The sequence below is a fragment of the Bufo bufo genome, chromosome 6 (genome assembly GCF_905171765.1).
Source record: "Bufo bufo chromosome 6, aBufBuf1.1, whole genome shotgun sequence".
Lineage (NCBI taxonomy): Eukaryota > Metazoa > Chordata > Amphibia > Anura > Bufonidae > Bufo > Bufo bufo.
The window spans coordinates 312,445,614-312,589,792 of record NC_053394.1 but is presented as its reverse complement, the minus strand read 5'-3'; the positions used below and the strand labels follow the sequence as shown (position 1 = coordinate 312,589,792).

General features: G+C 45.5%; 2 protein-coding genes across 2 annotated transcripts; one reads left to right on the top strand and one right to left on the bottom strand.

Moving 5' to 3' along the window:
- Positions 1 to 87,729: 87,729 nt before the first annotated feature.
- On the top strand, positions 87,730 to 133,766 carry RAB5C (RAB5C, member RAS oncogene family). Its single transcript, XM_040435271.1, has 6 exons — positions 87,730 to 87,836; positions 102,620 to 102,881; positions 113,601 to 113,752; positions 130,447 to 130,569; positions 130,668 to 130,761; positions 133,487 to 133,766. The coding sequence occupies exons 2-6, from the start codon at positions 102,716 to 102,718 to the stop codon at positions 133,600 to 133,602; spliced, it is 651 nt and encodes a 216-aa protein (XP_040291205.1). The 5' UTR covers positions 87,730 to 87,836; positions 102,620 to 102,715; the 3' UTR covers positions 133,603 to 133,766.
- Positions 133,767 to 140,176: 6,410 nt separating this feature from the next.
- On the bottom strand, positions 140,177 to 140,978 carry LOC121004311 (heat shock protein beta-11-like). The gene has a single exon (XM_040436489.1). It carries the CDS (start codon positions 140,933 to 140,935, stop codon positions 140,330 to 140,332), a length of 606 nt encoding a protein of 201 aa, XP_040292423.1. The 5' UTR covers positions 140,936 to 140,978; the 3' UTR covers positions 140,177 to 140,329.
- Between the last annotated feature and the right edge of the window lie 3,201 nt (positions 140,979 to 144,179).

The window sequence follows — 144,179 nt, the reverse complement described above, 5'->3', positions numbered from 1 at the left end:
GCAAAAAAAAAATTTCATGAATCCATGTGTAATAAAGTACCTTATTTCCATATGTCTTGTTCTTTTTATTCTGTGTCTTGTCATTTCTTCAAAAAAACGCTTCTTATGATATTCAAATGAAGCTGTAAGGAGCCCAGAGGGGAGTTATTCTTTGTCCACGGTGCCCAGGAACGCCCCTCTGAATTGCCGTGCCCACCTAAATTTGAAAACTAAGAACTCCTCCAAGATCGCCTAAATCGCCTCCCAGAGGCGAGTCTAAGTGCTCCCCCCCCCCAGCGCCGTGCTCTGCGGCAAACACCCCCGATCCTCCTCTCGCCTGCATCCGAAATCCCGCGCAGGCGCAGTGCCGGCGACTGAGGGCATGCGCCGATCCCAGTGACGTGTTCGCTGTTTCCTCAGCCAGCTGGGATCGGCGCATGCCCAGTGACGCTGTTGAAGCTGTTGCCCTCAGTCGTCTTATCATCGCGCAGGCGCAGGCAATAGCCGGCACTGCGCCTGTGTGGGATTTCGGCTGCGGGCGAGAGGAGGATCGGGGGTGTTTGCCGCAGAGCGCGGCGCTGGGGGGGGGAGCACTTAGCCTCGCCTCTGGGAGGCGATTTAGGCGATCTTGGAGGAGTTCTTAGTTTTCAAATTTAGGCGGGCACGGCACTTCAGAGGGGCGTTCCTGGGCACCGTGGACAAAGAATAACGCCCCTCTGGGCTCCTTACAGCTTCATTTGAATATCATAAAAAGCGTTTTTTTGGAAGAAATGACAAGACACAGAATAAAAAGAACAAGACATATGGAAATAAGGTACTTTATTACACATGGATTCATGAAAAAAAAATGTTGCTAATATGCTAGTGACAGATTCCCTTTAAAGGGGTTGTCCGGGACCAAATGTTTTAAAAAAAAACACGTTTACTCACAATGTACATCTAAGTAAAGGCCTCCATACATTTTCAGCTATTTTTGCCACTTCTATGTGGCTCCAACGGTCCCCCACTCATTGTTTATATATCTGTTTATCTTTACCTGACTTCCGGCTGCACTGCCCTGTGGGTCCTGGGGCAGCGCAGCATCAGGTGGTTACAGCTGTCTCTCTGCTCCGCTGTAACTCCGCCCCCTCATCAATATTCACCTCAATTCATTCTGAAGCTCAGACTGGAGGGGCGGGGCTGAGCGGGTTAAGGGGCGGGGCTTAGCGGGATGTCGGCCAGCCGCTGTAACTCCGCCCCCTCATCAATATTCACCTCAATTCATTCTGAAGCTCGCCGGACTGGAGGGGCGGGGCTGAGCGGGTTGTCAAGGGGCGGGGCTGAGCTGGTTGTTAAGGGGCGGGGCTTAGCGGGATGTCGGCCAGCTGCTGTAACTCCGCCCCTCATCAATATTCACCTCGATTCATTTGCTGCCAGTGACGTCACCGGGCTCCCTGAGCAGCGGAAGAGGAAGCTTTGCTTGCCTGCAAGGGACCCGGTACGTCACAGGAGAAGAAATGAATTTCAAAGATGAAAACGGGGCTGCAGAAATCTGTGACAAAGGTACTACCTGCTTGTATGTAATGTGTATGCCACACTTATACTATTAGAGCAATGTCCCCAATCCCGGACAACCCCTTTAAGGCCCCTTTTCAATGTTCAATCAAACAGACCATTGGCGGGAAGGAACCGTTCTATTTAGACAGCACAATCTGCTGCCAGAAAACGATGATTTAGGCGACCCCAGGAACGATCCTATTATCCGATGAACGAGTGTTTCGCTTTGATAGTCGCCAGCACCTTTACACTGGCAGATAATCACTAACAAATGTTTCTACTAACGCTTGTTAGTGATTAAATGGCCGATGTTCAGCCAGTGTAAAGGGATCTTTAAATCATAATTAGAAAACATTATTATGATCGCTGGCTAATAATCCAGAGTAACCATCATGTTCAGTATGGACAGCACCTAGGCTGGGGGTGACTAAGTAAGATCTTGGTAGGTTGTCACAGGTATCTGGAACCATGCTGACTGCAGTGCATCCTACAGCTGCTGGAGGGTGCCTGGTGGAGGATCCATAGAGCGAACATGATGATCGAGGCAGTATCATAAATGCTCAATTGGGTTCAAGTCTGGGGAATTAGGGGGGCAAGATAGTACTTGGAAATCTTGGTCATGCTCTTTAACCCAATGTCGGACATTTCTAGCAGTGTGACATCTTACTGGAAGATCCCATTCGCCCCAAGGAAGACAATGTATGGGTGTACGTGATCTGCAGCCATCTGTTTGATGAAGCAGAAAACACGATTCATTGGATAAGGCAACCCTTTGCCAATCAGCGGAGGTCCAATTCTGATACTGGCGCACAAATTGTAGCCTTTTCTGCCAATGCAACTTTGTTGGCAGCGAGGCGGTGGCCATCCGTTTGCCCCAGAGCCCCATAGGCAATAGGGTTTGCTAAACTGTTTTACACACATCCTGTAGTCCCCTGGTTCATTTTGGCGGTGAGCTACTCTACTGTAACATGTCGGTCCACCCTTGGGCGCCTTCATAGCTTTCGTTCACCTATCACATAAGGGGCACGTGGTGCTCGGCAGTTTCCACAACGCTTATTCGCAATGGTTGTCCACTAACGACACACTTTCACCACAGCAGTACGAGAACAGTTGCGGAACAACTTACACGACCAGCAGCAAATGTGCAAGTTGCACTGCGACCCCATTTATTCCTATGGCAGCCCCACTACACTGTGATACTTGCGCTTGACACAAAATCGCTGTGTAGACGTACCCTTAGACATTTTTAGCATTGAACAGTATAGCACGTATAGCTATATTATAGTGAAAAGCTATCAGAATGCACAAACACATCTGATTTCTTGCAGTGTTCCTTTTTGCTTGCATCTATGCTTCTTTTTCACATGTATGAATTACAGTCTGCGGAAAATAGGTGTCAAACTGGCAATATAACCTAAAGTTGGAAAAACATATTAATTCCTTAAAGACAACCTCTTTAAATGTCATCATTTCCCAACAAATTCAGCAGGATCTCTTGTCAATCTAATACAAATGTCTGTCTCATAGTAATTAACATGCATGATCCCAGTATCCATGTTTAATGGTGTAGGCAGAGATTGCTGACACCAATCGTATATGTATGTTACTAGCTTCAAATATAGAGTAGATGTTGGGGGTCATTTGCAAAGACCAGAGTTTTATGCAGGTCTTTGATTCCCCCCTGCGCAGCTGGAGGATTTGCCTAATTTATGATGAAGCATGCGACCCAACATAAGTTAGGTACATCTACGGCTATCTGTGCCCCTGGAGTGAAAATTTACTCCACTCAATGAATGGAGTAGATTTCCGGCATCTTTTATGTCTAAAACTAGTGCAAATGTGCCGTATTTTTCAGACTATAAGACACACCGGACTATAAGACGCACCTACGATTTGGAGGAAGAAAATAAGAAAAATATATTTTTCATCAGACCTTAGAGCAGACCCCCATATCAGACCCCCATTCTTAATCAGACCTCAGATCAGATCACAGAATCAGACCCCCAAGCTCAATCAACCTCAGATCAGACACCCCAAGCCTCCATCAGACCCCCCAGCCTCAGATAAGCCTTCCATAAGACCCCCCAGCCTCCATCAGCCTCAGATCAGACCCCCCCCCCCAGCTCCACTTAGCCACAGATCAGACCCCCAGCCCCATCAGCTTCAGATCAGCCCACATCAGATTCCCCCAGCCCCCATCAGACCCCCAATAAGACCATATCAGACTCTAATAGCATTCCCCAGTCCCTATCAGACCACAGAAAAAAACAACAACATACATCTCTTGTTCCAGATGGCGCCACACATCCAGGACTCAGCACACCGCTTCTTAGAGGTCCTGCTGCGTACTGTGACCTGACACACACAGCATCAAGTCATAGTGCGCTCCTATGTGCACTATGTCCAGCATCTGAGCATGGTCAGGAGACCACACCGGTACCCGGAAGAAGACCAGGCTTGATGAGTACAGCAGGCACAGTGCTGCCCTTACCTCCCCATGCCTCCCGCATGCTAATGAACACTTCCAGAAAATGGAAGAGGTGATTAGCATTCAGACTATAAGACACACTGCCACTTTTCTCCCTTTTTTGGGGGAAAAAGTGCATCTTATAGTCCAAAAAATATGATAAGTGAATATGCTGGGGCTGATGCTGCCTGACTCGTTTCTTCCACTCCCAAGTGACGAAGATGGCGTAAAAACACAGCGAGGGACAAAATATTGTTGCATAGGGATTAAAAAGCCACAAAACAGGGTCCTGAGAGGTTTTTTTTAATTTTTTTTGCGTTAGCAAATGACCCCCATTGTCTTGATTATTGACATTGTCAGCAGTGAAGGGGTCTTTCCCTCGCTGGTGCACGTGCAGACATACAGCAGATATGTCCTGTTTCAGCTTGATTATGTCTCCCATTCTGATGCAAATTCACGGATCTTTCTCACTTTTCATAATAGGGAAGTGGGCTGGAATAGGATCCCTTTGTTCTCAGCCTTCATCCCTCTCTTTCAGCACAGGATGGAGGACATTAACTATTTCAAGACTGGACTTTCATACCCGCTAACCATCTGCTTATAACATCTCTAATGATACAGATGGTACAGTACAAAATGTACAGTAGAAAAGTGTACATAAATATGATGGTATATATAGAACTACATACTCCTACACAGTGTGTCACCAGGAGGCGATGCATTTATCATGTGTTTGTATAACATGATAATTCAGGTACTGTTCTGTAGTCAGGTCTGTGTGACCGAGCATGGAGAAATATGTCATACGATAACCTATCAGTGCAAATGATAAGGATACTGCAAGTCATCTAGCTGGTCCATGACCTTGGAATGTATTACCAGTTGGATGGCTTCCTTGAGTCTAGTTCCCAGACGACATACTGTATAATAGAGAACATTGTGTTGTCATGTCCATAACAACCTGAAAGAAAGCAAAGCAATGACAATGGGGTTATATACTAACAAAGCAACCTCAAGACCCATATCAAGGAATGACATATCTTCTGCTTTTATGTTATGGACTGATCAAAGGTAAATGCTGATTAGAACGTATGAATTGCCTTCTGTTATATCTCACTGACATGACAATAATTTTCCTGTGCAAGTGATTGGAAAAAAAATCTGTTTTGACAAGACAGTTCTACTAAAGACTAAAGAGGTTATCCTATGATTAATGTAAAAAAAAAAATGAAAATCAGACACAATATAGTACACGATAAAGTCCTAACAAAGCTGTAACCAGCCCAGTAGCTCACATACATCCAGAGATCTTCCCATTCAGTGCTCCAATTGCTCTGCTAGATTTATTTCAATTTGGCAGCTCAGGGGGATTGTCCTTTTTTAGGGGACATGTACTTTCTCATGGGGTGTGACTTTTCTGCTGCAGCTCCTTCCCTATAAATGTCAGAACAAATAATATATCTGGATTTTGGCGATATTTGAAGGATGGAGCTGAGCATGTGCGACCACCTCAGAGATGCTACTGAGGTGGACAGACAAATAAGGAAAAAAACAAACAGCCAGTGGCATGTCCTTTCTCACAGGGTGTGACTTCTTTCCTGCAGCTCCTTCCCTGTAATGCCTCATTCACACGTCAGTGATTTCCATCAGTGATTTTGAGCCAAAACCAGGTGCGACTCTAAACACAGAACAGGTGCAAATCTTTCCCTTATACCTCATGTCTGTGGAGGCTCCAAACCTGGTTTTGGCTCACAATGACTGACGGAAATCCTTAACCAAAACACTGATGTGTGAATGAGGCATAGCTGTCACAGCTTATAATATATCTGGCTTTTGGCAGTTGAAGGATGAAACTGAGCATGTGCAACCAATTCAGAGACGTTAGTGAGGTGGACAGAAAAATAAGGAAAAAACAGTCAGTGGTACTAGATACATTTTAACCCCTTAAGGACCGGGTCATTTTTCACCTTAACCACTTAAGGACCACAGGTTTATACCCCACTAAAGACCAGGCCCTTTTTTACAAATCGGCACTCCACAACTTTAGCTGTTTATTGCTCGGTCATGCAACTTACCACCCAAATGAATTTTACCTCCTTTTCTTCTCACTAATAGAGCTTTCATTTGGTGGTATTTCATTGCTGCTGACATTTTTACTTTTTTTGTTATTAATCGAAATTTAACGATTTTTTTGCAAAAAAATGACATTTTTCACTTTCAGTTGTAAAATTTTGCAAAAAAAACGACATCCATATATAAATTTTGCTCTAAATTTATTGTTCTACATGTCTTTGATAAAAAAAAATGTTTGGGTAAAAAAAAAATGGTTTGGGTAAAAGTTATAGCGTTTACAAACTATGGTACAAAAATGGGAATTTCCGCTTTTTGAAGCAGCTCTGACTTTCTGAGCACCTGTCATGTTTCCTGAGGTTCTACAATGCCCAGACAGTACAAACACCCCACAAATGACCCCATTTCGGAAAGTAGACACCCCAAGGTATTCGCTGATGGGCATAATGAGTTCATAGAACTTTTTATTTTTTGTCACAAGTTAGCGGAAAATTATGATTTTCTTTTTTTTTTTTCTTACAAAGTCTCATATTCCACTAACTTGTGACAAAAAATAAAAGCTTCCATGAACTCACTATGCCCATCAGCGAATACCTTGGGATGTCTTCTTTCCAAAATGGGGTCACTTGTGGGGTAGTTATACTGCCCTGGCATTCTAGAGGCCCAAATGTGTGGTAAGGAGTTTGAAATCAAATTCTGTAAAAAATGACCAGTGAAATCCGAAAGGTGCTCTTTGGAATATGGGCCCCTTTGCCCACCTAGGCTGCAAAAAAGTGTCACACATGTGGTATCTCCGTATTTAGGAGAAGTTGGGGAATGTGTTTTGGGGTGTCATTTTACATATACCCATGCTGGGTGAGAGAAATATCTTGGCAAAAGACAACTTTGTATAAAAAAAAAGGTAAAAGTTGTCTTTTGCCAAGATATTTCTCTCACCCAGCATGGGAATATGTAAAATGACACCCCAAAACACATTCCCCAACTTCTCCTGAATACGGAGATACCACATGTGTGACACTTTTTTGCAGCCTAGGTGGGCAAAGGGGCCCATATTCCAAAAAGCACCTTTCGGATTTCACTGGTCATTTTTTACAGAATTTGATTTCAAACTCCTTACCACACATTTGGGCCCCTAGAATGCCAGGGCAGTATAACTACCCCACAAGTGACCCCATTTTGGAAAGAAGACACCCCAAGGTATTCGCTGATGGGCATAGTGAGTTCATGGAAGTTTTTATTTTTTGTCACAAGTTAGTGGAATATGAGACTTTGTAAGAAAAAAAAATAAAAAATCATCATTTTCCACTAACTTGTGACAAAAAATAAAAACTTCCATGAACTCACTATGCCCATCAGCGAATACCTTGGGATGTCTTCTTTCCAAAATGGGGTCACTTGTGGGGTAGTTATACTGCCCTGGCATTCTAGGGACCCAAATGTGTGGTAAGGAGTTTGAAATCAAATTCTGTAAAAAATGGCCAGTGAAATCCGAAAGGTGCTCTTTGGAATATGGGCCCCTTTGCCCACCTAGGCTGCAAAAAAGTGTCACACATCTGGTATCGCCGTACTCAGGAGAAGTTGGGGAATGTGTTTTGGGGTGTCATTTTACATATACCCATGCTGGGTGAGAGAAATATCTTGGCAAAAGACAACTTTTCCCATTTTTTTATACAAAGTTGGCATTTGACCAAGATATTTCTCTCACCCAGCATGGGTATATGTAAAATGACACCCCAAAACACATTCCCCAACTTCTCCTGAGTACGGCGATACCAGATGTGTGACACTTTTTTTGCAGCCTAGATGCGCAAAGGTGCCCAAATTCCTTTTAGGAGGGCATTTTTAGACATTTGGATACCAGACTTCTTCTCACGCTTTGGGGCCCCTAGAATGCCAGGGCAGTATAAATACCCCACATGTGACCCCATTTTGGAAAGAAGACACCCCAAGGTATTCAATGAGGGGCATGGCGAGTTCATAGAATTTTTTTTTTTTTGGCACAAGTTAGCGGAAATTGATATTTTTTTCTCACAAAGTCTCCCTTTCCGCTAACTTGGGACAAAAATTTCAATCTTTCATGGACTCAATATGCCCCTCACGGAATACCTGGGGGTGTCTTCTTTCCGAAATGGGGTCACATGTGGGGTATTTATACTGCCCTGGCATTCTAGGGGCCCTAAAGCGTGAGAAGAAGTCTGGAATATAAATGTCTAAAAAAAAATTCTGAATTTTTCTGAAAATTTCCAAAACCCACTTTTTAAGGACCAGTTCAGGTCTGAAGTCACTTTGTGAGGCTTACATAAAAGAAACCACAAAAAACTACTGCATTTTAGAAACTACACCCCTCAAGGTATGAAAAACTGTTCCACAAGAATTGATGGAAAATGGAGATGAAATTTCCGAAGTTAACTTTTTTGGCAGATTTTTCATTGTAATCATTTTGTTTCCGCTAACAAAGCAAAGGTTAACAGCCAAACAAAATTCAATATTTATTGCCCTGATTCTGTAGTGTACAGAAACACCCCATATGTGGTTGTAAACTGCTGTAAGGCCCCACATGGCAGGGTGCAGAAGGAAAGGAACGCCATATGGTTTTTAGAAGGCAGATTTAGATAGACTGTTTTTGACCCCATGTCCCATTTGAAGCCACCCTGATGCACCCCTAGAGTAGAAACTCCATAAAAGTGACCCCATTTTAGAAACTACACCCCTCAAGGTATTCAAAACAGATTTTACAAACTTTGTTAACCCTTTAGGTGTTCCACAAGAAGTAATTGAAAATTGATATGAAATTTCAGAATTTAACTTTTTGGGGCAGATTTTCCATTTTAATCATTTTTTTCCGCTAACAAAGCCAGGATTAACAGCCAAACTAAACTCAATATTTATTGCCCTGATTCTGTAGTTTACATAAACACCCCATATGTGGTCAAAAACTGCTGTATGGCCACACGGCAGGGCGCAGAAGGAAAGGAACGCCATATGGTTTTTAGAAGGCAGATTTTGATGGACTGGTTTTTTGACACCATGTCCCATTTGAAGCCACCCTGATGCACCCCTAGAGTAGAAACTCCAAAAAAGTGACCCCATTTTAAAAACTACACCCCTCAAGGTATTCAAAACTGATTTTACAAACTTTATTTACCCTTTAGGTGTTCCACAAGAAGTAATTGAAAATTGATATGAAATTTCAGAATTTAACTTTTTGGGACAGATTTGCCATTTTAATCATTTTTTTCCGCTAACAAAGCCAGGATTAAAAGCCAAACTAAACTCAATATTTATTGCCCTGATTCTGTAGTTTACATAAACACCCCATATGTGGTCGTAAACTACTGTATGGTTTTTAGAAGGCAGATATTGATGACTGGTTTTTTGACACCATGTCCCATTTGAAGCCCCCCTGATGCACCCCTAGAATAGAAACTCCAAAAAGTGACCCCATTTTAGAAACTACACCCCTCAAGGTATTCAAAAAACTGATTTTATAAACTTTGTTAACCCTTTAGGTGTTCCACAAGAATTAATTGAAAATGGATATGAAATTTCAGAATTTAACTTTTTTGGCAGATTTTCCTATTTAATAATTTTTTTCTGCTAACAAAGCCAGGATTAACAGCCAAACTAAACTCAATATTTATTGCCCTGATTCTGTAGTTTACAGAAACACCCCATATGTGGTCGTAAACTGCTGTACGGGCACACAGCATGGCGCAGAAGGAAAGGAACGCCATATGGTTTTTGGAGGGCAGATGTCACTGGGATAATTTTAACTTGCCATGTCACATTTGAAGACCCCCCGTTGCATTCCTAGAGTAGAAACTACAAAAAGTGACCCCATTTTAGAAACTACGGGATAAGGTGGCAGTTTTTTTTTTGGTACTAATTCAGGGTACAGATGATTTTTGGTTGCTCTATATTACACTTTTTGTAAGGCAAGGTAACAAAAAATAGCCGTTTTGGCAATGTTTTTATTTTTTTTCATTTACCAAGTTAGATCATGAGCTATTTTTATAGAGCAGGTTGTTACAGACGCGACAATACCAAATATGAAATATTTTTTAGTGTCTCCATATTCTGAAAGCCATAGTCTTTTTAAAAATTTTTGGGTGACTGTCTTATGTAGGGGCTAATTTTTTTCAGTTTGAGATGACGGTTTTATTGGTACTATTTTGGGGTGCGTATCCCTGTTTGATCACTTGCTATTACACTTTTTGTGATGTAAAGTGACAAAATGGCTTTTTGATACCATTTTTATTTGATTTTTTTTACGGTGTTCATCTGAGGGGTTAAATCATGATATTTTTATAGAGCAGGTCATTACGGACGCAGCAATACCTAATATGTATACTTTTTTAAATTTATTTAAAGGGAACCTGTCACCTCTACTAGGCTACCCTCACTGAGCGTTTCTAAATGTTCATTGTGTTACTCTAAACATAAAAATTACACTTTTAATTTCATTTGCAGACGAATTCAATAAGTATTATGCATTTTTGTACTTCCCGCCTTTTATGCTAATTAACATAAAAGAGTCATATCTTACTTGTGTGACCAGAGAAGAGTCATATTTTCAAGCTCTGACTCATCTCAGGTTAATTTGCATATGTATCAAATAGTTTTTTTTACACAATAAAAACACACAGAGCTATGGGGACTGGGTATTGCAGATGTGCTAGCGGCCATCTAGCAACCCATGTCCTCAGCTCTACAGGGAGTGCAGAATTATTAGGCAAATGAGTATTTTGACCACATCATCCTCTTTATGCATGTTGTCTTACTCCAAGCTGTATAGGCTCGAAAGCCTACTACCAATTAAGCATATTAGGTGATGTGCATCTCTGTAATAAGAAGGGGTGTGGTCTAATGACATCAACACCCTATATCAGGTGTGCATAATTATTAGGCAACTTCCTTTCCTTTGGCAAAATGGGTCAAAAGAAGGACTTGACAGGCTCATAAAAGTCAAAAATAGTGAGATATCTTGCAGAGGGATGCAGCACTCTTAAAATTGCAAAGCTTCTGAAGCGTGATCATCGAACAATCAAGAGTTTCATTCAAAATAGTCAACAGGGTCGCAAGAAGCGTGTGGAAAAACCAAGGTGCAAAATAACTGCCCATGAACTGAGAAAAGTCAAGCGTGCAGCTGCCAAGATGCCACTTGCCACCAGTTTGGCCATATTTTAGAGCTGCAACATCACTGGAGTGCCCAAAAGCACAAGGTGTGAAATACTTAGAGACATGGCCAAGGTAAGAAAGGCTGAAAGACGACCACCACTGAACAAGACACACAAGCTGAAACGTCAAGACTGGGCCAAGAAATATCTCAAGACAGATTTTTCTAAGGTTTTATGGACTGATGAAATGAGAGTGAGTCTTGATGGGCCAGATGGATGGGCCCGTGGCTGGATTGGTAAAGGGCAGAGAGCTCCAGTCCGACTCAGACGCCAGCAAGGTGGAGGTGGAGTACTGGTTTGGGCTGGTATCATCAAAGATGAGCTTGTGGGGCCTTTTCGGGTTGAGGATGGAGTCAAGCTCAACTCCCAGTCCTACTGCCAGTTTCTGGAAGACACCTTCTTCAAGCAGTGGTGCAGGAAGAAGTCTGCATCCTTCAAGAAAAACATGATTTTCATGCAGGACAATGCTCCATCACACGCGTCCAAGTACTCCACAGCGTGGCTGGCAAGAAAGGGTATAAAAGAAGAAAATCTAATGACATGGCCTCCTTGTTCACCTGATCTGAACCCCATGAGAACCTGTGGTCCATCATCAAATGTGAGATTTACAAGGAGGGAAAACAGTACACCTCTCTGAACAGTGTCTGGGAGGCTGTGGTTGCTGCTGCACGCAATGTTGATGGTGAACAGATCAAAACACTGACAGAATCCATGGATGGCAGGCTTTTGAGTGTCCTTGCAAAGAAAGGTGGCTATATTGGTCACTGATTTGTTTTTGTTTTGTTTTTGAATGTCAGAAATGTATATTTGTGAATGTTGAGATGTTATATTGGTTTCACTGGTAAAAATAAATAATTGAAATGGGTATATATTTGTTTTTTTGTTAAGTTGCCTAATAATTATGCACAGTAATAGTCACCTGCACACACAGATATCCCCCTAAAATAGCTAAAACTAAAAACAAACTAAAAACTACTTCCAAAAATATTCAGCTTTGATATTAATGAGTTTTTTGGGTTCATTGAGAACATGGTTGTTGTTCAATAATAAAATTTATCCTCAAAAATACAACTTGCCTAATAATTCTGCACTCCCGGTATACCCAAAATCCAGGGGACAGGTTCCCTTTAAGTTTTATACACTAATCATTTTTGAAACAAAAAGAATAATGTTTTAGTGTCTCCATAGTCTGAGAGACATAGTTTGTTTTTTATTTTTTGGGCGATTCTCTTAGGTAGGGTATAATTTCTGCGGTATGACATGACGGTTTGATTGGTACAATTTTGGGGTGCATATGACTTTTTGATCTCTTGCTATTACACTTTTTGCGATGTAAGGTGACAAAATGGCTTTTTGAGATCTTTTTTTTTTTTTACGGTGTTCACTTGAGGGGTTAAATCCTGTGATATTTTTATAGAGAAGGTTGTTACGGACGCGGCGATACCTAATATGTATACTTTTTTTTATTTATTTCAGTTTTATACACTATCATTTTTGAAACCAAAAAAAAATATCATGTTTAAGTGTCACCATAGTCTGAGAGCCATAGTTTTTTTTTTTTTTGGGGAGATTGTCCTATGTAGGCGCTCATTTTTTGCGGGATGAGGTGACGGTTAGATTAGTACTATTTTTGGGGGCATACGCACTTTTAGTGATGTAGTGACAAAAATGGCTTTTTTTGACAATGTTTTTATTTTAGATTTTATATGGTGTCTATTGGACGGGATGGATCATGTGATATATTTATAGAGCCGGTCGTTACGGACACGGCAATACCTAATATGTGTGTGTTTGTTTTTTTTTCTCCATTTTTTATTATGAAATCATGGAAAAAGGGGGGGGGGTTTCTTTTTTTTAACTTGAAACAATTTTTTTTTATTGAAAACACTTTTTTTACTTTTCTATTTTAAACTTTATTTCTGTCCCACTCTGGGACTTCCCCCTCTGCAATGCATTATAATACATCTGTATTGTAATGCATTGCCTGTTCGTGTACTACAGTGGGTAGTACACGAACAGGTTGCCTAGGAGACCCAGCCTGAGGCTGGATCTCCTGGGCACCCGTAGAAGGCAGGTCCCGATGACGTGCAAGGCATTGGGCAGCCTCTGTACGGCATTGGGCTGCCTTCTGACACATCGAGTCCCCACCACAGTAGTGCGGGGACTCGATGCACTCCTTCCCCCGCCGCAAACCACTTCTATGTCGCGGTCAGCGTGGACCGCGGCATAGAAGGGGTTAATCCGATGGCATCGGCTTGTACAGCGATGCCGGCGGATACAGCAGGGGCCTGGCTATTAAGGACTGCCGGACCCGTGCAGTGATCGGGCGCACACCGCTCCGGTGCGCGCCCGATCAGCCTGCCGTGCATGTACAGCGGAATGCATTATGGCAATGCATTCCCCGCCGTACATGCACAGCGTTTTGCGTTAAGGGGTTAAAGAATAACTTTGTGGCTATGTAAAATTACATGCAATTATAAAAGTATTCAGATCCAAGTCAAGGTTTGAAAAATGAAGAATATTTTTCAGAGGATAATCCCTTTGTTCGGACAGAAATGGCTATGGTCACCTCTAGTGAAGCTAGGAATACAGGATGCATTGGGAACATAACAATTGTATATTTATAAATGATAAAATCTGCAAGATCAGTCAGCATGGGGGTTGTTTGAGACTCGAGGACACCTTTATTGTGCATGTAAACTGCAATAGGTTGAGATTATTTCAGGGCACAGGTGCAGATATTGTCGGGTGTATCTTCTGTGCATAAAGACTCATGTGGTAAACAATCTGCTGAGTTGGAAGGGAATCATCATTGCATCTTAAATCACTGAGGCATGAGACCCAGAGTCCCAGGTGTCTCTCATCCATATGAAAATTATTAATTCAATGTAATTATTCTAAACATTGCTTCTCTTTTTTGAGGCAACGTGAGTTCCAAGCATCTATCTCCAGAAGACCCAGGTCTTCAGTGTATTTAAACCGTTATATACTGTCTTTTAATATGCTATGACTAAGACATATGACAGTCGTGGCCAAAAGTTTTGAGAATTACATACAGTCATGTGAAAAAATTAGGACACCCTTTGAAAGCATGTGGTTTTTTGTAACATTTTTAATAAATGGTTATTTCATCTCCGTTTCAACAATACAGAGAGATTAAATTAATCCAACTAAACAAAGAAAACTGAAGAAAAGTCTTTTCAAGATCTTCTGTAAATGTCATTCTACAAAAATGCCTATTCTAACTGAGGAAAAAGATAGGACACCCTCACATGTATTCCCTCTTAAATTGGCTCAGATCTCACACAGGTATATCACACCAGGTGCACATAATTAGTAGATCGTTACTCTGCATGTTGAATGAGGCTTGCCCTATTTAAACCTCAGACATTTAGTTTGGTGTGCTCCTGACTGTTGAAGTGAGAGTGAGCACCATGGTGAGAGCAAAAGAGCTGTCAGAGGACTTCAGAAAAAAGATTGTAGCAGCCTATGAGTCTGGGAAGGGATTTAAAAAGATCTCAAAAGATTTTGAAATCAGCCATTCCACTGTCCGGAAGATAGTCTACAAGTGGAGGGCTTTCAAAACAACTGCCAACATGCCCAGGACTGGTCGCCCCAGCAAGTTCACCCCAAGAGCAGACCGCAAGATGCTAAAAGAGGTATCCAAAAACCCTAAAGTGTCATCTCGAGAACTACAGCAGGCTCTGGCTACTGTTGATGTAGAAGTACATGCCTCTACAATCAGAAAGAGACTGTACAAGTTTAACTTGCATGGGAGGTGTGCAAGGAGGAAACCTTTGCTTTCCAAGAGAAACATCGAGGCCAGACTGACATTTGCCAGCGATAAAGTTGACAAAGACCAGGACTTCTGGAATAATGTTCTTTGGACAGATGAGTCCAAAATTGAATTATTTGGACACAACAGCAGAGGACATGTTTGGCGTAAACCAAACACAGCATTCCAAGAAAAGAACCTCATACCAACTGTGAAGCATGGAGGTGGAAGTGTCATGGTTTGGGGCTGCTTTGCTGCAGCAGGACCTGGTCAGCTCACCATCATAGAATCCACGATGAATTCTACTGTGTATCAGAAGGTGCTTGAAGAACATGTGAGACCATCAGTTAGAAAATTAAAGCTGAAGCGGAACTGGACCATGCAACATGACAATGACCCAAAACATACTAGTAAATCAACCAAAGATTGGCTGAAAAAGAAGAAATGGAGAGTCCTGGAATGGCCAAGTCAAAGTCCAGATTTGAATCCCATTGAGATGCTGTGGGGTGACTTGAAAAGGGCTGTACGTGCAAGAAACCCCTCAAACATCTCACAGCTGAAAAAGTTCTGCATTGAGGAGTGGGGTAAAATTTCCTCAGACCGATGTCGAAGACTGGTAGATGGCTACAAGAACCGTCTCACTGCAGTTATTTCAGCCAAAGGAGGTAACACTCGCTATTAGGGGCAAGGGTGTCCTATCTTTTTCCTCAGTTAGAATAGGCATTTTTGTAGAATGACATTTACAGAAGATCTTGAAAAGACTTTTCTTCAGTTTTCTTTGTTTAGTCGGATTACTTTAATCTCTCTGTATTGTTGAAACGGAGATGAAATAACCATTTATTAAAAATGTTACAAAAAACCACATGCTTTCAAAGGGTGTCCTAATTTTTTCACAAGACTGTAAATATTGGAAATTGGAAAAGTTGCTGGTTAAGTTTTTATAATAGCAATTTGCATATACTCCAGAATGTTATGAAGAGTGATCAGATGAATTGCATAGTCCTTCTTTGCCATGAAAATTAACTTAATCCCAAAAAAACCTTTCCACTGCATTTCATTGCTGTCATTAAAGGACCTGCTGAGATCATTTCAGTAATCGTCTTGTTAACTCAGGTGAGAATGTTGACGAGCACAAGGCTGTAGATCATTGTGTCAGGCTGATTGGGTTAAAATGGCAGACTTGACATGTTAAAAGGAGGTTGATGCTTGAAATCATTGTTCTTCCATTGTTAACCATGGTGACCTGCAAAGAAACGCGTGCAGCCATCATTGCGTTGCATAAAAATGGCTTCACAGGCAAGATATTGTGGCTACTAAGATTGCACCTCAGTCAACAATTTATAGGATCATCAAGAAGGAAAGAGGTTCAATTCTTGTTAAGAAGGCTTCAGGGCGTCCAAGAAAGTCCAGCAAGTGCCAGGATCGTCTCCTAAAGAGGATTCAGCTGCGGGATCGGAGTGCCACCAGTGCAGAGCTTGCTCAGGAATGGCAGCAGGCAGGTGTGAGCGCATCTGTACGCACAGTGAGGCGAAGACTTTTGGAAGATGACCTGGTGTCAAGAAGGGCAGCAAAGAAGCCACTTCTCTCCAAAAAAAGCATCAGGGACAGATTGATCTTCTGCAGAAAGTATGGTGAATGGACTGCTGAGGACTGGGGCAAAGTCATATTCTCCGATGAAGCCTCTTTCCGATCGTTTGGGGCATCTGGAAAAAGGCTTGTCCGGGGAAGAAAAGGTGAGCGCTACCATCAGTCCTGTGTCATGCCAACAGTAAAGCATCCTGAGACCATTCATGTGTGGGGTTGCTTCTCATCCAAGGGAGTGGGCTCACTCACAATTTTGCCCAAAAACACAGCTATGAATAAAGAATGGTACCAAAACACCCTCCAACAGCAACTTCTTCCAACAATCCAACAACAGTTTGGTGAAGAACAATGCATTTTCCAGCACGATGGAGCACTGTGCCATAAGGCAAAAGTGATAACTAAGTGGCTCGGGGACCAAAACATTGACATTTTGGGTCCATGGCCTGGAAACTCCCCAGATCTTAATCCCATTGAGAACTTGTGGTCAATCCTCAAGAAGCGGGTGGAAAAACAAAAACCCACTAATTCTGACAAACTCCAAGAAGTGATTATGAAAGAATTGGTTGCTATCAGTCAGGAATTGGCCCAGAAGTTGATTGAGAGCATGCCCAGTCGAATTGCAGAGGTCCTGAAAAAGAAGGGCCAACACTGCAAATACTGACTCTTTGCATAAATGTCATGTAATTGTCGATAAAAGCCTTTGAAACGTATGAAGTGCGTGTAATTATATTTCACTACATCACAGAAACAACTGAAAGAAAGATCTAAAAGCAGTTTAGCAGCAAACTTTGTGAAAACTAATATTTGTGTCATTCTCAAAACTTTTGGCCACGACTGTACACTCACAACATAAGTTGATTTTAACTGCTATGTATCCTGGTGTTCAGTAAAGGATAGATTATTTTATGGGGTGCTGAACCTAATTTTCTATTTGAATTCTTCCTCCTGGGATCAAGCTTTGCGTTCATGCACCACTCTGCTATCGGCTGAGCTGACACTCTTTTAACTTGTTAACTTAAAGGGCTTCTGTCACCCCCCAAAAGTCATTTTTCATTTTTGGGCTAATTAAAATCCTTATAGTGCGATTATTCAATATATAGTGCTCTTACCTTTTTCTGTGGCTTAGTTTCTTTAAAAACCGCACTTTTATAATATGTTAATTACCTCGCTACCAGCAAGTAGGGCGGTTACTTGCTGGTAGCCGCCGCATTCTCCTTTTAAATAAAACGCCCCCTCCTCCTGTTGATTGACAGGGCCAGCGAGCGCTCTCCTCCTCCGGCTGGCCCTGTCAGCATTTCAAATCCCGCGCCTTACGTGTCTTCATTCGGCGCAGGCGCTCTGAACGAAGGACGCTCGCTTCCTTAGAACTCCCTCAGTGCGCCTGCGCCGATGACGTCACCTCTAAATGCAATGAGCAGGACACTGGGTCAGTGGGGATGCTATGCAGTGGGTCAGGATATATATGTAGTAGTTCGTGACGCCAATTGCAGCTTGCGCAGGTACTGTAGCAGGGCCCTTTAAGGTGTTATAACTCACGTACCAGGTGAGGAATGCCAGAGGGGGATAATGTCTCTGTGTAGCAGATATGGTAGTGTCAACGGTGTCTCCTACCTTGGTACGGCTGGACTCCTGAATCCTGGCTCACTTGCAATAAATTGAGTGTGGTCGGTAGGAGTAATTGAGGAACTTTGATAGCAGTAAATGAGATCCAAACAGGTTATATGATCCAACTTGTCTTTACTGAATGGCAGCTTTGATCCATACAAGATACAGCAATAGTCTTGGGTCCCAGCAGGTATTGGCAATATGTGGCAGGAATTTATATATATATTCTGCTTCTTGTCATACGCCTAGTAGATCTGGCAGGTATCTATATTCTGCTCTGTCTGTAGTCTGCTTGGTTTGGGCCTGACTAGCTGAGGAGGTACTTAGCTTCTCCTGGTCTTTGGATTTGTACTCACAGGACTGCTCGCAGGGTATGATGTCTTCTTCCTGGAGATCTATAGTTCTGTAATTGCTGCTTTCTTGTCAACCAGCTGAGTTAGATGACTCGGGCTGGGAAGAGTAATCCTTGGGCCTCAGCCGAGGCTTGGATCCTAGGTTGGGATCCCTGTTTCTGGGAGCTCCTACTAACACAGCCTTCCCCAGCAGGGGGGCTGGTTCACACTAACTAACTTCCTCTCCTCCTCATGAGACAGGACATGGGACCAGCCCACTTCTGCTCACACAGGGGAGACTAGTCTGGAATGGACTATTCCAGGCTAGATACTAACTGGCTATGGTCTGTTATATATTGCTGCCACCTGCTGGTGTACATTGAAATTACAGCAAATACATAATACAGGCCTAAAAATACATATAATGGCAAATGCAAAGTTAGATTACACAGAATGACAATACATACACACCTAACATATTGTAGCGGGGAAACAGAAGTTTTAGTGACATACTTCAGGATGTTACATAAACCTGAAAGAGAAGACGTCATCGGCGCAGGCGCACTGAGGAAGTGCTGAGGAAGCGTGCGTCCTTCTCTCAGAGCGCCTGCGCCGAAAGAAGACACGTAAGGCGCAGGCGCGGGATTTGAATTGCAGACAGGGCCAGCCGGAGGAGGAGAGCGCTCACTGGAGGGGGCGTTTTTTTGAAAGGAGGATTCGGCGGCTACCAGCAAGTAACCGCCCTACTTGCTGGTAGCGAGGTAATTAACATATTATAAAAGTGCGGTTTTTAAAGAAACTAAGCCACAGAAAAAAGTAAGAGCACTATATATTGAATAATCGCACTATAAGGATTTTAATTAGCCCAAAAATGAAAAATGACTTTTGGGGGGTGACAGAAGCCCTTTAAAGGGACACTGACAGGGCCAAAAAGCATATTAAGGTATATATATGACCGTACAGGTCTTATAAAGTGTATAAGAGAATGAGACTGTGCGCAGGCGCGATGCGATCACGGCCAGTGAGGGTGCCGGGCGCATGCGCTGAAGATGGCCGGGGACACTAGTAGCCGCCCAGCGAAGTGAATATTGATGAGCTGGGCGGCGCTTCAAACGGCAGTTGTGGCGAGGCTGGCTGGGCGCAAGCTGAGGTGAAACACCGCCCCTTGGGCAGATTGAACCCGATTCCAGCAGGTTATAAAACTTCACATTACTGTAGTTATAAGGTGGACAGGGGGGATACTTACATGATTCTTATACACTTTATAAGACCTGTACGGTCATATATATACCTTAATATGCTTTTTGGCCCTGTCAGTGTCCCTTTAAACTTTATCTGTCACCATGAATACACAGCCCAATGTGCAGCATGTTAAAGAGTGGGAAGAGTTGAACAGATTGATATATTGTTTTGTGGGAAGTATTGAGTAGAACTTGGCCATCAGTATTCTGAACCTATAAAATCTCTTTGATATCTTCCAGACCTCAAATTGCATTCTTCATGGGTGCGTTAAGCAGGTGTCTTATAGTTTAAAATGTCTCTCTTAGTGAAGGCCATCCAGGGGCGAACTGACAACTCATGGGGCCCCCGGGCAATAGGAGATAATGGGGCCCCTGTGTCCCCACCCACCCTAAAGCCACACCCACACACAGCCCCAACCACATATCGCACCACCAACATCACCTACACTTGATACAGAATTTCTCTTCACTATGTTAAAAATAAATGTTTACTAATTAAAAAAATTATAATCACGCCCTCCACCAAAACACAAGCATATCTCAGACTCAGTGTATCGCATAACTCCACAGCAATACAACTCACAGTAATGTGCGATGTCAAGTGCATCACAGATTACCTCATCAATACAATGCACAGGAATGTGCAGTGTGTGAGTATATCATAGCCAACCCACTGCTTTTGTTAGCGCAATTCATGCGCTTCTCCTTCTTCTTTTTGTGGTGCCAAATCAATTAGAAGTATAAGTATGTGCATGCCATACAGCTTTATAATGAGACCAGACAAACTAGGTGGTTTCATGAAAGCATCTTCTCATCTTCCCTGAGCCCTGATAGAAGAGCAGGCGAGAGCGCTTTTATTCACAGTACATTCACTTAAATAGCAGACATGACATCACAAAAGGGGTGTTCCTTAAGAAGAGACTATTGGCTCCTTAACCTGATAGGAGTGGTTTCACTGAGTCTATAGGTGTATTTGAAGACTGTAATGTACTCCCCTCTTCCCCCTCCATTATTGACCTTCTCATACATATGGTTTGCGGCCATCTAGTGGACAAAAATGTGTACTACAGAATATTCCAATTATATATGGATAAAATAATAAATCCTTCTCTCACACTTTCCCATAGGGAAGCATTGGGAGGCTATTGCGCATGCGTAGCTTCATAGAGATGCTTTGAATCAATGCATTTCTATGACGAGTGTTTAGCGTGAATGCCAGTGTTTCACGTTGTGCTACACTGGACTAGGAAGCACCTCTAGTGGCCGTCTGATGAGTGGCCGTCTGAGTGGCCGTCTGATGAGTGGCCTCTAGAGGTGTTCCTTGGCAGTAATGTAAATACTGCCTTGTGGTTCTGGTGACTATAGTGGCCCTTAATATAGAGGTGGAAAAAGAATCAGCACAAAAGTATCAAATAAAATGTCTGTATCATTATTAAAAAAAAATTAAACGCACATCTTCTGACACAAATATATTGTATTTTGCAGATTACTTTTTCTTTTTTACAATGCTCTCAGTCCCCATTATGCCTCTCAGGCCCCCCATTATGCCTTTCAGGCCCCATTATGCCTCTCAGCCAGCCCCATTATACCTCTCAACCCCCATTATGCCTCTAAGCCCCCATTATGTGCCTCTCAGCCCCCATTATGCCTCTCAGGCCGCCAGGGCCGGCCTTTGGGGTGTGCGGGCTGTGCAGCCGCACAGGGCGCCATAGCAACAGGGGCACTGGGCGGCCGACTGCTCGCAATGTAATATGCGGCAGGCGAGGCTGCACTTGTGTACTCCCTCTGGGCGCCCCCTCCATCTCCCCCTCCCCTGTCTGACCTGATTCCTCCTCCCCTGTGTCTGACCTGCCTGCTGCCCCCGCCGCTGCCAATAAGAAAAGAGACAGGAGGAGGAGGGGAGGGGCTGTGGCCACTGCGCCACCAATGAAGATAACTGACCTGAAATACAAATACAGGAGGCGGGTGCCGGAATCAAATAGCCGGCACCCGACCTTTGTGACAGGGAGCTGCGATCAGCTGCAGTTGAGTTAACCCTTCAGGTGCGGTACCTGAGGGGTTAACTGCCGCTGATCGCAGCTCCCTGTCACAAAGGTCGGGTGCCGGCTATTTGATTCCGGCACCCGCCTCCTGTATTTGTATAAGAAACGTTGGTGGCACAGTGTGCGCCCCCCCCAACACCCCAGTATAAAAAACATTGGTGGCTCAGTGGGAAGTGCCAATGAGGATTAAAAAATAATAATAAAAATTAACTCACCTCCTCCAGTTGATCGCGTAGCTGCCGGTCTCCTGTTCTGTCTTCAGGACCTGTGGTGACGTCACTGAGCTCATCACATGGTCCATTACCATGGTGATGGATCATGTGATGTATCATGTGATGAGCACAGTGATGTCACCACAGGTCCTGAAGAAAGAACAGGAGACGATCAATTAGAGGAGGTGAGTTAATTATTTTTTTATTTTTTAACCCTCATTGGCACTGTCCACTGCGCCACCAATGTTTATTATATTGAGGGGGGGCGCACTGCACCACCAATGTTTATTATATTGCGCCACCAATGTTTATTATATTGGGGGGGGCGCACTGCGCCACCAATGTTTATTATACTGGGGTGTTGGGGGGGCGCACTGCACCACCAATGTTTATTATATTGGGGGGGGCGCACTGTGCCAATGTTTATTATATTGGGGGGGCGCACTGTGCCAATGTTTATTATATTGGGGGGGGGGCGCACTGCGCCACCAATGTTTATTATATTGGGGGGGCCCACTGCGCCACCAATGTTTATTATACTGGGGTGTTGGGGGGGGGGCGCACTGCGCCACCAATGTTTATTATACTGGGGTGTTGGGGGGGGCGCACTGCGCCACCAATGTTTATCATACTGGGGTGTTGGGGGGGCGCACTGCGCCACCAATGTTTATTATATTGGGGGGCACACTGCGCCACCAATGTTTATTATACTGGGGTGTTGGGGGGGCGCACTGCGCCACCAATGTTTATTATATTGGGGGGCACACTGCGCCAATGTTTATTATATTGGGGGGCGCACTGCGCCACCAATGTTTATTATACTGGGGTGTTGGGCGGGCGCACTGCGCCACCAATGTTTATTATATTGGGGGGGACCACTGCGCCACCAATGTTTATTATACTGGGGTGTTGGGTGGGGCGCACTGCGCCACCAATGTTTATCATACTGGGGTGTTGGGGGGGCGCACTGCGCCACCAATGTTTATTATATTGGGGGGGGCGCACTGCGCACAACGACGGGTTAGGGAAATTTCACAACAGAGTGCGCATGCGCTGGGAGCCTCGCCGGCGGTTAGGGTAGGGAAAAAGCACTGGCCCGTACGTAATTTTTCCCTGCCCTAACCGCTGGTGAGGCTCCCGGTGCATGCGCAGTGTCGGCCGGTGTCCAGCTGAGAACATCCATCCGATCACTGCGCCTGCGCACTGGACCATAGTTTTTCCCTACCCTAACCGCCGGCGAGGCTCCTGGCGCATGCGCACTCTGCTGTGAAATTTCCCTAACCTGTCGTTGTGCGCCTGTGCGGCGCTGCACACCTCCTCACGTTATGTCCGTGCGACCGGAGGTGACGAAGGTAGGGAAATCTCACGAAGTAGGGAAGTATAACATTACACCGGCCTTTGGGGTGTGCGGGCTGGTAACTACTTGGTTGGATAGTCAGCCAGCCTATGCCATGATGCCAGCAACAAGCAGTGTTTTTTTTTTTTTTTTTTGGGGGGGGGGGCGCCACAAGGTTAGCTCGCACAGGGCGCCTGAACACCTAAGGCCGGCCCTGCAGGCCGCCCATTATGCCTCTCACACCCCCTATTATGCCTCTCAGCCCCCCATTTTGCCTCTCAGCCCCCATTATGCCTCTCAGCCAGACCCCATTATGCCTCTCAGCCCCCATTATGCGCCTCTCAGCCCCCATTATGCGCCTCTCAGGCCCCCCATTATGCCTCTCAGGCCCCCATTATGCCTCAGCCCCCAGCTGCCTGGCCATCATGCCCCCAGCAAAAATAAATAAAACACTTACCTCTCCTGCTCCTGGACTCCAAAGCTCCTCACCAGCACTGTAATCTTCTTCCTCCTGCTGTTGGCTGGTGCGCACAGCGTGAAGTCACAGAGCGACTCACACTGTGTGTAGCCCTGCACAGCCGACAGCCGAGGACCAGAAAGCGGTGATCCTTCACTGCTTCCCAGTCCTCCGGTACTAATCAGTGCTTCCAAAATGGAACCGCTGATTAGTATTAGCGGTGAGTCGTTCACTATGTGAGCCATGCAAGATAGGATTGGGACACACACGGAGCCGGCGGAGCGGAGGCAGTGGCCAGCGGGGCCTTACGGGGGCCCCTAGTGGCAGCGGGCCCTCGGTCCATGCCCGAGTGCCCCGAATGGTCAGTCTGCCCCTGGGACCATCTGCAGGATAGGACAACCAGTGTACTGGTCAGTCCAGTTAATGGGCAATATCTATCAAACAGTGCTGTTAACAGATGGACAGATGGGTTTCTTTGGTTTGGCTGGTATGAGTTAATGTCACAATCAGTGGGGGGAAACTCCACACTGAACACAGGAGGGAACAATAACTGGGCCTGGAAACTAGGGAAGAAACAGGTCACCTCCTAGACAACCCTAATCTGGGCCCTGACTACCTATCAATATGAATAGACCTTGAAGGTAGGAATATTCATAAGCAGGATACCTAGGCCCTGATTTCCCTATAAAGCCCTGGAATAAGTATAGGACCAGAGACAACCCATTTCTCCCCAGATGGACGAATGGAAGTCTCTGTCTCAGGCCCAGATACAACAACAGGGAATATAACAAATACAAATAAACGCAACACTTAACTTTTGTAGAGATGGAAGAACAGGAACACCAGAGAGGATCTCACACCAGCTCAGCCAAACCCAAATGAAGCTATCAACCGCGTAGTCAGAAGGGTGGGGTGAGACTATAAAGGGTAGAAGTGATGACCACTGAGCAACAGCTAAGAAAAGGGAAGTGTTCATTAACCCTATCAACACTGAATCAAGAGAAATCAAGGAGGCTGTTAGGTTCCTCCACACTCAGCCAATCTCCTTGATTTCCTGACATCAGTCACCTGAGGGACCATGACCGTTAATTTGCATACGTGCCTGAAAAAACAATTCTCCATACACTGCTGTGTCTCTTCGATAAGAAAGAGTACCCCCTTCCCCCTGCTATGTAATGCCAATGGAAGAGGATTGTGTACATAGAGGGTTGGTTTTACCAGTGGTGTCCCAGATCTGCTCACAGGCACTGAATTATCACTTTGCTCTTCAATGTCATCTGGAGGGGTCTTTTAATAAGTTAAATGTAATCTTCTGAGCTATTCTGTGCTCTAATATTCTATCAAACCTCTATTAATACATAAGAGCTATTTAAATATGAAAGAAAGCTATTAACATGCAGGTCCCTTACTATTGATGCTCGGGGCCTATTCCTTCTCACATATCATTTTACACCGCAGTACAATTTGTAATAATGACTGTCCACATCACAGATCCGTCCGCTCAACGTCTCATTCACTCAGTCAAAAATAATATTTTCCTATGAAAGAGCCCAGCGCTGCGTTGATGGATGCTGTCCTTGATATGCTTTCCGCTTCTAAGCTGCAAATTAGGGAGAACAGTCAAGCAATTAGGCTTTATTTTTTCCAGCCAATGTTTGGCACCAAAGCAGCACAGACACGAACAGTAGTACCCCAGACAACCAATTGTCGGCACCCTTTCAATTTACCTGTGGCAAAAATTAACCTTGTGAGGCCAATGCTTACTACTCTAAAAATTACTACAAAAGTCCACATTTTTGTACATACAGCACTTTGCAGAAATGTTCCAATTTTTTTTTTTTGATTTTCCACTGCTCATTACACTTTTGTCTTGGATGAGGCTTAGCAGAAAGGATAGGGGGTAAGGTCTTCAGCCTGACACATTTAAAATAATGTATGCCATAAAAATTTTGTAAATTATAGTTCAAATCACTCCAGCTTCAAGCTGGCATAAGCTTCAATTTATGGTGCGTGGGCAACACAACTCTTAATAAAATTGGCACATCTCTCTCCAACTGACTTTTTACTAAAGACTTCTGCAGTGAGCCCCTGAGGAGCTGATGCAGAGGATGGGAGTGGTAGTGACCACGATGAGGTGTTGTGTCACGGCGTACTCCCTCAGGCCGTTGCTACCTGGGGATTCATGCAGGGTAAAGGTGGTTTGAAGAATTAGGCCAGAAGTAAAAACATAACAGTCTGTCTTTACTTAGTGCAAAAATATAACTTGTGGCACGTCCACCAGTATAAATTCTGGCACCAGATTAGGAAGTATTACAGCAGTTAGTTTGGATTGCAATTTAATGCCACTTGCAGGCACTTGTGGATATAGGTATCCACTGTGTTACAGGCTTGATGTTAGTCTGGCCTGGTGAAGATTCTAGGTGATGGGTGTCTGAGATGTAGTCCCTCACCTTGCAGCATTGTCTGTAAAGCTGCAATTTCATGCTTTTCTTGAAACTGTGTTTTTGATTTAGTTGATCTCTCTGGAATGTTGGTCTCACAGGAGAATTAGATATGGTGCTTAGGAGTAGGTGCTCTGACATGTGCAACCTCTCCCTTCCCTCTCTGGACTGGAACTCAAGCTCCTGGCAGGCCACTCCCACCAAAAGGGAAGGAACAGCGTGGTTAGCTATGTTCCTGCCAACCATACCTTCTCTAGCTGGAACACATGGCCAAAACATGAAAATGCAATATCAATACATGACTATATACAATTGCAGACACAACCTGGTCTGCGGTACTGCACCTCCAACACCTTAATGTCAGCTGAACCTGCCAAGAACTGTGGGCTCGGTCACCAGTGTAATGTATGTGGTGAGCTCCCGACTCTCCTCTGACAGATGATATCGGGGAAGACAAGGTTCAGGTGAAATTAATATTTTCATCCAATCCTTCTGTTCTTCTGGGAGATATGCTGCTTTCAGCGGCTCTCTCTTCTCTCTCTCCATTGAATACACATACATGTTGGGTTGAGCCAAATATACATATGTATGGGCAGCCGGAAGAGTGTTGGGAGAGATAGATGTCTGCCAACAGCTATTGAATGTGTATGGCCACCTTATGACTGACTTAGCAAATGCCAATTTTTTGTATACCCCATTGTCCCAGATTCACACCCAGGATCTGCTGCAAAGTATAAGTTGTAACCACTGAGCCACCTTAGCACAGACATTGGTTATAACCAACCAATTCTTACCAACCAAAATACAGAAAGACTACAACATGAAGTTCTCCATTTCTATCAAGTTGCTAAAAATTTACCTAAACTGTTATATCTGTTATTGAGACAGTGGATGAAGACCTATTACACATTTCAGCTCACACAAGATCCATAGTAAGTGGAAAATCTGCCTAGTTGCATAGTGAATTATTGCTTAGGCCTTGTGCACATGGCAGGTCCATGTTGTATGGTTCCATTATACAGTGGTCGTGGACTACTACTGACACTGGACCATTGGTTTCATATGCAGGCATGCTGATAATGGTTCATTGCTTGCCTAGACATGTCTTCTAGCGAAGATATACGATGCCACCCAGAGATACAACATAATTGGCATAAAGAGAATCATACTATGGATTGTACAGGCTCCGTGCACACAGCTTTGCCATGTTCATAAGGCCTTATTCCCCTTTGGATATATGTCTGCAGTGTGGGAAATGTGGATAACAACTCCTAAGGCAGACAATAACAAGCCCTGTGGGGGCAGTAATGGAGCTGCTGTCACCCAGATTTCCCAGAAACAGATATGACAAAGGATTAACTAAAGAGAATGTGTATTTATTGGCGATTTTTGTTATTCCAGTAATGCTCTGTACAAAAAACTCTTTCTGGTAGGTGCTTGAAAATCAAAAGAACTGCATGTATTAATCAGACCAATTTAGTAAATTTGCAGGTCACCTTGGATACCGAATGAGATACATTGTGATGTCCTTGTCACGAGAATAAAAAGCAGCAAGTGATATGGCCTTGTCTATACGGAGGACCTTCAAGCTCTACTTGACACCTGGAACTCAATGCGAGCCTCGGGGACACTGAAGTCTTGCTGGGTTTAATTCTCCAGGCGTGGAAAGGGCTACAACCCTGCTTGCATCAGCTTTCAATTTTGTCAGCTATTGTACCTGGCATGTTAACTACTCACATGCCGGAATCTGTTTTAGTGATGTGCGCAATAAGAAGTACAGAAGAGATGATTAAGTCTCAATAAGTCATCTTGTGTCCTAGTCTGACAAACCGTGACATTTTCCTTTCTTGTACATTCAGTATTTCAATAGCGCTTTGTTTACCAAGGATGATATATTGCAAGTATCACATGTACGCCAACACCGTGTCTATGATGTGATGAATGAATAGGCCAGGTGGGCTAATATTTACACACCATTCCCAGGGGCAAGTGTACCGTTGTAAAGGAGGGGCTATTCCCACAATGGTTTTATTAATATATGCATGTATTATGCATATTGGCCCATATTTACTAATGTATCTGAGGCCACATTCACATCTCTGAGATCCAGCATATTGACTACAAAGGGATTCTGACGCTTTTCGGCATAAAAGCCAAAAAACGTAAAAATTTGACTGCTATATTTTGTCAAACATATAAGTGACTTAGGGGTAAGTTACAGAAACTGCGCTTCAATTAAAAAAATCTAGAGCGCTCTATTTTTGCAGCACAAAATGGCACCTGCACTATAGATTACAAATAGTACAAGCACCATTTTGACCACATATAGCAGTCTAATTTTTAAGTTGAGAATGTTATATATTTAGTTCTTTATTTGGCATTAATGGCAGCCAAGCTAAACCCAGAGGGGTCCAGAGAGGGGTTCACCCAGCTTTCACTCTGCCACTGGCCTTGCCTCTTCCTTCGCAACTGTCCCTGTGTCCCTTTCTCAGCCCCAGATCTGCCCCCCACCTCCATTAGCCTCCTATCAGACCCCCTAGACTACATAAGCCTCAGATAAGACCCTCCCCAGCCTTAGATTAGACCCCATCAGACATCCCAACCTTAGATCAGACCCCCATCAGACCCTCTCTAGCCTCAGATCAGCTCCCATCAGACCTCCAGCCTCAGATCAGACCCCCAGCCTCAGATCAGAACCTCAATAGGCCCCCAAGCCTCAGATCAGACCCCTATCAGACCCCCAGCCTCAGATCAGCCCCCATCAAACCCCCCAGCCTCAGACCAGACCCTCATCAGACCCCCTAGCCTCAGATCAGACCCCCTAGCCTCAGATCAGACCCCCAAAAGGCCCCCCAGCCTTGGATCAGACCCCTATCAGACCCCCCAACCTCAGATCAGACCCCCCAGCCTCAGACCCCCATCATACCCTCCCCACCCTCCATCAGCCTCAGATCAGAGCCTCAATAGGCCCCCAAACCTCAGATCAGACCCCTATCAGACCCCCAGCCTCAGATCAGCCCCCATCAAACCCCCCAGCCTTAGACCAGACCCTCATCAGACCTCCTAGCCTCAGATCAGACCCCCTAGCCTCAGATCAGACCCCCAAAAGGCCCCCCAGCCTTGGATCAGACCCCTATCAGACCCCTCCAACCTCAGATCAGACCCCCCAGCCTCAGACCCCCATCATACCCTCCCCACCCTCCATTAGCCTCAGATCAGCCCCAATCAGACCTCAGATCAGACCTTTAAAATAAATTAAAAAATTACCTCTCCAGCTCTGGATAGCGCTGCCACTTGGCAGATTCACTTACCCTCCCTGGTCTTCTTCCTGCCGTGCTGTACTGTGACCTGACAGCACACAGCGTCAGGTCATAGTGCGCGTCTACGTGCACTGCGTCCTGACACTGTACGTGTCAGTAAACAGAGCAGAGCCAGAAGAAGACCAGGGAAGGTGAGGACAGCCAGTGCAGCGCTGTTCTCATTTTCCTGCGGCTCCGCCATGCTAATGACATTACAATATGTTCTGGCAGGGGGCCGGGGGCCACATGAAATGGTCCCGCTAGTATAGAGTCAGAGAACAGTGTCTATTCCTGCACCAGATCTGTCATCCAGCCTTAGCCCCTGTGATAAATGTGGTGCAGGTCTATACAGTCTGTCTAAGCTCCCACCATCTTCACGATTAGTAACTCTCAGCTATTGTATTTCGGCCAGCTGAACCTTACTTACTAAAACAAAATGACTGCTCAGGTTACAGCTCTGATCTAAGGCTGGGTTCACATCATCTGTCCCCCATATTTAACGTGCACACATTACATATACTTTAAATGGATGTCTCAGATATATGACATAGCGTAGCATCTGTCACCAGAGGGTTCCATCGCTTCCTAAAAAGCATAGTATACTATTATTTCATGAGCAACTGAAAACCACATCAGGAAATGATGACACCTATTGACGCAAAAGCCACAAGTGGATTAGCTCCATTGAATGGAGATCCATGACGTACTACAAATCTGGTGCAGAAATCCACTTCTCAGCCTCGGATTTCTCTGCAAATAAATGTAGGATTTTCCAAGGTGTGTTTTAAGCCATGTAAACAAAGAGGTTGTATGGACAAGTAAATGCCATTATGGAAATGATGGGGCTATGCCAGGGCTGGCATCATAACCCGGCAAACCCGGGCAAATGCCAGGGCCCAATGCTCCTGGTGGTGCCCACTGAGCTGCTATGAGCACTTCCATAAATACAGATGGAAGCTCTCATTGCTGTCATTTCACTTACGCAGTACCCCTTTGGTGGGCCCTCTGAGTCACATGAGGCCGGCTGCTGCAGAGACTAAGACACGCCCCTTTTACACAGGACATGCTGCCTGAGGAGAGAGACCGGCAGGGCTGGAGCAGAAGTGTGAACACAGGTTGTCAGTGAGTCTGCACTGTGAAGGGCTGGAGCAGAAGTGTGAACACAGGTTGTCAGTGAGTCTGCACTGTGACTGTCTCTTCTCTGTGGGACAGGAGGGGGGGGGGGGGGGGGGGGCTCTTCGATCTGCTGCTGGATGCTGCTTCATTCTGTTTAGTTGTTTTACTGTCTCATTAAGCAGTTTACCTCTATGACACCTGCCCCCCCCCCCCCCCCATATCCTGTCCTATCTCATCCTCATGGAGCCACTGCTGTCTCGTTTCCTCCCTCAAGGAGGATACAGAAAAGATACAGATTGCGGTGCTAAGGACCTTTGCGGCATAATATGTGTCAGAAATACGCCTAACATAGATGTATTTCTATATAATAAATGACCACCTAATTGTATTATTATTCGGGGTATGGCTAATATCTTTATATTATATAGATTCTAGTGTATTATACTGTGCCCTGTATTTCCCAGGAAAATGATCCTTGGGAAGCACAGTCCTTATCCCTGACCACCACGACCAGGTAGCGCTCTGTCAGAACATGGCGGCCTCCCCTCTCCAGGACGCTGCTCCGTTGTGTACTTATTCTGACACTAGGGCTGGGTTTACATCCTATTTTTGCTATCCATTTAATGCATACCAAAAATGTATGCGTTAGCAGATGCCTCAGACTGATGCCGTACAGTGGCTTCCGTTCACCATACAGTTCCATTGTAAAAAAACATATACGTTAACGTATGCATTTTTTTACTGGACTCTGCAGGATACAAAAACGTGGAGTGCTGCACATTTGTATACATCAAACCGATAGGAAAAACGTGATGTAAACCCACTGGGGGGGGGGAAGGCTTACTAAAATTTGCTGTGGGGCCCAGTCAGTTCTAGCTACATCACTGCACAGCTCCTTCTCTCCTCCAGGCCCGGCCCAGCAGTGACGTCATGACGCGTGTCTCACTGCTGCAGCGGGCCTGAGGAGAGAAGGAGCACAGGGAGCTGCGGTTAGTGAATGACAGGACCGCCGGCTCCCCTGCGCTCCAGCAATGATAGGTATGTGAGGGGGCCACTGGGGGGGTCATTACACTGTGAGGGCCCCTTATACAATCTAATGACCCCCAGTGCCCTCCATTTAGTATAATGATCCCCATTGACCCTCCATTTAGTATAATGACCACCAGAGCCCCCATTCAATATAATGACCCCCAGTGCCCCCTCCATACAGTATAACTCCCAGTGTGGGGGCGACTGGGGGTCATTATTCTGAATGGAGGGCCACTGTGGGGTCATTATACTGTAAGGGCCCTTTACATAGTATAATGACCCCCAGTGTCCCCCATTTAGTATAATGATCCCCAATGACCCTCCATTCAGTATAATGACCCCCAGAGTCCCCATTCAATAGAATGACCCCCAGTGACCACCATACAGTATAATTACCCCCGGTGCCCCTTCATACAGCATTCCCCCAGTGTGGGGGCTACTAGGGGGTCATTATTCTGAATGGGGGGCGACTGGGGGTTATTATTCTGAATGGAGGGCCGCTGTGGGGTCATTATACTGTGTGTGGGGCCACTGGGGGTCATTATACAGTGTGGGGGGCATTGGGGGGTCATTATACTGTGTGAAGGGCCACTAGTGGTCATTATACTATATAGGGGACACTGGGGGTCATTATACTGTGTGGGAGCCACAGGGGGACATGTAAATGTAAAAAAATGCCTCAAGGGGGCCCACTGGGATTTATCTCCAAGGGCCAACCTGGAGCCGGCCCTGGGCTATGCACCTTCACCTCAACCCAATTCATCTGATGGAGGTAAGTTGCAATATCACACAGAGAGTACTGTCTATGCAAATTTACCCCAAATTGGGACTTTCTGGGTGTGGCTGTTTGTACTTACTGTAACTATGTTGGAAGGGGAAAGAAAATTCCTTCCCAACTCGAAATCTGGCCATCACAATAAATCCCTTGATTAACAATCTCCAGTAATCTATTAACCACAACTTGTAATACTGTAATCTATTAACCACAACTTGTAAAACTTGTAACACTGAACAAAGACATCCAGGACCCTTTTGAGTTCTTTGAATAGAATAACCATCACATTGTGCAGCAAAGAGTGGCAGGAACCTTCTTTCATCCAGACACAATGGATGTCTCCTTGTCACGGTTATAGCCCTTAGTAGGAAAAGACCATCAGACAGATCTCGTTAACTTTTTTCCAAACAAAATAATCCCAAATTTGATAAATTTTTTTAGGTATTGCAAACCACCTCCTTACTATGGTCACCCTATTCTGCACCGAGTAGAACTCTGCTATTTCTTTCTTACTCTCAGGTGACAAAAATGTAGTCAATGACTAAAATTAGCAGCCCACTGGTTTATGCACAAAGACACATGCAAACACTGGAAACATGAATAAAGGTAGACTGCATTACTGCTATACTTACTATCAGATAATGAGAAGCTCTTCACGCACATTTTTTTTATCAAAATTGTGTCTGGCTCATCTACCAACGAGAAGGTGGCTTCCAACTAGATTTTGGCCTACAAAATTCAGGGCAATGTAGAAGAATCCAGCTATATTATACTCTTATTAGAAGCCCTGGGCAGGGAGTGCATGATCTAAATAGGGGAAGTCTCCCCCCCCCCCCCCCCCAAATGTACAATGCAGAAGAAAGCTGGACCAGCACCTCCAAACTGTATAAAAATAGATTGGAGGTGCTGGTCTAACTTAGACTTTTAGTCAAGAGCATTACAAACTTATGCAACTGCAAAGGGTAAAATGCAGGAGGAAAATAAAATGAAAACATCCAAAATCACCGATTTGCACCATAACCTTTAGATTACTAGCCAAAAGATCCATCACAGGAGAACATCTCCACTCTTTCTTCCCATTTTTCACCCTTTTGTCTAACAGAAAAAGTAATTTTGTCAAATATTCAAACAAAAGTTCACTTCCAACTTCACATGATTCTTACAGTGACACGAAAAGAAGATCAAATACAATGATCCAACTACCATAGTATATCCCACCCCAATTTTATCTTCTCTATATTATTGAAGGTCATAGGCAAATCAGGTGTTACCGGGCTACAAAATATGGAACCCAATGTCACACCTGCTCTTCCTATGGCGTTCATGACCATAAATTCTGCAGAGTTGTCCTGTGGCAAGCTCCTTGCTGAAGGGAGCACCCTGCTGTTCATCTTCCATATGACAGTACACAGCAACACGTAATATGCATACACTACAACCAGCAGATTACACTCATGATGGCGACACTTGTCCCACTTTACCCTAGACTGACCTGACAGGGACACCCCACTCTCATTCCAATTTTTCCATCCAAGCTGGTTTTGGGAAATTGCTGAGACAGACAAGGGATCCCCTTCTTGTGCTAGTCCATGCTATCCCTGCACAGGAGAATGTTTCTTGTTTGCCTACTGTTCTATCCTTTCAGGTTGAAATGTCTAACAAGCTGTAAACGGGCCAACCAGGGCCAGATCTACCCATAGGCACATGTCTGTATGCAGGGTAGTCCGGAGTACTGTGTACTAGTATGTAAATTAAGGGTATCCATATGTTAATTAAGGTCTTACAGAGATGCATGAGTAAAAAGTGGACACTCGAGGAGGGACGAAGGGAAGGATGCAGCTGGCACTACACAATACTTCCCTGGGAGGGGTAATTGCACTGCAAATAATAGTGTTTAGTATTAGAGAGGAGCGAATCAATTCTGAACAAATGTGCTTTGTAACAAATTTCACAAAAATTCTGCTGCCAAAAGAGTCCAAAGCTTTGACGATTCACTTCAGACAAATCGCACAAAACTGTGCCATTTTACAGTGAAAATTGGTGGGGAAAACAACGGGAAGGATAAAGATGGAGGATGGCATGGTCCTAGGAGGGAGTGGGCTTGCCCTGATTGGCTCTAGAGGCTGACAGCCTGTCAGCCAATCAGGGTGCAGGATTCTGGCAGGTCCTTTTACTCAGGACGCCATAGACGCCATTCTGTCTGCTGCTTCCAATCTAAGAGCATGTGTGTTGGTTAGGTCTAAAAAGCTATTACATACACAAGCTCGCAATCTAGGTATGGTAAGGAGAGTATGGGGCCATAATTAGATCGATCTTATCAGGGAAGGATAAAGAGGAAGGGGCTGGTCACTCAGAGATGTGTTTCATACTGCTGCAGGCAAGTGAAAAATGCTGAATTTGTAGTGCGAAATCAAATCAAATCAGCAAAATCCTGCAACAACCTCATTTTCTTTCTGTAAATAGACAGCCAGCGAGCCTTTAAAAATAAAACGTCAATTTTTAGTTAATGTATTTGTTAAAGGGAATATTAATTATTAATATTTTGGTTAAAATTGATAATTAATATTCATGAATAGGCGTGAATAGTCTATTGATGACTCCGCCTATTTATCCTAAAAATACTAACTAGTTATCTAACTATCTTCCTTGTTGCATTTACACTTTTTCCCTGAACTATGTGCGTTCACTATGTTATATACTACGGCGCCTACCAAAAATACTATACATTGTATTATTAATAATAAAGTATATTTATTAACACAATAACACATTTACAGTCTAATTATTGCTATAACTACATATATTTATATCAATGGACATATAAATATATATACTTATAGTCGCACACAGTAATATATATTAACAACACTACAATACAATAAACTATGCTACACACAGTACAATATCTTACACAACTCCACCCCAAATCTACCTAAATAACACACTTACATACACACTATTAATGACAGCAGCCCACCCAACCTGGCTATACACTCTATCCCTACGGGGAAAATAAGGGGTTAAGGGGTAACTGTTGGGATTACCCCAGTAAAGGGTTAATACTGTGAATGGGGCTATTGCAGGGGATCAGGGATAGTAGGGGTTAATGCCAGGAGGTAAATGGGATCCAGGGATCAGGGGTACAGCAGGGGGTATTGGTGGCAGTGGGTAAAGGGTTAATGCAGGGCAGGGATAATAATAGTTGTAGTATAAGGCAGGGGAAGTTTGAGGTGGGTTATCAGGGGTTAAATGCAGGGATAAAAGTGTTGGTGGTATATGATCTTCGCTCGTTATGCTGGGGGATTATCCTCTTGTCCGGGCTGCACGGCTCAACTCCTGAGCGCAGTGCCGCCGCCGGCACTTGCTCCCGAGCGCCCACGCTGCAGGCGCGCATGCCTGCAGGCAAGGACACGTGGGCTGGTGTGGCGATATGACATCACCGCACCAGCCCGCGAGTCCTGACGCGCGCTTCCAGGGACCGTGCATCTCCTGGAGGTACATGGAAATACCTCCGGAGATTTTATCAAAGGGCAGGGTATCATTATTGATTCCCTGTCTTTTGAAGTAGCCGCACCTGTCCAGCCATCTAGGCGGCATCTCTCTTCTGCAGGCGCGCTGGTATGCGCCTGCAGGGAGATTAGGCTGGGGAGGGGACACCCGTAACTGGGGGGGAATATTGGCCACATTTAGGGTTATATAACTATATATATATATATATGCATATAGATAATTGGGGCATATCTATATACATATATATAGCAAATTACACATATAAAACCTGGGGCATATAGCCCATATATATATAAACTGGGGAACCTGGCATTTCCCTCTACAGGGGGCATATTGTATAAGTGTGTGTGTATATATATATATATCTATAATAACTTGGGCATCCATACATCTATATACATCCAGACATACCTGTGGCATCCATGGCCACAACCTGGGGGATACAGATCTATCCCCACATATATACTGGGCCCATATTGGCCACACAGGGCCAATATACACTCACCCAGTGGCGTAGGGATCGCTGTAGCAATCATAGCAGTGGCTATGGGGCCCTACGCCACTGGGGGCCCGTCCGGACCGCATTCAGTTTTTTTTATTTTTTATTAACACACACAGGCAGTGGCGTAACTACCGGGGAAGCAGCTGCTTCGGGGCCCGGCGCCCCGGCAGCGTGTGTGACAGTTTATTTTCAAGTTAGTTAAATATCGATTCTTGTCTTAATGTTCAGGGCCCCTTCACAGCAGCAGCGGCTGACCAGGCCCCCTCGCTAATGTGATCTAATCTTACTGTCTCCTAAAGTCTCCAGATGTGTCTGGGATTCAAACCCACAACCTCCAATGTATCAGTGTATCAGAGGCAAAGCATTTACCCTCACAGCCATAAAGGAGGCATTGCAACTGATTGAAAAAATAATGAGACATGAGAAAAATATGAGACTTCTACTGTTATAGCTGGCTAAGTGTACATCTATACACATGACAGCTGCCCCAACACACCCAGCACTGCTATATCTCTATATGACAGCTGTCCCAGCACACTTCGCTCTGCTATATCTCTATATATGAGCAGCTGTCATGTGTATAGATGTACACTTAGCCAGCTATAACAGTAGAAGTCTCATATTTTTTCAGTCAGCAGCAAGGCAGCACTTATGGTCTTGTGGTAAGTGCTTTGCCTCTGATACAGAAGGTCGTGGGTTCGAATCCCAGCAGAAACTTTTCTGAAATACAAGCGGGAGACAATATAGGGCGGGACACAGGAAGAGGCTGCATCGCATCGCTGACATGGAGGTAAGTAGAAGTGTTTATTATTATTTTTTTTAATACCCGACTGTTACTGCCATGGGGGGAGCGGGGGGCACTTGATACTGGGGGGGGGGGGGGGGGTTGGCACCTGACACTGCAGACATCCCAACCTGCAAAAACTCATTTCAGGGAAGTGCACTTCTCATTTCAGGGAGGTTCTCTTTTTTTTTCTTTCACAAACTTTTTATTACATTTTCCAAACATATGCAGTATCTGCACACTTTGCTCTATGGTGTGGAGGACTGGGCTCATTACCCTGCCCCAAATTATCATATTTATGTATATGATTAAAGGGATTCTGTCACCACCTATAAGCCATGTGAGCTAAACATATGCTCATGTCCAGGGTAGCATTCTGATTTCTAAGGTGGCCTTATAAAAGCTATTTGTGGCTTTATTCTGTGGAAAAACAGGTTTTAGTAACCTGTCAATCATTGAATTAAAGTGCCCAAGCAGGGGAGGTCTGTGGATGCATGGTGCCTGGCCGCACGCACAGGCGTTCGTGCCCAGCGCCGCCTTCTACTCTTCAGTGCCGCCTCTCCCTCCCTCCCCCTCCTCCAGCTTTGAGATCCCACGTGTGCGCACAGGCTCAGCCTGATGCGCCGTTGCGGACTGCTGGCATCGGCTTCTTCTTGCACTGTGCGCACGCGCCGAGAAGAGGACACTGCTACAGGTTGCCGGAAAGGTTTACTGCGAGTAAACTAGAGATGGGAAGTTCATATCTTTCACATGAATCGGTTCATTCGCTGAGCTGACAAGAAGCAAGTGAACCGAAGCTTAGGTCTGAGTCAGGAAGTTTATTCTTTAAAACCCTGTGTGTAATTATCTACCCCACTGTAGGAAAAAAACAAGCATCCAGGGGGTGTGAATTTAACACTGGGGTAAATAATATAATTAAAATGGAGGGTTAAATGTGCAAATGTATTTAAAAAAAATACATCTCTCTCAATAGTTATATAGCTACTGAATGAGACAGAAGAAGGGATGCCTTTAACATACAGTGGGGGAAATAATTATTTGACCCCTCACTGATTTTGTAAGTTTGTCCAATGACAAAGAAATGAAAAGTCTCAGAACAGTATCATTTCAATGGTAGGTTTATTGTAACAGTGGCAGATAGCACATCAAAAGGAAAATCGAAAAAATAACTTTAAATAAAAGATAGCAACTGATTTGCATTTCATTGAGTGAAATAAGTATTTGAACCCTCTAACAAAAAAAGACTTAATACTTGGTGGAAAAACCCTTGTTTGCAAGCACAGAGGTCAAACGTTTCTTGTAATTGATGACCAAGTTTGCGCACATTTTAGGAGGAATGTTGGTCCACTCCTCTTTGCAGATCATCTCTAAATCCCTAAGGTTTCGAGGCTGTCTCTGTGCAACTCTGAGCTTGAGCTCCCTCCATAGGTTTTCGATTGGATTAAGGTCCGGAGACTGACTAGGCCACTCCATGACCTTAATGTGCTTCTTCTTGAGCCACTCCTTTGTTGCCTTTGCTGTATGTTTTGGGTCATTGTCGTGCTGGAACACCCATCCACGACCCATTTTCAGTTTCCTGGCAGAGGGAAGGAGGTTGTCGCTCAGGATTTCACGATACATGGCTCCGTCCATTTTCCCGTTTATGCGAATAAGTTGTCCTGTGCCCTTAGCAGAAAAACACCCCCAAAGCAAAATGTTTCCACCCCCATGCTTGACGGTGGGGACGGTGTTTTGGGGGTCATAGGCAGCATTTTTCTTCCTCCAAACACAGCGAGTTGAGTTAATGCCAAAGAGCTCTATTTTGGTCTCATCAGACCACAGCACCTTCTCCCAGTCACTCTCTGAATCATTCAGGTGTTCATTGGCAAACTTCAGACGGGCCTGCACATGTGCCTTCCTGAGCAGGGGGACCTTGCGAGCCCTGCAGGATTTTAATCCATTGCAGTGTAATGTGTTTCCAATGGTTTTCTTGGTGACTGTGGTCCCTGCTAATTTGAGGTCATTAACTAACTCCTCCCGTGTAGTTCTAGGATGCTTTTTCACCTTTCTCAGAACCATTGACACCCCACGAGGTGAGATCTTGCGTGGAGCCCCAGAGCGAGGTCGATTGATGGTCATTTTGTGCTCCTTCCATTTTCGAACAATCGCACCAACAGTTGTCACCTTCTCTCCCAGCTTCTTGCTAATGGTTTTGTAGCCCATTCCAGCCTTGTGCAGGTCTACAATTTTGTCTCTGACATCCTTGGACAGCTCTTTGGTCTTTCCCATGTTGGAAAGTTTGGAGTCTGCTTGATTGATTGATTCTGTGGACAGGTGTCTTTTATACAGGTGACTAGTTAAGACAGGTGTCCTTAATGAGGGTGACTAATTGAGTAGAAGTGTCTAACCACTCTCTGGGAGCCAGAACTCTTAATGGTTGGTAGGGGTTCAAATACTTATTTCACTCAATGAAATGCAAATCAGTTGCTATCTTTTATTTAAAGTTATTTTTTCGATTATCCTTTTGATGTGCTATCTGCCACTGTTACAATAAACCTACCATTGAAATGATACTGTTCTGAGACTTTTCATTTCTTTGTCATTGGACAAACTTACAAAATCAGTGAGGGGTCAAATAATTATTTCCCCCACTGTATATATATATCTCCTTGAGAAGCCAATTTGACCCTAAAGGGTTAATTCAACCTGTAATCTAAACTCTGTCCTGTCACTTCTCTTATCTCTCTGCTCTGCTATCAGTAAACCTTTCCAGGATATATTGTTTCACATGCGGGCGTCAGGGAGCCGCTATCTAATAGCGGGAGACTCCCTGAACCTCCGGGAGACTTGAGATCCCTGATACTGGCACATGAAGGGGGGGGAGAGGCACCTGATACTGGCACATGGGGGGAGAGGGGTTGGCACCTGATACTGGCACCTGAGGAGGGAGGGGGGGTTGGCACCTGATACTGGCACATGGGGGGGGGGGAGAGGCACCTGATACTGGCACATGGGGGGGGGGGAGGGAGGCATTTGATACTGGCACTTTTTTTGTGGGGGGGAGATGGCACTATGATACTGGCACATGGGGGGGAGGGAGAGAGGCACTTGATACTTGCACTTTTTTTGTGTGGGGGGGGAGATGGCACTATGATACTGGGACATGGGGGGAGAGAGGCCCTTGATACTGGCATGTGGGGGGGGGGGGTTGGCACTTGATACTGGCACATGGGTGAGTTTGGCACTATGATACTGGCACACAGGGGGGAAAGAGGCACTTGATACTGGCACTTTTTTGGGGGGGAGATGGCACTATGATACTGGGACATGGGGGGGGAAGAGAGAGGCACTTGATACTGGCACATTGGGGGGGAGGTGGCACTATGATACTGGGACATGTGGGGGGGGAGGAGAAAGGCACTTGATACTGGCACATGATGGGGGGGCATCTATGGGGAAACTTACTGGCACATTATTGGGGGGCATTATGGGGGACACTAGGCCGGCAGCCTATCAGAGGCCGGACACTGAGGGGCATCTACTGGGGCATTTTATACTGGTACATTATGGGGGGCACTAGCAGGAAGGGGGGAGAGGAGCACTATGGGGGAATTTACTGGGGGCACTATATAGGGGTATTTCATACTGGGACATTATGGGGGCACTATGGGGACATTAGCTCAACTGGGGGCATTACAAGGGGGTATTTTTGCACTGTCACATTATAAGGAGAATTATTACTACTGGGGGGGGGGCATTATAGTGGGCTTTATTACTCCCCCACTGTATGACCCCCTAGTAGCAGCACCAGCCTCCCCTTGATCTACTATCCCTCTGCCCCTTCTCCAAATCCTTATTATGAAATCTTTCTCATTAGGATAAAGCACAACATCAGCTCCGCCGAGCCCCCGGCCAAAGTGTGGAAGTGGTGTCCGAGATCCCCAAGGGCCAAGTAACTAAGTTTTCATATGAAATATGTTTATGTTATACACATATAGCATCCACTGTGCCACACAATATACAGTATACCGCTACACTGTGCCAAAGGAGTGGGGTTTACACAGGAGGAGGGAGGTGCGAAGCGCGCTGGAGGGGCCCTTACAAATATTTGCTGTGGGGCCCAGTCACTTCTAGTTACGCCCCTGCACTCACCTAAAGAATTATTAGGAACACCATACTAATACGGTGTTGGACCCCCTTTTGCCTTCAGAACTGCCTTAATTCTACGTGGCATTGATTCCACAAGGTGCTGATAGCATTCTTTAGAAATGTTGGAACATATTGATAGGATAGCATCTTGCAGTTGATGGAGATTTGAGGGATGCACATCCAGGGCACGAAGCTCCCATTCCACCACATCCCAAAGATGCTCTATTGGGTTGAAATCTGGTGACTGTGGGGGCCATTTTAGTACAGTGAACTCATTGTCATGTTCAAGAAACCAATTTGAAATGATTCGAGCTTTGTAACATGGTGCATTATCCTGCTGTAAGTAGCCATCAGAGGATGGGTACATGGTGGTCATGAAGGGATGGACATGGTTAGAAACAATGCTCAGGTAGCCCGTGGAATTTAAACAATGCCCAATTGGCACTAAGGGGCCTAAAGTATGCCCAGAAAACATCCCCCACACCATTACACCACCACCACCAGCCTGCACAGTGGTAACAAGGCATGATGGATACATGTTCTCATTCTGTTTACGCCAAATTTGGACTCTACCATTTGAATGTCTCAACAGAAATCGAGAATCATCAGACCAGGCAACATTTTTCCAGTCTTCAACAGTCCAATTTTGGTGAGCTCGTGCAAATTGTAGCCTCTTTTTCCTATTTGTAGTGGAGATGAGTGGTACCCGGTGGGGTCTTCTGCTGTTGTAGCCCATCCGCCTCAAGGTTGTGCGTGTTGTGGCTTCACAAATGCTTTGCTGCATACCTCGGTTGTAACGAGTGGTTATTTAAGTCAACGTTGCTCTTCTATCAGCTTGAATCAGTCGGCCCATTCTCCTCTGACCTCTAGCATCCACAAGGCATTTTCGCCCACAGGACTGCCGCATACTGGATGTTTTTCCCTTTTCACACCATTCTTTGTAAACCCTAGAAATGGTTGTGCGTGAAAATCCCAGTAACTGAGCAGATTGTGAAATACTCAGACCGGCCCATCTGGCACCAACAACCATGCCACGCTCAAAATTGCTTAAATCACCTTTCTTTCCCATTCTGACATTCAGTTTGGAGTTCAGGAAATTGTCTTGACCAGGACCACACCCCTAAATGCATTGAAGCAACTGCCATGTGATTGGTTGACTAGATAATTGCATTAATGAGAAATAGAACAGGTGTTCCTAATAATTCTTTAGGTGAGTGTATATATATGTACAGTACAGACCAAAAGTTTGGACACACCTTCTCATTCAAAGAGTTTTCTTTATTTTCATGACTATGAAGGCATCAAAACTATGAATTAACACATGTGGAATTATATACATAACAAACAAGTGTGAAACAACTGAAAATATGTCATATTCTAGGTTCTTCAAAGTAGCCACCTTTTGCTTTGATTACTGCTTTGCACACTCTTGGCATTCTCTTGATGAGCTTCAAGAGGTAGTCCCCTGAAATGGTTTTCACTTCACAGGTGTGCCCTGTCAGGTTTAATAAGTGGGATTTCTTGCCCTATAAATAGGGTTGGGACCATCAGTTGCGTTGAGGAGAAGTCAGGTGGATACACAGCTGATAGTCCTACTGAATAGACTGTTAGAATTTGTATTATGGCAAGAAAAAAGCAGCTAAGTAAAGAAAAACGAGTGGCCATCATTACTTTAAGAAATGAAGGTCGGTCAGTCAGTGAAAAATTGGGAAAACTTTGAAAGTAAGGGCTATTTGACCATGAAGGAGAGTGATGGGGTGCTGCGCCAGATGACCTGGCCTTCACAGTCACCGGACCTGAACCCAATCGAGATGGTTTGGGGTGAGCTGGACCGCAGAGTGAAGGCAAAAGGGCCAACAAGTGCTAAGCATCTCTGGGAACTCCTTCAAGACTGTTGGAAGACCATTTCAGGGGACTACCTCTTGAAGCTCATCAAGAGAATGCCAAGAGTGTGCAAAGCAGTAATCAAAGCAAAAGGTGGCTACTTTGAAGAACCTGGAATATTACATATTTTCAGTTGTTTCACACTTGTTTGTTATGTATATAATTCCACATGTGTTAATTCATAGTTTTGATGCCTTCATATGAAAATAAAGAAAACTCTTTGAATGAGAAGGTGTGTCCAAACTTTTGGTCTGTACTGTATATATTAGAAATATATACATATACAGTGCCTTGCAAAAGTATTCACCCCCCTTGACTTTTTTCGGATTTTGGTGCCTCACAACCTGGACCTAACATGGATTGTTTGAGGATTTGCATCATTTAATTTACAGGACATGCCCACAACTTTGAAGATGTTTTTTATTTTTTTTGTATTGTGAAGCAAACAACAAATAGGACAAAATACCAGAAAAAGGCAATGTGCATAACTATTCACCCCCCTAAAGTCAATACTTTGTAGAGCCACCTTTTGTGGCAATCACAGCTCCAAGTCGCTTTGGATAAGTCACTATGAGCTTGCCACTTCTTACCACTAGGATTTTTGCTCATTCCTCCTTGCAAAACTGCTCCAGCTCCTTCAAGTTCGATGGTTTGCACTTGTGAACAGCAATCTTTAATTCTGACCAAAGATTTTCTATTAGATTAAGATCTGGGCTTTGACTAGGCCCTTCTACTAATGGGGGCACTCTTGGGAGCGTTATCACGGTTGGGGGCACTGTAGGCGGTATTATTACTAATGGGGGCAGTTGTACGGACTAAATGGAGAAGATGATGACAGAGAAGATCTACATCGGAGGAGACGTCACCTGGAGGCAGAGGATGTAACAGGTATGTGCTGCTGTATAGCACGTAGAGCAAAATGCAGTGTGTGTGTAGGGGAGGAAGGGGGGCGACAGATAACTGGGCCATATTCATTGGGGCTTGGGCCCCGGATCTTTTGAGACCCTAGCAACGCCCCTCCCTGACCCCAGGTACTCTCATTAGTTGAAGAAACCCAAGCCCTATAGAAATCAAAGCTCCCTTTCTACTTATCGCTCAACGCGTTTCCTTCTGCAATGATCATCAGGAGCTTGTTGAGGAGCTGAGGTCTAACAAGTGATCATGCTGCTGACCCTGCCACGCTATTCGTGGCGGAACCTCCAGCGCTTGTGTGGCCGTACGCGGTCGCCAGCACAGCTGAACTACAAAGGAAAAGCCCCTCCCCTGTAGGGCGGAGCGTATCAGGCCAGGCAGCCGGGTAGACTCACCACGCGTTCCACCTTCCCCCATGGGTCCGGTGCTGTCACTGATTGCTCACCTGGAGAAGCTAGGTAAGGGGACTCATTCGCGGTACAAGTAAAGCCAGTGGTAAAGGAGCTAACAGCCAGACAAGCGTTCCTTAGCTATGACGTCACATTTACTGTTTTTGATCTCATCAATCCATAGGCACCAAGAAAGGTGACATAGGAATAGCGATATGGCATAGTGGATACTAGAACATGGAGGCGCAAACTCAGGACAGATCAGGTGCAGGAAAAAACAGAATTAACTGCATAGTAAAATAGGCTGTAAACTGGCATCAAATAAATGTATACAGTGTATATATACTACTAGATATCAATGATGCCAACAGTATAGGTATAGTGATGGACGAACATCGTCCGGGACGTTTCGCGAACTCGTGTTCGTGATCAAATGTTCGCGAACCGCACGTTCGTGCGGGCCACATTCACTTTAATGGCAGGCGAACCTGAAAAACCTTCAGGTCATATTTGCAGCCACCAAATACTTACTAGAAGTGCACAAATAGTCCCACAACATGGGCAGTGACATACCAGAGGGGGATCAATGGCAAAAATTCCCACAAAAAATGTGTATTTTAATCAGGGGCCATTTTTATGCGTCTTAAAGGGAAACTCTAAAAAATGTGCCCTGCTGGAGCCTAGAAATTTTTTATTTTAGGCCACGGTAGTACGGGCCCCAAAAATTAGGCATTCACCTGACAGAAAAGAACAAGTGATTATGTGGCTGGAGATATATTAGAAGGTCAGTAGATAACAATTTTACTGCAGGTCAGTGGAGTACAGGCCCCAAACATTAGGCATTCACCGGACAGAAAAGAACAAGTGATTATGTGCCTGGATGTATATAAGGCGGTCAGTGGATAACAATTTTACTGTAGGCCAGTGGAGTACAGGCCACAAAAAGTATGCATTCACTGGACAGAAAAGAACAAGTGATTATGTGGCTGGAGGTATATTAGACGGTCAATGGATAACAATTTTACTACAGGCCAGTGGAGTACAGAAAGAACATGTGATTATGTGGCTGGAGGCATATTAGACAGTCAGTGGATAACAATTTTACTGCAGGCCAGTGGAGTACAGGCCCCAAAAATTAGGCATTCACCTGACAGAAAAGAACAAGTGATTATGTGGCTGGAGGTACATTAGGCGGTCACTGAATAACAATTTTACTGTAGGCCAATGAAGTACAGGCCCCAAAAATTAGGCATTCACCTGACAGAAAAGAACAAGTGATTATGTGGCTAAAGGTATATTAGACGGTCAGTGGATAACAATTTTACTGTAGGCCAGTACAGGCCCAAAAAAATTGGCATTCACCTGACAGAAAAGAACAAGTGATTATGTGGCTGGAGGTACATTAGGCGGTCACTGAATAACAATTTTACTGTAGGTCAATGGAATACAGGCCCCAAAAATTAGGCATTCATCTGACAGAAAAGAACAAGTGATTATGTGGCTGGAGGTATATTAGACGGTCAGTGGATAACAATTTTACTGTAGGTTAGTACAGGCCCCAAAAATTAGGCATTCACCTGACAGCAAAGACCTTTTATGCCGCTGTATATACATAAGACAAGGACCATTCTTTGTTCTGGGTGGTGGCGGATATGTGTGGGCTGGCATAAGGAAATTCAATTACACATGGTCGTCACAGGCGTTGAATTCGTCCGAGATCCATCCCTCATTCATTTTTAGAAATGTCAGGTAGTCCACACTGTCGTGAGCTAGGTGAGTGCACTTATCGGTCACGATCCCCCCTGCTGTGCTAAACTTTTTATACGGAGATCCCTCTTCAAACACTGGAGCATTAAGGCCCCCATTTGCACTAAATTGGAAGCTGTGGAGTGCCCTGGCTCTTGCTCATCACACATCCTCCCCCCCAGCCACAGACAACACCAGGGATCCCTAATAAGTGTAAAGTCCCCCTCAAAGCCTGCTCTTCTTGCTCCTCCTCCTCCCCCCAGCCACCATCCTCCTCTGACTCCTCTTCAGACTCCTGCTGACTTGTCTCAGATGGAGTAGCCCCCCTGGGAATTCATTCAGCATTGCGACTTCCTCATCTTCCAGCTCCTGCTCCTCGATGGCTTGATCAATGACACGGTGCAATGCACGCTCCAGAAATAAGGCGCAAGGTACGATGTCACTGATTGTGCCCTGGCTGCGACCAGTTTGGTGATCTCATCAAATGGCCGCAGAAGTCTGCATGCGTCGCGCATGAGCAGCCACTGGCACAGTGAAGAGAAACCAAGCCTTCGTGAACCTGTTCTGCTGCAGAGCTCGTACAGGTAGTCGTTAATGGCACGTTGCTGCTGGAGCAGCTTATCAAGCATATACAAGGTGGATTTCCAGGGCGTGGGGCTGTCACAAATCAGACGTCTGACGGGCAGGTGGTGTCGCCGCTGAACTGAGCCATTACCGTGTAAGATCTTCTAAAATGGCCAGAGATTTCCCTGGCCTTCCGCAAGACGTCCTGGACCCTAGAGTATTTGCTAACGAATCGCTGCACGACTAAGTTCAGGATGTGTGCCATGCACGGCACGTGTGTCATTTTGCCCTGTTTCAGCGCGCTCAGCAGATTGGCACCGTTGTCGCACACCACTTTACCAACTGTCAAATTAAGCGGGGTTAGCCACTGATCGGCCTGCAACCGCAGAGCTGAAAGGAGTGCAGGACCGGTGCGGCTTTTGGCTTCCAGGCACAACAGCCGCAGCATGGCAACGTCTCACCTGCCACGTCGAATAGGTTCTGGGGTGCTTGGGGGGTGCAGCGGAAGAGGCGGCAGCAGTGGAAAAGGAGGAGTCAGCCAAGGAGGAGATGGAGGATGAAGTAGGAGGAGGAGAAGAAGAGGCAGGCCTGCATGCAATCCGTGGCAGTAACACCAAATCCACACGGGTGCCAAGGGTTACATGCTGGATGGCCGTCAGAAGGTTCACCCAGTGGGCAGTAAAATTTATGTACCTTCCCTGCCCGTGTTTGCTAGACCACGTGTCTGTGGTCAGATGTATCTTGGCACCGACACTGTGTGGCAGAGATATATTCACTTGCCGCGGAACGTGGCCATATAGCTCTGGGATACCCTTCTGGGAGAAATATTTCCTTCCGGGGACTTTCCATTGCGGTGTGCCAATGGCCACAAATTTTCTAAAGGTCTCCGAGTCCACCAGTTTATATGGCAGTAGTTGGCGGGCGAGCAGTTCCGACAAGCCAGCGGTCAGCTGTTGGCAAAGAGGATTATCCGGCGTCATCAACTTTTTACGCTCGAACATTTGGGGAACGAAAGCCTGCCTTATGCCAGATGAAAGCGACAACTGCACGGTGGAAGGTGGAGTGGAGGACAAATGGGAGGAGAGAGGCGAAGGATAAGAGGCAGGAGGTGGCGCGCCGAGAGTGTGGCTTTTTGGGTTCTGACGGCGTTGCTCCCACTGGGCTCGGTGATGGGAGGCCAGGTGCCTTCTTAAGGTGGTCGTCCCTAGGTGAGTGTTGGGCTTACCGCGACTTATGCGTTGACAGCACAGGCTACAGATAGCAACACTATTGTCAGCAGCTGACACGTTAAAAAATGCCCACACTGCGGAGCCATGTGCCGGCGTCCTGGGAGAGCAAGATGTGACTGTGCATGGTGGATGGCTCGCTCCAGATACATTTGCAGTCTTCTTTTTGCCTCCTCTGCACTGCAAGTTCTGCCTGCTTCTCCTCCCTATCTGCTGCTCCGTCTCTCCCTCTGAACTCCCCTCCTCTTCCTCTCTTGTGGGCACCCATGTGACGACCATCGACACGTCATCATCGTCACCTTCACCACCACTGACATTATAAATTTCGGAGTAGGCAGCAACAGCGAGACCACCCTCCTTAGGCTGATCTGGGTACTGTCGTTAGACCACTGGGTGGCGGCCGTTGCTACCTCCTCTTCCTCATCCGATGCCAAGAATGGCTGCGCATCGGTAAGGTCTGGGAATGGATGGGAAAATAATTCCTCTGACACGAGTGGAGGGGCTATGGTGGTGGTGGTGTCTTTGGGGGTGCACACAGCAGAGAGTGAGGAGGGTGCAGATACAGAGGATGAGGAGGGTGCAGAAGCGGAAGGCTGAGTGAGCCACTCAACCAACTCTGGTGCGTCCTTTGATGTAATCGTACGCACCTTCTCCAACGTCCCACTTAGGCTCCAGCCTGGTGCACCTGCCCGACCCCTACCACCCCTGCGGAACGGCCTGCCTCTTCCTCTGCCTGTCATTTTCAAAATGACCCTGTGCCAAAGTCCTTAGAGAAGAGCAGTATTTGTGGAAGCAGGTATATCGCAGGCCTCAATAAGTATTTTGTGGAAGCTGGTATATCGCACCCCTCAATCAATATTTTGTGGAAGCAGGTATATAGAACCTCTTAATTAGTATTTTGTAGAAGCAGGTATATCGCACCCCTCAATCAGTATTTTGTGGAAACAGGTATAAAGAACACCTGAACAATATTTGGTGGAAGCAGGTATATCGCACCCCTCAATCAGTATTTTGTGGAAGCAGGTATATCGCACCCCTCAATCAGTATTTTGTGGAAGCAGGTATATCGCACCCCTCAATCAGTATTTTGTGGAAGCAGGTATATAGAACCCCTAATCAGTATTTTGTGGAAGCAGGTATATAGAACTCCTTAATCAGTATTTTGTAGAAAAAGGTATATCGCACTCCTCAATCAGTATTTTGTGGAAGCAGGTATATAGAACCCCATATTCAGTATTTTGTAGAACCAGGTATATCGTACCCCTCAATCAGTATTTTGTGGAAGCAGGTATATTTTCACCCAGGCAGCCTCCCTGATGTTAGCATCGGAGCATCTAATGCTCCGGTGCGCTCCCTTGCCCTGCGCTAGATCGAGCAGGGCACGGGCTCTTTTGTTTACAATAACACACTGCTGGGCAGAAGCTCTAAAGCCCGCCCATCAGTGCCTGTGACGTCACCGGGCTTCCTGGCAGCCCCATGGAGAGCCCGGTTCGTCACCAGAACTCCTAATAATGCCTTTACCCTGCGCAATTTAGCGCAGGGCAAAGGAGAGCATCAGAACATGAACTGCTCCGATGCTCAAGTCAGGGGGGCTACCTGGGTAAAAATGGAGGTATGTCCGGGTTCAGAGCTGAACCCCTTTAACCCTCATGATTGTGCCTATGCTCACAGAATTAAGTCAAGTGTCCTAACGGTATTGGCCCACAAGAAAGAGTTGAAATCAATATTGTTGGTGTTATTTTCCAATACCAGGACACATGCCAAAAAATAGGGGGGGGGGAAAGGCTAAACATGCAGGATAATGCAAGGACAGCTATTGCCATATTGGGCAGATGAAATGGTGGTCACATGAATAGAGAAAAAAAGGGGGGAATTCAGCAGCACCCTGCAAACCAGATAAAGTACAATAATGCCATAGTCACAAAAATTATTATAGTGCTAATGCTACGCTTATTTATAAAGTGAGATGCTTGGCAAATGCATTTTGTACAAAACCATCTGAGCCCGTCTGCCGGACGTCAAGGCGATCTCTGTAAGACTATGGCATTATTGTACTTTATCTGGTTTTCAGGGTGCTGCTGCATTCCCCCCTTTTTTTCTCTGTTTTCAGCCATGGCAGCGTGCACCTGCGCATTGGGAGGTGCTGACTAACCCCCTTTTCTTTGCAGGTCACATGATAAGACCACCAGATCAATTCATCCCAAAAACGAGAAATAGGAGATATACTTATTTAGACCCTTGGGACCTAATGTTTGCAATCTAAACGTCCATTGCGCTTGCTTCTGCAGAAATTTTAAGTCAATGTCACCGCCACGTGGGGACGATTTAATGAGTTCAATGCCCTTAAATACAATAGGTATTGGCAGGGTGGCATTCCTCCACGTGTCTCGCTATTGGTGTATCCGGTTTGTTGCAAATATTGTTAAGATGCTTGCGAATTCTGCGATGGAATTCCTGTTTAGTCTTGCCACGTACTGGAGGCCACATAGGCAAGTTGCCAGATAACCAACTCTGATGGTTCTACAGTTTATAAATGTCCTGATGGTGAAGAATCTGTTGGTAACAGTACTTGTGAAGGAATTTTCCGTTCTAATGGAATCACATGCTATGAAGTTTCCACATCAAAATGATCAAAATAATATACTGGTAGCTACATTATACCGTAAGAAACAGCAATGACAGCAATAGCCCGCTTGTGGCACCTCCCAGGGCGGCAGCAGTTTGCCCCACGGCACCGGAGCCTCTGGCTCCAGCCCCTGCCATTCAGCCCCATAGGCCTCAGGTCACTGTCTATGAGGCAGTAGAATAGCGCAGGAGGTCGCGCTGCCTGTGACCCGGCATTGGAGAACGTGATGATGTCATTGCGAACACCTGTGCCTGGAAGTGGCAACTCAGGCTGTGTGGCCTTAAAAATGAAGAGACCTCTGGCCTACATTGCTGACAGACACAGGTGAGGATAACTTTTGTAATTTTTTTTTGCAAATCTATCTATGGTACTACTGAGGGGGGGTAGCATTATATATGGGGAATTATATATGAGGGCATTATGCTAAAGAGGGGGAGCATTATATATGGAGGCATTATGCTAAAGTGGGGGAGCGTTATATATGAGGGCATTATGCTACAGGGGACATTATGCTAAAGGAGGGAGTGCATTATATATGGGGGCATTATTCTATGGGGGGAGCCTTATATAAATAGGGAAACTCTATGGGGGCCTAATGCCCTATGGGGGATTCACTAATATTGGGGGTACTCTGGGGGCATTATTATTGGCACAATATGGAGGGCACTACTAATGGGGTTGGTATTGTGGGTACAATAGTCTGTGAGCTATTTTTTTTGGGGGGGGGGCTATCTGTGTGGCACTATTTTTGCTGCGGTATAGTGTTTGGAGGCATTGGGAAGCACAGTGGGCACAGTATTGCCGATAGCAGCAGGATATTAATGTTGTGGCACCAGGAGGGGGACAATGATGGAAAAGTGAGAAATCTAAGGAGGCATTACTATAACGTATGGGGGAAACACTGAGAAATTTTACTATATGGTCCTATACAGTATAATCTCTCCTTGTTTTCCCCATACAGTATAATGTGTGTGCAGCCCCAAGTATTTTTTCTTCTAAATGGGTATTTATCACATTATATATCGTTATTGTGATACATTTCTTAATATTGCTGACAGTGGCTATTAATCATCTGCTCCATCATGCCACTGCCGTTCTCTGCCTGACAACTATCATGTTCTCTCTACTGTATGGCTGCTACCACCACCGCTGCTACTCCGCCCTACTGCCACTACCATTAGTCCTACCCAACTGACACCACTACTACTACTACCTCTACACAGCCTGACACACATCTACTGCCTTGTCTGTTCAATGCTGTGCTGCCACTACTATTACTGCCACATGTTACTTTTACCCCTACACACCTTACCCTTTCTACATCCACACTGTACTGCTGCTTCTCCTCCCAATTAAGAGAGTTTTTCCAGGCTCATTCAGAACAACCCACTGTTTCTCCTAACACACTAACACTGGGTGGACTACAGTACCCTGAAAGATTATCAAAATTAGGGTATTCACTTTAGAAAAAAAGACGACTCAGGGGAGATCTAATAACTATGTATAAATATATAAAGGGTCAGTACAGAGATCTCTCCCATCATCTATTTATCCCCAGGACTGTGACGAGGGGAAAGAAGGTTTCTACACAAACATAGAAGAGGATTCTTTACGGTTAGGGCTCTTTCACACTTGCGTTCTTTTCTTCCGGCATAGAGTTCCGTCGTCGGGGCTCTATGCCGGAAAAATCCTGATCAGGATTATCCCAATGCATTCTGAATGGAGAGAAATCCGTTCAGGATGCATCAGGATGTCTTCAGTTCAGGACCGGAATGTTTTTTTGGCCGGAGAAAATACCGCAGCATGCTGCGCTTTTTGCTCCAGCCAAAAATCCGGAACACTTGCCGCAAGGCCGGATCCAGAATTAATGCCCATTGAAAGGCATTGATCCGGATCCGGCCTTAAGCTAAACGTCGTTTTGGCGCATTACCGGGTCCGACGTTTAGCTTTTTCTGAATGGTTACCATGGCTGCCAGGACGCTAAAGTCTTGTTTGCCATGGTAAAGTGTAGTGGGGAGCGGGGGAGCAGTATACTTACCATCCGTGCGGCTCCCGGGGCGCTCCAGAGTGACGTCAGGGCGCCCCACGCGCATGGATGACGTGATCGCATGGATCACGTCATCCATGCGCATGGGGCGCTCTGACGTAATTCTGGAGCACCCCGGGAGCCGCACGGACGGTAAGTATACTGCTCCCCCGCTCCCCACTACTACTATGGCAACCAGGACTTTAATAGCGTCCTGGGTGCCATAGTAACACTGAAAGCATTTTGAAGACGGATCAGTCTTCAAATGCTTTCAGTTCACTTGCGGTGTTACGGATCCGGCGGGCACTTCCGGCAAATGGAGTACACGACGGATCCGGACAACGCAAGTGTGAAAGAGCCCTAAGAGCAGTGAGACTATGGAACTCTCTGCCTGAGGAGGTGGTGATGGGGAGTTCACTAAAAGACTTCAAGAGGGGCCTGGATGTATTTCTGGAGTGTATTAATATTATAGGCTATATGTCATGTAAGGGTGGGAAGAGTGCAGCCCTGATCTCCACCCGCACCTCTGTCCCTACCTACTTGCACCGCCCGTCCTAACTGACGGGTACAACTTGGCGGCGGTCCCTAGCTTAGATACGTGCAGGGGCCTAAAGAGTGCTAGAGTAACACATAACAGAGTCAGGGAAGCAAAGGTCAAAGCCAGGAGGTCACGCAGGTACACAAGGGAAAACACAATAGCAAGGTCAACACAAACCGATGTCAGAAGCCGAGAGGTCACATCAATTCCAAAGAGGTAACAAGGTCGAGGTCAAAAACAAAGCCGAGGTCCAAACACAATAGCAAGGTAACAATAGGAACGCTGGTGAAGGTAGAAAGACCAATCACAGGCAACCTGTGGCCAGCAGGCTGCCTGTTTAAATAGCCCAGACTGGTGAGTCACATGACATGGCCAGCGTCACGTGACTCGCATAACACAGCCCAACATAGCCTAGCGCTGATCATCATTATCGGCGCTCAGCTCTCCTGCTGCTTGTTGTCTAGGGGACGGAGGATGCCGGCTACGCAGAAGAGGCATGCGCGGCCTGGTCCCCATGGAGACTAGGACACAGCCCGCGTCCTCGCTCCGCTATGCACGCAGAATGCCGCCGGCTCCCCGTGACACTACAGCTACTAAAGAGGGGTCGTTGATCCAGGGAGTTATTCTGATTGCCTGATTGGAGTCGGGAAGGAATTTTTTTTCCCTTAAGTGGGAAAAATTGGATTCTACCTCACAGTTTTTTTTTGGTCTTCCTCTGGATCAACTTGCAGGATAACAGGCCGAACTGGATATCTTTTTTCACCCTTATAAACTATGTTACTATGTAACACTTGTGTGTGTATAAATAGGGGCATCTGCCCCCATTAAGACATAATTTTTGGAATGCTTGATGAAAACAAAACAGTTTTTTTCCGATAATCCCCTGTGTGTATAAACACCATCTGCCCTCAATAAAGGAACCTGTTTGGAACGTTTTTAATTTTAAAAAGCATAAGGGCTCTTTCACACTTGCGTTGTTGTGTTCTGGCATAGAGTTCCGTCGTCGGGGCTCTATGCCGGAAGAATCCTGATCAGGATTATCCCCATGCATTCTGAATGGAGAGAAATCCGTTCAGGATGCATCAGGACGTCTTCAGTTCCGGACCGGAACTTTTTTTGGCCGGAGAAAATACTGCAGCATGCTGCGCTTTTTGCTCCGGTCAAAAATCCTGAACACTTGCCGCAAGGCCGGATCCGGAATTAATGCCCATTGAAAGGCATTAATCCGGATCCGGCCTTAAGCTAAACGTCGTTTCGGCGCATTACCGGATCCGACGTTTAGCTTTTTCCGAATGGTTACCATGGCTCCCAGGACACTAAAGTCCTGTTTGCCATGGTAAAGTGTAGTGGGGAGCGGGGGAGCAGTATACTTACCGTCCGTGCGGCTCACCAGGGCGCTTCAGAGTGACGTCAGGGCGCCCCAATGCGATCACGTCATCCATGCGCATGGGGCACTCTGACGTCATTCTGGAGCGCCCCGGGAGCCGCACGGACTGTAAGTATACTGCTCCCCCGCTCCCCACTACTACTATGGCAGCCAGGACTTTAATAGCGTCCTGGCTGCCATAGTAACACTGAACGCATTTTGAAGACGGATCCGTCTTCAAATGCTTTCAGTTCACTTGCGGTGTTACGGATCCGGCAGGCACCTCCGGCAAATGGAGTGCACGACGGATCCGGACAACGCAAGTGTGAAAGAGGCCTAAGACATGCAACAATGCAGTGTCAACAGTGTCAACCATGTATTTATACAGGGAGTGCAGAATTATTAGGCAAATGAGTATTTTGACCACATCATCCTCTTTATGCATGTTGTCTTACTCCAAGCTGTATAGGCTCGAAAGCCTACTACCAATTAAGCATATTAGGTGATGTGCATCTCTGTAATGAGAAGGGGTGTGGTCTAATGACATCAACACCCTATATCAGGTGTGCATAATTATTAGGCAACTTCCTTTCCTTTGGCAAAATGGGTCAAAGGAAGGACTTGACAGGCTCAGAAAAGTCAAAAATAGTGAGATATCTTGCAGAGGGATGCAGCACGCTTAAAATTGCAAAGCTTCTGAAGCGTGATTATCGAACAATCAAGCGTTTCATTCAAAATAGTCAACAGGGTCGCAAGAAGCATGTGGAAAAACCAAGGAGCAAAATAACTGCCCATGAACTGAGAAAAGTCAAGCATGCAGCTGCCAAGATGCCACTTGCCACCAGTTTGGCCATATTTCAGAGCTGCAACATCACTGTAGTGCCCAAAAGCACAAGGTGTGCAATACTCAGAGACATGGCCAAGGTAATAAAGGCTGAAAGACGACTACCACTGAACAAGACACACAAGCTGAAACGTCAAGACTGGGCCAAGAAATATCTCAAGACTGATTTTTCTAAGGTTTTATGGACTGATGAAATGAGAGTGAGTCTTGATGGGCCAGATGGATGGGCCCGTGGCTGGATTGGTAAAGGGCAGAGAGCTCCAGTCCGACTCAGACGCCAGCAAGGTGGAGGTGGAGTACTGGTTTGGGCTGGTATCATCAAAGATGAGCTTGTGGGGCCTTTTCGGGTTGAGGATGGATTCAAGCTCAACTCCCAGTCCTACTGCCAGTTTCTGGAAGACACCTTCTTCAAGCAGTGGTATGGGAAGAAGTCTGCATCCTTCAAGAAAAACATGATTTTCATGCAGGACAATGCTCCATCACACGCGTCCAAGTACTCCACAGCGTGGCTGGCAAGAAAGGGCATAAAAGAAGAAAATCTAATGACATGGCCTCCTTGTTCACCTGATCTGAACCCCATTGAGAACCTGTGGTCCATCATCAAATGTGAGATTTACAAGGAGGGAAAACAGTACACCTCTCTGAACAGTGTCTGGGAGGCTGTGGTTGCTGCTGCACGCAATGTTGATGGTGAACAGATCAAAACACTGACAGAATCCATGGATGGCAGGCTTTTGAGTGTCCTTGCAAAGAAAGGTGGCTATATTGGTCACTGATTTGTTTTTGTTTTGTTTTTGAATGTCAGAAATGTATATTTGTGAATGTTGAGATGTTATATTGGTTTCACTGGTAAAAATAAATAATTGAAATAGGTATATATTTGTTTTTTGGTAAGTTGCCTAATAATTATGCACAGTAATAGTCACCTGCACACACAGATATCCCCCTAAAATAGCTAAAACTAAAAACAAACTAAAAACTACTTCCAAAAATATTCCGCTTTGATATTAATGAGTTTTTTGGGTTCATTGAGAACATGGTTGTAGTTCAATAATAAAATTAATCCTCAAAAATACAACTTGCCTAATAATTCTGCACTCCCTGTATATAGCTATATATGTCAGTGTCACACTAAAATTATTTGCTATTGCTGTCATTGTGTTTGAGAGCTTAAAGAGTCACTGTACCTATACATAGATTAATTTAATAGAGAATGGTGTGAATAGCAAATTTCTTAATTACTTCATCCACCTGAAAATAAGCTGTAATGTCATGACCACTAGGGGGTCTCACTTTCACCTAACTTGCAGTCCACTGTCAGTTGTCAGGCAAGACCCGTCCCTAATACCAGAGACTCAGAAGACAACTGAGAGGAATTGGGGGGGGGGGTGTCAGAGCTAGCTGAGATTCTGATAGAAGAACTGCTTCTACACAGCTTTTGAAGATTATAGGGGTCTCCTGTGTGTCTGTAAGTGCGATTTCTCCCTCCTTATTTCTTTATGTGAGCTACGGAGCTTAAAAAAAAAAAGGAAGTCATAGAAATACAGTGCTGAAAGATCCTAAAGGTCCCCTGCTTCTGAGAGGAATGCATCTAGCTGTGCAGTTGAAACAAGGAATAATTAGGCTGAAAAAGACATTAAAGGGGTATTCCCATCTGAGACAATGGGGGCATATTGACAGGATATATCGATAATGGAGCAGGGACAATGGTGATTGGAGGACCCTGGGTTTCCACCGGGTCTGGCCACCAGCAAGCGCTCTCCCCATAGAAGTGAATGGGAGAGCACTGCACTTGGCAATATACCTCTGCTATTCCTTTCTATGGGGCCGATGGAAATAGCCGAGTCAGCGCTTAACTATTGTCAACGGCCCCATAGAAATGAATGGAGGGCAGCCACGCATGCACGGAGCGCCCTCCGGGACTTTGCTGGCTGCGTTTTCAAGATAGGTGCGGGTACTAGAGTTGGGACCCTCACCTATCAGACAAGTCTGAGGTGGGAATACCCCTCCCCTTTAAAGAAGCACTGCTATTATGCCAACCTTTTTTTTTTTTAAACTGAGGTACGCTTTACAGGAAGATGGGGGTGAGGGAGAGAGAGCGCAAAATTTTAAAAAACTGAAGAAAAACAAAAAGGACTGTAACAACAGAGTCCTCTGTGCGTCGCTGTCCCCCTGCTTACCGCCATGGTTCCGGGCACTGTGCTCATCTCTGATCGTGTTCTGTGCTTCCTTGTCTCTGCTGCAGCTTTGGGTTCTGCCTGTGTGGTTGAAGATTCCGCTCCACAACTTCCATTCAACCTGAACACTGCTTGAACTTGGCTTCGGTTGTGGCAGTACGCATCACTCCCTGGGCGGGGCTGAGTTGTGTCAGGTGATCTCGTTAACCTATCCTGGCTCTCCTGCAGGTACTTAAGTAGCTCAGTCCTCTAGCCAGATGCCTCAGTGTCAAGGTCCTAATCTTGTGCTAAAGAGCTTGCTTACCACTCGTGTTCCTGACTTCATGCTTCATTCCTGGACTTCGTTTATCTCCTATCCCAGCCTGCTTGCATCGCCTCTCCTGTTGCCAACCCGGATTGTCTGACCTTGCTCCTGTGCTGCCTGCCTTGACCCTTTGATTGTCCTGACTATGTCTCTGCAACATCCTCCGGTTCCTGTCTTGTTGCTCCTGGTCACAACCCTGCCTGGTTTACTACGTCTGTACTGTCAGTACCTTCGCAGGTACCTCCTGGTCTGCCTGGACCAGCTGTCACTGACTGGTTTATGCTCCAGAGTAGCCCCTGGCAACTACCGACGGTCAAGCCTATCCTCACCATCTGAGGCTCTAGTGAAATCCGGGTAGTTGCTTAGTCACACCCCTCTGGAGTATTGCTAGTCAGTGGCACAGTGGGTTCACATCCGCTGTTCAGTGATAGTAAACTGATGCCATGGACCCCGCTGGTTATCCCAAGGCTGTCGTTCATGACCTATTACAGGAATTAAAGTGCCAGAGTGAACGACAAGACGTATTGATGCAGTTCATGCAGAATGTTGCTGCTCGCCTGGATGCAGTCTCTCCTCCTGCCACTGCAGGATTTTCAGTCGTTCCTGCCCCTGCTATGACTTCACCAGTGATTCCGGATCAGAATGCTGCTGGTGTGCAACTCTCGCTGCCTACTCGCTACGGTGGTGATCCAAAATTGGCTCATGGATTCCTTAATCAGTGCCTGATCCACTTCGAGTTACATGGGCAGAGGTTCCCCATGGAGTGGTCAAAGGTTGCTTTCATCGTGTCCCTGCTGTCGGATGGGGCCCTTGCCTGGGCGAATCCTATAAGGGAACGTAGAGGTCCAGAAACGACTTATCTGCAGTCATTCCTGACTACCTTCCAGATGGTCTTTGAGGAGTCGGGTCGCACTTCCTCCACTGCCTCAGCACTGCTGCATCTTAGACAGGGTTCCGCATCTGTGGGTCAGTACGCCATCCAGTTTCGTACCTTAGCGGCCGAACTCACATGGAATGATGAGGCTCAATTGTTCTGGAAAGGCCTTTCTGACCGCATTAAGGACGAATTTGCTGGCCGTGACTTCCCATCCACTCTGAATGATCTGATCACATTGGCTACTAGGATTGATGTGCATTTCAGGGAACGCTCGAAGCAGGTCGCATACGCCAGACCACCTCGTCTGGCTCCATCCTTCCAGAGGCCAGTCCTTCCTATGGTGTCTACCCCACCTGAGGAGCCCATACAAATTGAGCTCCTTCGTCTGACTGACCAAGAACGTCTACGTCGCAAGGCGGAGAATCTATTTCTATATTGTGGAAGCAAGGGCCATTTTGTGAATAACTGCTCCCAGAAGCCGGGAAACGCTACTGTCTAGGATCAGTTGGAGAGGTGGTCCTAGACCAGGATAAGTACTCTCCAAAACTTTCACTCCCAGTGACTCACTTTCACAAGGGAGTTAAGTTATCTGTGCCGGCATTCATGGACTCTTGGTCAGCCGGTAACTTCAGTACAAGCGCTGGTCCATCAGTATCAGCTTCCCACCACCCGACTAGAGAGGCCTTAGTCTTTGGCCTCCGTAAATGGACTACCGCTTCCTGAACCAGTACTCACGGTTACTGTGCCCCTTAAGTTACAAATTGGGGTTCTGCACTTGGAGCTGATCTCTTTCTATGTGCTGGCAGTTTCTGTGAATCCAATTATTCTTGGGCTACCCTGGCTACGTCTTCATTCGCCAATTGTGGACTGGCACTCTGGTCAGATCCTGCGATGGGGATCATCTTGTCGCTCCACCTGCCTAGCGGAGGTCTGACCGGCTACTTCGGCTATGGCATCGGAGTTGCTAGGGTCCCAAAAGATCCGGGGCACAAGCCCCAATAAATATGTTGCCCCCCTGCACTTTGCTGTACTTGCTATACAGCAGCACTTACCTGTCACATCTAGGGCCTCCAGGTGATGTCTCCTCTCTGTCATCATCTTCTCTGTAGATCTTCTCTCTCATCATCTTCTCCACTCGGTCTGGACAACTTCTCTTAGCCGCCTCGTGACACACAGACATCTTAGCTTCCTCACATTCTATCATTATCCCCCAACTGGAGTCCCCACAGTGTTATCCTGCTGCTTGCTGTGCCCCCCCCCCCCCCGGGCTGTAGCTATAGGGGGTGCAGAGGTAGCAGTCGCTACCGGGCCCAGGAGCCTGAAGGGGCCCAAAGACACTTGTGCCGCATAAGAAGACACACAAAGCACTAAAGGAAGGGGGGCCAAAGCTGAACTCTTGCACCGGGGCCCATGAGCCTTTTTTTTAAAAAAATCTGATAATTTTTATTGTAAAAATGCACATCAGTAAAACATTGGTACAAATACAAGCATATTGTATCCCATATTTTGATATACAAAGTTAGTACCACTGGTGAGTATGATACAACAGGTATCTATATAAATTATAATACTACTGCAACATATCCTTCCCACCCCTCCACCCCCAACTCCCACTTCAGCACTTTATGGACTTCTCAGATTTTTATTCGGTGCTAAACCTCCGCCCATGAGCCTTTAGTTACACCCCTGCCCCCCCCCCCAATACCCCCAAATACTATCCTGAAGAAACATTACTGCCCCCCATAGTAATAGTGCTCCTCATTGTCCGACCAATAGTAATTCCCTTCTAGAATGCCCTCATTAGTAACACTGCCCCAACCGTGATAATGCTCCTCAACAATGCCCCCATTATTAGAAGAGCTCTCCCATATTAATAATACCCTCACAGAGTCCCCAGTAGAAATAAGGCCCCCTATTGTTCCCCCAGTGGTAATAAAGCTCCCTACAGACCCCTCAGTAGTAACAAGGCCCCCATAGTGCGCTTAGTAGAAATAAGGCGGATCTATAAGACCCTCCTATAGAGCCCCCAGTAGTAATAAGACCGCCTATAATGTCCCCTGGATATGCAGTGCCCCCTGCAGTTATAATCCTCCCTCCACCATACAGTCCCATGTAAATAACATCACCTCCTCCCCAGGCACCTCCAACGCACAATCCCATGTAAACATCACCCCCTAAGGCTACTTTCACACTTGCGTTCGTGCAGATCTGTCCTGTACTTGTACAGGACGGATCCGCACAGATAATACAAACGAATGCATCCATACAGGACCGATTCGTTTGTATTAGATTTGAATTTCTAAGTCCCAATACGGATCCATTCTGACTTATATTGAAAGTCAATGGGGGACGGATCCGTTTACAATTGCACCATTTTGTGTCAATGCAAAGGGATCCGTCCCCATTGACTTACATTGTAAGTCAGGATGGATCCGTTTGGCTCCGCAAGACTATGCGGACACAAAAACGCTGCTTGCAGCATTTTGGGGTCCGCCTCCAAAACGGAACGGGGGGGCGTACGGAGCCAAACTAATGCTTTCTGAATGGATCCGCATCCATTCAGAATGCATTGGGGTTAAACTGATGCATTTGGGGCTGCTTGTGAGAGCCTTGAAACGGATCTCACAAGTGGATCCCCAAACGCAAGTGTGAACGTAGCCTAAACATTAAGTCCCATGTACATAAACATCATTCCCCCCCCACCATCCACTTTCAACATACTGTCCCATGTAAATAACATGACTCCCTCCCCCAGCCACCTCAAGCACACAGTTCCATGTCAATAACATCCATCCCTTCAGCCCTAACATACATCCCAGTTAAATAACTACAACTCCCCCCGCATTGCTCTGCCTCTCCCTTCACTTACCTCTCCTCATGTACAGACATCACCATTAGGCTCCTTCTCCTCTTCACTCCGGTCCAATCCTGCACTGGTCACATGATGGTGACATCATCCAGGTCATCCTATCACAGCCTGTTTTGCGGATCACATGACCACATGTCCTTCAGCTCTTCCCAGTGTATTAGATTCAATTGTATTGCCGTTCTGTGTGCGGCAATACAGATGTATCTAGCAGGCAGGCAGGACATTCAGGGCATGGGACAAAACATCCGGGGCCCAGGCCCCGAATGTTTTAACCTAGCGACGCCCCTGGGCTATGGTACCTGTAGACCTACCTGGATTTCTGCAGCAATATGCCAATTACACAGAGGTCTTTAGTAAAAAAGAAGCCGAAACTCTGCCTCCTCATAGTCCCTATGACTGTCCGATCGACCATCTGCTGGTGCCACTCCTCCTCGTGGTTGAGTCTACCCACTCTAACTTCCAGAGACTCAGGCGATGACTGACTACATCAAAGAGAATCTTGAGAGGGGGTTTATTCGGAAATCCATTTCACCAGCCGGGGCCGGGTTCTTCTTCGTGCAGAAGAAAGATGGATCCTTGCGGCCCTGTATCGATTATCGAGGTCTGAATAAGATCACGCTTAAAAAACATTACCATCTTCCGCTGATCTCTGAACTCTTTGACAGATTCCGGGGGGCTAAAGTCTTCACCAAACTCGACCTGCGTGGTGCATATAATCTTGTCTGCATTCAAAAAGGTGATGAGTGGAAGACCGCTTTCAACACTCGTGATGGACACTCCGAGTATCTCGTCATGCCCTTCGGTCTATGCAATGCTCCTGTAGTATTCCAAAAGCTAGTTAATGATGTCTTCCGGGACCTGCTTCATACCTGCGTGATTGTGTATCTGGATGATATACTGGCCTTCTCTCCAGACTTGACCACTCACCGAAGGCATGTACGACTAGTCTTACAGTACTTGAGGGAAAATAGACTGTATGCCAAACTCGAGAAATGCACCTTTGAAAGAACGACAGTACCATTTCTCGGATACATCATCTCAGATGCTGGATTACAGATGGATCCTGAAAAACTGAATGAGGTAAAGAACTGGCCTCACCCACAGGCTCTATGTGCTATACAGCGCTTCCTGGGATTCGCCAATTTCTATCGGCAGTTTATTCCGAACTTCTCCTCCCTAACGTCTCTGATATCCGCTCTTACTAAAAAAGGGGCAAATGCCAAAGAGGCAGAGGCCGCTTTCATCCAATTAAAAAGATCCTTTGCATCTGCACCTGTTCTGCCACATCCCGATGTGTCCCGACAATTCTTGTTACAAGTGGACGCCTCCTCCATAGGAGCCGGTGTGGTCCTACTACAAAAGAATTCCAAGGGCAAGACATTCATCTGTGGATTCTCCTCCAAGCTCTTCTCTCCCGCTGAGACGAATTACTGTATAGGTGACAGGAAGCTCCTGGCCATAAAACTCGCCTTGGCAGAGTGGCGTTATCTATTGGAGGGAGCCCAGAATCCGGTAAAAAAAATTACCGACCACAAGAATCTCACGTACCTGCAGACAGCTCAACGTCTGAACCCCCACCAAGCCAGGTGGGCACTTTTCTTCTCCCGTTTTAATTTTCGCCCGGCTGAGAAAAATATCAAGGCGGATGCTCTGTCCCGATCTTTTGATTTTTCTGACCAACAGGAGGAGCATGATACATGATAGAGCCTGCTCGCTTCATCACGGTGGCTCCCGTCCTGGTAAGCAACATTCCTCCTGGGAGAACATTCGTACCCGCTGCCAAAAGGAAACGTATCCTGTCGTGGGGGGCACAACTCCAAACTGGCCAGTCATCCCGGGATCTGCAAGACCACAGAACTAGTGTCTGGCCACTACTGGTGGCCCGCATTGTCCAAAGACATACGTGACTATGTTTCTGTTTGCACCGTCTGTGCTCAAAATAAAATTTCCAGGAGAGTGGGGCGTGGCCTGACCGGGGATGTGAGCGGCAGCAGCGCGAGTTAGCTCCCGCTACCTTATTCCAAAAGCTTGCTCTGTGGGCTTACCTGAGCCTTCCTAGGGACTGACCACAGCGTCTCCATTTCGGCATTTATAGCCCAGTGTCCCTCTGGAGGGGTCCCATGGCCGGTGGTGCTGCCAAAAAGAGCAGGGAGACGGCGGGAAGTGCTGAGCGCGGTGCGCAAGATGGCGCCAGCACACTCCTTACAGTTAAGAAAGGCAGAGCAGCAGGGGTGCCGGTAGCGGCGCAGAGTATGGTGAGCTCCAGGGCACCACAGAAGATGCCAGAGCTGAAGGGGACTTATATAGCAGAGGATTTGGAGGTGGAGTAGGCAATTCACACTCAGGGGAAGACTACTGCAGGAGGATCCCAAGATGAAAATATGGAGGTTGGTGCAGCAGGGGCTGAGGACGCAGTTGTGGCAGAGGAGGAGGGGTCCATATCCCCCCAGAGTGCAGAGCCAACATTAAAAGATGTCTTCAGGGCAGTTAACCAGTGTGGAGTGGCCCTGACAGCGTTACAACAGCAACTGGGGTCCCTGAAGCAAGAGTTCTCCTTTATTCGCCATGACTTGCAGAAAGTTAATGAACGAATTGTAGAGGTGGAGGGCCATGTCAGTGAGATTGAAGATAACTTGCCCCCTCTAACCAGGGCATCCCACACCCATAAACAGCAGATCTCAGCATTATTCGCCAAGACTGACGATCTAGAGAACCGCCTTAGACACAACAATGTACGACTTCTGGGGATCCTGAAAAAGTTGAGGGAGAAGATCCTACATCCTACTTTGAAAGCTGGCTTAAAGAAGTTTTCGGCACTGAGGTGCTTTCCCCACTGTATGCGGTGGAACGGGCGCATCGAGTCCCAACCAGACCGCTGCCGCCGGGATCGCCTCCACGACCCATTCTGATTAAGTTACTTCATTACAGAGACCGGGATGCCATTTTACGGGCAGACAGAAACCGCCCTGACATCACAATTAATGGGCAAACAATTGCGTCCTTTCAGGACTTTTCCTCAGAGGTCCATAAAAAGCGGAGCCAGTTCTTGGATATCAATCAGCAACTTCGTTCCTTGCAAGTTTCCTATTCTATGATGTACCTGGCACGTCTGTGGGTAGCTGCTCTGGGATCTGTTCATTTCTTCAGTACACTGAAAGATGCAGCCTCGTGGATTGACCAGCATTAACGTCAGCTGCGACAGGAGGAGAGATGATGGACGTCCGTTTATTTCAAGTTTGTACCCTCAGTTATCACTGAGCGACCTGTTGGGAGGTTACCCCTCTAATGTTCTACTACTGAACTGCCCACGTTTATGGAGGGGGACAATTTCGCTCAGCAGCAGTAGAGAGTTTGAAACGTTGCTTATATGTCTGGTTTCAAGGAGGACTTGTGCCTCGTCCTGTTGGATGATGCAATGCAGGCACGATTTTCTGGTTCTGGTTTTTGTTGCTCTCTTTTTCTGGGGACTTTTTATAGCATGTCTGTATTGATGCTCTGGATCTGTGATATCATGCCTGCTTATTGGTACTGCTTTCATCTACAATGCTCCTATTATGGTCGGTTATCAGCTGGGTCATAGTTCTGATGTCTAAGTATGGCTAATGTATTTAATATTGTAAGCTGGAATGTGTGTGGCTTGTGTGACCCATCAAAACGATTTGACGTGATGGATCATCTGCGCCCGTATTTCCCCACTATTGTATGTTTGCAAGAAACTCATTTTACGAAGGAGGGGGCACAGGCATTCCATAGGTCATGGATGGGTCATACTTTCCACTCAGCATTATCTAGCTATTCCCGAGGGGTTAGCGTCCTGGTCCATAAATCAATTCCCTTCCAGGTTCAGTCATCCAGTATCGACCCCGAAGGTCGCTTTATTTGCATACACTGTACTATCTTCACGCAGGAATATCTTTTAGTATTGATATATATACCTCCACCTTATAGCAGTGTGGCATTAAGAGGTGCCTTGACATTTATTAATGGTAACCATGATATACCTGTTATTATGGTGGGAGACTTTAACAATACTATTTACCCCTACTGGGATAGATATGGGGGGGCACGGGCGGATGCCGATGGTCCTGTATCAGCCTTTGGTAGATTGTTGGAGGAGGTGGCTTTGATAGATTTGTGGCGTACCCGACATCCCAATGTACGCCAGTTCTCTTGCTAAACCGGATCGCACGAGGCTTTATCACGTATTGATCTGGCACTGGGATCTGAGTTGGTGAGCAGACAGGTGGTGGAGGTGAAGTACTTGGCTAGGGCTTTGTCTGACCATTCCCCTTTGCTTCTGTGACTGTCCGCCTCGCCCACGGTATCCATTTCTCAACGGCTTTTGGACATTTAATTCCTTCTGGTTACAGGTAATTGACTGTTCATATATTAGTTCTACTATACAGGAGTATTTTAATCTGAATACAGGATCAGCCGCGGGCAGGGTGGTATGGGACACCATAAAGACTTGCCTAAGGGGGGTGCTTATTCAAAGAATTAATAGAGCCAAACTTTGGAGAATTTTTGAGAGACTGGGTTGGGGTGACAGAGGTGAACTTTGTGGTGAAGGGCGATCAGCTGTCTTTATCTGTCTGGAAGTAGGCACAGGATGCATATAACTTGCATGTTGTGGAACTTGCCCGCACAAAGCATCCTTTCAGCGACAGAAGTATTATGATGAGGGGGAGAAGGCGGGCCACCTACTAGCCCTTGTGGCTAGGGCACAGTCCACGTCGGCATATGTCACTGCTTTACAGGAGGTGGATGGAACAGAAATTGTGGATAGCCAGGCAATAGTGTCTGTCTTTGGCTCCTTTTATGCCGATTTGTATCAGTCATGTATAGGTTGTAATAGGGATGACATAGCATCATATTTACGTGGAGTACCCTTGCCTAGGCTGTCAGATTCAGATAGAGCGTACCTTAATGGTCCTCTACAACTGCTAGAAATTGAGGAAGCAGTATCTTCCATGGCTAATAATAAATCACCGGGTACTGATGGGCTGCCGGTAGAAATTTATAAGTAGTATAGAGATATTTTAGTACCTCAGTTGTTGAAGGTTTACGAGGAGGCCTCGGAGACGGGGCCACTTCTGGCATCCACGCAGGAGGCTACTATAGTTGTTCTCCCTAGGTCGGGAAAAAACCCTCCCCTCCCGGATTCATACCGACCTATATCACTGTTGCCCACAGACATAAAGATATTCGCTAAGGTGCTGGCTATGCGCCTTTCTAAGGTCATATCCTCCATTATACATATGGATCAGTCTGGATTGTTGCCAGATAGGTCCACGGTGGTTAATATCAGACATCTATAATATGCAGATTCCAGTGGACAACCTAGGGCATAGGGTCATCTGTTCCCTGGACGCCGCTAAGGCATTTGATAGCATTGAGTGGGAGTATCTGTGGGAGGTACTAGAGAGGTTTGGGTTGGGGGATAGTTTCATAGCTTGGGTGCAGCTGTTATATAAACAGATGTCTATCAGAGGGATCTCGGCTATACAAGGGAACCAGACAAGGTTGCCCTTTATCTCCGTTACTGTTTGCCCTAGCCATCGAGCCATTGGCGGCTATTATTAGGAGTCATGACGGGATTACAGGTTTTAGCCGAGGCGGGTCATAGGAGAAAATTGCATTATATGCGGATGATGCCTTGCTGTTCCTAGCCGAGGCTAGGAAGTCCCTACCGGAGGTTATGGAGGTCATCGGTGCTTTTGGGCACTACTCCAGCTTGGTTATAAATTGGAGCAAATCGTCCCTCCTCCCTATGGATAATGTGGATGATTCTGTTACTTATATTCAGACAGGACTGCAAGTGGTGAGTGAATTTAAGTATTTGGGGGTCGTAGTGTCTAGGAGACTAACGGATTATGAGAGGCTGAATTTATCCCCCCTCATGGGCAGATTTAAACAGAAAATGCATGTATGGTCCAAGCTACCGCTGTCAGTAGTAGGACGGATTAATCTCATTAAGATGATCTGGATGCCACAGCTACTTTATCTGCTACATAATTCCCCCATATGGTTGCCTCTCAGGTTTTTTCACTCAATAAATAAATTGTTTAGGGAGCTCATATGGAAAGGGGGCTTGGCACAGTTGAGGCTGGAGACACTGCAAAGGAGTAAAACCAATGGGGGATTGGCTCTTCCAAATCCGTGGGTGTACTTCCTAGCCGCTCAACTTCAGCATATGCGGGGTTGGGAAAGGGGGAGGGAGATACCCAGAATAGGTTACTGAGAGGATTCCTGGCGGTACCAAAAACCTATACGAAGCGTTAGAGGCAGATAAACTGAAAATGTCAGGTCTGGCGTTCCCTATGCTACTTCTCCTGCATAAGACGTGGTGGAAAGTGAGAGACATACAAGGCATAAAGGGCATCACGCATTATACTTCAATATGAGACACTCTGTGGTTGCCACATCTGGGCTCCCTGCAGGATATGGGGAGTTGGCGTCATAGGGGTATTATCAGAGTTCACCAATTTCTTGATAAAAATTATCTTAAAACTTATGAGCAACTTCAGAGGGAAACTGGTTTACCGTCCTCAGACTTTTATAGGTACTTACAGCTGCGCCATGATGATGGTATGTTGAGTAATGTACATCAAAATAAAATCATTGCCCTTGTAGACCAGAGGAATTCTTCGTCTGGATTTATTTCCCTGCTCTATCAGGCTATATTGGACCGATTTCTGCAAGAAGTCTAGGTGAACAGTAGGGCAAAGTGGGAAGTAGAGATGGGACTGTTAGAGGAAAACCAGTGGCAGAAGATATTGGAGAGGACTCCACAGATTTCACTCAGTGAAGCCCACAGGTTGCCACAATTGTACCTGATCCATCGGGTTTACAAAACCCCTCAGTTTCTGTGTAATATAGGACTCCATTTGGACTCCAAATGTCCTCGATGTGGTGAGGAGGATGCGGGCGAGTTACACATGCTGTGATAGTGCTCGGCTCTGGAAGGCTTTTGGCGTGCTGTGCTGCATCTTATTGATTCTCTATATGAAGTTACATTGGATGTGACCCCATTTGTTTGTGTATTGGGATATTTGGAAGACCTGCCAATCACTGAGTCCAGAAAAGTAACAGTGTCCAGAATGTTATATATGACTCGTAAACCGATTGTTCAGCATTGGCTGGACGAGTGTAGTCCTAGTAAAACTGAATATATAGCCAAGATTAATTGGCTAGTCAATTTGGAATGTGGGGTTTATAGGAAAAGGGGTGCTCTGACCAAATTTGAAAATCTCTGGGCTCCCTGGATTGATGCCCCAGGGCTGGCGTCCAGGGAACTTCGAGATACCGCTTGGGACTGGTGTGAGGGTACTAATGCCTGATGTACAGTGGATATAAAAAGTCTACACACCCCTGTTAAAATGTCAGGTTTCTGTGCTGTAAAAAAATGAGACAAAGATAAATCATTTCAGAACTTTTTCCACCTTTAATGTGACCTATAAACTGTACCACTCAATTGAAAAACAAACTGAAATCTTTTAGGTGGAGGGAAGAAAACAAAAAAAAACTAAAATAATGTGGTTGCATAAATGTGCACACCCTCTTATAACTGGGGATGTAGCTGTGTTCAGAATTAAGCTATCACATTCAAAATCATGTTAAATAGGAGTCAGCATACACCTGCCATCATTTAAAGTGCCTCTGATTAACCCCAAATAAAGTTCAGCTGCTCTAGTTGGTCTTTCCTGAAATTTTCTTAGTCGCATCCCATAGCAAAAGCCATGGTCCACAGAGAGCTCCCAAAGCATCAGAGTATCAGATGATCTCATTGTTAAAAGGTATCAGTCAGGGGAAGGGTACAAAATAATTTACAAGGCATTAGATATACCATTGAACACAGTGAAGACAGTCATCAAGTGGAGAAAACATGGCACAACAGTGACATTACTAAGAACTGGACGTCCCTCCAAAATGGATGAAAAGACGAGAAGAAAACTGGTCTGGGAGGCTACCAAGAGGCCTACAGCAACATTAAAGGAGCTGCAGGAATATCTGGCAAGTACTGACTGTGTGGTACATGTGACAACAATCTCTTGTATTCTTCATATGTCTGGGCTATGGGGTAGAGAGTCAGGACGAAAGCCTTTTCTTACGAAGAAAAACATCTAAGTCAGGTTACATTTTGCAAAAACACATCTGAAGTCTCCCAAAAGCATGTGGGAAAAGGTGTTATGGTCTGATGAAACTGTAACGGAACGCCTAGCACCCCGACCGGGTACCTCCATTGATAAATGCTCCCAGTGCCTCCCGAGGACTCCAAGCACTCCGCTCGACACCGATACCACCACAGGAACCAGGAACAGCTCTTACAAGAGCTAGGAGTAATAGCCAGGGGAGTATACAAGTATAGCAATCCCCACACACATGAGACGAGGCTCTATGTTGAGTGTAAAACAGGAACACTTTATTGAGGGCTACCCGCCCGTATTTATGCAGGTCCCCATCTGGTGTACACGCCCCTAGGGGACCAGAAGGAAGACTGTGACACAGGACAGATACGTAGCACTCAGGATACACAGACACAACACATCCCCACAATGCATCATGGTTTCCTCCTCTCTGCCCTGGAGACACCCGAGGAGTAATTCAATTATCTCTGAGGACAAAGGGAAATTGCCAATACACATGTGGATACAACAAGACAGGAATCACCACCCAAACACACAATGTCACATCCCCACAGCAAACACAGACATTTAACATATTCCCAGATAGCTCAAGTCTGAGTGCATATCATTAGGTGAATGGCACTCAGAATACACAAATACAATACAATTAGCTATCTGGGTACCCTCACATAACAAACAATACAATTACACAGACAGATGGTTCTGTCACACACCTCAAAACCCCACATGTCCCCATATGGCTTGGATCTGAGCGCTCAGATGCCACAAACACAGTCAAATCGCCATGGGGTTTAAGTTTTGCATGGGCTGATGAGAGGGCCCATAATCCTGGGGCAAGAGGCTGGCAACCAGGCCCCTCCAAAACCCAGTGGCGAGGTTATTTTCGCCACACAAACCAAGGTTGAACTTTTTGGCCATAATTCCTAAAGATATGTTTGGCGCAAAAACAACACTACACATCACCAAAAGAACACCATAGCCACAGTGAAGCATGGTGGTGGCAGCATCATGCTTTGGGGCTGTTTTTCTTCAGCTGGAACTGGGGCCTTGGTTAAGCTAGAGGGAATTAAGAACAGTTTTAAGTACCAGTCAATATTGGCACAAAACCTTCAGGCTTCTGCTAGAAAGCTGAACATGAAGAGGAACTTCATCTTTCAGCATGACAACAACCCAAAGCATACATCCAAATCAACAAAGGAATGGCTTCACCAGAAGAAGATTAAAGTTTTGGAATGGCCCAGCCAGAGCCCAGACCTGAATCCGATTTAAAATCTGTGGGGTGATCTGAAGAGGGCTGTGCACAGGAGATGGCCTCACAATGACAGATTTGGAGTGTTTTTGCAAAGAAGAGTGGGCAAATCTTGCCAAGTCAAAATGTGCAATGCTGATAGACTCACCCAAAAAAACTGAGTCTGAGTGCTGTAATAAAATCAAAAAATGCTTTAACAAAGTATTAGTTTAAGGGTGTGCACACTTATGCAACCATATTATTTTATTTTTGTATTTTTTCTTCCCTCTACCTAAAAGTTTTCAGTTTGTTTTTCAATTGAGTTGTAAAGTTTATAGGTCACATTAAAGGTGGAAAAAGTTCTGAAATGATTTATCTTTGTCTCATTGTTTTACATCACAGAAACCTGACATTTTAACAGGGGTGTGTAGACTTTTTATATCCACTGTATGTATTTGGCTCTGTGATTGGCGGTCTCTTGCGGGGCTTAGGGAATGTCAATACACTATTTAATTAAGAGAAGATGGGTCGGATAACAAAAGTACTCTTATCAATAAGATCAATGTTTTAATTCAAGTGTATTGATGGGAGCTGTGGAGGGGAGGAGCATGTATTTGGCACGCTGAAATGATGGTGTGGTCGGGAGGTGAGGGGGGTGGCGGATGGAGAGCATCTTCAGGATATTATGTAGGGGGAGGGAAAGGGGAAGTTGGGGTTGTCTGTACGTAAAATTCTAAATTTGTTAATAAAAACAACTTAAATTAAAAAAAAATTCCAGGTGCAAACCACCAGGCCTGCTGCTACCCCTACCTGTTCCTGATGTTCCATGGCAACACATTGCCATGGACTTTATTACAGATCTTGACTGCCTGAATGAAGTACGTTAAAAAGACACTTTATTAGTTTCACAATTAAAAGATTCGTTTTCCACCAAATATAACAATCAGGCTGGTGGTACGAGCCGGAGTGTAGAAATTGTATGTATGTACTACCTCCTCTGCTCCCATCACCATAAATTGTCTCCCTTCTAGTATATGGGAGCTAATGTAGTAGGGTAACTAGGTCCACACCAGGCTATGTAAGGTCTGTCCTAATAACCTAATGTCTCCAGTATTAATACCTGGAGTGAAAGACTAGACCCCTCGTGTTATGTAGATGGACCCTTCGCTAGTCACCTCTACACTGAATGAGCAGCTCTGCACTGGTTATGATCTATGAAGACTGAACATAGTAAGGCACATTTTTTGCTTGACGCATTTCCCTGCCGATAGTAATCGGTCTTTCCTCAGGAGCATGCCGCACCCAAACTATGAGAGCATTGTTCAGAGATTGTACTACATCACTCTGATGGTGAGTGTGTAGTTCCAGAAACATGTAACAAGCCCGCTTGCCTCTGATGTTGTGCAAGCAGACCAAATGAATCTTAGTATAACAGACGCTGCACGCCTTTGATGGCGTGCGTGCAGCAGGGTAGAGCCTCCGGCACTATTAGGGCCGTAGCATGGGCGATTCCTGCGTTGTTTAAATGGAGAACACTCCACCCTCTGATCCGCCAAGCAGGAACCAATGGGGTACGGATGTGGTAACTTCTGCGCCTCCCCCTGTCATTATTGCTCTCGGCGTCAGAGTAGACACTTAGTACTGTGATATTTTGCTTACTTGGGTTTCCGTAAGTACGGGGGAACAAACAAACCTATTCAGACGTTAAGGGAGGGAGGGCTAGTCCCCAGGTAGATATCAAGAAAGAAGCCATCCCCCTGATTAGGGTGTATATAAATAAAAGGACCAGCAAAATTCATACATTGGCATAAGTGATCGTAACCTAGACTGGTGTCACTGAGCGCATCACTCCCCTTCATACATCTCAAAGTGAAGAGATGCATCGAGGAGGTGCCATGTGACACCTGATGAAATACAAAGGTGAAACATTGTATATAACAAAAAGGTACTAAATGTTCTAATTCTGCATGCCAATATCGACTGACATACAGATACAATGAATAAGATACACCCTGTAAGTGGCTTTTGCACTGTTGTGGAGTGCGTCTGTGGTCCCCATGACAAGCAACAGAGAGCCTGGTGACAGGACTGAAAGTCCTAATCGCCCAAATCCCCCGAAGTCACTAGATGCGACCGAGGTGTGCATGCCTCCTCACCATCCTAAAGATGTTATGCGGTGCAGAGGCATATCCCATTTGGATAAAGGTATACTGTAAATCCATGGGATGCACAACCATCAAAGTAACATCATTCTCCATCACTAGGCGAGTAAAAAATCTTCCATAGTAGCGCCGAGACAAACACCGACATGTTCATAAATCGGTGGTGTGCGCGCGGTATTAACCTCTCTCGCGCAGCACTATCGCATCTTCTACCTCCAAACTCACATTGATCAAACACCCATGATGTACCCTTAAAAAGGGTCCAATAAAAGGGGCCCATAACCTTGTCCATCAACATGTTCACAAGATGTTATAGGTCATGGAAATGGGAATGACAAAACTATTATCGCAGAGATCGCCACTTCTATGCATCTTATTGAAATCTCAGATAGGTACGCACTTGTAGTCAGTATCCACCAAAGATAGCAGCATAAATAGCTGCAAATGAAAGAAAGATGTCTTGATATATAAAAATATTGCTGTTCATTGTAGGAAATACCTATAGACTCAAACTATACATTACTGCCCCAAGATACGCAGTCTCCTGCGCTACTATTCAATTTAACAGGCATATGATATAGAGTCATTCAGTCCTTTGGATTTAATCGTATCCAAGGTAAAGATCCACTGGGCCTCCTTTCTCAAGAGTAGAATGTCTACATCACCCTCTCTGGGTGGTGCTCTAACATGTTCCACACCCTGAAACACCATACAATCCATCATTGTGGGGTGGTTAGCAGCAACATGTTGTACAATAGGGGTATCTCCTTGATTCTTTATCTTTAATAGGTGTTCCCCTATGCATCTCCTGAACTCATGTTTTGTTTTTCCCACGTACTGTAAACCACAAATACAGTACATGTTGCCAGGTACACCACTCCTACTGTTCTGCAATTTATAAAGGACCTGATATTATAGCTGCGTCCAGTGGTAGAACTTGTGAACTGACTCCCTTTCAGGAAAGCCTTGCAGGCCACACAATTGCCACACCTAAATGTGCCATTCAGCTTTCTCAAGGCCAACCAGGTCTCACTAATTGGGGGGCTGAATGCACTATGGACCAGCTTGTCCCTTAAATTGCCGCCACGGCGATACGTGATCCGAGGGTATTCACCCATAAGGTCGCCCACATCTGGGTCAGATCTAAGAATGTCCCAGTGCTCATCCAGGAGTGCCCGAATTTCCCTATGTGCTGTATCATAGGTCCCTATGATACGCACCTGGACATCATCCGATGCCCTACTTTTGGGATGCAGAAGGCTCTCCCTTTCACATGCAGCCGCATGCTGATAAGCTTGTTTGAGAGGCGCAATTGGGTACCCTCTTTCTAGAAATCTTCTCTGGAGGTCATTGGCCGACTCTTTGAAGTCTGACCACTGAGAGCAATTCCGTCTAGCCCTAAGATACTGCCCCTTTGCGATGAATTTTTTGAGTTAGTGCGGATGCCCACTATCCCATCTCAAAAGGGCATTGGTGGCCATGGGTTTTCGGAATATCTTAGTTCTCAACCTACCAGAGAGATCGATTTCAATGGACAGATCAAGAAACGTAAGCCGTGCCTCATCAACCTCTGATGTGAAAAAGAGGCCCAGGGTGTTGTAATTTAACTTGGATACAAATTCCTTAAATTTGGTCTTAGTTCCCTTCCACAGTATGAATATATCATCTATGAACCTCATCCATATTAAAATGGATGAGGTCCATTCTTCCATTTCCTCTTTGAACACAGTCTCCTTTTCCCACCAGCCCAGGTATAGGTTGGCGAAGGTCGGGGCACAGCGACTGCCCATTACCACCCCCCTGAGCTGGTGGTAAATGTTACGATCGAAAATTAAGACATTTTGGTGTAGGATGAAGTCCTGGAGTGCCATCACCAGTTCATTATGTTCCCTGAGGTGAGACCCTCTTTCCGCAAGGAACACCTGTACAGCAAACTCATTCTCACTGATCAGATTGCGTCTTTTGGCCATATTGAGGATTTCTTTAGCTCCCTTTTATGTGCTTCAAGGGGATTCTTATCCAATTTGGCGTAGCAGGCCTTGTCATCCAGGATCCTTTTGCACATACCCATATAACTCACAACATCCAAGATTACAAAATTACAATTTCTGGGTCTTTCTCTAACATCTCAAGAGCTTCCTGTTCCTGCTCTGTTAGGTTGCGTGGGTATGGGCTCTCTACGTGCAGGGATCTGATTTTGTTAGTAACAATAGTGAGGAATATATCAAGGGGAGAGTATTCTCCTGTTACATGTTTCTAGAACTACACACTCACCATCAGAGTGATGTAGTACAATCTCCGAACAATACTCTCATAGTTTGGGTGAGGTATGCTCCTGAGGAAAGACCGATTACTATCGGCAGGGAAACGCGTCAAGCAAAAAATGTGCCTTCCTATGTTCAGTCTTCATAGATCATAACCAGTGCAGAGCCGCTCATTCAGTGCAGAGGTGACTAGCGAAGGGTCCATCTACATAACACCAGGGGTCTAGTCTTTCACTCCAGGTTTTAATACTGGAGACATTAGGTTATTAGCACAGACCTTACATAGCCTGGTGTGGACCTAGTTACCCTACTACATTGAGCTCCCATATACTAGAAGGAAGACGATTTATGGTGATGGGAGCAGAGGAGGTAGTATATACATACAATTTCTACACTCCGGCTCGCACCACCAGCCTGATTGTTATATGTGGTGGAGAACCAATCTTTTAATTGTGAAACTAATAAAGTGTCTTTTTAACGTACTTCATCCAGGCAGTCAATATTTAGTATACTCAGTACGTAAATCTATCATCTAAGAATAAGTTAACTAGTGTTTATTACAGATCTGACTTCTTTAGCTGAATGTACCGTGATTTGGGTAGTGGTGGACTGCTTCTCCAAGATGGCGCACTTCGTTCCATTGCCTGGATTGCCCTCGGCTGCGGAACTTGCCAAGCTGTTCATAAAACATATATTTCGACTACATGATTTGCCTGGGCATATTGTTTCAGATCGAGGAGTGCAGTTTACATCCAAGCTCTGGAGAGCCCTCTGTCGTCTGCTAGAAATAGACCTGGACTTCTCTTCCGGTTATCACCCCCAAACCAACTGGCAAGTAGAGCGGGTCAATCAGATTTTGGAGAACTATCTTCGACATTTTGTTTCTACGCAACACGACAACTGGGTATCACTGCTACCTTGGGCAGAATTCTCCTACAACAACCACACTAGTGAGTCTACTAGATCCTCGCCATTCTTTGTTGTCTATGGTCAACACCCTCATACTCCTCTTCCTGTTCCTGCATTTTCTGGGGTACCAGCTGCAGACTCTTCCTTTAGACATTTTTTGAAGATTTGGAGTGACACCAAAGCCTGTATCGACAAAGCGGTGATCCGCATGAAGACCAATGCGGACAAGAGAAGAAGGAGACCACCCCAGTTATCGTCTGGGGAGAAGGTATGGCTTTCCTCCAAAAACATCCGCTTAAGAGTACCCAGTTTTAAAGGGGTTGTCTGGGTTCAGAGCTGAACCCGGACCTACCCTTATTTTCACCCAGACAGCCCCCCTGAGGCTAGCATCGGAGTATCTCATGCTCCGATGCACTCCCTTGCCCTGCGCTAAATTCCGCAGGACACAGGCTTTGTTTTTAATAACACACTGCCGGGCGGTAACTTCCGCCCGGCAGTGTGTCAGGTGACGTCACCGGCTCAGAGGGGCGGGCTTTAGCTCTGCCCTAGCCGTTTTACTGGCTAGGGCAGAGCTAAATCCCGCCCATCAGTGCCGGTGACGTCACCGGGGTTCCTGGCAGCCCCATGGAGAGCCCCGGTGCAATTTAGTGCGGGGCAAAGGAGAGCATCGGAGCATGAACTGCTCCGATGCTCATGTCAGGGGGGCTGCCGGGGTGAAAATGGAGGGATGTCCGGGTTCAGCTCTGAACCCGGACAACCCCTTTAAGTTTGCTCCTAGATTCCTTGGACCCTTTGAAGTATTGAAGAGGATCAACGAGGTGACGTACAAGTTACGTCTGCCTTCCTCTCTGCGCATTCCCAATGCCTTCCACGTATCTTTGCTTAAACCAGTGGTCCTTAACCGTTTCTCAAAGGCTCCTTCTACTCCTACTCCAGTGTCTGAAAATACTGACGAGGCCTTTGAAGTCAAGGACATCCTGGATGTCAAGAAGCAGGGCAGGAAGACCTATTATCTTGTGGACTGGAAAGGATATGGTCTAGAAGAGAGGTCCTGGGAGCCGCAGGAGAACATTTATGCTCTGGATCTTATCAAGCGCTGTCTCGCCATGGACTCAAGAAGAGGGGGTGTAAGGTGGGGGGGTACTGTAACAGCATCCTCTGTGTGACACTGTCCCCCTGCTTACTGCCGCGGTTCCGGGCACCATGCTTATGGTCTGTGCTTCCTTGCCTCTGCTGCAGCTTTGGATTCTGCTTGTGTGGTTAGTATTACCTTTGAAGATTCCGCTCCACGACTTCCATTCAACATGAATACTGCTTGAACTCGGCTTCGGTTGTGGCAGTATGCATCACTCCCTGGGCGGGGCTGAGTTGTGTCAGGTGATCTCATTAACCTATCCTGGCTCTCCTGCAGGTACTTTAGTAGCTCAGCCCTCTAGCCAGATGCCTAAGTGGCAAGGTCCTAATTCTGTGCTAAAGAGCTTGCTTACCACTCGTGTTCCTGACTTCGTGCATCGTTCCTGGACTTCATTTATCTCCTATCCCAGCCTGCTTGCATCACCTCTCCTGTTGCCGACCTGGATTGTCTGACCTTGCTCCTGTGCAGCCTGCCTTGACTCTTTGCTTGTCCTGACTACATCTCTGCATCATCCTCCGGTTCCTGTCTTGTTGCTCCTGGTCACGACCCTGCCTGTTTTACTACGTCTGTACTGTCGATACCTTCGCAGGTACCTCCTGGTCTGCCTGGACCAGCAGTCACTGACTGGTTTATGCTCCAGAGTTCACATCCGCTGTTCCGTGATGAGGACAAGGTAGAAATAAAAAAATAATCGGTCCTAGCATGCAATTTACAGGCCAATTGGAACACTTAATTGAGGTAGAACTGATTTGAACACAAATGAAATCTGATATGAAACAAAATTCAAAAAATGTGCTCATTTGTATTTGTTATGAACTATATTTATGAAGAATGTTCATCACTCCTTCACACACAGTTTTGTAAGTTTCAGAAACGAGGGAGACACTAACCCAGGGGTACTCAACTGGCGGACCGCGGTCCAAATACGGACCGCGGCCGCCAGTTGTCCGGACCCCGGCCATCCTTCAGAGCGCTGCTCCAATCGATTCAGTTCAGAGTGATCCGATCCGTTTGAACCGGCTCAGCTCAGTCACAGCACACAGCAATGCTGACAGAGACGCTCAGCTCACGCTGGCAGCAGGAGCCTGAGGGAGGGACTCGGGAGGAGCGTAATATGATCTTAGAGTGGAAGCTGCTTCTGCCAGCCCCTCCCCTCCCCGCCCACCAACCAATCACCGACCAGAGCTGAGGGGGCGAGGCCAGCACAGCACACTAGCAGCTCTGACTCGAGTCCTCGGAGTAGTGCAGGGTCAGGGAGTCTAAATGAATGACAAGAATCTAAAGATCCGACTCAGTCAGTGACTCATTCGATTCATTGAGTTAAAAGAGCCGAGAGTCAGACTGTAGAACAGGTTACACTGAGGCTGTCAGACTGTAGAACAGGTTACACTGAGGCTGTCAGACTGTAGAACAGGTTACACTGAGGCTGTCGGCTCTTGTTGCAGCAGTGATAAGATTAAGGGACAGGAGCAGAGAGATAAGAGAAGGGACAGATGACACAGTTCAGCACATAGTTTTCCCTGTGCATTCACATTTCACTTCACTTGGTTCGTTGTACTACTGTCAGTGTCAGACTGTTGTCACTGTGGGGAACAATGCACAACAGACAACAATTCACATTGCACACCACAGTGACAGCTTCCTCCTGTCCGCCTGTCCAACGTCAGCCTCAGCTTCCCTTTACTATAAAAAAAATCACTCTTCCTGACTCACTCAATACTAATCAGAGACGAGTTCAACTTCAGAGAGCTGAAGAGCCGACTCACTGCAGTGTCACTGACTGAGTCAGCAGCTGCGCATGCGCACCGGCACCTAGAGTCTTCAGTTCACTTGCGAGTCAGCTCAGCAGTCTGACTCGCCAAGTGAACCGAAGATCCGATTCTGATCCGAATGAGCTGATTCAAATGAACCGATTCACCTAAAAGATCCGAACTTCCCATCACTATCTCCTGCACACTGTGCCGTGCAGGAGGAGGAGCTTACCGGCGCACTTCCCCCTGTCCCAGAGCGCAGTGAGACAGGCCGGCTCCCTCCACATATAGCGCTCCTCCTCCTGCACACTCTGGTACGTGCAGGAGGAGGAGCTTACCGCCAAACTTCCTCCTTCCCAGGGGCGCAGTGAGAGACGGCTCCCTCCACATGCAGGCACCAGCGCTTTCTCCCTCAGTGCGCTCACAGGTCCCTCCTCCCCTGCAGCAGCGGCAGCACATAAGGGAGCTTCAAGCTCCAAAGGACACTTACCTGCTGCTGGAGAGTGGAGGGACATCACCACTGCCACCAATGAAATAAATGTCACATTTGGAAAGTAAGGGGTGCGTGGAGAGGGCTACAGAGAGGCGGGAACACGTCACTGACTCCAGTGTCATGTTCCCATCTCCCCTGGGCCATCTTCTTTAGGTAACCTGATTAAATAAAGTGATTAAGCCCCATCAAACCATGATAGTTTTGTTCCGCATCCAATTCCCATTATTGGGGCATTGGATGCGGACCCTTAGTTTCAATGGAGCGGAAAAAGATGCAGACAGCACACAGTGTGCTGTCTGCATCTCTTGGGGCCCCATTGTAATTAAGGGGCCGCATCCAATCCCCCAATAATGGGAATTGGATCCGGAACAAAACTATCATATGTCTGTTCTGTGGCTTGGGTTGCCACCCGGCCAGTAGTTCACCAGCAAGGCTGGTATTTTAGTTCCCTTGCCAGTGCCAGAATTTTCCTGTAAGGACTGTTAGGGTACTTTCACACTTGCGGCAGGACGGATCCGACAGGCTGCTCACCCTGTCAGATCCGCACTGCCGCTATTTCGCCGGACTGCCACTCCCCATTGACTATAGCGGGAGTGGAGCTACGGTGCAGCATGGCAGTGCACGGCGTGAGGCCGCCAGACGAAAAAGTCGGACATGTAGTACTTTTAGTCTGGCGGCCTCTCACCGTGCTGCGCCGTAGCTCTGCCCCCATCCCCATTATAGTCGATGGGCACAGAGCAGCGGCACGGGAAAGTAGTGGCAAGATGGATCTGACAGGATGAGCAGCCTGTCGTATCCGTCCTGCTGCAAGTGTGAAAGTACCCTTACTAATGAGCGCTTCCATCATGGAACGCCCATTAGTACAGCCGTTACCTCCACCGCAACTTGTGCTAGTAAAAAAATTAATAAAATTACGGTACCTCCACCTCCATTTGCTCACGCTGTGGAGAGCACTCCCTGCTGACTAGAAGCTCAAGACAGGACCTACAAGACGTCATCACGTTAGAGCACCGGTCCTGAGCTTGCAGTCAGCAGCGAATGTTCACCGCAGCCAGGTGAATGCAAATTTTATTTTATTTTTTTGCAAAAGCAGAGAAGGGGGGCACTAATGGGGGCATTACTCTTACTGGGGGCACTAATGGGGACATTATTCTTACTGGGGGCATTATTCTTACTGGGGCACTAATGTGGCCATTACTAATTCTGGGACTTACCCGGGGCGCTCCACTATAACGTCAGAGCGCCCCACGCGCATGGATCACATGATCGCATGGCATCTTTACTGTTGGCATTCAGCTCGGACCTTCACCTGACTGCAGACCCAGGTATGTGGACCTTTAATAAAACTAGTTGAGTACCCCTGCACTAACCTGTTGCAGACATGCACTAAAAAGGCTACAGAATATCCTATTTTGTAAAAGCAGGCAGACATTTTAATGAATATGTGGTTTACTTTGAGGGCTGAGGTTCTAAAGTAAATCACACTCTGTGCATACAAGACCCTGAGATGTCAATCCAATACCGGGGCAAACTTGAGGTGACTCCTTCCCATGGATTCAATAGTCATTTAAGTCTGATAAACCAGGCACCATCCCTTGTAGGTGTAGCTCAGCTCAATGTAATGATACCTCTCACTTAGTGATCAATTGCTTCATTCTGGAGAGAAAGTAGTAAATCCATTGGTAAATAAACAGTTAAGTGCCCCAAGGGCCGCACCCAAGCCACTCTGTGCACCCTTGCTCCTTCAACGTCCTTTCCAAGGACAGGCCGTACATCGCATAGTGGCAGTGCTTGGTATTGCAGCTCAATTCCATTGACTTAAAGGCTATGTACATCTGCGGAGACAATTTTTGTTTATGATTGCATTTTACTCATTCTTGGCTAAAAATCATATTTTCATTTGGCCTTTATTAAAAATATTGAGCCGTTCTGTCACAATGGGTTGACCGTTAACTTTGTGCCAATCATCTAATGAACCTTATCTTTAATTTACTAAGCAAACATAAACACTTATTTAAGCCACATTCTTATCATAAGAACTGAGCTTTAATGAGTGTCAGAGAACAGATATAAGGAGCCCGTCAGCTCCCCAACTGACGGAAAAGACAGAAAATCCAGAGCATCTCAGCTCTGTACCTAAAAAAGGACTCTATATTGTTAATGAAGACCAACTGAAAAAAAAGATTTTTAGTTCAAAATAAGTACAATGCAATAACAAAAAAAATTGCCCTCAAAGGTGTACATAGCCTTGAAATAGGGCTAAGCTGCAACTAGGCCATGTGCCTGATGTACAATGATGTCACTGGTATAGGAAAAGGCTGCGGTGCTCAAGGCTCTTCCAACAGATGATCGGCGGTGGTCCAGGGTGTCACACCCCCTCAGATCTGACACAGATGACCTATCCAGAGTATAAGTCATAAATATATTTTCCTGGATAACCCCTTTCAGTGCTCCAGACTAAAAAAAAATACCTAGTAGCCATTGGCTCCTGAACTGAAAAATGTAGGAGCCAAATTAAATTTTTAGTCACCAAATCGAAACAAAATTTTGGTATCGTGACAACGCTACGCCGATCAGATCGGCGTAGGGTTGTTTTGATACCAAAATTTTGATTCGCTTTTGTCACCATAAAAAAGTACTGAGATACTCAATACCACGTGGAAAAAAAAAAACACACCAAAAAAAGCTGCATGCATTTCGCATTTTATGAAACGTTCAGCCCATAATAGAACAGTCCTATCCTATTTTTTGGGGTGACAAGGTGACTAAAAAATAGCGAATCGCATGATTTTTATTTATTTATTTCTGTTACGGCGCTCACCGCATAGGAGATATTTTTTAATAATTTAATAGTTTGGACTTTTCGGACACAGCGCTATGTAATATGTTTATTTATTGTTTATATATTTTATATGTAAAATTGTGAAAGAGGGGATTTAAACTTAATATTTTAGGGTACTTTCACACTAGCTTTTTCTTTTCCGGCATAGAGTTCCGTCACAGGGGCTCTATACCGGAAAAGAACTGATCAGTTTTATCCTAATGCATTCTGAATGGAGAGCAATCCATTCAAGATGCATCAGGATGTCTTCAGTTAAGTCATTTTGACTGATCAGGCAAAAGATAAAACCGCAGCATGCTAGTTTTATCTCCGGCGACAAAACTGAAGACTTGCCTGAATGCCGGATCCGGCATTTTTCCCCATAGGAATGTATTAGTGTCGGATCCGTCCTTCCGGTCTGCACATGCGCAGACCGGTAAAAATGTGTAAAAAGATACAAGACGGATCCGTCTGTCCGCATGACAAGTGGAGAGACGGATTCGTTCTTGCAATTCATTTGTGAGACGGATCCGCATCCGGATGCGTCTCACAAATGCTTTCAGTCACATCCAGATCGGCTGATCCGGCAGGCAGTTCTGACGACTGAACTGCTTGCCGGATCACACTGCCGCAAGTGTGAAAGTAGCCTGAGGCCTCTTTCAGTCGGGCGTCACATTTTGGCTCCGGATGCGTCCCGGGTGCATTGCGGTAAACCCGCGCGAGTAGGTACACAACTGCAGTCAGTTTTGACTGCGATTGCGTTCCGTTGTTCAGTTTTTATCGCGCGGGTGAAATGTGTTTTGCACGCGCGTGATAAAAAACTGACTGTGGTACCCAGACCCGAACTTCTTCACTGAAGTTCAGGTTTGGGTTCAAGGTTGTGTAGATGTAATTATTTTCCCTTATAACATGGTTATAAGAGAAAATAATAGCATTCTTAAAACAGAATGCTGAGTAAAATAGGGCTGGAGGGGTTAAAAAAAATTAAAAATAATTTAACTCACCTTAATCCACTTGTTCGCGCAGCCCGGCTTCTCTTTTGTCTTCAGCTGTGAGGAAAAGGACCTGTGGTGACGTCACTGCGCTCATCACATGGTCCATCACATGATCCATCACCATGGTAATGGACCATGTGATGAGCTCGGTGACGTCACCACAGGTTCTGAATAAAGAACAGGAGACCGGCAGCTACGCGATCAATTGGAGGAGGTGAGTTATTTATTTATTTTTAACCCTCATTGGCACTGCGCCACTAATGTTTATTATACTGGTGTGCTGGGGGGGTTAACTGCAGCGGATCGCAGCTCCCTGTCATAGAGGTCGGGGGCCGGCTATTTGATTCTGGCACCAGCCTCCTGTATTTGTATTGAGGTCAGTTATCTTCATTGGTGGCGCAGTAGCCACAGCCCCTCCCCTCCTCCTCCCGTCTCTATTCTTATTGGCGGCAGCAGCACAGGCGCTGCTGAGAAGAACATCGGTGGCGGGGCAGAGAACTATCATCTCCTGTGCCCCGCCGCTGTATTCAACTGCAGAGCTGCGGCGGCGGGTCTAGTCGCAAATGGCGACAAGACTAAAAAGTCATGTCGCCATTTGTAAATTCTAGGTCGCATTGGCGACCATTTTGGTCGCCATCTGGAGCCCTGCCTTTAATACAAGGCATTTACTAATGTATTGTGATTGTCCATATTGTCTCCTTCACTGGCTTGATTAATTTTTCCATAACATTATACACTTCTTATTTCCATGGTTACGACCATCGTGCAATCCAGCAGCTTTTTCTCTATAGTGTGCAAGCACGCCCACCACTGCTGGATTTTAGCGTGGTCGTAACCATGGAAATAAGAAGTGTATAAAGTGATGAAAAAATGAATCCAGCCAGCACAGGAGGCAGGATAATAATATATTAGTAAGTGCCTTGTATTAACTTCCGGCCACTTGCTGAAGTGACACAACCCCTTTAAGGGGAACCTGTCATCAACTTTGTGCTGCCCCCCATACTAACAGCAGTATAAAGTAGAGACAGGCGAGTTGATTTCAGCGGTCTGTCATATATACAGTGCCTTGCAAAAGTATTCACCGTCCCCTTTGACTTTTTTCGTATTTTGGTGCCTCACAACCTGGAATTAACATGGATTGTTTGCGGATTTGCATCATGTAATTTACAGAACATGCCCACAACTTTGAAGATGTTTTTTTTAAATTTATTTATTGTGAAGCAAACAACAAATATGACAAAATAACAGAAAACGTCAATGTGCATAACTATTCACCCCCCTAAAGTCAATACTTTGTAGAGCCACCTTTTATGGCAATCACAGCTCCAAGTCACTTTGGATAAGTCTCTATGAGCTTGCCACTTCTTACCACTGGGATTTTTGCCCATTCCTCCTTCCAGAACTGTTCCCGCTCCTTCAAGTTGGATGGTTTGCGCTTGTGAACAGCAATCTTTAAGTCTGACCACAGATTTTCTATTGGATTGAGATCTGGGCTTTGACTAGGCCATTCCAACACATTTACATGTTTCCCTTTTAAACCACTCAAGTGTTGCTTTATCAGTGTGTTTGGGGTCATTGTCCTGCTGGAAGGTGAACCTCCGTCCTAGCCTCAAATCACCCACGTGTTTTGCTCAAGAATATCCCTGTATTTAGCACCATCCATCTTTCCCTCAACTCTGACCAGTTTCCCAGTCCCGGCTGCTGAAAAACATCCCCACAGCATGATGCTGCCCCCACCATGTTTCACTGTGGGGATGGTGTTCTTTGGGTGATGTGTTGGGTTTGCTCCAGACATAGCGTTTTGTTTGATGGACAAAAAGTTCATTTTTAGTCTCATCAGACCAGAGCACCTTCCTCCATACATTTTGGGAGTCTCCCACATGCCTTTTCGCAAACTCACAACGTGCCTTTTTGTTTTTAGCTGAAAGTAATGGCTTTCTTCTGGCCACTCTGCCATAAAGCCCATCTCTATGGCGCGTACGGCTTATTGTCGTCTTATGTACAGATACTCCAGTCTTTGCTGTGGAACTCTGCAGCTCCTCCAGGGTTACCTTAGGTCTCTGTGCTGCCTCTCTGATTAATGCCCTCCTTGACCGGTTCGTGAGTTTTGGTGGGCGACCGTCTCTTGGCAGGTTTGCTGTTGTGCCATGTTCTTTCCATTTGGTTATGATAGATTTGATGGTGCTCCTGGGGACCAAGATTTGGATATTTTTTATAACCTAACCCTGACTTGTACTTCTCAACAACATTGTCCCTTACTTGTTTGGAGAGTTCCTTGGTCTTCATGGCAGTGTTTGGTTAGTGATGCCTCTTGCTTAGGCTACTTTCACACTAGCGTTCGGGGTTCCGCTTGTGAGCTCTGTTTGAAGGGTCTCACAAGCGGCCCCGAACGGATCCGTCCAGCCCTAATGCATTCTGAGTGGATGCGGATCCGCTCAGAATGCATCAGTCTGGCACCGTTTGTTCTCCGCTCAGCAGGCGGACACCCGAACGCAGCTTGCAGCGTTCGGGTGTCCGCCTGGCCGTGCGGAGGCAAACGGATCCGTCCAGACTTACAATGTAAGTCAATGGGGACAGATCCGTTTGAAGTTGACACAGTATGGCTCAATTTTTCAATGTAAAGTCAAAACGGATCCGTTTGCATTATCATGAACAAACGGTAATGCAAACGGATCCGTTCTGAACGGATCTAAGCGTTTGCATTATAGGTGCGGATCCGTCTGTGCAGATACCAGACGGATCCGCACCTAACGCAGGTGTGAAAGTAGCCTTAGGTGTTGAGGCCTCTGGGGCATTTCAAAAAATGTGTGTATATGTAATGACAGATCATGTGACACTTAGATTGCACACAGGTGGACATCATTTCACTAATTATGTTACTTCTGAAGGTAATTGGTTGCACCAGAGCTTTTTATGGGCTTCCTAACAAAGGGGGTGAATACATACGCACATGCCAATTTTCTGTTTTCTATTTCTAAACAATACTTTTATTTATATTCTTTTCTTATTTCACTTCACCAACTTAGACTATTGTGTTCTGATCCATCGCATAAAATTCAGATTAACAAAACACTGAACTTAAGGCTGTAATGTAACAAAATACAAAAAAACAATCAAGGGGGGGGGCGGTGAATACTTTTGCAAGGCACTGTAAGTTAAAAGTAAGTGGTTGCCGAGAACCAACATCACAATCATTGCAGACAAGGCCTGGAAAAGAGTCATGGCCAGTGAGAAGAGTCATGGTTATTCATGATGTCCTGCTCTCCTGCCCACCTGCTAATGATTGACAGGCTTCTACCTAGTTTTCTCCCTTTCTGTCTAGGACAGAACTGACAACCATCAGCAGATGAGTGAGAGAGCAGGAGATTAGGAATAACCAGGATAGATTTATTTGACTCTTTTCAAGGCCTGGGCTGTAATGATTATGATGCTGGTTCTCGGCAACCATTTACTTTTAGCTGATGAGTGACACACCGCTGACATCAGCATTTCTGTCACATGTTATGCTGCCCTCAGTGAGGTCACCATAAAGTTGATGACAAGTTCCCTTTAAGGCCACTTTCCCAGAGCCAACACGCGGACTTTCATAGCCAGGATGCCACGCTCCCACAATGCTTCTGAACACCCCCAAAAAGTTTACCAACATCTACAAATATACCTCCACCATTTGGCCACGCGTCTCTTTTATTTGAAATAAAGTTGCAATTCTTTTGCACTATTTTTCGGAAGCCCTTAATTGTAAAGTTACACGGATGACAAAAGAGTCCTTACAAACGAACTGGTTTTCTCCGGGGATGACAGACCCGAAGTAAACCCTAAACAAAGCCAAAAAGCTGTAGAAACCGGAGCCCGTCAGCCCTGTCCGCCGCGCGCTGTCCTCACACAAGCGCAAGCTCAATCACTAGGCTTCCTCTTCGAAAAACTACAACTCCCGTCATCCGTTCGAACACCATTTCCGCATTCCACCACTCCCATTACGTCACTTCCGGCGCCAATGGCGTGACTTTGACAAACTGAGGTTGTGATTGGCTGGCGCTGCTGTCCGTTCACTGAATACACAAATCAGAGCGGATGACAGTGGGGTGTACCCGGAAGTTGCCCAGGAAAGGCGGAAGTTGAGGCCGGAGGAGAAGGCAGAAGAGAAGGCTCTCCCGGCTGGCGTGAAGAGGCGGATACAAGCAGACAGGTGAGTCCGGGGCGTTAGCTGAGGCCTAGCGGGTGGAGAGGTTGTGCCTACTTACCGCGGACTGTTGTGACCGTCGTCCTGTCAAGCTGACGCCATAGGCAAGTGCTCTGGGTGGAAGAATGGGGCTGCCGGGAAGGTCCGGCGGTTCAAAGAGAGGAAGGGGCCGTCCATGGGGTTTATCAGCAGGCACGGCTGGAGCTTCTGTGGATCTACAAGGTCCAGCTTACTTGGCAGTAGTCGTTGTTGGCCATAGACTCAACAATTTGCCTCCATCCAACCAGATTTAACTCTTTTGATGCTGGTCACTAAAGGGCTCATACATTGCAGTGTCACCTTCCATGCAACCTTCGGCGCAGCCGGTGCGTCATGGACGTGGGAGCGGCGCGGCCGGTGCGTCATGGACGTGGGAGCGGCGCGGCCGGTGCGTCATGGACGTGGGATCGGCGCGGCCGGAGCGTCATGGACGTGGGAACGGCGCGGCCGGAGCGTCATGGACGTGGGAACGGCGCGGCCGGAGCGTCATGGACGTGGGAACGGCGCGGCCGGAGCGTCATGGACGTGGGAACGGCGCGGCCGGAGCGTCATGGACGTGGGAACGGCGCGGCCGGAGCGTCATGGACGTGGGAACGGCGCGGCCGGAGCGTCATGGACGTGGGAACGGCGCGGCCGGAGCGCCATGGCAAATCTTTGTGCAAGCCCCATTTTCTGCAGACATCCGTTGTCCCCTTTCACCCCTTCCAAGGCAACATGGGGCTGAGTGCTGGCCCCAGTCGGACAGATTTATGGAAACGGCCGTTGTAGTGGATTGGAGCTACGTGAACAGCGAGGCAGAACGCGCTTCTGGAGATATGGAAGCAGCGCAGCTTGTTCTATTACACTATTAGCTCCCATTCACTATAATGGGCGTTACAGGAACGCCCGCCCACTCGGCTGTTTCCGTAAGCCTATCCACCTGGAGTCTGAGCGTAATCCCATGCCACCATGGAAACACTGAGATGGGACAACCACTTTAATGTCGCACTCCACAGGAGAAGGCTGCGAATGTAACGTATATGGTTTCCTGCACACAGACCTACCGAGGTGCGGCAAAATGATAAAAGGTGTTGTCCATGATAGGTGAAATTCTCTGAGCCCCTCTAACTGGCTAAAGTAAAGATGTTACATTCCCCTCTCTGTCGCCGCTGCGGTGAGTATGCGCCAGTGTACAGCACGTGAGCATGTCCTCAGCTGTCACATGCCGTACACCTACCCGCAGGTCACTGTGCCGCTGCTGCGTTTTATAAAGAATCAGCGTATGGATGGTGGCAGAGAACCGCGTTGTATAACTGCATGTGCTTCGTTATATTTAACCAATTGGGGGCTTATCCACGGTTTTTAATTACATTGTGCATCCTCATTCAGACATATGCATCTTCTCCTATTTATGGTTTTATCCATACTTTATTTTACATGCATATATAGAACACATTAGCATACATTATCCTTACTTGCTGTCTCCAGTGGAGCTCGCAATCTAAGGCTACTTTCACACTGGCGTTTTGGCTTTCCGTTTGTGAGATCCGTTCAGGGCTCTCATAAACGGTCCAAAATGGATCAGTTTTGCCCTAATGCATTCTGAATGGAAAAGGATCCGCTCAGAATGCATCAGTTTGACTCCGTTCAGTCTCCATTCCGCTTTGGTGTCCGTCTGACGAAACGGAGCCAAAGGGATCCGTCCTGGCTCAGAATGTAAGTCAATGGGGACGGATCAGGTTTCTATGACCCAATCTGGCACAATAGAAAACTGATCCGTCTTGGATATGTTAAAGTTAATACAAACGGATCCATTCTGAACGGATGCAGACGGTTGTATTATCTGAACGGATCCGCACCAAACGCGAGTGTGAAGGTAGCCTTAGTTCTCAATGTTTGGAGTGTGGGAGGGAGCCGGAGGAAATCCACGCAAGCACGGGGGAGAACATATAAACTCCATGCAGATGTCCATGGTAGGATTCAAACCTAGGACCTTAGAGGCGCAAGACACCAGTGCTAACCACTGAGTCACCATGCTGTTAGACATTGTTCACACTTGCACTCATTAGGTGAAACCTGAACACCTTCCTGTTTTTAGGGATCATGGTCTTACTCAGTTTTCTGGCTTCCACAGTGCTGTACAATCCCATCAGATTGTTAGTTTTAGGTTTCCTTCCTTGTTACTATAATGCTTCACCTGTCCGGTGTCACATGGCTGCATGTGTTTGCTGCTGGCCAAGATTTTCCCATCAGCTGACGCAAGAATTTACTGAGGAGATGGATGACTCAGAACCCGGTGGAACGTCTAACCTCCAGATTTAGCTTAAAAACTGCAGGCCAACTCATAAGTGAACAGAATATGGCAGTGAGCGGCTTCCTTCTCTTCTGCCCATCACTGTTGTGAAATATGGAAGGAGAAATGACATCAGTGATTAGTTCTGCACACAGATTCCCAGATGTCCAGTAAGGTACAGAGCCGCTTTCTAGCCAGACATACTGTGTGGTTGTAGGACATCACACGGACATGCTCTCATGTTGGGCTCCATTTCCCCCATGAGGAAAGAATTTGCTTTCTCATGTTCGGTAAGAAACTTGCCAAAAAGAACTTTCCAGTTGTGGGATATGCGAATGTGCTGTTGGACACTGGCCGGGGGTGCCACATCTAGATTGTTGGATTCTATGAAGGAAGAGCGAGAATGATGATGAAGAAGAAATGAAAATGCCCTGGCAATCTGCATATCCTGGAATTCACAATATTCCCCTGACCATGTAATACATGGCCAGGGTCTCCACTCTGGCCAGTACAGGGCTCCAGACTAAAATAAATATCAAGGAGCCATTGGCTCCTAACCTGGAAAATTTAGTCGCCAAATGTAAAATACATATAATATAGCTGGGATGCTTAGGAGCATGGGGTTTTCTAAGCTACAGCCCACTCCGTTTCCCACCTATCTCTAGAACAGGGCCCCCAGAATTAAGAGGAGAGCACTACACATGTGCGACAGGCGCTCTAGGCTATTTCCAGAACTTCCATAGGAGTGAATGGACAGTGAACTACGCAAGCATGATCACCTCTCCATTTCATTCACCTCTATGGATGTTCCAGGAAGTTTCGGCACTCCTTTAAAAGTCAATACAGGGTGGGTGTGCATACATGGCGCGCTCTCGTTCACTTTGGGGGCCGTACCTATCCTATGCCACCAAAGTGAGAGATGGGCCAACCCCTTTAAAAGGGTATTCTGATAATCCACAGGATAGCTTTATATTTCTGACCACTGGGACTGCCCCATACCCCGAAATGAATGGAGAGGCTGGTGGAGCGTGCGCCTTGGCGCTACATTTATTCTCTATGCGACCGCCAGAAATAGCTAAGCACTGTCCTCCGTTATCCCCAGCAGTCCAATAGAGTATGAATGGGGTGAGAGGTGCATACACTACCTGCTGCTGCATTTATTTCAGGGAGCTCCATGGGGTATGGGGCCACTTTTTCATTATTGGAGGGGTTCCCAGACACCTAGCAGTCTATACATGAAGATACCTTCCCCAGTCCTTCAATGACCTGGGGCATAACTACGGTGAAAGGAATGGCACAAGTGGGAGGGGGGGGGTCAGTGCCAGGCGGTCTGTGACTGTCAGGAGCCCCTCTACTAGGCACATTACCCCCATGGCTTCTCTATAATAAGGCCCATCTGTACAGACATGGAGCTCTCAGCACAAGGCCAGGGCAATGTGACTTGCTCCCTGAGATATTGCACATGATGTCACTGAGCTTTCCTCCCTGCCTGCTTGTCCAGTACTCCTTCCTCCTCGCCTGCTTGTCCAGTACTCTTCCTCCTCAAGTCACACTGAGGCAGAGGACTGGCCACTGCAGCAGCCTCAGAGCCTGGTCACACAGATACATAGAATTAATGATCCTTCCCCCAGCATGCCATGAAAGTGCCAGGTGAATGCCTTCATATACCCTTCGATGACCCCTGCCATGTTGACTGGGCGGACATGTGCTGCCACTACAGGTCTGCTGCCCACCCCCTGCACAGGGCACTGCCTAGGAGAACACTACCTGTACCTGCACCAGCCACCGGCTGCCTTAGGGAGTTTCAGCATGGGATCAAGCACTGTGCTCCGTCCAAACCCGCCCACTCCAGGCACAGAGCCCAGGAACTGTGACCACCCCGGCTCCCTCACCTTCACACAAGCGCCTGATAGTGACCGGATACTGCAGCCTATTTGCGCTGTCCATCAAAACGCCCGCCATCCCAAGCCCCGCCCACCCATCGACGACAGCCTATCACAATGCAGGAATGCCAGATTAGCCAAAGTCTTTCACCTGCATGTGACCGGACACCTGATTGGGGGATGAGGTTTGTTGCTATTCTGACCGGGCTGGCGATGGAGATTTGATGTGTGAAGCGCAATGTTTGATGAAAGAGCAGCGGAAGGTCTAGGCGAAAAATGGCGACATGACCACAAAGTCTTGTCACCATTTTGTAATTCTAAGTCTTATTGGCGACCATTTTGGTCGCCATCTGGAGCCCTGCAGTAGAGAGGGAACAGAGTAGTGAGCTTTGTTACAGAAGCAGATGTGTATCTGCCTTGGCATTGAACAGTTTTGATGTAGGACTACTCTTAAGGATGTTGTCTAACAGATCTTCCGCCTTTGACACCTATACAGGGATCTGGACACCGCTGCAGGGGAACTACCAGGATGCTACCACTTGAAGTAGTCTCTGTTCAGTGGTTGCTAACCCATGAGGGTCAAGAGACACCAGTACAAAGCACCAATCGATCAGGCAAAACTGTAGTCAGTAAACAAGCAGAGGTCAGGGCAGGTAACTCGTAAGCAATCCAGTAACCAGCCCAAAGCTGAGGGCAGGCAGTATAAGGTAAAAAAAAGACAGCCAGAGGTCTGGTCAGGCAGTAAAAGGTCAAATCCAGGAACAGGCAGAGGTTGTACACGGCCAGGCAAACACGATTATGGCACACTTTTGCAGGAAGCTAGCTAACTAGAACCTATTGCTCAGGCACCCTCCCAAAGAGACAGGTGCCTTAAGCACCTTGAGATGCTGAGGAAGATTTGGGAAGGTGCGTGCGTTTGTAGGCGGCGAGTACAGACCCTCGGCATAACAATATTGTCCATGTAACAGGTAGAACTTAGTGTTAGGTTCTCGTCTTGCAGAGATTGCGGCAGACGGGCTCAAGTAATTTTGTACTAAATGTATTTGCCAAGCATCTCTAATTTTATTAGCATAAGCAATATAATCTGTTTTTGTACTTTATTTGGTTTGCAGAGAGCTGTTGCATTATGTTTTGTTATGTTTTCAGTCATAGCAGCGTGCACCTGCGCATTGGGATGGGATGTGCTGACCAACCCCTTTTGTGTTAATATTGTACATGTGCTTAGGAGTTTTGATGCAACAGCTTCTTTTTGTACTGTATATTGTCCCTTGTTCTATTTTATTTTTTTATTTTTAGATATATAATGAGAACCTTCCTATATAAATGAGTATCTCTGCTTTATAAATTAATAATGGGATTGATTGGGTCTCGTTCTAGTGATCAGAACTGTGGTTGAACCAGGAGACCCAGAAATGCGCTTGTCGTGCAGTGTAGCCTGAACAGCCTGATAATATCTCAGTGACTGTTAATGTAAATGTCATTGTATTCTTCATGTGACCACCAAGTAATCTTGATAAATTGTCCCGCTGGAACACAGCTTTATGCTAGGCCTAGACCGAGACTGTCCCTTAGGGTCCATTCACACGTCCGCAATTTCGTTCCGCATTTTGCGGAATGGAATTGCGGACCCATTCATTTCTATGGGGCAGCACGATGTGCTGCCCGGATCCAGAATTGCGGATTTGCACTTCCGGGTCCGCAATTCCGATCCCGAAAAATATAGAACATGTCCTATTCTTGTCCGCAATTGCGGACAAGATTAGGCATTTTCTATTAAGTGCCGGCGATGTGCGGTCCGCAAAATGCGGAACATACTTCGCCGATGTCCGTGTTTTGCAGATCCGCAAAACACACACGGACGTGTGAATGGACCCTTAGGGTAGGACAATCCTATCGGATAACGGTGCTCTGACTTTCCACACCCCCACCGGTCAGTGGACTGAAGAGGCCTTGGTGCTCCAGTGATCACAGCTCTGCCACCAATCTGATGCTGATAAGCCTGGAAAATCCATCTAATAACTTTAGATCTTGTGGCTTTTACATGTTTACTAGGCATAAGAGGTAAGATGCCTGCGGCTTGTTGGCTTAGAAGTGACTTGAGTAATTTTGCTTAACTTCACTTCCTTACGGGGCAGAGGAAGTAGTGACTGCTTTCTGTCCCCAATCCCAACGAGACTGCTCACCGTCTGTGCTCTCGTAGTGAAACTTCACGCTTATGTAAGATGGGGCTGGACAGTCTTACGATGCACTTTCTTTTTGTAATTATGTGCATGTGTCTTCCCGCCTATTCCCAACCATCTGTCTCATGCACAGGGGGCGGTTTAGGGTGGGTCAGTTATGTTTAGGCTCTGGCTGAGAAAGATTTGACATAGCGAGACTGAAAAGATGGTGATGAATTCTGAAGCGTGGCTCATTGAGAGTGTGGCATGGATAGCAGGCTGTAGAAAGGTCTGAGACGGATGTCCTTACTAGTAAAGCTTCTGCCAGAACTGCACTTTGCATATCACCTTGCCTGTGTGAGGGCCCAGTTGGGTCTAGGGCAGTGATGGTGAACCTTTTAGAGACCAAGTGCCCAAACTGTAACCCAAAACCCACTTATTTATCGCAAAGTGCCAACACGGCAATTTACCCTGAATACTACAGTCCAATATAGTATATCTTCCATGTACTTTATCATTTACCTATAATAGCCTGCCTACATACAGTGCACTGCCTGTGCTGTACATAGTGCGCCCTGCGCTGATGAATGGCAGGAAATGTCTGAGGCATATTGGTACACTGTAGACTTTTTCCAAGGTGTGGGTGCCCACAGAGAGGGCTCTGAGTGCCGCCTCTGGCACCCGTGCCATAGGTTCGCCACCACTGGTCTAGGGCATGTGCCCACAGATTGGGTACAGTAAATTATAGGGGTGTACAGGGGTTGTCATAGTAGCACTGTCGCTTTAATTGGGATTTTATTTTATATTTTTTAACATCTGGTTTGTTTTTTTAGAGTACATAGAAACTAATTAGAATAGTTCCTCACTGCCTCTGAGAGTTTGCTATTGGACATTACAGATAGGAGGTATAAGAGGACAGGACTACAATTGCCAGCATGTTCAGGGCATTTTTATGTGATATCGGAGGATGTTACAAGGAGGGTGGTATAAGGACAAAACTACAACTCCCAGCATTTCCCTGGCTCTCTCACTATACCCATCGATTCTCCGACCAATTTTTTTTTTTCTCCTCTACACAAAGCTTCTCCCTTCGCGTCACATGATGTAATCACAGGTACTTCCCCCACCACTTCTCCCCCTCCTGCACTGATCACATAATGGTGACATTATCACAGGTCCTTCCCCCACCACTTCTCCCCTACACTGCTGAGCTCCGCCCCCCTCCTGCACTGATCACATAATGGTGACATTATCACAGGTCCTTCCCCCACCACTTCTCCCCTACACTGCTGAGCTCCGCCCCCTCCTGCACTGATCACATAATGGTGACATTATCACAGGGCCTTCCCCCACCACTTCTCCCCTACACTGCTGAGCTCCGCCCCCTCCTGCACTGATCACATAATGGTGACATTATCACAGGTCCTTCCCCCACCACTTCTCCCCCTCCTGCACTGATCACATAATGGTGACATTATCACAGGTCCTTCCCCCACCACTTCTCCCCTACACTGCTGAGCTCCGCCCCCTCCTGCACTGATCACATAATGGTGACATTATCACAGGTCCTTCCCCCACCACTTCTCCCCTACACTGCTGAGCTCCGCCCCCTCCTGCACTGATCACATAATGGTGACATTATCACAGGTCCTTCCCCCACCACTTCTCCCCTACACTGCTGAGCTCCGCCCCCTCCTGCACTGATCACATAATGGTGACATTATCACAGGTCCTTCACCTCTTGTGCAACACTATACCAGCGCAGCCTGTGCGAGGTCTCTTTGGTCCCTACCGCCCGCACCAGGGTTAAAGGGTTTCTACCACTTCGTTTTCACATAATTAGCTTTCAGACACTAGCGATCCGCTAGTGTCTGCTCTACCAAACAATCCTAATATAACTGTTTATTGTCCTGCCGTTTCTCTAAAAATCGAACTTATATAGCTATGCTAATGAGCCTCTAGGTGCTATGGGGGCGTCATTAGCACCTAGAGGCTCGGTCTACCTTCACAAAATGCCGCCGCCCAGCGCGTCCCTCCAGCCCGCCCATCTCCTCCGGAATGCGATCAAGCCGACGAATTCTCGCGCATGCGCCGTGCGTGTCTGTATTAGGCGCATGCACAGTGAATGTCTGACCGCTTCCCTGCTCAGACATCTCCACTGCGCCGATGACGTCATAGTGCTCCGAGGAACAGGCGCAGTGGAGATGTCTGTGCAGGGAAGCGGTCAGACATTCACTGCGCATGCGCCGAATACAGACGAGCACGGCGCATGCGCGAGAATTCGTCCGCTTGATCGCATTCCGGAGGAGATGGGCGGGCTGGAGGGACTTTTTTTGGCCGGAGAAAATACATGAACACTTGCCGCAAGGCCGCATCCGGAATTAATGCCCATTGAAAGGTCTTAAGCTAAACGTCGTTTCGGCGCATTACCGGATCCGACGTTTAGCTTTTTCTGAATGGTTACCATGGCTGCCAGGACGCTAAAGTCCTGTTTGCCATGGTAAAGTGTAGTGGGGAGCGGGGGAGCAGTATACTTACCGTCCGTGCGGCTCCTGGGGCTCTTCAGAGTGACGTCAGGGTGCCCCACGCGCATGGATGATGTGTCACATGGATCACGTCATCCATGCGCATGGGGCGCCCTGACGTCATTCTGGAGCGCCCCGGGAGCCGCACGGACTGTAAGTATACTGCTCCCCCGCTCCCGACTACTACTATGGCAACCAGGACTTTAATAGCGTCCTGGGTGCCATAGTAACACTGAACGCATTTTGAAGACGGATCCGTCTTCAAATGCTTTCAGTTCACTTGCGGTGTTACGGATCCGGCGGGCACTTCCGGCAAATGGAGTACACAACGGATCCGGACAACGCAAGTGTGAAAGAGGCCTTAGATGGTCCATGTTCAGTAGGATTAAAGCAAATTGGTCTACAGGCAAAAAGGATTATGTGGTCCGTCACCCAGTGTGGAACCATCATCCAGGTCATGTAGCAGAGGCTCCAGCACTGTAATATATTGACTGCTGTATGCTTTGATGATGCTTGCAGAAACCTGGGCACCAAGGACCACAGCTAAGATGGTAGGGCCAGTCAAGTGATGGACCAAAAGGCTTTGGAAAGGAAGAGTTGGGTTTTGGTTGGAAGCATTAAGTGTTACAAACCATAACACTTCCACACAAGAATGCGCATCCTGTGGATTTGAGCAGGTCCTGGCCTGGACCCTAGTGCAGTGAAGCATGGCAAAGCCCTGCGCTCAAGTTGGGCTGATTCACTGTAGTTCAGTAACACATCTCCTTTTCTTCTAATCTGTTTTTATATTCTGATTGAAGAATTCTTTATTTCCTCACTATGATTATGGGAGTGGCCATCTTGCCTGAGCTGTACTTAACAATATTTACACGGCATAAAAAAATTGCTTTACAGCAGCCACATGGTCCATAGACACAATGGTCAGGAGGGGGCCTCATTGACTTCTATTGGAATGTTTTCTGGGCATGCTCCGTGTGACCTGTGCAGAGGTCATTGTACAAGGAAAGGATAGATAAGATCTGACAATCACCTATTGTGAATGGTGGATCCTGTCTTATCTGTCATTCTATCACCTCTGTGTACAGATAATGGGTAAAAAAAAACGATTTGCATATTTATCAAATCAGTTTTTTTTACACAATAAAAGCACACAGAGCTATGGGGACTGGATATTGCGGATGTGCTAGCGGCCATCTAGTAACCCATGTCCTCAGCTCTATACACAAAATCCCGGTGACAGGTTCCCTTTAAGATCCAGGATAAAAGTTTGGGTCAGGTTGCCAACTAGAGTAGCTCTTGTTATGATGCTACTACCACAGATAATATTTCTTCTCACAAACAGTCCATTGTGGATCCCACGGAAAGTATTAAAATCGTTTCTCCCAGAACTTAGGAGGAGGGTAGACCCAGGATGAGACTTGCAAATCTGCAGCTTCCCAAGGTAAAGAGAGAACGAGCGGTTCCAAATCTTTTTTGCTAGTTTTCAGTGGGTCAGATGAAATATTATGCTTTTGGGAACTATCCAAGATTAATTGGCATATTCAAAGGCTATGTATTTTTGGGGTTGACTAAGGGCTCTTTCACACTTGCGTTGTTGGGATCCGGCGTGCACTTCCGTTGCCGGAGGATCCGTAACACCGCAAGTGAACTGAAAGCATTTGAAGACTGATCCATCTCCAAAATGCGTTCAGTGTTACTATGGCAGCCAGGACGCTATTAAAGTCCTGTATGCCATGGTAGTGGTGGGGAGCAGGGAGCAGTGTGCTTGCCGCCCATGCGGCTCCCGGGGTGGCGTCGGGGCGCCCCATGCGCATGGATCGCGTGATCCATGCGATCGCGTGGTCCATGTGCGTGGCGTCGCTCTGGGGCGCCCCGGGGGCCGCGCGGACGGTGGGTGTGCTGCTCCCCCGCTCCCCACTACACTTTACCATGGCAGACAGGACTTTAGTGTCCTTGCAGCCATGGTAACCATTCAGAAAAAGCTGAATCCGGATTAATGCCTTTCAATGGGCATTGATTCTGGATCCGGCCTTGCGGCAAGGGTTCAGGATTTTTGGCCGGAGCAAAAAGCGCAGCATGCTGTGGTATTTTCTCCGGCCAAAAAACGTTCCGGTCCTGAACTGAAGACATCCTTGATGCATCCTGAACGGATTTCTCTCCATTCAGAATGCATTGGGATAATCCTGATCAGGATTTTTCCGGCATAGAGCCCCGACGACGGAACTCTATGCCGGAAAAGAACAACGCAAGTGTGAAAGAGCTCTTAAATCAGGCATCCTCAAACTGCGGCCCTCCAGCTGTTGCAAAACTACAACTCCCAGCATGCCCGAACAGCCTACAGGTATCAGCCTACAGCAGGGCATTGTGGGAGTTGTAGTTTTACAACAGCTGGAGGGCCGCAGTTTGAGGATGCATGCCTTAAATCGTTTAGAATTTTTGGAGAATGAATTAGTGGGAAATGCAAGGTTTAAGAGATTTCCAATTTACAGTATGCAGCAAAAGGTGGGGGGTATGGTCAGATTTTTTTTTTTTTACTTTAGGATATATGGTAACACCCCCAGCCCCCCCCCCCCCCCGCGCGCCACACCACCCCATGAGGTAATAGGTCTCATCCACATGTAATTGTAGGTATTGCTGGGGAGTTGTGGGTGAAATGCAGGACATATAGCGTGGGGGCAGCTTATGGGCCGGTGGCTAGGAAGTATATCAAGTGATAAAGATGGTAAATGGTTTTATCGAATCACTTTTTTAGATATTTTCCAAATTAAGAGCTTCACTTTCTGTTTTTAATGGTTTCCTATGTTGAATGAGTATTAGTAATATTAGGCACAAGTTTCCTGCAATGCTTCACACTGGCTTGTTGTGCATATTCTACCTAGGATTGGGAGCAGAGGCTCGGACACGTGCCTGAGGTGCTACAGCAAACCGGCTGACTCCATACATCTGTTAGGCCTCCTGCACACGACCGTATGTCTTTCAGTGTTCAGCGGGCCGTTTTTCCCGATCCGTTTTTTCAGTTTTTTTTTTTGTTTTTTTTTTCAGTATTGTTTCCGGTTTTGTTCTGTTATTCCATTCCGGTTTTCCGTATGGCATATACAGTAATTACATAGACAAAATTGGGCTGGGCATAAAATTTTCAATAGATGGTTCCGCAAAAACGGAAGACATACGGAATGCATTCAGTATGTGTTCCTTTTTTTTTTTTTTTTTTGCGGAACCATTGACTTGAATGGAGCCACGGAATGTGATTTGCGGGCAATAATAGAACATGTTCTATCTTTCAACGAAACGGAAATACGGAAACGGAATGCATATGGAACACATTCCATTTTTTTTGCGAAAACATTGAAATTAATGGAAAAAAACAGTCTGTAAACAGGAAAAAAAAAACTTTGTGTGCAAGAGGCCTAATGGAGATGCCCAAAGCTCCATCGGTATTGGAAGGGAGTTTTGGGTATCCTATCTCCTCTAGTGTGTAACATAAAAGGGACCTGGGAGAAGGATCCCACGTGCTGGAATGTCCGGATTAAAGCCGTGTCTTTAGAAGATGGCGATAGCTGGTTGAAAAAAAATGTCTTATTCATTTTAGGATGTATTCTGGGTCATTGTCCAGTTTTCCCTGCAATGGGGCAACTACAAAACACCCCAATGGTTCTTGAATGCCATGTCCAACATTGCTCTGTGTGATCACAAGCCTAATGATTCCCCCCAGGCTGGGATTGCGGCTGGCCCGTAAAATTCCCTGTAGCTCTGCTTCGCACCGCTGTGACACTCTGCTGAAGTTAAGGACGTGTTTTCCGGTAGTCGCACTGTAGAGGAGAAATGAAAGTCGCTCCGAACTAGAGCGGCACTTCACTTTTCACACAAATTGTTTGCGCTCATCTAGTTTACCAGGCTAGGCGGACAGCCTGCACTTTCCTTTAGGATCTTTGTGGTGGTATGAATGATGAGCTCTGCATAGTAGTCAGGATGATGAACACTGGTGACCTGGGCCACAGTCAACCACACTGGGGCGGTGAAATGACGTATTTAGCATTTCTGTTCCAGTAGCATTATCCGTTTTTATGTAATGTTTTCTGTTTCCATTGGTGCTGAAGCTGGATTTTGGTGACCATAAAATCCCAGTCTTATTCATTGGTGTCAGTGACAAAACTGAGTTCTATAGCGTGTCCAAAAAAGTCCCATTGGTGAGATCAGGACTAGCATTTTTCCACAGTGGCTCACATCTACTGATGTGGTCGTGCATAGATCTGGAATCTGATGGTGATCCACCTGCTTGCTGGCTTAAGGGCCTGCTTTTTGTCCAGCCGAAGATGCCACTTATGCCTGAAAGCTGCCGGATCCCATCATAGTCAGCAGGGTCCAGCGGTGCACAGTTGTGTTCGGCTATGCCCAGTTTAGTGATCTGCTGGATCAGTTAACTGCGGATGTGAATCAGCCCTAAGCCAACGAGACAAAAGTTTCTAACCATGCGCCAAATTTCTCCTTCAGCCTGAGCTGCTGGGCATCTTAAGGCTGCCTATGTAATTAGTAAATCTGACCCGATATGATATATTTTCCAAAATAAGTTGTCGTGTGAGGTCACCCTTTTCTATATGATCTTTTAGGCCCTTGTCCTCTGCTCAGTGTCTCCCTTCTAGGAGCCAGAGCATAGAGCTGTGGTAGGCTCGACTAGTCCAGCCGTTAAATAATCATAAGCTTCAGGATGCAAGCGGGAAAATGTGCCGGAACAAGAGATTGTTTGCTTAGTGTTTTGGGGAAGAAACCGCGTTCACTATGTGTATTTAAAGGGGTTTTCTGAGACTTATACTTATGACATCCTCTGGACGTGTGAATGAGGTGGATTTAGATGAGCAGATAATCGTTTAAGACTACTTTCACACTCGCGTTTTGGCTTTCCGTTTGAGATCCGTTCAGGGCTCTCGCAAGCGGTCCAAAACGGATCAGGTTGCATTTTAATGCATTCTGAATGGAAAAGGATCCGCTCAGTTTGGCTCCGTTCCGTCTCCATTCCGCTGTGGAGGCGGACACCAAAACGCAGCCTGCAGCATTTGGTGTCCGTCTGACGAAACTGAGCCAAGCGTTTTCTATGACACAATCTGGCACAATAGAAAACTGATCTGTCCCCCATTGACTTTGTGGTGTTCAAGACTGATCCGTCATGGCTATAGAAGACCTAATACAAACAGATCCGTCTTGGCTATGTTAAAGATAATACAAACGGATCCGTTCTGAATGGATGCAGACGGTTGTATTATCTGAACGGATCAGTCTGTGCCAGCCCTGGTTTAAGCGATCAGTCACGAGCGACCATTCTAGCAGACAACTAGCATTTAAATGTAAGGATTATCTTGGAAAAACAAAGAAATTTCCGATCGTATAATGGTTGCTACGCCTGCCCACACAGGGCACTCTATCCTGAAGAATGTACACAATGCACATTTATATAACGCAATTCGTTAACGACAAACGACGATTGCACTTGTTTGCATCAACAATTTCACCGACATTGAACAACGTTTTTGGTCAGATCGCTCAAGCGTTAGAAACATTTACGTGCCACGATTATCGTCCATCTTCTGTCGCTTGTGTTCGAATCGCAACCATTATCTGCGCGTCTTTAGAGCGGAAAGATGTATTGGGTTGTTTGTCGTGTTTTAGTATAATGCTTATAGGCGGCTTCATTTGGGATGTAAATGTTCCATACTTTGGATAATTGTTTCCTCAAAGTGAATGCATTAGTGACTGAGGAACCCTCCTGGTAAAACGGGTACATTAGGCATAAGGTAGTGGATCTGCTTAACCAGTCGTGTTCCTTTAGTGCTTACTAGAGTTATCTGCTGCTTTTATGTTGTGTCTGTTGTATGATTACAATGTTGCATTACAATTTTTCCCTGTTTTTCCTCCTTAGGGCCCTACGTGCCTTTCCCACAACGGTCATCCATCTGAAAGGCTCCTTCACCACCGCCTCTGCTCTTCTGTTTCCGCCTTGTAACATCCCAGGGAAATGGCCGGTCGAGGCGGGAATGCTCGACCTAACGGTCCGGCTGCCGGCAATAAAATCTGCCAGTTCAAGCTGGTTTTGCTAGGGGAGTCTGCAGTGGGGAAGTCTAGTCTTGTCCTGCGTTTCGTCAAGGGCCAGTTTCATGAATACCAGGAGAGCACTATTGGAGGTTGGTTAATCTGTAAACCTGTCGTGTCTTACAAGTTGTATTATTAATCAGGAGCAGCGAGTGTACTTTAGTCACATGCATTTTAATGGTGCTTGCTTCTTTCTGCTTACCATTCAGCAGCACGGACCTCTAATGTCCTGTATGCCTAAGAGCCAGATAACCAGGCGTGTCAATTTCACATTAGTGTTAATAATGTGGACAAGGTACAAGAGCCCAAGTAAGGCTGGCCACCCTCGTGAGATACCTGTCATTTAACTGCACACACCCCACATACATGCATGCTTGGTTGCGTGTGCATGTCTTCTGTATAGGGAGTAAGCTGCTGAGAAAAAACGTTTCTGGTGGTGGCTTGTCTCATCAAGATAACATCCATACATAGTAGATGGCCAGCTCTTCCCACTGAAATCTGTGGGATCAGCCGACGTTACGTGTATGGCTAGCTTAATAGAAAGCTAAACAAACAAAATGGAACTCCCTTCCTTCATGGGCTTGGTCCTATTTTGTCCTATATTTCAATTAAAACAATGAAATATTGAATGCGATCTTCACCCTGTGTCCGTTCTTTTTCTCACTGTGTGTGTGGCTGTAAGACAACTGGCTGGAGCTAAGCCTCCCCCCCTCTGCCCTGTTTACAGTAGCATACAATATTGTTAGGCTACTTTCACACTAGCGTTTTAACTGGATCCGGCAGGGTTCAGCAAAAACGCTTCAGTTACTGATAATACAACCGTCTGCATGCGTTATGAACGGATCCGGTTGGATTACCTTTAACATAGCATGCTGCCGTTTACTCTCCAGTTTGGAAACGCATTTTGGAGCATTCCGTTCTGTTCAATTACGTTTTGTCCCCATTGACAATGAATGGGGACAAAAAAGGAGGGGTGTTTTTCCAGTATTGAGATCCTATGAGGGATCTCAATACCGGAAGATATTAATGCTAGTGTGAAAGTAGCCTTAGAGGACCTGTAACCTCTCCTGACACGTCTGGTTTAGTAACTACTTGAATTCCCCTTTTAATAACTCTGGTGCATCTTTTCTTATGACTGTTGTGCCATACCTCTATTATTCCGACTGGAGGTAATTAAAGAATTGCCAACAGTCTGCAGTGAAGGTTTATCTGGGTGCCAGGTGGGAGTGTGTCGCTGTGCGGTCTGATGCTGCCAGTGTCAGACTGTGCAGGGACGCACCCCTGACTGGTAACCAGCTCCCAGCGCTGCCAGGGGGTCACATAGCATTATATTGATTTATGATGCTATGTAACAGCTCTGGGATATATTGGATACCACAGGCATAATTTTCAGACTCTGCGTTTGGCGCATATTAAGTGGAGTCCACTGCAGAGCCTCATTTAATTGTAAATGAAGAACTCTGCTTATTTCTAGGATCCGGTTTTGCTGGTTCTGAGTTTTGGTTACTTAAGTCTCTTACGTGTTTTCTCAGATCTGCTATTGGAATATACAAGGCACTCAGCTCTTTCCTCCTTAGAGGATTCAGTGAAAGCAGCAATTAGAAGCTCATTAAATTTACACATGAACACTTAGCTTCCAGTGTAGTCAGAGCTGAACTCTATATTCATCGTGTGGAAAAGGCTGCGTTATGTGCCTATTAAATATGCATGGGGGGATCCAGTGGAGCCCCCTCCCCATCCCTCTGTTCCTATGGAGTTGGCGGCAGGAAACGCTCCTTGCGGAGTAGGAAAGGAAGGGAGAGTCAGCAGGTTTTCAGTCTATCTGGTTGTGTCAGCTGATTAGACCAGAAGTGCCATCAGTGCCAGGTCAGTTCACTTTAACCCTTACTGGGCCAGATACTTTGAGAGATCGGCGGTGAACGCACTTTTAATGTGTAACCTTATGCTTGGCGTGCGGTTGTATTTTCAGGAAATTTAAAGTGCGCCCATCCCCCGACACGCACACATTACGTCTGTACCTGAACCTTACCCCATCTTCTGTGCCCTCTGCTCTTTGTGCCAGGAAGTTTACTTTAAAGGGACATTAACGCTAAAGGGGATTGATGGGTTTCTCTCCTGAAAGAAGTGGCTTACAGCAAGAACGGGGCATTTTTTTGTTGCTGTGGTGACCTTTCCTGGAACCTTCTTAAGCTGTGATGTCACTCTCTAAGGCTACTTTCACATCAGCGTTTTGGCATTCTGGTTTTGAGATCCGGCTGAGGACCTCAAAACCGGGCCCGAATGGTTCCGTTTAGGGCCAGTGTATTGTGAATGAGGTATGGCAGTGATGGTTGACCTCCGGCACTCCATCTGTGGTGAAACTACAACTTCCAGCATTCTCCATTAAATTCTGTGGAGTTCTGAGAACAGCCAAGCAAGTGTGTATCTTGGGAGTTGTAGTTTTACCACAGCTGGCGTGCCGGAGTTTAGCCATCACAGGGGTATGTTCCGGTAACATTCCTTTTTGTGACCGGATACCAAACCACTGCAAGCTGTGGTCATCGAAACGGAACAAACCGGATCCATCCCTAAAAACAATGTAAATCTACAGTGCCAGATCTGTCACCCATTGACTTGCATTGTTTTTAGTGACTGATCCGATTTGTTCCATTTTGATTTAACAAGAGCGCATCCTAACGGACCGGATGCATCAAACGCAACAGAACAGTTTTGTTCCGGTTTTGATATTCTCTGCCGGATCTCAAAACTGGAAACCAAAGCGCAAATGTAAAAGTAGCCTAACAAGACGTGCTCACACACTTCTTTTTTGATATCTTATGCAGTGAAACCCCTCTAGAAGACCACTTCTTAGTGAAGACCACCCCATCAGCCATTCAGTTATGACATTGCCAAACATTTGTAATGCGCTTTCCTCACAGGGACTCAAAGCAGGGATAGTTGTCTGGCTGGTACGACTACCTGGGAAGTCAGTGGCTGCCATATGGGTGCTCAACGCACTACCGCACTAGAGTAAATTTTGTAAGCAGCCAATTTCCATATTTTTGGGAGGAAACTGGAGTACCCGTAGAAAACCTATGCAAACAGGAGAACGTACAAACTCCGTACAATGCTGTCCCTGATCAAATTCAAATTCAGGACCCCAACGTTCACCACTGAGCCCCCGTGCTGCCCTGCACTGCCCCATATGTTGTGCTTACTGGCCATGTTCTTTGAGAATACTCCCATTCCCCCAGAAGACCTTTTTATTTAACCTCCTCAGGACCGCCGTACGCAGGATTGCGTCTTTGCGGCGGTCCTGTTGTTCTGGGTGGACGCGCCGGTGCGTCCTCTCGCGAGACGCGAGATTTCCTGTGAACGCGCGCACACAGGCGCGCGCGTTCACAGGATCGGAAGGTAAGCGAGTGGATCTCCAGCCTGCCAGCGGCGATCGTTCGCTGGCAGGCTGGAGATGTGATTTTTTTAACCCCTAACAGGTATATTAGACGCTGTTTTGATAACAGCGTCTAATATACCTGCTACCTGGTCCTCTGGTGGTCCCCTTTGTTTGGATCGACCACCAGAGGACACAGGCAGCTCAGTAATATGTTGCACCAAGCACCACTACACTACACCCCCCCCCCCCCCCCCCCCCCCCCCCCGTCACTTATTAACCCCTTATTAGCCCTTGATCACCCCTGATCACCCCATATAGACTCCCTGATCACCCCCCTGTCATTGATTACCCCCCTGTCATTGATCACCCCCCTGTAAAGCTCCATTCAGATGTCCGCATGATTTTTACGGATCCACTGATAGACTGATCGGATCCGTAAAAATCATACGGACGTCTGAATGCAGCCTTACAGGGGGGTGATCAATGACAGTTGGGTGATCACCCCATATAGACTCCCTGATCACCCCCCCTGTCATTGATCACCCCCCCTGTCATTGATCACCCCCCCTGTCATTGATCCCCCCCCCCCCTCTGTAAGGCTGCATTCAGTCTTTTTTTTGGCCCAAGTTAGCGGAACGGGAGACTTTGTGAGAAAAAAATAAAAAATATCAATTTCCGCTAACTTGTGCCAAAAAAAAAAAAATTCTATGAACTCGCCATGCCCCTCATTGAATACCTTGGGGTGTCTTCTTTCCAAAATGGGGTCACATGTGGGGTATTTATACTGCCCTGGCATTCTAGGGGCCCCAAAGCGTGAGAAGAAGTCTGGTATCCAAATGTCTAAAAATGCCCTCCTAAAAGGAATTTGGGCCCCTTTGCGCATCTAGGCTGCAAAAAAGTGTCACACATCTGGTATCGCCGTACTCAGGAGAAGTTGGGCAATGTGTTTTGGGGTGTCATTTTACATACACCCATGCTGGGTGAGATAAATATCTTGGTCAAATGCCAACTTTGTATAAAAAAATGGAAAAAGTTGTCTTTTGCCAAGATATTTCTCTCACCCAGCATGGGTATATGTAAAAAGACACCCCAAAACACATTCCCCAACGTCTCCTGAATACGGCGATACCAGATGTGTGACACTTTTTTGCAGCCTAGGTGGGCAAAGGGGCCCACATTCCAAAGAGCACCTTTCGGATTTCACTGGTCATTTACCTACTTACCACACATTAGGGCCCCTGGAAAATGCCAGGGCAGTATAACTACCCCACAAGTGACCCCATTTTGGAAAGAAGACACCCCAAGGTATTCCGTGAGGGGCATGGCGAGTTCCTAGAATTTTTTATTTTTTGTCACAAGTTAGTGGAAAATGATGATTTTTTTTTTTTTTTTTTTTTTTTCATACAAAGTCTCATATTCCACTAACTTGTGACAAAAAATAAAAACTTCCATGAACTCACTATGCCCATCATCGAATACCCTGGGGTCTCTTCTTTCCAAAATGGGGTCACTTGTGGGGTAGTTATACTGCCCTGGCATTCTAGGGGCCCAAATGTGTGGTAAGGAGTTTGAAATCAAATTCTGTAAAAAATGACGAGTGAAATCCGAAAGGTGCTCTTTGGAATATGGGCCCCTTTGCCCACCTAGGCTGCAAAAAAGTGTCACACATCTGGTATCTCCGTACTCAGGAGAAGGTGGGGAATGTGTTTTGGGGTGTCATTTTACATATACCCATGCTGGGTGAGAGAAATATCTTGGCAAAAGACAACTTTTCCCATTTTTTTATACAAAGTTGGCATTTGACCAAGATATTTATCTCACCCAGCATGGGTATATGTAAAAAGACACCCCAAAACACATTCCCCAACTTCTACTGAATACGGAGATACCAGATGTGTGACACTTTTTTGCAGCCTAGGTGGGCAAAGGGGCCCACATTCCAAAGAGCACCTTTCGGATTTCACTCGTCATTTTTTACAGAATTTGATTTCAAACTCCTTACCACACATTTGGGCCCCTAGAATGCCAGGGCAGTATAACTACCCCACAAGTGACCCCATTTTGGAAAGAAGAGACCCCAGGGTATTCGCTGATGGGCATAGTGAGTTCATGGAAGTTTTTATTTTATGTCACAAGTTAGTGGAATATGAGACTTTGTAAGAAAAAAAAGAAAAAAATCATCATTTTCCGCTAACTTGTGACAAAAAATAAAAAGTTCTATGAACTCACTATGCCCATCAGCGAATACCTTAGGGTGTGTACTTTCCGAAATGGGGTCATTTGTGGGGTGTTTGTACTGTCTGGCCATTGTAGAACCTCAGGAAACATGACAGGTGCTCAGAAAGTCAGAGCTGCTTCAAAAAGCGGAAATTCACATTTTTGTACCATAGTTTGTAAACGCTATAACTTTTACCCAAACCATTTTTTTTTTACCCAAACATTTTTTTTTAATCAAAGACATGTAGAACAATAAATTTAGAGCAAAATTTATATATGGATGTCGTTTTTTTTGCAAAATTTTACAACTGAAAGTGAAAAATGTCATTTTTTTGCAAAAAAATCGTTAAATTTCGATTAATAACAAAAAAAGTAAAAATGTCAGCAGCAATGAAATACCACCAAATGAAAGCTCTATTAGTGAGAAGAAAAGGAGGTAAAATTCATTTGGGTGGTAAGTTGCATGACCGAGCAATAAACGGTGAAAGTAGTGTAGGTCAGAAGTGTAAAAAGTGGCCTGGTCTTTCAGGGTGTTTAAGCACTGGGGGCTGAGGTGGTTAATGCAATTTTTGGTGGGTTGTCTTGAACTTTCACTATATTGCAAAATTCCTTTAATCTGGCATTTTACCATACAGAAAGTTTGATACTCCGGCACTTCTTTCCAGGACAGAGCTGTAATGTAATGTGGAATTGAGAAGAAGTCTGATGAAAATCTCTAGTGCCATATTTTTGTGCTTTTTAAGATTTTTTTGGCTGATTAGTTTTATGTAATTTTCTGTCATTGTTTAGTATTCTCGAAGATGCTGGATTATGAAATATATTGGGTCTAATTGAAATAACTTACTGTATTTATAGCTTACGTCTATGGATGGTAACACAGCTTTCTTTATGTTCCCTATAGGAATTGAAAGCCCCCGTCTGTACTGCAATTACTGGTCCTGATCCTTGCCCTTTACATGCATTGTGGCCAGCTAAAGGGGTGTTCCCATCTCAGAATGGCATCACTTCATAACTAGAGATGGTCAGACCTCTGAGACCCCCGATCCTTAGCATAAAGGGGATGTAATGCCGATTCAGAGCTATGGCACCTCCACTGCTGTCTCCCTCTCCAGACATACAGGGGACTGTAGTTTGGCCCCATTTGTCAGGGCTCCCCTAATTCTCTGAATCAGTGGGGGTCCCAGAGATCAGACCATTACCAATAATATGATGGCTTACTGTAGCTTTGTGTCATTACTTTGAGATGGGAAAAGCTTTTTAACTGGTCCCTTTAACCTCTTCAGGACTAGACGATTTATTTTTTTTTCCTCCCATGTTTTTGTTTTTTACTCCCAGGCTTTCTAAAGCTAGAACATTTATTTTTCTATTCACATAGCCATATGGGGACTCGTTTTTTGTGGGACGAGTTTCACTTTGTAATGGCACCATTTATCGTTGCATACAATGTTGTGGGAAGCTGGAAAAAAAATTCCAAAAGGAGTGGATTTATAAAAAATAAAAAAAACACGATTCCGCCACAGTTTTATGGATTTTGTTTTTACAGCGTTCCTATGCAGTAAAACTGGCCTGTTACCTTACAGGGGTTATCCAATCCCTATAATGACCCCCAGAATGGCCCGGGCATGCTGGGGGTCATTATGGGGATTGGTTAACCCCTTTAATTCTTCAGGTCAGTACGATTGCAATGGTATCACATATGTATATATATTTTTTTCTTGCAGTTTATTACTGAAAAAATAAAAAACAAAAACTTTGGCAAAAACTTTTTTCTTTGCTTCTCCATATTCTGACCTCCATAACTTTAAGTTTTACGGTACTGAGCTGTGTAAGGACTTTTTCTTTTTTACAGGGCGATCTGTACTATTTTTGATCACTCTTTTTTTAGTAAATTTTTGTGGGAAGTGAAGCGACCAAAAATGGCAAATCGACCATTTTTGACTTTCTCCATTTGACATATGGGAAAAATATTTTTATATACAATTCATTAGCATTGGAGTCTGAGGATCTCACTGTGTTGTATGAATCCCTGCCGCAGGTAGGCCTTGAACATGGGTTCCTATTCATTTGATAAAAGAAAAAGCAAAGCATACATATCCTCGCTGCTGCCGTTCTGATGCCCCGCTTGTCCCTACTGCTTCCTGTCCTGACTCAAAACACAAAATAATTGGAAATGCCTGCTATTGGGTCACTGCTGCTGCCAGTGATTGGTGGAGCGGGCAGTTAGGCTATTTCTTGTGTGTAGAGCCCAGACCAGGAAGAGGAGAGCAGAGACTATTGGAAAAACGTAGCACGGGATCAGTGAATTTGTGTAGTGGTGATGCTTTTATATTAACCCATTCTAGCTTTTTATTTTTTTATTTAATCTCTAACCTGAAAACTCATTTAGCTTCCTCTCTGTCTCGAAGTTCAGCACAGCAAGAACGTAAAGAGTTCTCTAGGAGTTTTATATTATCCTGACAAAATTCCATCACTAAAATCCAGGAGAACTCCTTTTCAAAAAAAAGTTTGCATAATCGCTATGCGTCTTTGTACAATCATAACTGTGAAGGAATAGTTATGTTTGGGCTTTCCTAAAGTCTTTCAGTCCATATTATTCCTTGTTTCAGCTGCACAGCTAGATGCATTTCTCTCACAAGCAGTGGGTGCCTCCCATCTCTTGAATGTGCCAGCACTGTATGCAGTGACCTCACTTCCCTTATTTCCCTCTTTCCCTGTTTTCTTCTTGGGAGTTCAGAAAGATTTTAACGAGGGAGAAATTACACTTGCAGAAAGGCAGAGGTCTCCTGTGATGTTCGGATGTAGTTCTTTTATTAGGCTCACAATCTCAGCTGGCTCTGACACCCCATTTTCCCCCCACTTAGTGTCAGCCGTGTTCTGAGTCTGTTACCAGGGACGGATCTTGCCTGACAATATGCAGTGGGGCAGTGGACTGCAAATTAGGTGGAAGTGAGACCCCTAGTGGCCATAACATTGTAGCTTTTTCAGGTGGATGCAGGCATGCTTTTTAAATGAAATGATCTAGAAATTAGTTAGTTACGTCATTGTGTATTAAATGAAATGAAACTATGCGAAAGCCGGGCCTACACTGAGGTTGTCAGTTTGGAATTCTTGTGATTGTTGGGTCAGTGTTGCAGCATCTTCAGTGTGGCATTGTGACCCCTTTCACTTTCATTATGTTGCTGTGTGCAGTACAGTCATATCACGATGCTGCCATCTTTGTCTGCATGATGTTTTACAGCCAAAGTCACCTTGTAGCCTCAGCCCAAGCTTCTGCAGTTACATTTATTTGGTATCTAGCAGCATTTTTATTACGGTGTTCCAGTATACAGTTTTTTTTTTTTTTTCCTTTCAATATATTCAGGTTTTAAATATTCTAAAATTTTGATTTCACTTACTCTGTACTGTTCGTTGTATACTTATGTATCATAAGTGCATTGAATCCTGACTTTCATACTTTGCACCTGGTAATTTGTTTTAATGTGCCTATTTTTGTATGTTTTATGATTGAGTGTATAGCTTGCACATTGAGAAACAGATCAGTTTTGGTAAAATATTTATATTTTGCGGTTACTGCAGTTTTTTTATTTTATTTTTTATTGTCCTTGTAAATTGCTGGTTTGGAATGAATATTCATTTTGTGGTCCTTGTTGGTGTACTGCATGTTTCTCTAGGCCAATCAAGAGAACAATAGAGCTGTCAGTCATTCCTGTCCTCAACCTACTATTCGAATGAGACTACCTTGGAGATAATCTCTTCCCTGTACAGCAGTGTTGTAAACATGGCTCACATTCAGAATTTTTTTTTTTTTCTCTCCAAGATCAGTGCTAGTGTTAAGCGAGTTGGGTTCGGATTAGGATTGTTGCGGGTATCGAAATTTCGATACCTAATCAATACTTTAGTCCCAGTATCGATACGATACCGGGATTTCCATTTTTTTTCGATACTGGCCTCCGCTGCTGCGCAGTCTAGTATCTCTGAACATGAGCGCGCTCATGTTCCCTCAGCAGCACAGGGGAGAAGGAAGCAGTCTCTCCCTCTCCCCTGTGCTGCTGCCGCTGCCACCAATGGGGTGAGAGGGGCGGATGAGGGGAGGGCGCACTGCTCCACCAATGATGGGACGCCCTTTTTTTAATGGGTTCGGACTTAGTTAAGTTACCGGGCTATATAGAACGGCGCCCAGGGATCTCCCTGCACCTAGTATTATACCTGGGCGCCGCTCCGTTCGCCCGCTGTGCCCCAGTTAGTCTCCTGCTTCGTATGCTAATTACTACTATCGGAGCGATGGGGAGGAGACATCAGCTTCTCTCCTGGGTGTTCCGAGAAGTATAAATTACATATAAAATATATAAACAATAAATAAATAAACATATCACATCGCCACGTCCGAAAAGTCCAAACTATTAAAATAGAAAAAAATCTATGCCGGAACAGAAAAAATAAAAACTGTGCGATTCGCCATTTTTTAAAAATGCGGAATGCACGTGGCTTTTTTGGTTTATTTTTTTCGCGTGGTATCTAATATTGTAACACTTTTTTTATGGTATCGAAATCTAATCAAAAATTTGGTATCACAACAACTCTAGTTCGGATTGCTGTTTCTGAACCTGATTCTTTTGAATCACCAATGACTTTAATACTGTGGATGGGGGGGGGGGGGGGGTGGAGGGTTGCACTGCGCCACCGATGACTAATACTGGGGTTGGGGCGGCACCTGAGGGGTTAATTGCCACGGATCGCAGGGCCTGGTCATAGAGGTCGGGTGCCGGCTATGTAATTCTGCTCCCAGCACCCGCCGCCTAGATTTGTATTAAACATTAGTTATCTTCATTGGTGGCCACAGTCCATCCCCTCCTCTGCCCCTCTCTCCTCTCATTGGTGACAGCGGCACACGGGGGAGTGAGGGAGTGACTCCTTCTCTGCTGTGCTGCTGAGGAGAACATGGAGCACGCTGAGAGCAGCGTGCTCCATGTTTTCTGATACTAGGCTGCGCATTATTGGTGACAGGCAAATCCCGGTATCTAATCGATCCGGGTAAAAAAGTATCGATAATTCGATACCCGATGCAACCCTAGTATAGACAGTATATGGTGTTCTCCTGAATTCTACATTCAGACCAATGCATCTTCATCTGCGCCATTTATAAATGTATTATGCTGTGTGCTAGCTTGCGGTGTTTGTACCTTCGTCTCTTGAAGTAACTTTATGCCTTTTTTGTTTTCAGCTGCTTTCCTCACACAGACAGTATGCCTGGACGACACAACAGTGAAGTTTGAGATTTGGGACACAGCAGGGCAGGAGAGGTACCACAGCTTGGCCCCTATGTACTACAGAGGAGCCCAGGCAGCCATTGTGGTCTATGACATCACTAACACAGTACGTATTTTACTCTGATTGTCCAGGGCTGGACAAACCCCATGTGGCTAGTGCACCTAGAAGTTTTGATGATGCTCCCTACCTGGGTTTTTCCTTTGCTCGCTATGGAAGTTTTTATTGTCTGGCTTCTAAAAATCTAATTATCTTCTAAAGGTCCCTGTACACATTTAGTGTGTTTTAGGCTGAACCTGTAGAGAACGGCACCTTCAGCCAACAGTGTAATGTGTATGGGGAGCTCCCTACTGATGTCAGGGAGAGAAAGATCTGGCAGAATAAATATATGGGAGATGAGCTTCCAGCAGAAGTGTGTGGGCCGAGCCGTGCCTTTATGGTAGAGTTGTGAGAGAGTCAGGAGAGATGGCTGACGGCCAAACAATCCTTCAGTCGGCAGCTAGTGCATGTGTGTGGCTGCTTTAAAGGGGTTTTCCTGACTTAGAATATTATGAAATATCCTAAAATCAATCAGTGAGGGTCCGACACGCTGCACCCCCACCAATCAGCCGTTCTTGCAGCTGCCGGCACTGAAACTAGTGTTTTAAATGGAGCAGGAAGTACAGCTCTGTTCAGTGTAGTGACCATGCTGGGTTACTGCAGCTCAGTTCCCACTGAAGAGAATAGGAGCTGAGCTGATCAGTGAGGGTAGGTCATCAATACCAGGAGCCTGGAAAACCCTTTTTAACCACCTCCGGACCGCCTAACGCAGATTCGCGTTCCGGAGGTGGCAGCGCTGCGCACAGTCACGCATATACGCGTCATCTCGCGAGACGCGAGATTTCCTGTGACCGAGCGCACATAGGCGCGCGCGTTCACAGGATCGGAAGGTAAGCGAGTGGATCTCCAGCCTGCCAGCGGCGATCGTTCGCTGGCAGGCTGGAGATGTGATTTTTTTTTTTAACCCCTAACAGGTATATTAGATGCTGTTTTGATAACAGCGTCTAATATACCTGCTACCTGGTCCTCTGGTGGTCCCCTTTGTTTGGATCGACCACCAGAGGACACAGGTAGCTCAGTAATATGTTGCACCAAGCACCACTACACCCCCCCCCCTGTCACTTATTAACCCCTTATTCAACCTTGATCACCCCTGATCACCCCATATAGACTCCCTGATCACCCCCCTGTCATTGATCACCCCCCTGTAAAGCTCCATTCAGACGTCCGCATGATTTTTACGGATCCACTGATAGATGGATCGGATCCGCAAAACGCATATGGACGTCTGAATGGAGCCTTACAGGGGCGTGATCAATGACTGGTGAACACCCCATATAGACTCCCTGATCACCCCCCTGTTATTGATTACCCCCCTGTAAAGCTCCATTCAGATATCCGCATGATTTTTACGGATCCACTGATAGATGGATCGGATCCGCAAAACGCATACGGACGTCTGAATGGAGCCTTACAGGGGCGTATTCAATGACTGTGGTGATCACCCCATATAGACTCCCTGATCACCCCCGCTGTCATTGATTACCCCCGCTGTCATTGATTACCCCCGCTGTCATTGATTACCCCCGCTGTCATTGATTACCCCCGCTGTCATTGATTACCCCCGCTGTCATTGATTACCCCCGCTGTCATTGATTACCCCCGCTGTCATTGATTACCCCCGCTGTCATTGATTACCCCCCTGTCATTGATTACCCCCCTGTCAAGCTCCATTCAGACGTCCGCATGATTTTTTACGGATCCACTGATAGATCGGATCGGCAAAACACATACAGGCGTCTCCCTGGAGCCTTCCAGGGGGGGGTGATCACCCCATATAGACTCCCTGATCACCCCCCCTGTCATTGATCACCCCCCCCCTGTCATTGATCACCCCCCCCCCTCCTGTCATTGATCACCCCCCCCCCCCCTGTCATTGATCACCCCCCCTGTCATTGATCACCCCCCCCCCCCCCGTCATTGATCACCCCCCCCCTGTCATTGATCACCCCCCCCCCCTGTCATTGATCACCCCCCCCCCCCTGTCATTGATCACCCCCCCCCCCCCTGTCATTGATCACCCCCCCCCCCCCTGTCATTGATCACCCCCCCCCCCCCTGTCATTGATCACCCCCCCCCCCTGTCATTGATCACCCCCCCCCGTCATTGATCACCCCCCCCCCGTCATTGATCCCCCCCCCCCCCCCGTCATTGATCACCCCCCCCCCCTGTCATTGATCACCCCCCCCCTGTCATTGATCACCCCCCCCCTGTCATTGATCACCCCCCCCCCTGTCATTGATCACCCCCCCCCCTGTCATTGATCACCCCCCCCCTGTCATTGATCACCACCCCCCTGTCATTGATCACCACCCCCCTGTCATTGATCACCCCCCCCTGTCATTGATCACCCCCCCTGTCATTGATCACCCCATATAGACTCCCTGATCACCCCCCTGTCAGGCTCCATTCAGACATTTTTTTTGGCCCAAGTTAGCGGAAATTATTATTTTTTTCTTACAAAGTCTCATATTCCACTAACTTGTGTCAAAAAATAAAATCTCACATGAACTCACCATACCCCTCACGGAATCCAAATGCGTAAAATTTTTTAGAGATTTATATTCCAGACTTCTTCTCACGCTTTAGGTCCCCTAGAATGCCAGGGCAGTATAAATACCCCACATGTGACCCCATTTCGAAAAGAAGACACCCCAAGGTATTTCGTGAGGGGCATATTGAGTCCATGAAAGATTGAAATTTTTGTCCCAAGTTAGCGGAAAGGGAGACTTTGTGAGAAAAAAATAAATAAAATCAATTTCCGCTAACTCGTGCCAAAAAAAATAAAATTCTATGAACTCGCCATGCCCCTCATTGAATACCTTGGGGTGTCTTCTTTCCAAAATGGGGTCACATGTGGGGTATTTATACTGCCCTGGCATTCTAGGGGCCCTAAAGCGTGAGAAGAAGTCTGGGATCCAAATGTCTAAAAATGCCCTCATAAAAGGAATGTGGGCCCCTTTGCGCATCTAGGCTGCAAAAAAGTGTCACACATCTGGTATCGCCGTACTCAGGAGAAGTTGGGCAATGTGTTTTGGGGTGTCATTTTACATATACCCATGCTGGGTGAGATAAATATCTTGGTCAAATGCCAACTTTGTATAAAAAAAATGGGAAAAGTTGTCTTTTGCCGAGATATTTCTCTCACCCAGCATGAGTATATGTAAAAAGACACCCCAAAACACATTGCCCAACTTCTCCTGAATACGGCGATACCACATGTGTGACACTTTTTTGCAGCCTAGGTGGGCAAAGGGGCCCACATTCCAAAGAGCACCTTTCGGATTTCACAGGTCATTTACCTACTTACCACACATTAGGGCCCCTGGAAAATGCCAGGGCAGTATAACTACCCCACAAGTGACCCCATTTTGGAAAGAAGACACCCCAAGGTATTCCGTGAGGGGCATGGCGAGTTCCTAGAATTTTATATTTTTTGTCACAAGTTAGCGGAAAATGATTATTTTTTTTTTTTATTTCCCTACAAAGTCTCATATTCCACTAACTTGTGACAAAAAATAAAAACTTCCATGAACTCACTATGCCCATCACGGAATACCTTGGGGTGTCTTCTTTCCAAAATGGGGTCACTTGTGGGGTAGTTATACTGCCCTGGCATTCTAGGGGCCCAAATGTGTGGTAAGGAGTTTGAAATCAAATTCTGTAAAAAATGACCAGTGAAATCTGAAAGGTGCTCTTTGGAATATGGGCCCCTTTGCCCACCTAGGCTGCAAAAAAGTGTCACACATCTGGTATCTCCGTATTCAGGAGAAGTTGGGGAATGTGTTTTGGGGTGTCATTTTACATATACCCATGCTGGGTGAGAGAAATATCTTGGCAAAAGACAACTTTTCCCATTTTTTTATACAAAGTTGGCATTTGACCAAGATATTTATCTCACCCAGCATGGGTATATGTAAAATGACACCCCAAAACACATTCCCCAACTTCTCCTGAATACGGAGATACCAGATGTGTGACACTTTTTTGCAGCCTAGGTGGGCAAAGGGGCCCATATTCCAAAGAGCACCTTTCGGATTTCACTGGTCATTTTTTACAGAATTTGATTTCAAACTCCTTACCACACATTTGGGCCCCTAGAATGCCAGGGCAGTATAACTACCCCACAAGTGACCCCATTTTGGAAAGAAGACACCCCAAGGTATTCGCTGATGGGCATAGTGAGTTCATGGAAGTTTTTATTTTTTGTCACAAGTTAGTGGAATATGAGACTTTGTAAGAAAAAAAAAAAAATCATCATTTTCCGCTAACTTGTGACAAAAAATAAAAAGTTCTATGAACTCACTATGCCCATCAGCGAATACCTTAGGGTGTCTACTTTCCGAAATGGGGTCATTTGTGGGGTGTTTGTACTGTCTGGCCATTGTAGAACCTCAGGAAACATGACAGGTGCTCAGAAAGTCAGAGCTGCTTCAAAAAGCGGAAATTCACATTTTTGTACCATAGTTTGTAAACGCTATAACTTTTACCCAAACCATTTTTTTTTTTACCCAAACATTATTTTTTTTTTATCAAAGACATGTAGAACAATAAATTTAGAGCAAAATTTATATATGGATCTCGTTTTTTTTTGCAAAATTTTACAACTGAAAGTGAAAAATGTCCATTTTTTTGCAAAAAAATCATTAAATTTCGATTAATAACAAAAAAAGTAAAAATGTCAGCAGCAATGAAATACCACCAAATGAAAGCTCTATTAGTGAGAAGAAAAGGAGGTAAAATTCATTTGGGTGGTAAGTTGCATGACGGAGCAATAAACGGTGAAAGTAGTGTAGGTCAGAAGTGTAAAAAGTGGCCTGGTCTTTCAGGGTGTTTAAGCCATGGGGGCTGAGGTGGTTAAAGAGGACCTGTCATCCAAAAATGCAGTACAATATGACTGCACCATGTTATAGCGCACGAGAAGCTGAGCAGATAGAAATTTACATCTTTGCTTTTTTTTTTTTTTTTTGCTTTTTTTCATTTTCTGTGAACACCTCTCTGTACAGGAGGGAGAGGTTATGAGTGACTGACACAGTTGTTTGTATAAGGCTCCATTCACACATCCGCAAGTGTGGTCCTCATCTGTTCCGCAAGTGTGCGGAACGGGTGCGGACCCATTCATTCTCTGGGGACGGAATGGATGCACACTATGTTCTCTCCGCATTTCCGGAGTGCTGCCCCGATCTATTGCGGACAAGAATAGGCATTTCTGTGGGGGGTGCTGGCCGGGTGTATTGCAGATCCGCAATGCACTACGGACGTCTGAATGGAGCCTAAGTGAGCATACAGAGATAGTTGTCAGTCACTGATAACCCCTCCCTACTGTGACTATAGCGCTTAGATAAAAGCAGGAATATAAATGTATAATTTACAGGTTTTACTGAATATTTTCCTACAAAACTATATATCAGTCTGCTCAGCTCCTCCTGCTCTATAAGACGGTGCCTGCAGATGGCACTGCATTTTTTTGGTGACTGGTGCTCTTTAACCACCTCAGCCCCCAGTGCTTAAACACCCTGAAAGACCAGGCCACTTTTTACACTTCTGACCTACACTACTTTCACCGTTTATTGCTCGGTCATGCAACTTACCACCCAAATGAATTTTACCTCCTTTTCTTCTCACTAATAGAGCTTTCATTTGGTGGTATTTCATTGCTGCTGACATTTTTACTTTTTTTTGTTATTAATCGAAATTTAACGATTTTTTTGCAAAAAAATGACATTTTTCACTTTCAGTTGTAAAATTTTGCAAAAAAAACGACATCCATATAGAAATTTTGCTCTAAATTTATAGTTCTACATGTCTTTGATAAAAAAAAAATGTTTGGGTAGAAAAAAAATGGTTTGGGTAAAAGTTATAGCGTTTACAAACTATGGTACAAAAATGTGAATTTCCGCTTTTTGAAGCAGCTCTGACTTTCTGAGCACCTGTCATGTTTCCTGAGGTTCTACAATGCCCAGACAGTACAAACACCCCACAAATGACCCCATTTCTGAAAGTACACACCCTAAGGTATTCGCTGATGGGCATAGTGAGTTCATAGAACTTTTTATTTTTTGTCACAAGTTAGCGGAAAATGATGATTTTTTTTTTTTTTTTTTTTTTTTCTTACAAAGTCTCATATTCCACTAACTTGTGACAAAAAATAAAAAGTTCTATGAACTCACTATGCCCATCACGAAATACCTTGGGGTCTCTTCTTTCCAAAATGGGGTCACTTGTGGGGTAGTTATACTGCCCTGGCATTCTAGGGGCCCAAATGTGTGGTAAGGAGTTTGAAATCAAATTCAGTAAAAAATGACCTGTGAAATCCGAAAGGTGCTCTTTGGAATATGGGCCCCTTTGCCCACCTAGGCTGCAAAAAAGTGTCACACATCTGGTATTGCCGTACTCAGGAGAAGTTGAGGAATGTGTTTTGGGGTGTCTTTTTACATATACCCATGCTGGGTGAGATAAATATCTTGGTCAAATGACAACTTTGTATAAAAAAATGGGAAAAGTTGTCTTTTGCCAAGATATTTCTCTCACCCAGCATGGGTATATATAAAATGACACCCCAAAACACATTCCCCACCTTCTCCTGAGTACGGAGATACCAGATGTGTGACACTTTTTTGCAGCCTAGGTGGGCAAAGGGGCCCATATTCCAAAGAGCACCTTTCGGATTTCACTCGTCATTTTTTACTGAATTTGATTTCAAACTCCTTACCACACATTTGGGCCCCTAGAATGCCAGGGCAGTATAACTACCCCACAAGTGACCCCATTTTGGAAAGAAGACACCCCAAGGTATTCCGTAAGGGGCATGGCGAGTTCCTAGAATTTTTTATTTTTTGTCACAAGTTAGTGGAAAATGATGATTTTTTTTTTTTTTTTTTTTTTCATACAAAGTCTCATATTCCACTAACTTGTGACAAAAAATAAAAACTTCCATGAACTCACTATGCCCATCAGCGAATACCTTGGGGTCTCTTCTTTCCAAAATGGGGTCACTTGTGGGGTAGTTATACTGCCCTGGCATTCTAGGGGCCCAAATGTGTGGTAAGGAGTTTGAAATCAAATTCTGTAAAAATTGACCTGTGAAATCCGAAAGGTGCTCTTTGGAATATGGGCCCCTTTGCCCACCTAGGCTGCAAAAAAGTGTCACACATCTGGTATCTCCGTATTCAGTAGAAGTTGGGGAATGTGTTTTGGGGTGTCTTTTTACATATACCCATGCTGGGTGAGAGAAATATCTTGGTCAAATGCCAACTTTGTATAAAAAAATGGGAAAAGTTGTCTTTTGCCAAGATATTTCTCTCACCCAGCAGGGGTATATGTAAAATGACACCCCAAAACACATTCCCCACCTTCTCCTGAGTACGGAGATACCAGATGTGTGACACTTTTTTGCAGCCTAGGTGGGCAAAGGGGCCCATATTCCAAAGAGCACCTTTCGGATTTCACAGGTCATTTATTACAGAATTTGATTTCAAACTCCTTACCACACATTTGGGCCACTAGAATGCCAGGGCAGTATAACTACCCCACAAGTGACCCCATTTTGGAAAGAAGACACCCCAAGGTATTCGCTGATGGACATAGTGAGTTCATGGAAGTTTTTATTTTTTGTCACAAGTTAGTGGAATATGAGACTTTGTATAAAAAAAAAAAAAAAAAAAAAAAAATCAGCATTTTCCACTAACTTGTGACAAAAAATAAAAAATTCTAGGAACTCGCCATGCCCCTCACGGAATACCTTGGGGTGTCTTCTTTCCAAAATGGGGTCACTTGTGGGGTAGTTATACTGCCCTGGCATTTTCCAGGGGCCCTAATGTGTGGTAAGTAGGTAAATGACCTGTGAAATCCTAAAGGTGCTCTTTGGAATATGGGCCCCTTTGCCCACCTAGGCTGCAAAAAAGTGTCACACATGTGGTATCGCCGTATTCAGGAGAAGTTGGGGAATGTGTTTTGGGGTGTCATTTTACATATACCCTTGCTGGGTGAGAGAAATATCTTGGCAAAAGACAACTTTTCCCATTTTTTTATACAAAGTTGGCATTTGACCAAGATATTTCTCTCACCCAGCATGGGTATATGTAAAATGACACCCCAAAACACATTCCCCAACTTCTCCTGAGTACGGCGATACCAGATGTGTGACACTTTTTTGCAGCCTAGATGCGCAAAGGTGCCCAAATTCCTTTTAGGAGGGCATTTTTAGACATTTGGATACCAGACTTCTTCTCACGCTTTGGGGCCCCTAGAATGCCAGGGCAGTATAAATACCCCACATGTGACCCCATTTTGGAAAGAAGACACCCCAAGGTATTCAATGAGGGGCATGGCGAGTTCATAGAAAAAAAAAATTTTTGGCACAAGTTAGCGGAAATTGATATTTTTAATTTTTTTCTCACAAAGTCTCCCGTTCCGCTAACTTGGGACAAAAATTTCAATCTTTCATGGACTCAATATGCCCCTCACGGAATACCTGGGGGTGTCTTCTTTCCGAAATGGGGTCACATGTGGGGTATTTATACTGCCCTGGCATTCTAGGGGCCCTAAAGCGTGAGAAGAAGTCTGGAATATAAATGTCTAAAAAATTTTACGCATTTGGATTCCGTGAGGGGTATGATGAGTTCATGTGAGATTTTATTTTTTGACACAAGTTAGTGGAATATGAGACTTTGTAAGAAAAAAAAAAAATAATTCCGCTAACTTGGGCCAAAAAAATGTCTGAATGGAGCCTTACAGAGGGGTGATCAATGACAGGGGGGTGATCAATGACAGGGGGGGTGATCAATGACAGGGGGGGTGATCAATGACAGGGGGGGTGATCAATGACAGGGGGGGTGATCAATGACAGGGGGGGTGATCAATGACAGGGGGGTGATCAATGACAGGGGGGGTGATCAATGACAGGGGGGGTGATCAATGACAGGGGGGGTGATCAATGACAGGGGGGGTGATCAATGACAGGGGGGGTGATCAATGACAGGGGGGTGATCAGGGAGTCTATATGGGGTGATCACCACAGTCATTGATCATGCCCCTGTAAGGCTTCATTCAGACGTCCGGATGCGTTTTGCGGATCCGATCCATCTATCAGTGGATCCGTAAAAATCATGCGGACGTCTGAATGGAGCTTTACAGGGGTGTAATCAATGACAGGGGGGTGATCAGGGAGTCTATATGGGGTGATCACCACAGTCATTGATCACGCCCCTGTAAGGCTTCATTCAGACGTCCGGATGCGTTTTGCGGATCGGATCCATCTATTAGTGCATCCGTAAAAATCATGCGGACATCTGAATGGAGCTTTACAGGGGGGTGATCAGGGAGTCTATATGGGGTGATCACCACAGTCATTGATCATGCCCCTGTAAGGCTTCATTCAGACGTCCGGATGCGTTTTGCGGATCGGATCCATCTATCAGTGCATCCGTAAAAATCATGCGGACATCTGAATGGAGCTTTACAGGGGGGTGATCAGGGAGTCTATATGGGGTGATCACCACAGTCATTGATCATGCCCCTGTAAGGCTTCATTCAGACGTCCGGATGCGTTTTGCGGATCCGATCCATCTATCAGTGCATCCGTAAAAATCATGCGGACGTCTGAATGGAGCTTTACAGGGGGGTGATCAATGACAGGGGTGTGATCAATGACAGGGGGGTGATCAGGGAGTCTATATGGGGTGATAACCACAGTCATTGATCACGCCCCTGTAAGGCTTCATTCAGACGTCCGGATGCGTTTTGCGGATCCGATCCATCTATCAGTGGATCCGTAAAAATCATGCGGACGTCTGAATGGAGCTTTACAGGGGGGAAATCAATGACAGGGGTGTAATCAATGACAGGGGGGTGATCAGGGAGTCTATATGGGGTGATAACCACAGTCATTGATCACGCCCCTGTAAGGCTTCATTCAGACGTCCGGATGCGTTTTGCGGATCCGATCCATCTATCAGTGGATCCGTAAAAATCATGCGGACGTCTGAATGGAGCTTTACAGGGGGGTGATCAATGACAGGGGGGTAATCAATGACAGGGGGGTGATCAGGGAGTCTATATGGGGTGATCAGGTGCTAATAAGGGGTTAATAAGTGACGGGGGGGGGTGTAGTGTAGTGTAGTGGTGCTTGGTGCTACTTTACTGAGCTACCTGTGTCCTCTGGTGGTCGATCCAAACAAAGGGGACCACCAGAGGACCAGGTAGCAGGTATATTAGACGCTGTTATCAAAACAGCGTCTAATATACCTGTTAGGGGTTAAAAAAATCACATCTCCAGCCTGCCAGCGAACGATCGCCGCTGGCAGGCTGGAGATCAACTCTCTTACCTTCCGTTCCTGTGAGCGCGCGCGCCTGTGTGCGCGCGTTCACAGGAAATCTCGCGTCTCGCGAGATGACGCACGGATGCGTCCAGGAGGAATGAATCAACCACCTTCCGGACGCATCCGTGCGTTAGGCGGTCGGGAGGTGGTTAAGGTCCACTGTAATATTGTCCTCTACTGGGGTATGGTGAATGTGTCCAGTGTCTGCTTATGAGATTTTTGTTTAACCCTTTAAGTCCCACTGCTGTACATGTACAGCGGAAGGTGGGATTTTAAATATGGCGCCTGCTTCCGAGCTCAGCAGGGCAACATCGCCGCTGGGTCTCTACTGTTTCAAACAGCAGAGGCCAGCGGTTAATGTCTGGGACTGGCAATAACTGCGATCGCAGACATTGTAGCTCTTTAGATGCCGAGGAATGGAAAAAAAAAAAAAAAAAGTTATGACTGGTAAGACAAAAACAAAAAATCCTCCGGGTTAAACCAATTAATGGCTTTTGCTGCATTGTAAGTGTTGAGAGACTTTAACCACCTCAGCCCCCAGTGCTTAAACACCCTGAAAGACCAGGCCACTTTTTACACTTCTGACCTACACTACTTTCACCGTTTATTGCTCGGTCATGCAACTTACCACCCAAATGAATTTTACCTCCTTTTCTTCTCACTAATAGAGCTTTCATTTGGTGGTATTTCATTGCTGCTGACATTTTTACTTTTTTTGTTATTAATCGAAATTTAACGATTTTTTTGCAAAAAAATGACATTTTTCACTTTCAGTAGTAAAATTTTGCAAAAAAAACGACATCCATATAGAAATTTTGCTCTAAATTTATAGTTCTACATGTCTTTGATAAAAAAAAAATGTTTGGGTAAAAAAAAAATGGTTTGGGTAAAAGTTATAGCGTTTACAAACTATGGTACAAAAATGTGAATTTCCGCTTTTTGAAGCAGCTCTGACTTTCTGAGCACCTGTCATGTTTCCTGAGGTTCTACAATGCCCAGACAGTACAAACACCCCACAAATGACCCCATTTCTGAAAGTACACACCCTAAGGTATTCGCTGATGGGCATAGTGAGTTCATAGAACTTTTTATTTTTTGTCACAAGTTAGCGGAAAATTATGATTTTTTTTTTTTTTTTTTTTTTTTTTCTTACAAAGTCTCATATTCCACTAACTTGTGACAAAAAATAAAAAGTTTTATGAACTCACTATGCCCATCAGCGAATACCTTGGGGTCTCTTCTTTCCAAAATGGGGTCACTTGTGGGGTAGTTATACTGCCCTGGCATTCTAGGGGCCCAAATGTGTGGTAAGGAGTTTGAAATCAAATTCTGTAAAAAATGACCTGTGAAATCCGAAAGGTGCTCTTTGGAATATGGGCCCCTTTGCCCACCTAGGCTGCAAAAAAGTGTCACACATCTGGTATCTCCGTACTCAGGAGAAGGTGGGGAATGTGTTTTGGGGTGTCATTTTATATATACCCATGCTGGGTGAGAGAAATATCTTGGCAAAAGACAACTTTTCCCATTTTTTTATACAAAGTTGTCATTTGACCAAGATATTTATCTCACCCAGCATGGGTATATGTAAAAAGACACCCCAAAACACATTCCTCAACTTCTCCTGAGTACGGGGATACCAGATGTGTGACACTTTTTTGCAGCCTAGGTGGGCAAAGGGGCCCATATTCCAAAGAGCACCTTTCGGATTTCACTCCTCATTTTTTCCTGAATTTGATTTCAAACTCCTTACCACACATTTGGGCCCCTAGAATACCAGGGCAGTATAACTACCCCACAAGTGACCCCATTTTGGAAAGAAGACACCCCAAGGTATTCCGTGAGGGGCATGGCGAGTTCCTAGAATTTTTTATTTTTTGTCACAAGTTAGTGGAAAATGCTTATTTTTTTTTTTATTTTTTTTTTCATACAAAGTCTCATATTCCACAAACTTGTGACAAAAAATAAAAACTTCCATGAACTCACTATGCCCATCAGCGAATACCTTGGGGTCTCTTCTTTCCAAAATGGGGTCACTTGTGGGGTAGTTATACTGCCCTGGCATTCTAGGGGCCCAAATGTGTGGTAAGTAGGTAAATGACCTGTGAAATCCGAAAGGTGCTCTTTGGAATGTGGGCCCCTTTGCCCACCTAGGCTGCAAAAAAGTGTCACACATCTGGTATCTCTGTATTCAGGAGAAGTTGAGGAATGTGTTTTGGGGTGTCTTTTTACATATACCCATGCTGGGTGAGATAAATATCTTGGTCAAATGCCAACTTTGTATAAAAAAATGGGAAAAGTTGTCTTTTGCCAAGATATTTCTCTCACCCAGCATGGGTATATGTAAAATGACACCCCAAAACACATTCCCCAACTTCTCCCGATTACGGAGATACCAGATGTGTGACACTTTTTTGCAGCCTAGGTGGGCAAAGGGGCCCATATTCAAAAGAGCACCTTTCGGATTTCACAGGTCATTTTTTACAGAATTTGATTTCAAACTCCTTACCACACATTTGGGCCCCTAGAATGCCAGGGCAGTATAACTACCCCACAAGTGACCCCATTTTGGAAAGAAGAGACCCCAAGGTATTCGCTGATGGGCATAGTGAGTTCATGGAACTTTTTATTTTTTGTCACAAGTTAGTGGAATATGAGACTTTGTATGAAAAAAAAAATAAAAAAAAAAATAAGCATTTTCCACTAACTTGTGACAAAAAATAAAAAATTCTAGGAACTCGCCATGCCCCTCACGGAATACCTTGGGGTGTCTTCTTTCCAAAATGGGGTCACTTGTGGGGTAGTTATACTGCCCTGACATTTTCCAGGGGCCCTAATGTGTGGTAAGTAGGTAAATGACCTGTGAAATCCTAAAGGTGCTCTTTGGAATATGGGCCCCTTTGCCCACCTAGGCTGCAAAAAAGTGTCACACATGTGGTATCGCCGTATTCAGGAGAAGTTGGGGAATGTGTTTTGGGGTGTCATTTTACATATACCCATGCTGGGTGAGAGAAATATCTTGGCAAAAGACAACTTTTCCCATTTTTTTATACAAAGTTGGCATTTGACCAAGATATTTCTCTCACCCAGCATGGGTATATGTAAAATGACACCCCAAAACACATTCCCCAACTTCTCCTGAGTACGGCGATACCAGATGTGTGACACTTTTTTGCAGCCTAGATGCGCAAAGGTGCCCAAATTCCTTTTAGGAGGGCATTTTTAGACATTTGGATACCAGACTTCTTCTCACGCTTTGGGGCCCCTAGAATGCCAGAGCAGTATAAATACCCCACATGTGACCCCATTTTGGAAAGAAGACACCCCAAGGTATTCAATGAGGGGCATGGCGAGTTCATAGAATTTTTTTTTTTTGGCACAAGTTAGCGGAAATTGATATTTTTAATTTTTTTCTCACAAAGTCTCCCGTTCCGCTAACTTGGGACAAAAAATTCAATCTTTCATGGACTCAATATGCCCCTCACGGAATACCTGGGGGTGTCTTCTTTCCGAAATGGGGTCACATGTGGGGTATTTATACTGCCCTGGCATTCTAGGGGCCCTAAAGCGTGAGAAGAAGTCTGGAATATAAATGTCTAAAAAATTTTACGCATTTGGATTCCGTGAGGGGTATGGTGAGTTCATGTGAGATTTTATTTTTTGACACAAGTTAGTGGAATATGAGACTTTGTAAGAAAAAAAAAAAAAAATTCTGCTAACTTGGGCCAAAAAAATATCTGAATGGAGCCTTACAGAGGGGTGATCAATGACAGGGGGGTGATCAATGACAGGGGGGTGATCAATGACAGGGGGGTGATCAATGACAGGGGGGTGATCAATGACAGGGGGGTTGATCAATGACAGGGGGGTGATCAATGACAGGGGGGTGATCAGGGAGTCTATATGGGGTGATAACCACAGTCATTGATCACGCCCCTGTAAGGCTTCATTCAGACGTCCGGATGCGTTTTGCGGATCCGATCCATCTATCAGTGCATCCGTAAAAATCATGCGGACATCTGAATGGAGCTTTACAGGGGGGTAATCAATGACAGGGGGGTGATCAGGGAGTCTATATGGGGTGATCACCACAGTCATTGATCATGCCCCTGTAAGGCTTCATTCAGACGTCCGGATGCGTTTTGCGGATCGGATCCATCTATCAGTGCATCCGTAAAAATCATGCGGACATCTGAATGGAGCTTTACAGGGGGGTGATCAATGACAGGGGGGTGATCAGGGAGTCTATATGGGGTGATCACCACAGTCATTGATCATGCCCCTGTAAGGCTTCATTCAGACGTCCGGATGCGTTTTGCGGATCGGATCCATCTATCAGTGCATCCGTAAAAATCATGCGGACATCTGAATGGAGCTTTACAGGGGGGTGATCAGGGAGTCTATATGGGGTGATCACCACAGTCATTGATCATGCCCCTGTAAGGCTTCATTCAGACGTCCGGATGCGTTTTGAGGATCGGATCCATCTATCAGTGCATCCGTAAAAATCATGCGGACATCTGAATGGAGCTTTACAGGGGGGTGATCAGGGAGTCTATATGGGGTGATCACCACAGTCATTGATCATGCCCCTGTAAGGCTTCATTCAGACGTCCGGATGCGTTTTGAGGATCCGATCCATCTATCAGTGCATCCGTAAAAATCATGCGGACGTCTGAATGGAGCTTTACAGGGGGTTGATCAATGACAGGGGTGTAATCAATGACAGGGGGGGTGATCAGGGAGTCTATATGGGGTGATAACCACAGTCATTGATCACGCCCCTGTAAGGCTTCATTCAGACGTCCGGATGCGTTTTGCGGATCTGATCCATCTATCAGTGGATCCGTAAAAATCATGCGGACATCTGAATGGAGCTTTACAGGGGGGTAATCAATGACAGGGGGGTGATCAATGACAGGGGGGTGATCAGGGAGTCTATATGGGGTGATCAGGGGTGATCAGGGGCTAATAAGGGGTTAATAAGTGACGGGGGGGGGGGGTGTAGTGTAGTGTAGTGGTGCTTGGTGGGACTTTACTGAGCTACCTGTGTCCTCTGGTGGTCGATCCAAACAAATGGGACCACCAGAGGACCAGGTAGCAGGTATATTAGACGCTGTTATCAAAACAGCGTCTAATATACCTGTTAGGGGTTAAAAAAAACACATCTCCAGCCTGCCAGCGAACGATCGCCGCTGGCAGGCTGGAGATCAACTCTCTTACCTTCCGTTCCTGTGAGCGCGCGCGCCTGTGTGCGCGCGTTCACAGGAAATCTCGCCCATCGCGAGATGACGCATATATGCGTGACTCTGCGCAGGGCTGCCACCTCCGGAACGCGATCCTGCGTTAGGCGGTCCGGAGGTGGTTAAAGTCCTAGAGTGGCCTGCCCTGCACTTCCTATTCTGTTGAGATTCTAGGTCTTGTTCACATTCTATAGTTATTTTCTGCCATAAAATGTGCAAACTAAAGAGCCCCTTTAATAAGGAGGAATATATGACACTAAATAGAAAGTGGCGGGTTTAAACCACTAAGGTAAAAAGGGTTGGCCCTCTGTAATGATTTATCATCTATCCATAGGAATGGTGGTAAGTGTCTGGTCTGTGGGGTCTGACCACTAGGGGTCCCTGAGTTAATGGAGTGACAGTGCTGCTCTAGTCAAATCTATGGGACTGCAGGAAATTGGCGTGGAGTACAGTGCTTGGCTGCAGCAGTCCTATCGAGATGGAGTGGCAGTGCACATATATGTACAAGTTGCTCCATTCTCTTGTGGGACCCCTGGACTCATGATTGGTAGGAATCCCACTGGTTGGACACTCGCAGATCAGATTCTCGTTGCCTTTCCTGTGGATGAGAAGTTATGGGATACTATGCCTTTAAATCCACACTTTTCTTACTTTGATTACCATTTATAATGCGCAATAAAAAAGTAAAATAAAGCATCTCGGTTGGCGGCATGCTGTATGAAAAGGCACCTAAGGCCTCATGCACATGGCAGAGCCTTGTGAACATAGCTTATATGGAGGCATACAGTCCCTGCCTCTCCTTACTGTGGACCCATAGGCAGTCCCTGTGCTACGTATGATGCCGCCATATTACTGAGCCATTCTCCTTAGAAACAATGCCTTTAGGGGAGCAGAGTTTTGGGAAACGGCGTCTAACGTGTCACAGAACAACATTTAAAAAATGTTATAACAGTAAAGCCTTTTATCCTTGCATATGAAATCAGAGGCCTGCAGGAGCACAGTAGGGCCCATGTAGAGGTCTTTGATGCCTTGGAACTGTAATATGGTGTTTTGTGCGAACGTTACTGAAAAGACATAGAGAACAAGGCACCTTGGGCCCACTTAATTACTGTCGATTGATTGAATTCTGTTTGTCCTCACTCAGGAAACATTCACCAGAGCAAAGAACTGGGTGAAGGAACTTCAGAGACAGGCCAGCCCTAATATAGTAATCGCCTTGTCTGGAAATAAGGCCGACCTTTCCAGTAAAAGAGCCGTAGACTTCCAGGTGAGAACGTGCCTCTAGTATTTGTTTTTCAAGTAATGATGCATCGGCGCCTACAAATAAATTCTGAAACTTTTATCTATATTCTTACTTAATTGCAGGAAGCGCAAGCATATGCCGAAGACAACAGTCTGCTCTTCATGGAGACATCCGCTAAAACAGCCATGAATGTGAATGAAATCTTTATGGCCATAGGTATGGTTTATTCCGAAGTGCTGAAATATGGAGCGCGTCCTTCACAAGCGCCCCTAGCTGCTTCCCTTTCCCTGTAGACCTGTTAAAAGCCGCATGGTTGGTTGGTGATTGCATGGTTGTAAAGGCACATTTACTTTAGGCAGCGTTCACATCTCCGTATTGGAGATCCGCCGCAAATGCCGGCTGTTAGCCAGATGAAAAACAGTGCATGCAACGGTTTTTGTCCAGGCGATACCTGGTATTTATGCTGGATCACCTCCGGACCCCATTGCAGTTATTGGGGAATCGGCAGTGAAGTAGACTATCCAGCAAACGGAGATGTGAACGAAGCCTAAATGTTTTCTGGCTAAAGGGTCGATTTAAAGCAAACCCCTCTTTAGATGATGTTTGGAAGTGTCCGCTGGTCATATACGGTTTCCAACAGTGTGACCTCTACTGGACAAATATAGTATCACACGTTTGCCATTCTAATGAAGGATCAACCAAGTAGTACATGGGATGTGGCAGGGATGCAAGAGTGAGAAGTGCTCTTTATTAGTGGCTCTCTGCAGTTACATAATGGGGGTCCGTAGTGGGACATCAAAGTTCCCTAATAGAGAAAATCCTGCATCGAAAATGGGGCATGTGGGGCTTCTGAGAACTACAAAAAAGGATACATATGATAACAAAGGCCAAAAATCTGTACTATATGATGCAAAGGCCAGCGTGCTGCTCTTTCAGCAGAGGGCAGAAGCGGAATACATTTATGCTTTAAAGGGAACCTGTCACCAATCTGAAAGCACAATGTTATAGAGCAGGAGAAGCTGAGCAGATTCGTGTATATATTTGCGGGAAAAGATTCAGGAAAACTTGTAATTTTTACATTTACACCTTCAGCCCTGTGAATAACCATCATTACCAGAGGAGGTGTTATCAGTGACTGATACAGCCCTGATCAAAAGTTTAAGACCATTTGAAAAATGGCAAAAAAATCATATTTTACATTGCTGGATCTTAACAAGGTTCCAAGTAGAGTTTCAACATGCAGCAAGAAGAAATGGGAGTGAGACAAAACATTTTTTGAGCATTTAATTTAATGAAAACAACGAATAAACTGAAACAGGCTGTTTTTCAGCTGATCAAAATTTTAGGACCACATGCCTTTAAAAGGCCAAATCTGCAAAGATGTGGATTCATTATCATTTTCTGTCAAGTAGTCACACGTTGTGATGGCAAAGGCAAAAAAACTCGCCCTTTTTGAACGTGGTCGGATTGTTGAACTGCATAAGCAGGGTCTCTCACAGCGCGCCATCGCTGCTGAGGTGGGACGCAGTAAGACAGTCATTTGGAATCTTAAATGTTCCTGAGGGTTATGGAACAAAAAAGTCAAGTGGAAGACCCAAAAAAATTTCATCAGCACTGAGCCGGAGGATCCAATTGGCTGTCCGTCAAGATACTGGACGATCCTCGACCCAAATTAAGGCCCTTACTGGTGCTGACTGCAGCCCCATAACCATCAGACGGCATCTGAGACTGAAGGGCTTCAAAGACCTCGTCTCCTTGAACGCCACAGAACTGCTCGTTTGGACTCTGCAAGAGAGCACCAAACATGGGACATTCAAAGGTGGAAGAAAGTTTTTTTCTCTGATGAGAAAAAATGTTACCTTGATGGTTCTGATGGTTTCCAATGTTACTGGCATGACGAGCAGGTCCCACCTGAGATGTTTTCTACGTGCCACAGTGGAGGGCGCGCCATAATGGTCTGGGGTGTTTTTTCCTTCAGTGGAACAATGGAGCTTCAGGAAGTGCAGGGGCGTCAAACGGCCGCTGGCTATGTCCAGATGTTGCAGAGAGCATTCCCCATGACTGAGGGCCCTCGTCTGTGTGGTAATGACTGGGTTTTTCAACAGGACAAGGATACAGTACGCAATGCCCGCAGGACAAGGGACTTCTTCCAGGAGAATAACATCACTCTTTTGGCCCATCCTGCGTGTTCCCCTGATCTAAATCCAATTGAGAACCTTTGGGGATGGATGGCAAGGGAAGTTTACAAAAATGGACAACAGTTCCAGACAGTAGATGGCCTTCGTGCAGCCGTCTTCACCACTTGGAGAAATGTTCCCACTCACCTCATGGAAACGCTTGCATCAAGCATGCCGAAACAAATTTTTTAAGTGATTAAACCATAACGGCGGAGCTACTTATTACTGAGTTCATGTTTGGGAGTTGGATTTCTGTTTTGGGGGGGGGGGTTTAGTTTTTTTTTTGGAGGTGTGGTCCTAAACTTTTGATCAGCTGAAAAACAGCCTGTTTCAGTTTATTTGTTTTTTTCATTAAATTGAATGCTCAAAAAATGTTTTGTCTCACTCCCATTTCTCCTTGTTGCATGTTGAAGCTATACTTGGAACCTTGTTAAGATCCAGCCATGCTAAATATGATTTTTTGCCATTTTTCAAGTGGTCTTAAACTTTTGATCAGGACTGTATATACACGTATATACAATGCTATCAATCACTGATAACCCCTCCCTCCTGTACAGAAGGCAGAAAAAGCAGAGATATAAATGTATAAATGACAGGTTTTACTGAATCTTTTCCCACAAATATATATACATGAATCCGCTCAGCTTCTCCTGCTCTATAACATGGTGCGTTCAGATTGCATTTTTTGGTGACAGGTCCTCTAAGTATAATGAAGGCTATTTTCTTTCTTTCTTTAATGTTTGGTCTTTTTTTTTTTTCTCCAGCCAAGAAACTGCCGAAGAACGAGCCACAAAGTGCACAAGGTGCCCCTGGAAGGAATAGGGGTGTGGACCTCCAAGAAAATACCCCCCCTGCTAGGAGCCAGTGCTGCAGCAACTGAGTTATGTGTATTAGTTTCCGCCACTGTGTACTTCCTCATCGCTCATCACTTGGTGGTGGGCAGAGAGGAACCAGAATAAAGAGATTCACAATAAAAAAAAATGTCAAATTAAAAAGAAAAATTACCAACAATAAAACCAACAAAGAGATGAGACTGGAAATCCACTTTAAGCCTAATCAATGCTTAACCCCCTGCAGAATCAGAATGCCCACCCTGCTTCTGGAGGGGCTAAGAAGGGCGCTGTGACTTTGTATCTTATCATCTATACTACCACTCCAGCTTCTGATTGATCAGCGTCCTGATGGATATCTCATTCCACCTGCACTTTTTTTCCTTGTATAAATACTAATTCAATTTTTAAGTCTTAAGTCACTTTTAATATATATATTATAAATATATAAATATGAACTATGATCCGATTAACCTCCTCCGATTTCCCTCCTTCTCCCTCCTCCGGTTTCGGGGCTTGGTGGCGCCTGTGAGAAGGGAAGTGGACGCTTCAGTTCTGAAGCCTTGGGAAACGTGTGATGCTTCTTATCAAATTCTGATGAGCTCCTTGTTCATGAAATCATTCTTTAAGCATATATTGTAAGGACAGAGCGCTGTGTACATTGACATGCATATATGTATGGAGTGTATATGAATATATATATTATTTTTTTTCAAAGGTTTAATCCCCTTAATACAGGAGGCCTTTAAATGATGTGTTAATCCAAAGGCCATTGTGGGGGGGATTGATCAAAAGGGCTCCTCCTACTGGAATAACATGGAGAGTTCCCTCAGCAGCCCCTTCCATCCATCAGTAGTCTTTCTTTAATGGACAGTTTGCTTGTATTCCTCTTACCAGTAGATGACCCTGATCTCCATATATTAGTAAACCAGAAGTAGTATGGTTATGTTCCCATTTCACCTCGGCTTCTGTTCTGAGCCATGACTGCTTCATTTTCAAACCGATCACAACTGATGCCATTGACTTCATCGTATTTTTTGTTTTGTTTTTTGTGAGTTACTGGAATTCCTTGTCCAAAGTGGAAAAGTCTCTCTTTTTTTTTTTTAAACCCCATGTAGATGTTGGCTTTTATTATCTACACTGTTATGGCAGCCATTATTTTTTTATTTTTTTTTTTATTTTTGCAAAATTGCACCCATTTACTTTTTTATGTCATTTTTTTCGTATTTGAAATTGTTGAAATTTCTGCATTAGCCTGATGGAAGCTATGGAACAGTACACGACAAAGAAGAATGCCTTTATCCTGACAGCACAAAAAAGGTAAAAGATTGTCACCGAGGCTTTGCTGTTCCATATCTTTTACTAATATGTAACAGTTTTTGTCGTGTGCTCCGTGGGCACGCTTTTGAAAGCCTGATTTTGTGACTCCTCAATAGGAGACCGTTTTCTCACTTTAAATCACTTTGCCAGAGCCGAGGGCCTACGATCTACTACGAGTGGATGTCATTTTTGCCAGTCATGATCTTCCGACTTTTCAATGTATGAAGAAATTTGTTTTTTTATTTAATTTTTTTTTTACCATACTTATCTGCTGTTGTACACCTTTAAGGCTGCTTGAAGTGAGCTTCTTCCCTTGCATAATCATTGTCACGCATTACAACGCGATTCTCCCCCCCCCTCTTAGTTTTAGGGGCCAAAGCTGAACTGTGCATACATGGACGCAACTATATGTAAAAAAAACAACACAACCACTTAACCCAGTCCTCTTGTGTCCAGTCTATAGAGCCTTATGTGATCAATCCTGAGACCACATATCATAAAATGGGGTATTTCTGTACCCTTATACCCGAGAGGGTTTAAATTATGCGGGCGTAATTTGCACAAGGGCAGGAAGATGTCCGGCTTTGGTCAGACTCTGTTACTACACGTGATGTTTATCTGCAGAGATCTCCCAATGCGCTAGAGATGAAGCGTTCGATTCCCCTGCCTAAGCACTGATCCGTAAGACAACACTCGGAGCTAGCTCAGCATTGTGCAGTTTAGGGGCACCCATTAAATTTGAATAATTTTTATTGGGGGAGCTGTGAAACAGATTTGTGAAGTAATAAGGTGACCTGAGGGGTCTCTGTGTCTCTCAGCCCAGTCACTTGACCAAATAGCAGTTATGAGTATTAAGGGGATGATGGGAACTTCTATTTTTTTATTTTTATTTTGTTTGTTTTTTCTTTATTTTCTGTATTTTGTATTGTATGTTCTCTGCAATATGTACTCAATCAGTATATCTTGATAATACAGTACGTACCCAACATGTAAATGGTTTCCTCCTTTTCTTTATGAAAATAGACTCTCAATTTATATGGACGCAGCTTTTCAAACAATAAGTGTTAAGGGAAGAGAGAACAACTGTGTTGTATAGAAGTATAGAATAAATCACCATTTAGTATTTTGAGAAAAAAACGGTTTTAAATGGAAAAATGCTCTAGGCTGGGCGCTGAAGTAATCAAGATCAGCCAATAATTATCTATAATTCTAATAGTGTACGATTAGCTTAAAGGGGTTGTCTCACTTCAGCAAATGGCATTTATTATATAAAGAAAGTCAATACAAACCACTTACTAATGTATTGTGATTGTCCGTATTGCCTCCATCGCCTTATGCACTGAATGTTTCCATGGTTACTGCCACCCTGAAATCCAGCAGCGGTGGTCGTGTTTGCACACCATAGGAAAATTGCCGGCCTGGGCGTGCTCCAGAGAGGCCGGTGCTTTTTCCCCATAGTGTGCAAGCACGACCACCGCTGCTGGATTGCAGGGTGGCAGTAACCATGGAAACAAGCAGTGTATAAGGTGATGGAAAAATGAATCCAGCCAGCACAGGAGGTAATATGGACAATCACAATACATTAGTAAGTGGCTTGTATTAGCTTTGTCTACATGATAAATGCCATTTGCTGACGTGAGACAACCCGTTTAAGGGTGCCTTCACACACTGCAGAAAAGTCTGCCAGAAATCCAGATTGTTGTGGATTTCTTGGTGTGAAGTATGGTGCACGGTTTGTTTCAGAATCCCTGTATGAGTGTCTCCAATTCAATGGCAAACTGATTCTGCAGTAGAAAACGTGGAAAAATCTGCAACAAAATGTGCATGGCTTTTTCTGCAGCGTTTTTCCACTGGAGAATCAGTTTGACATAGGATAACTTGGTGATTGGTCTTGATGTTGCCGATTTTCTGGCAGAATTTTCGGTGTGTGAAGCCATCCTAAAGAAGTTGTCTCTTTAGAAACAACCCCCTTTTAAAAAGCCGCTGATGGGGCTATCCACTTCTTCAAGAGCCCAGAGCAGCCATGGCCCGACCAGGCATTTTTCCTGTAGTACGGTATTTCATGGCAGCGGTTCAGATGAATGGCTGCTTTTGCAATACAAGAATGGCTTTATTTCCATATGCTCTAATAGGTCATGTGGACTGGTGCCATCTTCATGTGACAAGACCTTCAAATTGCAACATTTCCTTTATCTGGGCATGTTCAGGGTTTTCTGCATAAGACTATTCACACTGCCTTGGCATTGTCCTTTGTGGGTATATGTTGGAAGAACTTCCTGATGCATACCTTTTGACATGTCACTGCATAGTTATACAGTGGAAACTGTCGCCTACGGGCTGCCGTGTTACAAAACGCACACTGCATGGTAGAAGTTGTTTTTACTGGATGCTTCTTTATTGAATAGCAAAGTAAACTGCAATCCAAATTGTAATTTTAAAGGGGCTTTCTGATTTCTCCCCCCCCTCTCTGATAACCTATCCTCTGGTCATCAGGATCTGATTGGGGTGGGGTCCTGTCAGTTCCAACCCGCCTGCACCTCTTTAAGTGTGCATTCACAAGACCGTAAGTGGTTTGTGGTCCGCAAAACACAGATACCGGCTGTGTGCTGCAGTAGACCTGTGGTCAGGCAGGAGCTCACAGTATCCGAAGTCATTATCCGAGATCAGCTGTAAAGGAGCAGTGTTCAGTCCAGGAAATGCAGCCATCACACAGGGCTGGTTGGTCCAGATCTAACACGCTTATGTGAAATTAGCCTTAGTTTGCAAAAAAAATAAAATAAAATAAAGCATGGTAATTGAAACCCCGATCAAAATTTTACTTATGACTTTGTTTTAATTCCTCTCCCCTGTCAAGATCGTTGCTTGCTGTCAGTGGATTTGAGCAATCTAGTCTATTTCTATAGACTGACACTTCCAATACCTCTCCTTCTATAAGGGTGCCTTCACATTGAGAATTTAGTTGCAGAAAATTCTGCAACTGAACATCAGTTTCATTCATCTGAAGGGCAGCACATGCCTCTCTCCTGTCCTAAATTGTAGACGTGAACATGGCTCAGTCTGTCTAGCTCACATGTCTTGCCAAAACTGGATACTACTGTGGAAAAGTCTCAGCTGTAAATTTATATAGGAATGTATGGATATGTTTCCATTTACTGAGGTTGGATGGCTCCAGCTGGTGCTGGGCTTCCAATTCAGCAATGTCTTTATTAATTATTGATCTAGCCTCCAACACATTTCTCTCCACAGCAGAAATCGCTTCATTGTAATGACCACTGGGGCTTTTTGTGCAATAAAACCCACAACATTCAGCTTCCTAAGAAAAATCATGATCTGAGTGCTGACGGAGGGGCAGCTGGTGTTATAAATAACAGCGGGTCAGGGGTTCCCAGCACTTTTACCCCCCTGGCCATGAAAAATCATTCACACTTTGGATCTCAAGCCTCATTACAGCAAGCGTCAGAGCCTGGGAATCAATTCAGCGACAGGCACTCTGCCGCTCGTATTGAGACTCCTCTGCCGTCAATATGGTTTATTTATTACGCCATTAGCAATGAAAGGGCTTTTTAGAGTTTTGCTTAATTGCAGAGATGAAAAGCTGCACATGTAAGTTTTTCATCGAGAGCCAGTGCCTGGCAGAGCATGGTCCAGTGGAACGTCCCGATCAAGTCTAATGGTTGTCATTATGATGAAAAGCTCCAGAGGGGTCTCCAGCACAGTAGAATTGGGTTTCTTCCAGATTGTGGAGCTACAGCTCAATATGAGACACCAAAACTTTGGAAATATGAGACACCTTCTTAGGAAACATTTTTCAGCTTGCCAATGATGGGAGCTAATCCTATGCTTGGCACTAAAGTGACACCTTTTGCATTGCTACACGAGGCCTTCAGGGCGTCTTGATATTTTTGGGGAGTAGCCGCAGAGCCAACATCTATGGTTCTTCTGCTGAGTGAATTTGAGATACAGTGGCTGGTATTGTGAACAGCAGTCCACGGAAGCTCTTCTGTGAGCTTTGGGGTCTGTGCCTCTGCACTGCAAAAGATAGGACCTGCCCTATCTTTTGCTGTATATTGCGGATCATAAACCCATTCAAATAAATGGGGGAGATTCACACAGCCGGTGAGCGCTATTTAAGGCCTTAGTGATACCCTAAGGGTGGGAACCTGGTGTACCACTGCATGCGCTGTAATGGCTTGAACATTTATCCCGATTTTGGCTAAAAATTTATTTCATGACCAGTTTGTGTATTCCCCGGTTAGAAATTCTATGTATTAAAACTGCCTGGATCCAGGGGGTTCCATTATTTTCTGGTTAGTACTATTGTGACCCAAAACTTAATGGGGGGTTTTCTTGGACTTTAATATTGCTAACCTGTCATTAGCATAGGTCATCAATATCTTATTGGTAGGGGTCTGTGACGCCTATCACCTCTTCCAGTCAGTTGTAACCAGAAACAACTCTCTAGTGGTTATGCCTGGTTACTGCAGCTCAGTCTCATTTAAAGGGGTTATACAATGCTTGATGTAAAACATGAAAATCAGATTGTTCATGACACTCTTTTTCTAACCAAGCTAGAACCAGTCCTGTACCTCACATGGAACCAGAGATTTCCCCATTCATTGCGCCAATTGTTTTCTAGGTTTATTACAGGCTGGCAGCTCTTTGGCATGTCCTCTCTGCTTCAGCTCTCTTCCTGTCACATCTCAGGGGGTGCTCCCTTTCTGCTGCAGCTCTCCCTATTGCACCTTAGGCGGTTTGTCATTTCTGCTGCAGCACCTCCCTATTACAGCTTAGGGGGAATTTCCTTTCTGCTGCTGCTCTTTCCCCGTAAGGCTGGTTTCACATGAGCAAGTTCAATGCATTGGACTCGCAGCGTGTTTTGGCAGGTGTTGTACAATACATTCCAGAACTCTATAAGGGTTACAAAGCATCATAAAGCAATATAATGCTATGCGACCCCGTCAGTACAGGAGCTTCTGCAGACGCACGCTGCGAGTTCAATGCGTTGAACGTGCTCGTGTGAAACCAGCCTAACTGCGACATCTTCCCACACTTCATGAAGTGAGAAGGTCATTATGCAAATTACTTGTGAGTTAGCCAGAGGTCATAATTAGGATTTTCTTTTCATCAAATCTTATACTACACCATATATTTTTTTATATTCTTGGCATCTTCTAATGTAAAATGCTGCCAGATATTTAATAACTTCATTCATTTAATGCAGAATGAAGGTTCATTAGATGTATTTTTCCCAGAAACCAGGATTCTTAGAAATAAAAAGAAATGCCTTCAAGTGACTAAAAGACACAATCTCATAATAATTTATTAACATAACAAAAATAAATATTCTATATATCAAACAGTTTGGTATACTTAACAGCAATCCATTTGGCTGCAGTCCTTTGTAAAATGCCACAGATACATCTAGGAGAATATACAAAAAAGTGACTAAGCCAAGGGTTAAGATTTAGAATCTTGGTTGTCCTTTGTTTCATTGCCATCTGCAGGCTTTTGGTCTGCTGTTTGTACCGTTGAAGTAAGTTGGATTGGCACGTTCCTCTCCTTCAGAGCTGGAGCAGCCTGCCATGGAGCCTCTATTTTCAGTTGACCACCCGAGGTTAAAATGCAGCTGATATCTTCTGCGCGAACATCCTGGGGAAGATCTGCCTCCTTCCTGAAGATCTGACACTTGTAGGAATAGGAACCGTTCCCATCATTATTTTTTGTTTCCTTGGTTCCAGTCACAAGCAGCTTCCTCCCATATAGTTTAACTGTGAGCTCACTGGGAGAAAAGTCTTGAACTCCCAAGCAAAGCGTAAAACCACCCTCACTGGATTTTATGTCACCAGAAGGCATCAGTGGGAGAAACTTGCTGTCTTCAAAGACCATCTCCTTCATCAACTGCTGGTGGAACAGATCCATACGTCTTATGTTGGCTTTTAGGTCCTCAATTGTTCTAATCATGTCCTGTTCCATCCTAGTAAAGAGGTCTCCAGAAGCTGGCCACAGAGGCTGTATGAAGGACCTCCATGGATCGTTGTTCCTCTGTAGATGAAGGCACAACATTGTTTTTCCTCAGACAGGTCTGCTTGTAGTGTTAGCTCCCGGACAAGTTGTGGGTCTTAGATTTCTAAGGACTCTTTTTTTATACCTCCCTTTAAACTTCCTCGCATGTCTAGGATTCCTAGCTGATGGGTCACATTACTTTATTGGTAAATATTGCTCTGCATAACCGAATGACTCAGCCTCCTGGTCTCATGCTCTGAAATAACACTTCTGATGTAACACTGAGTCTTAGATTTCAGTCATGTACTGACCAGCAGTATGGAGGATTCTTCCAGCATTTACTCATTGTTTCATTCTCAGCTTCCAGTCTGCATGGATGGAACTCGAGTAGCCCCGATTATCTATTTTAATCATGTTGCCATATATGCTAATCTGTAGAGAAAAAAAAAGCCATGCATTGATCTATTGCTTCTCGGCATAACTTATAGATATCTCCATTGAGGCACTTGTATATGTTTTGAGGGGACTCATGCCATTGGGTATGGACAGCACCCATACCCATTGATTTTGAATGTTTCTGTTTTGTTTTTTTATTGACCGTGGGTCAGTAAAAAAAAATCACGGAGACATGCACTACTTTGGTCCGTGAAGCGAACAAAACACGCCCATTAAAGTCTATTGTATCCATGTTGTGTCCATTTTTCACTGAAAACTGATAGGGGATGCTTTGGAAATTAATTTTCACCTGAGCAGCCTCCGTGGATGACACATGGAGGGTAAAAATGGACATACGGATCCTTCACGAATGAAACATCGACCCTTTCACGGACAATGTGGATGAGGCCTTAGCCTGACAGCAGGGCTGTTGCTGGGCCTCCCTATCTGCAGGTTTTGTGTTGTGGTGGTCACTATGTGGCGCTGCACCAGATTAGAGTAGGAACCCACATGGACATGGTTGGCCAAGGTTTACTTCATTTTTTTATTTATATTTTAGTTGGACAATGTTTATTCATGTGTAGTAGGAAATGAATGTAGGAGCACCAAATGCTCACGTCAGTTGGCAGAATTAGTTTGGGTAATGGCTGTTATAAAATAGCTAGTGGAGCCATTGACATCAATGTCAAATTCAGTGGCAACAAAAAGAAATTGAGCATCCATCTCAAAAGTAGCATATGGGCGTTCTTGCCTCAGTGTTGGTGTGGCCCTCTCTTGTGGGCTAACACAAGAAGATTCAGTGACATCACCATGGCAGAACTTAAAAGGGGGTATAGAAAAACACCACCCAACATGTTTTGCAGAAGCTCCGGTGCCTTCAGAGGTAACAGGGTTTTTACATTCTCTCCTAATCTGGAGGGTTTCCTCTGGACCAGTTCCATACGTTCGTTCTAGTCACACCTCTATCCAGGGTGCTTGTGCTTCACTGTTGCTGGAATATACAGATGTTGCCTATAAGAATTATTAGATCACTGATGTGAAAAGGAGTTTCATAAAATATGTACCTTAGTAACCCATTAATGACCACCAAAACACCTTTTTATAGCCTAGTTGAACAGCTGCACAGATCTCCCGTGCAACGGAGATCAGGAATTCTGCTCTAATGGCCCAGAGCGGCTGGGGTGCTGTTTAACCCTTTAGATGTCACAGTCAGTATTGACTGCATTTAAGTGGTTTAAAGCAGGGATGGGCAAACTGCGGCTCTCCAGCTGTTGTAAAACTACAACTCCCAGTATGCCCAGTCTGCCTACAGCTATCAGCCTATAGCAGGGCATGTTGGAATTTGTAGTTTTATAACAGCTGGAGAGCTGCAGTGTGCCTATCCCTGGTTTAAAGGGAAGTAACTTTCTGTCTCCATCAGCATCCTCCAAATGAATTCATGGGGTGCCAATGTCTTTGCACGGCAGCCTGGAGCCTAATGAAGGCCCTCGATCTGCCTGCATTAGGGTCCATTCACACGTCCGCATCTGTTTCGCAATTTTGCGGAACAGGTGCGGACCCATTCATTTTCAATGGGGCCGGAATATGCTATCCGCATTTGCGGACAAGAAAAGGCATTTTCTATGAGTGTGCGGTCCGCTAAATGGGAAACGCATATTGCCGGTGTCTGTGTTTTGCGGATCCGCAAAACACATACGGCCGTGTGAATGGACCCCTAGGCTGCACCTCTCTGGCACAGCCTGCTGGTAAATGTCAGCATAAAGCCTCATTCACACGTCAGTGATTTCCATCAGTGATTGTGAGCCAAAACCAGGATTGGAGCCTCCACAGACATAAGGTATAAGGGAAAGATCTGCTCCTGTTCTGTGTTTAGAGCTGCACCTGGTTTTGGCTCAAAAATCACTGATGGAAATCACTGACCAAAACACTGACGTGTGAATGAGGCATAACACTGACAGTATAATACTCTGCATTGCATAAGCAATACAGAGTATTATGGAAGGAATCAAAAGATTGCCTGTTAAAGTCCCCCTGTGGGACTAGTAAATGGTTAAAAAATGTTTTATTAAATAAATAAAAACCAAGTTAAAAAAAAATACATCTACTTTCAATGGAAAAAAAATGCTAAATTAAAATCCCCTCCACATGTTTGGTATTGCCGCAGCCATATCAATCCGCACTAATTATTATCATGCAATTTATCCCATATGGGTGAATGTAAAAACATTTATTGCTGTTTTTTCTTATTCGCCACCAAAAAAAAATAAAAAAATTTGAAAGTGTTACCAAGAATAAATCGTCCCGCAAAAAACAAGCCTTCATACAGCTCTATAGAAAGAAAAACAAAATGTTATGGGTCTTGGGAAGTGGTGAAGCAAAAATATAAAAAAGAAAAAGTTTTTATTGTGCAAAAGGCACTTACTAATGTATTGGGATTGTCAATATTGCCTCCTTTGCTGGCTGGATTCATTTTTCCATAACATTATGCACTGCTCGTATCCTTGGTTATGACCACCCTGAAATCCATCAGTGGTGGTCGTGCTAATCTGAAATCCTGACCCACTTTTAACTCCACTTCGAAAAGTGGCAAGGCTCACCAAATTTCACGCAGGCATCACTTGCGACATTTTTATGCCACAAAACTAATGTAGCAAACTTGATATATGTCCCCCATAGTATTTTACACAAGCACTTATGTAGAGAGGCTTTGGGCCATGGTCTAAGCACATAAAAAACAAGTCAGCAGGGTATGTATTGCGGTAATAGCACTGGTGACATAATGCAGTGTCTATATAAATGAGACTGAGGAACAGCCTGTGGAAAAGAAGATGAAGAAAGTTCTGCAGCAGACATGTATAATAGAATAAGA

Excerpts from the sequence above, each read along its gene's own strand:
- RAB5C (XM_040435271.1), top strand. The coding sequence starts at position 102,716 with ATGGCCGGTCGAGGCGGGAATGCTCGACCTAACGGTCCGGCTGCCGGC. Across the intron at positions 113,753-130,446 it reads TCTATGACATCACTAACACA|GAAACATTCACCAGAGCAAA; the intron begins GTACGTATTTTA and ends GTCCTCACTCAG. Across the intron at positions 130,762-133,486 it reads TGAAATCTTTATGGCCATAG|CCAAGAAACTGCCGAAGAAC; the intron begins GTATGGTTTATT and ends TTTTTTCTCCAG.
- LOC121004311 (XM_040436489.1), bottom strand. The coding sequence starts at position 140,935 with ATGTTGTGCCTTCATCTACAGAGGAACAACGATCCATGGAGGTCCTTC.